Source organism: Gorilla gorilla, chromosome 15, assembly GCF_029281585.2.
Source record: "Gorilla gorilla gorilla isolate KB3781 chromosome 15, NHGRI_mGorGor1-v2.1_pri, whole genome shotgun sequence".
Classification (NCBI taxonomy): domain Eukaryota; kingdom Metazoa; phylum Chordata; class Mammalia; order Primates; family Hominidae; genus Gorilla; species Gorilla gorilla.
The window spans coordinates 66,578,135-66,709,375 of NC_073239.2; the positions used below are offsets into that span (position 1 = coordinate 66,578,135).

General features: G+C 41.1%; 3 protein-coding genes and 1 pseudogene across 7 annotated transcripts in view; 2 read left to right on the plus strand and 2 right to left on the minus strand.

Moving 5' to 3' along the window:
• The window catches only part of DNAAF2 (dynein axonemal assembly factor 2), a 16,672-nt gene extending 9,098 nt beyond the window's left edge, over positions 1-7,574 (minus strand). The window contains exons 1-2 of one of the 3 annotated variants that reach the window (XM_063697837.1): positions 1,586-3,479; positions 1,340-1,483 (exon numbers count right to left, since the gene is read on the minus strand). In XM_063697837.1, the coding sequence (XP_063553907.1) occupies positions 1,340-1,483; positions 1,586-3,202 (1,761 nt within the window). In that variant the 5' untranslated portion in view covers positions 3,203-3,479. Of the gene's footprint in view, positions 1-1,339 lie in introns of all 3 variants that reach the window. The other 2 variants (XM_031001996.3, XM_031001997.3) reach the window with 2 other exon arrangements.
• Positions 7,575-12,759: 5,185 nt separating this feature from the next.
• Positions 12,760-56,654, minus strand: POLE2 (DNA polymerase epsilon 2, accessory subunit). 3 transcript variants are annotated; one of them, XM_004055138.5, is made up of 19 exons: positions 56,576-56,654; positions 52,555-52,655; positions 48,738-48,813; positions 43,373-43,450; positions 43,146-43,239; positions 38,543-38,617; positions 35,355-35,438; positions 34,137-34,193; positions 33,658-33,706; positions 32,353-32,425; positions 24,729-24,901; positions 24,066-24,155; positions 23,845-23,899; positions 23,215-23,274; positions 23,050-23,127; positions 20,484-20,592; positions 19,485-19,661; positions 16,502-16,569; positions 12,760-12,875 (listed from the first exon to the last, which is right to left on the minus strand). In XM_004055138.5, the coding sequence occupies exons 1-19, from the start codon at positions 56,641-56,643 to the stop codon at positions 12,857-12,859; spliced, it is 1,584 nt and encodes a 527-aa protein (XP_004055186.1). In that variant the 5' UTR covers positions 56,644-56,654; the 3' UTR covers positions 12,760-12,856. The 3 variants fall into 3 exon arrangements, with proteins under 3 accessions (XP_004055186.1, XP_055217425.1, XP_055217424.1); XM_055361450.2 differs by lacking the exon at positions 43,373-43,450; XM_055361449.1 differs by lacking the exon at positions 38,543-38,617 and having other exon boundaries at positions 56,576-56,645.
• Positions 45,998-46,908, plus strand: LOC101131910 (serine/threonine-protein kinase 16-like; annotated as a pseudogene).
• A 4,468-nt stretch (positions 56,655-61,122) lies between the features above and the next one.
• On the plus strand, positions 61,123-121,366 carry KLHDC1 (kelch domain containing 1). The gene is made up of 13 exons (XM_004055141.5): positions 61,123-61,390; positions 77,241-77,311; positions 77,791-77,908; positions 78,360-78,478; positions 92,293-92,371; positions 94,119-94,202; positions 97,353-97,436; positions 97,917-97,975; positions 101,142-101,254; positions 103,033-103,105; positions 108,543-108,627; positions 112,182-112,234; positions 119,994-121,366. Exons 1-13 carry the CDS (start codon positions 61,295-61,297, stop codon positions 120,178-120,180), a joined length of 1,221 nt encoding a protein of 406 aa, XP_004055189.1. The 5' UTR covers positions 61,123-61,294; the 3' UTR covers positions 120,181-121,366.
• The last annotated feature ends 9,875 nt before the right edge of the window (positions 121,367-131,241 follow it).

Consider the following 131,241-nt stretch of genomic DNA (forward strand, 5'->3'; position numbering starts at 1 on the left):
GCTGTTGTTCCATCAGCCTTAGAAAAATGTGATGATTAGTGAAGTAATTACAAATCTATTTCAGGCTTCAAAGATATAAAATACAGTTGCCCTAATCCCATTTTCGTCGTTTATTTTCTAAAATGTTGGCATACTTGAAAATCGGATTAAAATGTATTATTGAATATTTTCTTAATTGCTTGTCTACAAAGTTTTCTTCCCACATTGTGGGTTATTTTCATATTTACTAAAACAGTTACAGGAAAACAACTGCCCTTTCCTAAATGTCCCACTTCTGATGACAAAAACGGATACTCAGTTTCATATTTTATATTCTAACAAACTACCTTAGCTAGCCCAGCTTATTTATTTTACCACTTTTGGAAGGTTTCCAATTAGCCACTTCTCATAGAGATACCCAACTCAAAAATTACACATGTAACTTCCTAGCAAATTTCTAGAAAAACAAGAGGGAAAAGTAAAATTTTCTGGTAAGCTAAAGCCCAAAGTCTAATACTTAATTTTTCTTTTTTTTTTGATACAGAGTTTTGCTCTTGTTGCCCAGGCTGGAGTGCTGTAGCATGATATCGGCTCACTGCAACCTCCACCTCCTGCGTTCAAGTGATTCTCCTGTCTCAGCCTCCCAAGTAGCTGGGATTACGGGTGCCCGCCACCACGCCCAGCTAATTTTTGTATTTTTAATAGTGACGGGGTTTCGCCATATTGGTCAGGCTGGTCTCAAAGTCCTGACCTCAGATGATCCACCCGCCTTGGCCCCCCAAAGTGCTGGGACTACAAGCGTGAGCCACCGCACCCAGCCAACTAATACTTAATTTTTAATATATAATCCGTGCAGCTAGTGTTGTTTCTCAACACTCAACTCTTGTTTATGTTAAAAGAGCTAAAAAAAATTACATGTAACATTAACAAAAACCACCAATTGTCCATTTATGAGTTTAAAGAGTCTTCAGAACTTCAAATTTTAAGTTTTTTTTTTTTTTTTTTTTTTTTTTGAGACGGAGTCTCCCTCTGTCGCCCAGGCTAGAGTGCAGTGGCGCGATCTTGGCTCACTGCAAGCTTCGCCTCCCGGGTTCAAGCGATTCTCCTGCCTCAGCCTCCCGAGCAGCTAGGACTACAGGCGCCCGCTACCATGCCCGGCTAACTTTTGTATTTTTAGTAGAGACGGGATTTCACGGTATTGGCCAGGCTGGTCTAGAACTCCTGACCTCGTGATCCGCCCGCCTCGGCCTCCCAAAATGCTGGGATTACAGGCGTGAGCCACCGCGCCCGTCCCGTAATAGCAAATTTTAAAAGTGAGATGGGATATTTCAAACATGAGGACTCTGGAAAGAACTGTTACCTCCAAAGAATCGTTGTTTACACCATAATACCACTCTCTCCAATGTCCACGGCTCTCTGGAGATTTTGCCAGTTCTATCACTGCATTGTTTGAAGAAATGCTAATCACAGGTTCTGTGGTACTCAATTTATTCTCTGGAGCAAACTGCAAAAAGAAGGAATAAACTAAGTCTTGTGCGGAGAAGCGTAATTTGTACCAGAGGGGATTCAAATCTCCTTGAAGACTTTGCGGCTGGATCCGAGGCACCTGAATGAGCAGAGTCAAGGTTTCTTTGTCCTGATTACACAGTAACGGAGGACACAAAGGCTCCCCGCTCTTGGTCCCGGGACCACCCATGGCGCGGGCTGAGCGCTCGCCGCCCGTGCCCTCCGACTCCTCGCGCGTTTCCACACTGCTATCTCCGCGCGCACTCTCTCTTCCCGCAGAAGAATCCCACGCCAGGCTCCGGGAGGACAAACAAGGGGAGCCTCCGCCACCAGGTGAGTTTTCTCCTCCAGGAGATGGCTCCTCAACGCTGCCCGGCGGTGACCCCGCGTGCCTGCTCAAGTCCTGCTCCCCCGGCTTGGGGACACGCTCCTCTCCAGCGCCGGCCGGCGGAGGCGCCACCTCCGGGTCGCCCAGGGTGGTGACCCCGGAGCCCGCAGCCCCAGCCACGCAGGTATCGTGGCCTCCGTCCTCGGCGCGACTCCCCGCGGGTCCCGCCTCCCCCTCGCGAGCGGAAGCGCAGGCCTGGCCGTCAGTTCCGGACCGGTCCGCGGACTCTTCCGGCGCGGCGGCGGCGACGGCGACAGCGGGCTCCCGGCGCGCGGCCGGCAGCACCACTGGCAGCGTAACCACCAGCTGCCGCCGGGCCCTGTTGAATTGTGCCTTGCCGCGGCCATCGTCCACTGGGTACGGGAGCGAGAGCCGCAGCCGGTAGTCAGGTTTCCTCGAGTCGAGGCACAGCAGCTTTCTCGTGACCTCCAGCGCCGCCTGCTCGGCCGAGCGCAACAGCGGCAGTTCGATGGTGATCACCAGCTCATGGGGCACGGGGCTCGGGGCTGAGTCCCTGGAGCAGCGGTAATCCTGGAGGTCCACGTGGTGGCGCTGCACCACGCTGTAGCGAGGCTCGGTGGGGGCGGGCTGCAAGGCCGCTTCCGGAGGGGAGGGCGCCCGGGGCCCGGGGGCTGCCGGGTACTGGTAAGGGTAGGGGAAGTCCGGGAGAGGACCCTTCGGCTCCCCGTCAGGCCTTGCGGGGATGACCCCGGGCAGGGGCGTGCGCAGCACCGCAGCCTCTGGGGTCCCCTTATACTTGGCCTTCAGGGTCTTGGCATTCCTGCGGTCCAGCTTCACGCCGAACTGCTTCTCGACGGCCTCCAGGGCCGTAGCGTCCAGCATCTGGCGGAAGCCCTCGTGCCGCCGGGCCAGCGCAAGCGCGTCTGGATGGAAGACCACGTCGTAGACCATGTAGCGGCTGCTGCTGCGCCCCGCGTACTCGCGGCCGGGCGCCAGGCTGTAGGGCAGGGACCAGTGGCTGCCAGGAGCTGCGCCCCGGTCGCCACCGGAGCCGGGCCGGCTGCTGGGCGCGCCCACCAACGCGTTGCTGCAGACGTTCACAAAGCAGCGCCGCGCCCCGTCCAGGCTGGTGCGCAGCACATGGCCGGGCTCCGGGTGCACGAACCGCACTTCCACCCCGCGCTCACGCTCTAGCGCGGTGATCTCCGCCTCGTAGCGCCGCCGGTTCTCCGGGTCGGTGAGCTCCTCGGCGTACTGGGAGAACATTCGCCGGAACTCCGGGTCCTGGAAGGCGGAGGTGAGCCGCTGGACCTCATCTCCGCTCAGGTCCAAGTCCTCCAGCGACGAGGAGGCCGCCGCTTTGGCCATACTGTCCTGTGGCTCCTCGTCCTCGGGCCAAAGGGGATCAGTCTGACACTGGGTTGGGGGATCCGCCTCAGAGTCTCTGGGGAGCGGACAGTGACGCGGTGGAGGTCGGTAACGGCTGGAAAATTGAGCCTTGAGCAGCGCGTGCTTGTTGTCATAGTTACACCACTAACATTCGGGAGGAGGGGTAGAGATCATGGTGGAATAGGCCGGGCGCGGTGGCTCAGGCCTGTAATCCCAGCACTTTGGGAAGCCTAGGCGGGCGGATCACGAGGTCAGGAGATCGAGACCATCCTGGCTAACACGATGAAACCCCGTCTCTACTAAAAATACAAAAAATTAGCCGGGCATGGTGGCGGGTGCCTGTAGTCCCAGCTACTCGGAAGGCTGAGGCAGTATAATGGCGTGAAACCCGGGAGGCAAAGCTCTTGCAGTGAGCCAAGATCGCGCCACTGCACTCCGGCCTGGGCGACAGAGCAAGTCTCTCAAGGAAATCATGGTGGAATAGTGGAAATGCCAGAAATAGCCCTCTTAGATTCTTCAAACCAACCCACCACCGTACTTTGTTTTGTTTTGTTTTGTTTTTCTTTTTTTGAGACAGAGTCTCGCTCTGTCACCCAGGCTGGAGTGCAGTGGCGCAGTTTCGGCTCACTGCAAGCTCCGCCTCCCAGGTTCATGCCACTCTCCTGCCTCAGCCTCCCGAGCAGCTGGGACTACAGGCGCCTGCCACCACGCCCAGCTAATGTTTTGTATTTTTAGTAGAGACAGGATTTCACCGTGTTAGCCAGGATGGTCTCGATCTCCTGACCTCGTGATCCGCCCGCCTCGGCCTCCCAAAGTGCTGGGATTACAGGCGTGAGCCACCATGCCCGGCTACTTTATCTGTTATATAGATTCCTATGCCATGGTGCAGTTACGTCTGCAGAATAACTGTTGTAACTGTCATAATTTCCAGCATTACGTACATTATCCCATTCATTGTTCACACCACTTGAAGATAAAAACCTCATCCCCATTCCACAAACAAGAAGATGGGACCTGAGAAGTTGGACCAAGGTCACAGAGCCAGTGTATTCAACAGGCGAATCCAAACCTGTTTATCTGCCTTTTTTCACTTTGCTAAACCAACATTTCAATCTTTTTCGTTGTTATTGAAATAGTCTCACTCTGTCTCCCAGGCTGGCATGCAGTGGTGGGATCTCGGCTCACTGCAACCGTAGCCTCCCGGGTTCAAGCAATTCTCCTGTCTCAGCCTCCCAAGTAGCTGGGATTACAGGCGCCTGCCACCACGCCCGGCTAATTTTTGTATTTTTAGTAGAGATGGGGTTTCACCATGTTGGCCAGGCTGGTCTTGAACTCCTGACCTCAGGTGATCTGCCCTCCTCGACCTCTCAAAATGCTGGGATTACAGGCGTGAGCTACGGCGCCCGGCCAACATTTCAATCTCAGTGTTCCTCCTTTGCATTTTCTGGTGATTCCACTATCATATTTACCCAGTTAAAACTCATTTGGGGCAAGACATATGGGCAGGCTATTCATAAACAATTACCAGTGGCCTGTGAACATATAAAACTAACTTCATTAATAATAAAAATGCGAATATACCACATTTAAACTACCAAAATAGCAAAGATTCTTACTGTATTTCCTTGGGGTGGGAGTAGACTTTAGTAAAATCTTTCTAGAGAGCAGTTTTGCAATTGTATCAACACCATTTATTCATTTATGTATGTATGTATATATTTTTGAGACAGGGTCTTTGTTGCCCAGGCTGGAGTGCAGCTTCAACCTCCTGGGCTCAAGCAGTCCTCCTGCCTCAACCTCCCAAGTAACTGGGACTACAGGCATGTGCTACCATGCCTGGCTAATTTTTTTAGTTTTTGTAGAGATAGGGTTCTCAGTATGTTGCCCAGGCTGGTCTCCAACTCCTGGATTCAAATGATCCTAACACCTCGGCCTCCCAGAGTGCTGGGATTATAGGATTACAGGCATGAGCCACCACATCAGGTCCAAAACCTTTTTTTTTCTTTTTTTTTTGAGGCTGTCTCACTCTGTCACCCAGGCTGGAGTGCAGTGGTGCAGTCTTGGCTCACTGCAACCTCCGCCTCCTGGGTTCAGGCAATTCTCCCTGCCTCAGCCTTCCAGGTAGCTGGGATTACAGTGACTCACCACCACGTCCGGCTAAGTTTTGTATTTTTAGTAGGGATGGGATTTCACCATGTTGGCCAGGCTGGTCTCCCACTCTTGACCTCACGTGATCTGCCCACCTCAGCCTCCCAAAGTGCTGGGATTACAGGCATGAGCCACCGCGCCCGGCCTAAAACCTTTCTAATGTGCATATTTTTTGACCCAAATGCCCTTAGAGTATTTGACACAATACTCTTAGAACATTCTCAAGGTGACATCATTTATGATTCTAAAGGTTTGAGAAGAATCTACAAATTCAACAATGGAACTGATTGAGCAGGTTTTGGTAGAGCCACGGAACAGAGTTTTGTGCAACCATTCAAAATGATCTTATGGAAGTATATTTATTTACTGGAGTAGTCATTTATTCATTGGTAATTGGTCAATTCAGTGATCATTTTTCTATTCTCAGCAACATTTAACACAGTTGATGTTGGCATTACCTCAGTGACAAGACACTTTCCAGATTTCTCTTCTGTTTCATCAATCACTCTCATAGTTTTGCTCTGTAGGTATCTACTTCTTTTCAACTTCTACATGGAAATGCCCCAAAACTGGGACCCAATCTCTTACCCATCTATACTCTCCTTCAGAAATGTATTTACACTCACAAATACTTGTCTTAGATTTTACACTCCTATATCCAGCTGCACGTTTGAGGTGTCCATTTGAGTGATTAATGCATAAGCTACTCAGGCTTGAAATGACCAAGATCAGAACTCCTGACTCCTCTTTTCCCAAACCACTGCCTCATCTTATGGTCTCTTGGAAGCATTCAAAGCAGTTGACTGCCCCTTCGAAACACATTTTTCTCATGTTTTGCAGAACTCCAAGCTCTCCCATTTTCCTCCTCCTTTATGCTCCTGCCAGTTCTGCAAATGTGGGAGTCACCCAAGGCTTTGTTCATCAGCCCTCTTACCTAATCACATTTCTTCCAAGATGTCTTATCCAAGCCCATAGTTTTAAATGCCATCTGTGTTCAAATTAGTCCTTTCAACAGATATTTATTGTGTGCTTATTGCACTTACTATATAGGTAATTAACAAAGATGTGAAGCAGTTGCATTGCTTTTTTTTTGAGACAGAGTCTTGCTCTGTCGCCTAGACTGGGGTGCTTTGGCGTGATCTTGGCTCACTGCAACCTCCACCTCCTGGGTTCAAACAATTCTCCTGCCTCAGCCTCCCAAGTAGCTGGGATTGCAGGCACCTACCACTGCGCCCAGCTAATTTTTGTATTTTTTAGTAGAGATGGGATTTCACCATGTCGGTCAGGCTGGTCTCGAATTCCTGAGCTCAGGTGATCTGCCCACCTCGGCCTCCCAAAGTGCTGGGATTACAGGCACAAGCCACCATGCCCAGCCAGCAATTGCACTTTCATATCCTGGGAGTATATATTGGAACACTGTTAACATAAGGCTTACGACAATGAAATTCTCCCAGATACACATTCAACAGAAACACATATCCCCACCAAAACACATGTACTACAATGTGTGTATTCATAGCGGCACTATTCATAGTTGACAAATTCTGGAAGCAACCCAAATTCTCATTCATAGTAGAATGGATAAATGTAAATATCCACCCACACAATGCACTACTCAACAGTATAGATGAGTATCATTAACATAATGGTGCTTGAAAGAAACCAGATGTAAAATAATACATATGACTCTGTCATATAATAGACAAAACATGGCAAAATAAATCTGTTAAGCCAAGCTAGTGATGGCTATGTTGGGAGAGCTTCTGGGTGAGGGTCTGTTAATCTTGGTTACATTGGGTGTGCAATTTGTGAAATTCATTGTGCTGTACACTGACAGTAGATTTTATGTATCTTATAATTTTAAAGTTAAAAAATGTACTTTTTTTTTTTTTGAGGCAGAGTTATCTAGAGTTATCCCTTTGTTATCTAGGCTGCAGTGCAGTGGCACAATCTCAGCTCATTGCAACCTCCGCCTCCCAGGTTCAAGCAGTTCTCCTGCCTCAACCTCCCGAGTAGCTGGGATTACAGATGCCCGCCACCACGCCCGGCTAATTTTTGTATTTTTAGTAGAGACGGGGTTTTGCCATGTTGGCCAGGCTGCTGTCAAACTCCTGACCTCAGGTGATCCACCCTCCTCGGCCTCCCAAAGTGCTGGGATTACAGGAATGAGCCACCTTGCCCAGCCTAAAAAAAAGAAAAAAAAAAAAAACTTTGCCCTCGTGGATCTCATCTGGGGTGAGACTATTGACTCCAAAATGGTATCTCCAGTTCTACCTGACCACTGAGCTCCAAGAGACTCACATGCCACTGCCCCGCAGTTATCCACCTGGATGTTTGATGGGCATCTCACATTAACAATTCTACATAGAAATCTTGATTTTTTTTATCTCAAACTTGTTCTTTCCCCAGTTGCACTAAATAATACCGCCTACCCAGCTACTTAAACCTAAAACATAAGCTGATTCCTCTTTCCCTCACCCTGCTGCCATTCAGTTACATAGTCCTGTTGTCTCTTCTTGTACACTCCAAATATATCCACTTCTATTTCTGCTCTGAGCCACCATCATCTCCATCGCAGACTTGTGCAATAGCTTCCAATCGGTCTCTTCACCTCTTCCTTCTGACAATCTCTTTTCCACACAGTTGCTTTAGTGATCTTTAAAATCAAATCAACTTACATCATTACCTGCTGAAAACCTAGTAACTTCATATCCAAGTTCCTTATGTGTGTCTACACTTAATCCCTAACACACTTCGTATTCACCATCTAATTTTCTTCCCCAATCAGTCTAATGTCAGAATACTCTTGACTCCTGTGCAGCCTGGGCACAGGCCACTGAACCTCAAGACCTTAAATGATGTCACCTTAGTGACTCCCTGCAACATGCTTCTCCCACCTCCAACACCTCATATAAAATGGCCAGCATCGTTTTTTGTTGTTCTTGTTTTGAGATGGAGTTTCACTCTGTCACCCAGGCTGGAGTGCAGCAGCGCGATGGCGGCTCACTGCAACCTCTGCCTCCTGGGCTCAAGCAATTCTCGTGCCCCAGCCTCCAAGCAGCTGGGACTAAAGGCATGCACCACCATGACCAGCTAATTTTTTTTTTTTGTATTAGTAGCGATGGGGTTTTCTCCATGTTGGCCAGGCCAGTCTTGAACTCCTGACCTCAAGTGATCTGCCTGCCTCAGCCTCCCAAAGTGCTGAGATTACAGCCATAAGCCACCATGCTTGGCTTTTTTTTTTTAACCATGGTTTGTATTTGGTATTTTCTTGTTATAAGGTATGGCTCTCCCCATTTGAAAAGGTAAGCATCATGAAATCTAGGACCTTGCCTTTCTGGTTTACCACTGGATCCTCTGATGTCTAGAACATTACTGGGCAGGCAGATGAATGAATATAGTAAAGAAAAAAGCAAGTTTAGTATGTATAGTATGATCCCAAAATATTTTTATAGAGAAAAATCTGGAAGCACATTTACCAAAATATTAACAATATTTCTGATAGTGGAATTGTAGGTTGTTATAACTTTTTCGTTATGCTTGCTTACATTTTATAATTTTCTATGAACTTGTTTAGTAAAAAGTCTTAGAATACCCTACCATTAGGTTTTAAAGCTTTGCATCTAAAATAGCTTTGAGACATAAAGATGAGTTCCAAAAGGTTTAAAGCACCTGAGGGATGTGTAAAATTGCACTCTTTTCTATTATAACCCTGAGGTCAGTGAGCATAACCAAGGATTAATTGTCAACTTATTTTCACTCACCTTTGTAACATCAAAATTCTGGACGTTTGACCTTAAAAAAGGCATTTCCAAACATGAATACATGAACACACCATACTTCTCAAAGGACAACAAACTACAACTGGTTGTTTAGAAGTGATAATGGCCTTTAGGGTTCCCGAACCCTCTGAAAGTATGTGTAGGGGCAGGCTCATGTGGGGCTGGGGGACATGGGGCTCAGTAGAGGCCCGTGGGGCCGAGAGCTTTCATTAGATTCTCTGAGGGTTCCTGCCCTCTGCTTTGCCAAGTTTCTTACTATATGATGTTCTATTTCCCAGAAGAATCTCTTTGGGAAAAGACAGTGTACAGTTGTGGAAGAGCCCCCTTGCGCAAAACAAATGTTCTCTTGCCTAAAATTCATCCATTAAGGAAAGCTATCCTTAAAAAAAAATGGGCCAGGCGCAGTGGCCCACACCTATAATCCCAGCACTTTGGAAGGCCGAGGTGGGTGGATCACCTGAGGTCAGGAGTTCGAGACCAGCCTGGCCAACATGGTAAAACATGACCTCTACTAAAAATGCAAAAATTAGCCAGGCGTGGTGGCAGGCGCCTGTAATCCCAGCTACTTGGGAGGCTGAGGCAGGAGAATCTCTTGAACCCGGGAAGCTGAGGTTGCAGTGAGCCACGATTGCACCATTGCATTCCAGCCTGGGTGACAAGAGTGAAACTCCGTCTCAAAAAAAAAAAAAAAAAAAAAATTAATGCCTTTTGGAGGGAGAAGTACCTAGGTATTGAGCCATTATCAGTTATTAACCCCTTTGTGCAAACTCTCTTATCCTATCCTTCCACAAATACTGCATTTGTTCTCTTCAGATGCCATTTGCTCTATTTATTGGGAAGTAGAGGTCCAGAGTAGATGGCTGAGACCTACTGACTTAAGTGAGATACTGTGATAGCACATGCCAGATCCTAATACATAACAAACAGCTTCATGAGACAAAACTTAATGCACTGGAATTTTCTATTCTGCCATGACTCATTAATATTTCAACCCACTGATCAGTTTGACCTTCAGTCTGAAACACTGCTCAAGATAAATGATCTTGTATAGCTTCAGTAGCATGTTCAGTAAGGAAGTAGACGAAGGCAAGACAATACCATGCTGGTGAGGCGCCTGGACTCCAGTCAGATAACCCAGCATCAACTCTGCTGTGACCCTTACCAGCTGTGTGACTTTGGGCAACTTATTTAACCTACCTATGCCTGTTTTCTTCATGTATAACTAAAGGTAATAGTGAACCTAATGAGGATTAAATTGCGCAATGAATAAGCACTTAGCACAGTGCCTAGCATAGTAAACACTTAATACATGTATTAAAGAATTGGAGCAATAGTCTTGCAACCTTTTCCGCAACCCCCCAGCCCTTTAATTCAGAAAACCTGCCTAAAAATGAAGCCCAAAGTGTAAGCACAATAAAAACAATAAAAGTGGAGCCTTTGAATAGAGTGGGTAGGAGCCTTGGCTCCAGAGAAAACGCATATATGTGCATAGGATCAGAATGAAATGTCCCATTTTAAGTTTACCTTCCCTGCTCTGAGCTACCACCACCATTACAAGAGGACACTAAATTTCACAGATGGTGGTGAATGACTGGGGCTCACCTGATTTTGCTTAATAAGGATCTCTTATGGACCACAAAATTAAATTCCTGTGCCTATAAGGCAGGGAAAACAGTTCATGAGCACAATCCAATCTGTAAGCATGTCTTCTTCATTGCAAACTGCAGTTTAAATTAGTGCTTGTGAAGTCAGGATATTGTACCGAAAAATCCAGATTTCTCTAAAATGGCCCCATAGGCCTGGTTTCCTGCATGGCTGCCCCTGGCTGAAGAATGCTTCATTCGGTCTGTCCAGTCTCTGGCATTCTGTGGTTTCCCTACAGAAACCACGTGTTTGCTTTTCTTATAGTAGAGAAATCTTACCACTATCTTTGTGTGTTAACAATCTGGCTCCTGCTTTGAGGTGCACCTTCACTTAATGGTGCCTCGTAAACAGATTGCAGCAGTGAGATCAGCCGGGCTTCAGCTGATTAAACACCCAGTTGGGAACACCCAGCTGGGAACACACTGTCTCTGTTCTTTACTAAAGCAAAGTCCACTCTTTCACACCGGCTCCTCTGCTGTCCTATCTTACAGACCTTGGCTTTCTTTTCCATCTCTGGACGATGTTGATCCTCACCTGGTTCTAGTTCCTGCCTTACCTTATTCTAATACTGATGGCCTGCTTCTGGCAATGTACACTGCCTTGTTTCACTTCACTTCATCTTGTTTAACCCCTAAATGCACCCTACTTTCACTGTGTTCTTGAAAAGATCTCAAAATACCTCTGCTTTAATTATAGAAGCAATTATGTATCCAGTGAATGAGAGGACACCTTGATTTCAATTTCCATTTATAAACTTCTGCCCATCATCATTCATATTTAGCTCTGTGAGTCTCATAACTGGACCAGCAGCCTTGCATGTCTATTTTACTGCCACTTTCTAGGCCCAAACTGTTTAAATTTATGTCTTGATTTCATCTTTAAACTTCGATTTTACCAGGTTATTCTTGAAATTAAAGTTAAACCTTGCTCTTCTAACATTAGGCCCCTTCTAACATTCTTCCAATTTTCCATCCCCAAACCACATATCAGATTGTCATGTTCTCTTTGCTGCTAAATTCACTTATCACTGCATTCATATTAAATTTCCTTGAGGAATTTCCCTTTCACTGTGTCATTTTTATATTTTTTTATCAGTAACTTTTCTCTTAAAAGCTAATTCTCTTTGAAAGCAATGTCTTCCAGTCCAGGCTCTTCGTAATTTTTTTTTTTTTTGAAACAGAGTCTCACTGTGTCGCCCAGGCTGGAGTGCAGTGGCCTGATCTCAGCTCACTGCAACCTCTGCCTCCCAGGCTCAAGCGATTCTTTCATTTCAACCTCCCAAGTAGATGGGACTACAGGCGTGTGCTATCACACCCGGCTAATTATTGTATTTTGGGGGATTTTTTGTCTTTTTTTTTTTTTTTTTGAGATGGAGTCTGTCGCCCAGGCTGGAGTGCAGTGGCGTGATCTCGGCTCACTGCAACCTCTGCCTCCCAGGTTCAAGCGATTCTCCCTGCACTCTAGCCTGGGTGACAGAGCTAGACTCCGTCTCCCAAAAAAAAAAAAAAAAAGTATATACATATCCACATATTTTTATTTCTTTCTCTTTTTTTGACAGAGTCTCGCCCTGTCACCCAGGCTGGAGTACAATGGCACAATCTTGGCTCACCGCAACCTCCGCCTCCCAGATTCAAGTGATTCTACCTGCCTCAGCCTCCCGAGAAGCTGGGATTACAGGCGCCCGCCACCATGCCCAGCTAATTTTTGTATTTTTTTTTAGCAGAGATGGGGTTTTGCTACCTTGGCTAGGCTGGTCTTGAACTCCTGACCTCAGGTGATCCACCCACCTTGGCCTCCCAAAGCACTAGGATTACAGGCGTGAGCCACTGCGCCTGGCCCCCATATATTTTTCTTAAAAGACTATGCAGAAAATATTTTTCCTAGAAAACTTTCTCAAGTATACCATCATATTTATCACTTAGTATCAAAATTTCACAAAATACAAATTTAAGCAGAACATCCTAAAGTTTACCATAATTTTATTGTAATATCAAAATCACATAAGATATAGAGTTAAGCAGAAAACCGATGAATTTTCTTCAGATGATCTTTAAGAATCTCAAAAGCCTTGAAGTTTGCTGAAAATAGAAAAAAAATTAAATATTTGGAAACCTAAGTTGTATACTTACTAATAGTTGTAGTTAATTTTTTTTTAAATAGGTATAGTTAATTGATTTTAAAAAATAGGTCAATACATACATACTGTTTCAAATTCAAAAGGAGACTCTAAAAAATAAGTCATTCTCATGCCCCCTTTTCTGCTCCCAAAAAGCAAATGTATGTCTTTTTTTTTTTTTTTTTTTTCCGAGAGGGAGTCTCACTCTGTCGCCCAGGCTGGAGTGCAATGGCGTAATCTCGGCTCACCGCAACCTCTGCCTCCTGGGTTCGAGTGATTCTCCTGCCTCAGCCTCCTGAGTAGCTGAGATTATAGGCACTTGCCACCATGCCCGGCTAATTTTTGTATTTTTAGTAGAGACGAGGTTTCACCATGTTGGACAGACTGGTCTTGAACTCCTGACCTCAGGTGATCCACCCGCCTCGGCCTCCCAAAAAGTGCTAGGATTAGAGGCATGAGCCACCGCGCCCGGCCGACAACTATATGTCCTTATAAAGGTAGACTAATTTTTAAAAAAGGTAGCCGGGAGCGGTGGCTCATGCCTATAATCCCAGCACTTTGGGAGGCAGAGGCGGGTGGATCACCTGAGGAGTTCGAGACCAGCCTGACCAACTTGGAGAAACCCCGTCTGTACTAAAAATACAAAATTAGCCAGGTATGGTGACGCATGCCTGTAATCCCAGCTACTCGGGAGGTTGAGGCAGGAGAATCTCTTGAACCCAGAAGGTGGAGGTTGCAGTGAGCTGAGATTGCGCCATTGCACTCCAGCCTGGGCAACAAGAGCAAAACTCCGTCTCCAAAAAAAAAAAAGTATTCTAATCATATATAAGCACATGTATATGTGGGCTTATGCTTTAAAAACACATACAGAAGTGATAGGATATTATGCATACTTTCTACACCTTTTTTCCATTAGTAAATACATTATATTTATCTATATTTACTTCTTTGAGGCTTAGAAATTTAAGTAAATCAGAAAGTTCTGAATAAGTACAAATATTTAGATATATATATATTTTTAAAATTTCTTGGTATAAAAACTGCAGTAAAAAGGCTGGGCGCAGTGGCTCATGCCTGTAATCCCAGCCACTTTGGGAGGCCAAGACCGGTGGATCACCTGAGGTCAGGAGTTTGAGACCAGCCTGGCCAACATGGTGAAACTCCGTCTCTACTAAAAATACAAAAAATCAGCCAGGCGTAGTGGCATGTGCCTGTGATCCCAGCTACTTGGGAGGCTGAGGCAGGAGAATCGCTTGAACCCAAGAGATGGAGGTTGCAGTGAGCCGAGACTGTGCCGCTGCACTCTAGCCTGGGCAACAGAGCAAAACTCCGTCTCACCAAAAAAAAAAAAAAAAAAAAAAAAAACCTGCAGTAAAAAGCCAGCTGTACCTAATTCTACATGATGTACCTACTTGTATGCATAGGCTTAAGTATGCCTATAGGATAAATTCCTAAAAGTGGAATTGTTGGTGTAGGCATTAATAAATCTTGTCAAATTGCCCTCCATAAAGGTTTTTGCCATTTTTCATTCTGACCAACTACATGTGAGAATGTGTATTTCCTCCAAAACATCACCAATATTGTGTTTTTAAATAAAACTACTTGAAAGTCATGTTTAAACAGGGTTAATTTTATCAACTTTTACTACATTTCTGTGATTAATTCCACAATATGATTTCACAAATATTCTAACAGAAGGCTTCTTAGGAGAAACTAAGTGGCAAGAAGACCAGATTATTTCAATATATCTTGAAACTTTTCTGTTTTCCTAAAACATAAACTTACATCAGTTTGTTTGATCTAGCATTGAAAAGATTCCCCAGTTACCAATATAAAATTATAGTTTGGAAATTATGTCAGGGCTTTCAGCATCTGAGGCCAGAGCAGATAAAGGAAGCAACTATTTCAGTTGGACAAAGAGTGAGCATCAACTACAAGTACCATGAGACAGGGTACTTGACAGCTGTCACCCAGGCTGGAGTGCAATGTGGACCAATCACAGTTCACTGCAACCTCTGACTCCTGAGCTCAAGTGAGCTCAAGTGATCTTCCCACCTCAGTCTCCCCAGTAACTGGGACTACAGGCGTGGGCCACCACACCCAGCTAATTTTTTGTATTTTTTTGTGAGAACAGGCCTTGCCATGTTGCCCAGGCTGGTCTTAAACTCCTGACTTAAGTCATCTGCCTGCCTTGGCCTCCCAGTGCTGGATTACAGGTGTGAGCCACCACGAATGGCTGCAGACTGTTTTATGTCTACAAGTTTTATGCCAAATGTTATTTTAGTAAAAGACATTCTAACAGTGGATAAGACTGTATACTCCAGGCTGACAGCCCTCAGAGTTGACTTAGTCCTGGGGTCACAAAATCAAGTGCCCTCAGGATATCCAGCGTAGACAAGTGGGCTGGAAAAGAGCCACAGCGTCTGGCCTCCTTTTTAATTTTATATTTATGAGCATTGTTTTGAAAATTATTCATTTTGTATTCACTTTTAAATAAATATGTTAATTCCAAAAAGAAAAAGACAACTGGGCTGTGTTCAAGATTATATTCTCTGACAATAACGTGGAGGGGAGTTACTTGATTTGGTCAATTGCTTTTTTTGTTGGTTTTTTTTTTTTTTTTTTCTTTTTTGAGATAGAGTCTCACTCTGTTGCCCAGGCTGGAGTGCAGTGGCGCCATCTCTGCTCACTCAACCTGTACCTCTCAGGTTCAAGCAATTCTCCTGCCTTAGCCTCCTTCTCCTGAGTAGCTGGGATTACAGGCACATGCCACCACACCCGGGTAATTTTTGTATTTTTAGTAAAGACGGGGTTTCACCATGTTGGTCTGGCTGGTCTCAAACTCCTGACCTCGTGATCCACACACCTCGGCCTTCCAAAATCCTGGGATTACAGGCATGAGCCACCGTGCCCTGCCTGGTCACTTGTTCTTAACCAGTGGTGGGAACTTTTTCAAAATATAGTTATCTGAGAAATCACATGTTAGGATGCCTAAAATTACAGGAAATAATATTTAAAATGCCTATTCTTTACAATTAGAAAGTCATTTGATGAGTCTGGGGCAAAATCCTAACTTAACATTTTTAACAAGGACCCCAGAGGATTCTGATGTGGGTGATCTATGTAGATCACCCTGTGAAAACTACTACCCACTAGGTGATTATTTTCTTCTTTCTCAAGACCTTTCTGTAACTCCAACCCCATACCATCACCAAACTCACACACAGCTCCCTCACTGTCAACTTAAGGGAAAGTACCTAAGAAGCAACCATACGGAGGGCAGGACTGACCTCTCAGAAGAGTGAGACCATCATCAGGAGTCGGCCTGTAAGAGAACTAGCTCACCTCCACAGCTGGCCTGAGATTTCCCCCAGAAAACAGTTCTTGATCTATTTCGACACAAACGTACCGTCATGTACCCACAATTCTGTGTCACACAGCATAACCGTGATAAGCTCAGCCAATAATATTTCTTATGGGCCACTGTAGACATTTTCAAAAATCCCAACACACTGATAGAACATCTCATTTTCAGTAATTTAACACCTAGAGAAAGATCTTTCTTGCTGTGTCTGTGCACACACTTACCTATCTTCTACTGTCTTATTAGAAGGATAAAAAACTTTGAATGAAAATCCACTTCTTGGAAAAGAGCCCTTTGGGGGAGAAAAATGCCTGTAAGTGAATGCTCAGACTTTTTTTTTAAATAAGTTTTTTTAAACACAATATGTATATTTTTTATTTTTTATTTTATTTTATTTTTTTTCTGAGACATGGTCTCACTCTCATCACCCAGGCTGCAGTGCAGTGGGGCAATCTCACTGCAACCTCCATTTCCGGGATTCAAGCGATCTTCCCATCTCAGCCTCCCAGGTAGCTGGGACCACAGGCATGGGCCACCACACCTAGCTAATTTTTGTATTTTTTGTAAAGATGGACGGGGTTTCACTGTGTTGCCCAGGCTAGTCTTGAACTCTTGGGCACAGGACATCTGCCCACCTCGGCCTCTCAGAGTGCTGGGATTACAGGCATGAGCCACCGTGCCCAGCCGAATACTCAAGTTTTATAAAATAATCCCTGTTTTTTAAAATTCTTTGGTCGTGACTTAAAATGACAAGATGTGACTATAAAGTAACACAACAGATTTTTACATGATCTTTGTACAGAGTTGTTACTATAAAATATCTCCACTTGAAGCAAAAGTCTTTTGAGTTGGCTAGACAGTCTTAATGCTAAAAGATGAGGTTGGAAATGCTTAGGAGGAGCTCTACTTAGTGTTAAGAAATAAACAGACTGTGTAACGCCAAATATGCATGTGAGACAATCAGCAAGTTCAAGAAGTCTTTCCTGCCCCTCTCTGTAATGCAAAACTGATTTGCATTCCTATGTACCTGTTTGATTCCCTTCCTATGTGCCTGTAAAGCAACTGAGCAATAATCACACATACAATTGTTTGTCTACTATGAAACTCTCAAGTGGCTGAGCAGAGGCCCTGTCTTTTCAGTCTTTGTGCCCCAAGCACCGAACCCAACACCTAGCCTATGGCAGGCATTCGCTAATGTGAATAAATATCAAGAAAGGATGAAGTAATGTCTAAGGCTACTTTTGAGCTTGCCCAAAAGGTATAAATAAGGTAAAAAAGATATAATGATGGTGTAGGAGGTGGTGGTTTACTCACAGGGATGAAAAAGTAGAAAAATTCAGAAATAAGGTATATTCAAATAGAGCATTAACTAGGAGAATGCCCAAAGTTTAAGTAAGGAAATAGCATCACCATGAAAGACTATTTCAATGTGAATAAAAATCAGGTCATAAATTTCTAAGCAATAAAACCAAATCAGTTAACTGTGTTCATTCTTAAAGCAGAGGTTCTTAACCAGGGTTACTTTGTCCCTCAGGGGGACATTTGGCCAATGTCTGGAGACATTTCTGATTGTTACAGCTGGGGAATACTACTGGCATTTAGTGGATAGAGGCCAGGGATGCTGCTAAACAGCTTACAATGCACAGGATAGCCCCCACAACCAAAAATTACTTGGTCCAAAATGTCAAAAGTGCCAAGGCTGATAAGCCATGTCTCAGAAGAAGCTGGACAAACTGTGTGTTTGAGGAAAGCAAAGTAAGTAGAGACAGGCCCTTTCTATGCTGCCCATGCTGGTTGTGAACTCCTGGACTCAAGCCATCTTCCTGCCTCGGCCTCCCAAAGTGCTGGGATTACAGGCCCAGCATCATGCCAAAAATAAGGCATGATGTTTCTAGAAATTACTCAGATGAAACAAAAAATTAGTAAAGTCTAAAATTCACAAGAATCAAGGAAGCATGCATATTAAAAATCTCTAGTGGAGATAATATTTTGTTTGACATAACTGTGTTTATGTCATTGTTTATGCAGTATTTATTCTCCAAGTTCAAAAAGTCAATTATATTTCTTTCCTTTTTTTTTTTTTTTTTTTTTTGAGACGCAGTCTCGCTCTGCTGCCCAGGCTGGAGTGCAGTGGCACGATCTCGGCTCACTACAAGCTCTGTCTCCCGGGTTCATGCCATTCTCCTACCTCAGCCTCCCAAGTAGCTGGGACTACAGGCACCCGCCACCTCGCCCAGCTAATTTTTTGTGTTTTTAGTAGAGACGGGGTTTCACCATGTTAGCCAGGATGGTCTCGATCTCCTGACCTCGTGATCCGCCCGCCTTGGCCTCCCAAAGTGCTGGGATTACAGGCGTGAGCCACCGCGCCCGGCCTATATTTCTTTCCTTTTTTTTTTTTTTTGAGATGGAGTCTCGCTCTGTCGCCCAGGCTGGAGTGCAATGGCGTGATCTCCGCTCACTGCAACCTCTGCCTCCCTGGTTCAAGCAATTCTCCTGCCTCAGCCTCCCAAGTAGGTGGGATTACAGGCGCGCACCACCACGCCCAGCTAATTACTGTAATTTTTAGTAGAGACGGAGTTTCACCATGTTGGTCAGGCTGGTCTTGAACTCCTGACCTCGTGATCCACCCACCTCGGCCTCCCAAAGTGCTGGGATTACAGGTGTGAGCCACCATACCTGGCCTAAAAGTCAATTATATTTCTGCAGAAATTCTGAAGCAACCTCAAGATTCTGAAGCAATTTCAAGGTTCTACATAAAATTAAGTAATAAAATATGTACCAATGAGGTTTCTATATTAATCAGGCTTAGATTTTTGGGACCTGTGCAATTTCCAAAAATCAAAATCATTCTCAAAGGACAAGTACCACCAATATGCAGGCTCTGAAGCAATTCCCAGAAAGGAATCCCAAGATAAGTTCTGAAGAGGAGAAAATTACTCTTTTGGATTTATGTTTTGGTATGCTTGTTGGTATGCTTGTTTTTTTTGTTTTTTTGTTTTTTAAGTCACGTTACTTTATAGTCACTATACTGAAAGTTTAAGAACTTTCTGTGTATACCAACTTTCTGTGTATACAAACTTAATTCAATGTTTCACTAATAGCATATTTTTACTTCGACAATTATCTTATTAAATATATATTTTTAAATTTAAAAATGCACTCTAATCTTGATAAATAATGACTATATAAGATTAACTACATTCTTACAGGGTTTATGCAGAGGCATTCAGTATTTGTCGTAGTGAAAGGATCATATTTGTCTGCAATGACAAGTAGATCGGGCACAGGATACACTCTCAAAGCATAGTCATATGCCCAATACACTGGGCAGACATAAAGAGGTAGGGGAGTCAGATGTCCTTGGGATAAGATAGTCTTTACAAACTACAAAAGAGCACAAAACAAAGCAAACTTCAGTTCATTTGCAAAAGTGAAAATAGCTAAACAAATAATTTCAAATTAAATATTAATTACCAAAAGGAACCAGAAAATTTGAGAAACTAGGAAAGCTTTGACTCACAGAGCTTTGGGAGACACTAATTTAAAAGTGAAATAAACTATTCTGTATTTTAGGAAAAAAAATCTGTGAGTTTTCATTTAATAACATATACATCATTATGCTGCCCAGGCTGGTCTCAAACTCCTGGCCTCAAGCAAGCCACCCAAAGTGCTGGGATTACAGGCATAAGCCACTGCACCTGGTCCATAAACTTTAAATATTATAAAATGAATAATAAAAATGCTCTGTAACATCTATTTCCGTACTTCTCAAATGGGGGTGTATGTAACCTGAGATTGACAACTATTGTCAGGGAACCTCGAAGCTACAAGATAAATACTGCACATTCTTGTGATATGGACATACTATATAAAATATGTAACCAATGGGATAAATAAGAAGAGTTTATTGAAACAAATATACATATATTTTCAAGTATAATTTAAGAGTTTAAAAGGCAAAACACGAAGCTTGAAAGAAATTTCATGCTTATTCTCAGCTTTTCTCTGTCCTTTAGGCCATACACTTTGGTAGAAAGCTGAGAAACACTGACTTCACTAACAAAAATTAACTTACTGACAAAAGTATGTTCAAACTATTTTGAACCATAAATAAATGTCCTAACCCAAGGACAAATTATTAAGTGGCTTAATAAAATTTTATATAATGCAACATGTAAGGCAGTTTAATAAAGTTGTTTCACTTACGTGATTAGGAATAGCCAAATTGCTGCTAGGAAAACGGACGCAGTTTCTGCACATTTTATTTACTAAGTCTTCACGGAAGACAGTAATTTCCTGTGTACAGTACTGAATTCTGAAATGAAAACAGTAGTTGAATTTGACTTCTCAGAAAAAAATGATATTAATTTTAAAGGTAAAATCTCTTACAATACAACCCCATTCCCACATTCACTGTTCACCGCACAAAACTTCAACCAGAGTCTGTCTATTCATCTATTCATTTAACAGCTATGTATTGAGCTCTTAATATATGCCTACCCCATTCTAGGGATTAGCGAACAGAACCAAAAGATCCCAGCCCTCATACAGTTTACATACTAGTAGGAGGTGGGGCTGAGAAAATAAAAAGCGAACATAATCATATAGTATGTTTTAAGATAATTAAGCATAAGAGAAAAAGAAAAAGACAGGCTAAGAGGGATAGCATATGTGGTAAGAGAGAGCCTAGAAGGCGGGCATATTAATAGGATGATCAGAACAGGCTGGGCTCATAATTTAGTGTGACTTGAGCACAGGCTTGAAGCGGAAGAGGGACTTAGTCAAGCAGATATCCAGAGGAAGCGCACTGCAGGCAAAGGGAACAGATGGAGCCCAGGCCCTCAGACTGGAGCTCGCCTGGCATCCTTGAGGAACAGAAGGGAGGCTAGTGTGGCTGGAGTAAATGGGGAGGAGAGGAAATCAGAGAGGTAACGGAGCCAGATAACACAGGGCCCTGATTACCACTGCAAGGATACGGCTGTCACTAAATCACATGAGGGGTCCCTTTTTCCAATGAGGGTCCCTTTTTCCAGGATCAGGAAGGTGGCTGGGATATGCCTTATGCTTTACAGGATCACTTTCACACTGCGTTAAGAATAGAATATGGAGGGGAAGGAGTAAAAGCTGGAGACCAGTTAGGAGGCTATTGTAATAATCCAGGCCGAGAAGATGGCAGAGCAGGGCTCCTCAACCTCCACGCCATGGACTGGTACCAGTCCATGGTCTGTTAGGAACTGGACCACACAGCAGGAGGTGAGCAGCAGGCTGCAAGCAAGCAAAGCTTCATCTGTATTTACAGCCACTCCCCATCGGTTGTATTACATCCTGACCTCTGCCTCCTGTCAGATCAGCAGGGGCATTAGATTCTCACAGGAGCACGAATCCTGTTGTGAACTGCACATGTGAGTTATCTAGGCTGCACACTCGTTATAAGAATCTAATGTCTGATGATCTGTCACTGTCTCCCATCATCCCCAGATGGGACCATCTGGTTTCAGGAAAACAAGCTTAGGGCTCCTACTGATTCTATATCATGGTAAGTTGTATAATTGTTTTATTATATATTATAATGTAATAATAATAGAAATAAAGTGCACAATAAGTGTAATACGCTTGAATCATCCCAAAATCACCCCCAACCCCCCTGGCGTCTGTCTCCCATAAGACCAGTCCCTGGTGCCAAAAAGGCTGGGGACCACTGTGGTAGAGGGTTGTGGAGGTAGAGGTATAGAGAGGTAGCAGATTCTGGATATAATTTGAAGTTAATGGGACTTCCTGAAAAAACATGTGAGAGAAACCCCAAAGTGTTTGGCCTGAACAACTGGAATAATCATTGTTCAGACCATGAAGGTGTCATGAACTAACATGGAGAAGTCTACAGAAGAGGTTAGGGACACTGGTGGGGAGGAAGATCAGGAGTTCACTTAGGTTGGGATGGTGATAAGTAGGCAACTGGATACCTGAGTCTGGAGTTTGGAAGGTAGGTTGAAATGGAAATATAAATGTGGAAGGTGTCAATACACAGATGATACTTAAAGCCAGAGGACACTGGAGAAGGCCAGCAAAGGAGTGAATGTAGGCAGAAAAGAGGCGAACCAAGGCTGACTCTGATGGTATTCCCACAGGAAGAACTTATGATTACAATGAGCAATACCAACAGTAAATAAGTAATCTTTGTATTCTTCCTTTGAAACCTTTCTTAAAGGATGTGTAATAATAATATCTATTTTTAAACTGCTATCCATTATTCAAGAGTCTGAATTGACTACCAATAAATTATTTAAATATAGTTAAACTATTTTCAAAGTTTTGAGAAACCTAAAACAAAAATAAATTTTCTTCTTATATTTATTCCATAACAGTCGAAATTCAGAGACACATTTTAGGAATCAAGTTAGTTCTTTTGTTTTTTGTTTTTTTTTTTGTTTGTTTTTTGTTTTTCTGAGACAGGGTCTTGCTCTGTCGCCCAGGCTGCAGGCTGGAATGCAGTAGTGCATTCTCAGCTCACAGCAACCTCTCCACCTACCAGGCTCAAGTGATCCGCCCATCTCAGCCTCTTCAGTAGAACCACAGGCGCGTGCCACCAAGCCCAGCTAATTTTTGTACTTTTTGTAGAGATGGGTTTCACTGTGTTGCCAAAGCTGGTCTCGGAACTCCAAGCAACCTGCCTGCCTCGGCCTCCCAAAGTGCTGAGATTACAGACATGAGCCACCACACCTGGCTAATTTTTAAATGAAAGGAAAAATGTATAACACAAAATACTAATTCTTACCTGCAAGGATTAGTAGTAAAAACTGAAAATGGTACCCTTTGTCTGAATTCATTAGTGATGCTTTCAGCAAGTGGTGGCCTATAAAAACAATTTATGTGATATAGTTTATCTTTTTAAGTTTTACAAAATTTTCTACACTGTTGCAAAAATTTGAACAAAACTTACCTTGGTAAGATGGAACCAAATCCAGGATCCTCTGGACCAGGTACAAACACAAAACGACTACTGTAGCAAAATTCAACACAATTCATTTAAAAATATTATTGTAACACTATCCAATAGCTTAAAAGCAAGTTATTCCCTTTGTTTTCTCTTTAAAATTAAAAAACATTTAAATTTCATGCATTATAATAAATGAACTATTAAGTCTCCAGACCAACACTGTCTAGTAATGTCATGATAGAAAAGTTCTATATCTGCACTGCCCAACTGAACACTTGAATTGTGGCTAGCATAGCTGATGGACTGAATTTTATACTTAAATTTAATTAAACTTAAATTTAAAGAGACATGTGGCCAGTGACTATCATATCGGAGAGTGAAGCTCTAGACTCTTAAGAGTAATGCCACGAAGAAATTCCAAGTATGGCTGAAATTACCTCTATCCCTTTCAATACTTTTCATTATAAACCTCTAGTACAATGTGAGGATAACTTTATCTCTTAGCTCTTTTAATTTTCTCGACTTTATCTTTCTTCCTTAGTTTTGTAATAACTGCTGATATAACAAAATTCATTTTTTGTTTTTTTTTTTAAGTAAAACGGTGAAAAAATATATAGTGGTAGAGGTCATTACCTTTGGTGAATATCTGGGTATTCACATATTATATCTGCCAAAGTTTTTAGGGAATCTGAAATTTTAAAAAGGTATTGAATTAAATTTGCATATAATGCCATAAAATTATATTTGATTAGATACAATCCTGTATATTCTTAATTAAAATATTATGGATAATTTCTTATTACTTTAGTTTATATGACTATAGAAACACTTCTTATTAAATAGATCCTTAATACCTTTCAAAGCTTGAACTTGATTTTTTCCATATGGTGCAGATGAAAAATTACCACACAGAATAAAGCAGGTTGGAGGTGCTGGTGAGTAACCTAAACAATAAAAGAGTAAATGAACAATACTTTTCTAGTCTACAAATCAAGTTAAAAACCCTTTAACCATGACTTTCTAATAATAAAAATTTATTTTAATTAAAATAACATTTTAATAACTTATTAAAATAATACTAATAACAGTACCCATTTATTGAGCACTTACTATAGGCCAGGCCTGCATTGGCTTAATTACTCCTCAGAACATCCATAAAATCTGAGACTCAGGTTAAGTAACCTGCCCAGGGTAATAGGCTTGCACTTAAACCCAGTTTGTTTTTGTTTTTGTTTAGAGATGGGGTCTCACTATGTTGGCCAGCTGGTCTTGAACTTCAGGACTAATTCTTACTTATCATGACTATAAACACACACACACACACACACACACACACACAGGTTTTTTTCTTAATGTAAAAATTTAAGTCTTTAAAATGAAATCTAAATTATCTCATTGCTAACTCAGTGTTTTCTTTTTTAAACAGAATACTCAAAAAGATAAATAGAATACTCAAAAAGTTTTAAAACATGAACCCTCATAAGAGTTCAAGAAAGAAGAAAAAAAATAAGACCTACCAGCAAACATTATGCGAAGTTTTTCCAATACTTCCACCTGGTCCAACCAAACATCAGATAAAAACACAAACATAGCATCTTTATTCTCCTCTTCTAGCTGTTTTAGTTTTGCAGAAGTCTTCACAGATGTATTAGAAGGACCTCCAAAAAAATTAATATTTCCATAGTATGCCCTAGATAATTATAACATAATTATCTTCTATATACCACTAGAGATATTTTTCTAATAATTGTATACATTTAGCTTCTTTGTATCTAATGAAGTTATTTTCCAGTGTAAAAAGGTACTCTTTGTAACACTTTAAAAGTACAAAGTTTACCTAAATACTCTAAAACAAGACAAGCAATATGGAAGCAGTAAATAAAATAATAGGCTATATCTGTGTCTTAAAACTGACTAAACGGCCGGGCACGGTGGCTCACGCCTGTAATCCCAGCACTTTGGGAGGCCGAGGCGGGCGGATCACGAGGTCAGGAGATCAAGACCATCCTGGCTAACACAGTGAAACCCCGTCTCTACTAAAAATACAAAAAATTAGCCGGGCGAGGTGGCGGGCGCCTGTAGTCCCAGCTACTCTGGAGGCTGAGACAGGAGAATGGCGTGAACCCCGGGGGGCGGAGCCTGCAGTGAGCCGAGATTGCGCCACTGCACTCCAACCTGGGCGACAGTGAGACTCTGTCTCAAAAAAAAAAAAAAAAAAAAAAAACTGACTAAAGCAAACATTAAAATAATAATTTCCTGTGTCACTGAAAGTAGAAGAAATGAGTACACCATTTGAACAATATCTAATAGAAACCTCAAAATATGTGCTAACCATCTGCCCAAGTAATTCCACTTCTGGAATGGCTAATCCTAAGGAATTAAAGATATATACAAAGACTAGCCTATATCCAAGAACTGTGAAAAAATTATTCAACGGTTCCTTCAAAGCTTGGTTTTATTCAACGCTCACCAAGCAAGGGTCAGTAGGAAAGTGGGTAATCTACACACTCCCAGCCTCCACCACTCTTGCCCACTCTACACTGACATCCTGCAGTTCCCAGCTTAAATGCAAATACCCCATAGGCCTCCTCTGAGGATCCCAAAAGAGGTTAGATTTTCCCATTATACACTCTCATAGGAACCTGCACTTCTCCTTTGCAGATCTTATCAAATTTGTAATCAGGCCAGGGTGGCTCACACCTATAATCCCAGCACTTTGGGAGGCCGAGGTGGGGGGATTGCTTGAGGTCAGGAGTTCAAAACCAGCCTGACCAACATGGTGAAATCCACCCCATCTCTATTAAAAATGTGAAAATTAGCCGGGCATGGCAGCAGGCACCTATAATTCCAGCTACTCGGGAGGCTGAGGCAGGAGAATCGCTTGAACCTAGGAGATGGAGGTTGTAGTAAGCCGAGATCATGCCACTGCACTCCAGCTTGGGCAACAAAGCAAGATTTCGCCTCAAAAAAAAAAAAAAAAAAATTGTAGTCAGCCAATTGTAATTGGGCGATTGTTTCATGTCTGTCTCCCCACCTAGTGGCAATACAGTATGTGCTCAAAACATATTTCCTGAATGTCACGAATCATGCTATAAAACAATATTTCACAGTAATAGAAAATGTTGATAGCATATTATTAGATGAAAAACACAGGTTACAAAGCAAGGTACAGTATGTATCCATTTATAATGCCAAAAAAAGGGAACAGATATAGACCTGTGCATTCATGCATAAAAAGAAACTCTCCAGATATACACATACATATCTTGTTATGGTTGATTCCTTTTTTTTTACACGGAGTCTCATGCTGTCTCCCAGGCTGGAGTGCAGTGGTGCAGCAGTGCGATCTCAGCTCACTGCAACCTTCATCTCCCGGGTTCAAGCAATTCTCCTGCCTCAGCCTCCCGAGTAGCTGGGATTACAGGCACGTGCCACCGCGTCCAGCCAATTTTGTATTTTTAGTAGAGATGGGGTTTCACCATGTTGGCTAGGCTGGTCTTGAACTCCTGACCTCAAATGATTCACCCTCCTCAGCCTTCCGAAGTGCTGGGATTACAGGCATGAGCCACCACGCCCAGCCAGTTGATTCTTGTTATTAGTGATAGTTATGTTCTATAAAATCTCCACAAACAATGAATTGGCAAACACTGAACCACTGCTCCTTGGGAAAATTTGTACTTATATATACATGGATTGATTATAGTCTTAAGTCCTAAAACCAATTTATCCTGGTAGATTCTATTTTTACAAATGAGAAAAGTTGGTTCAGAAATGTTAAGTGACTTATCTGAGGTTGCTCCAAAAACAGGTGCCAGAGGTGAGATTCAAATGCCCCCTCCCTACACACAACTGGCCCCAGGGCCAGAGCTTCTTGCACTACCCTGTACTGCTCCCTGCAGTCTCTGTCCTCTGGTCATCTCTTTTTTTTTTGAGACAGAGTCTCGCTCTGTCCCCCAGGCTGGAGTGCAATGGCGTGATCTCAGCTCACTGCAAGCTCTGCCTCCCGGGTTCACGCCATTCTCCTGCCCCAGCCTCCCAAGTAGCTGGGATTACAGGCACCTGCCACCACGCCCGGCTAATTTTTTGTATTTTTAGTAAAGACAGGGTTTCATCGTGTTAGCCAGGATGGTCTCGATCTCCTGACCTCGTGATCCGCCTGCCTAGGCTTCCCAAAGTACTGGGATTACAGGCCTGAGCCACCGCGCCCAGCCCCTCTGGTCATCTCTTAATGAGGCTGAAACAAGAAGGCAGTGTGGCCTTGTTCGACTTCAGCTGGGAACATGCATGCCAGGTGACTCAAAATTTTTTGCTGTTCTGCTAAGCATAAATGACCACTAAAGCACCTTTAGTACTGACTTTAGGAGGTACAAAAACATTGTAGCACAAATCTGTAAATTAATGAGGATCTACTATATATGGACAGTCATGAACAGCATAAAAACGTTTTGGCAATGACAGACTGCATATATGAGTGGTTTCACAGAATGATAATGGAACTGAAAAGCTCTTATTGCCTACTGACATCTTAGCTGTCACAATGTCCTAGTGCCACACATTACTGTGTCTGTAGAGACACTGGTGTATACAACCTACTGAGCTGCCAGTTGTAGGAAAGTACAGCACATATAATAATGTACAATATGTAACACTTGATAACAATAATAAATGACTATGTTACTAGTTTATGTATTTACCGTACTTTTAATCATTATTTTAGAGTATAGTCCTTCTACTTTTTTTTTTAACTGTAAAACAGCCTCAGGCAGGTCCTTCAGGAGGTCCTTCAAGAAGAACGCATTGTTACTACAGATGGCAGCTCCATGAATTATTGCCCCTGAAGACCTCCCAGTAGACAAGATGTGGAGATGAAAAACAGTGATACTGATGATTCTGTGTATAGGCCTAGATTAATACATTTGTTTTAGTTTTTAACAAAAAAGATTTTTAGAAAATATAAAGATGGAAAACAGTGGCTGGGCACAGTGGCTCATGCCTGTAATCACAGTACTTTGGGAGGCTGAGGTGGGAGGATTGCTTGAGGCCAGGAGTTCGAGACCAGCCTGAGCAACATAGTGAGACCCCCACCAATCCCTACACAATTTTTTTTTTTTTTAATTAGCAGTCTTAGCTACTTGGGGAGCTGAGGCAGGAGGAACACTTATGTCTAGGAATTTGAGGTTGCAGTGAGCTATAATCATATCACTGCATTCCAGCCTGAAGAAGAGAGTACAGTTGTATCAGTAAATCAATTAATCAATAAAACAAAAAAGCTTACAAAATCAGGATATAAAGAAACAATTTTTGTGCAGCTGTAGAATGTGTTTGTGTTTTAAGCTGTTTATTACAAAAAGAGTCAAAAATTTAAAATTTTTTAAAGCTTATAAAGAATGTTATAGTAACTAAAGTTAATTAATTTTATTAAAAAATTTTTATTTCAAGACAGGGTCTTCCTTTGTCACTCTGGCTGAAGTATAGTGGCACAATGATAATTCACAGCAGCCTTGAACTCCTGGGCTCAAGCAATGCTGCCACTTCAGCTTGCCAAATAGCTAGGACTACAGGTACACACTGCCACACCCAGCTAATTTTGTTGTTGTTGTTGTTGGTAGAGATGAGGTTTTGTTATGTTGTCTAGACTGGTCTCAAACTCCTGGCCTTAAGCAACACTCCCTTCAGCCTCCCAAAGTGCTAGGATTGATTATAGGTGTGAGCCACTGTGCCCAGGCAAGGTTAATTTCTTACTGAAGAAAGAAAACTCTTTTTAAACAAATTTAGTGTAGCCTAAGTATACAGTGTTAATAGCCTACAGTAGTGTACAGTAATGTCCTAGGCCTTCAAATTCACTCACTACTCACCCAGAGCAACTTCCAGCCCTGCAAGTTCCATTCATAAGTGTTCCATACAGGTGTACCAATTTTATATTTTATACCATATTTTTACTTTATCTTTTCTGTATCTAGACAGACAAATACTTATCATTGTGTTACAGTTGCCTATAGTATTCAATACAGCAACGTGTCATACAGGTTTGTAGCACAGAAGCAACAGGCTGTACCATACAGCCTTAGTGTACAGTGGGCTATATCATCTAGGTTTGTTTAAGTACACTGTGATGTTTGCACAGTGACATAATCACCTAACAACACATTTCTCAGGACATATCCCCGTTGTTATGCAATACACAACTGTATATACATATATAAAGTAATGTTAACAGTTTTTTTCTGTTTAGTAAAATTACAGGTGATTTTCCTTTCCTTTTGTGTACCTTCATATATTTTCTAATTTTTTTTTTGCAATCATGAACTACATTATTAATAAGAAAAAACTTTTCTTTTTTTAAAGACTCAACTACTTTTCCAATGCAGCATACTGGCTTGAGTCGGAAACCTTGGTATCAAAGCACATCTCTAACAATAAAAAGTTTGGGCCAGGTGCAGTGGCTCACACCTATAATCCCAGCCTCCCTCTGGGAGGCCGAGGCCGGTGGATCACCTGAGGTCGGGAGTTCAAGACCAGCCTGACCAACATGGCGAAACCCTGTCTCTACTAAAAATACAAAATTAGCTGAGTGTGGGGGCACATGCCTGTAATCCCAGCTACTTGGGAGGCTAAGGCAGGAGAATCACTTGAAACCGGGAAGTAGAGGTTGTGGTGAGCCAAGATGGTGCCATTGCACTCCAGCCTGGGCAACAAGAGCAAAACTCCGTCTTAAAAAAAAGTTTGTGACCGTGGACAAATTACCCAACCCTTCTTTTTTGGGGGGTAGGGGGACAAAGTCTCAGTGTGTTGCCCAGGGTGGAGTGCAGTGGCAGGATCTCAGCTCACTGCAACCTCCGCCTCCAAAGTTCAAGTGATTCTCTCACCCAAGTAGCTGGGACTACAAGCGCATGCCACCACACCTGGCTAATTTTTGTATTTTTAATAGAGACAGGGTTTCACCATGTTGCCCAGGCTAGTCCTGAACTCCACAGCTCAAGCGATCCACCCACCTCAGCCTCCCAAATCGACACTTCTTAACCTAACTCTTCAAATGCAAAAAAAACTAAACTGATATCTAGTGCACAGGGTTACTAGAAGGAATACAAGTGATAATGTAGAAAGCCCATAGGGCACAGTGCTTAGTACGGTGTGAGCCCTTAGATATGGTAACTGATATTGTTATTGTTCCCACCAAGTGGACCAACTGGCATTTTCAAAGGTACAGTAATAATTTTATAGTTGCTAGAGGAATGCAGTAAGTAGACATAATTGTATGATGATTTCAGTTAAGCATATACCCAAACATAAATCAGAGCATCACAGAAACACCTATTAAGCTAAATATTGAGAAATTAAACTTCAGAAAAGCCTTATTCACATCTTCCGTTTAAAAAAAAAATTATTTGCATTAACTACACAATGGTAGGGAGGGTATTGAGTCAGTGTAAATCTCTTTAGGATAGGACCATGCTGTAGACCTATTTGCACTTATTTGTAAAACAGTATTTTACACATAAAACATACTCACTAAAATATTAGTTGTTGAATTGATTGACTACCACCAGATTTAGCCCCCTGAATTTTATATTTTGAAGGCATTTTAGAGAAAATTTATAATCCTAACAAGAATAAAATGATCATTTTATTTTAATGTACTTTATTACACCTCATACCAATCCTTTGGTTTACTAAGCATATACTAAGCAGTTGGATTTAGAGAAAATGGTATAATTTAAGTGGAAAATTATTTGAAACATTATAATAATGATCTCTTGGCTAAAGAGAAACAAATGGTAAACTCACAGCCAGCCAACTCAACTATACGTCTCATTCCAAAGTAGTAATTTTGAAGCTTGTACAAAACAAAAATACCATGACAATGGCAATTTTGCTCTAAATATATTCCAAAGGAAACTTACCATATTGGAAAAAGCCACAAACTGCACCAAAAGCACTCAAATAGAGGTGAGCTTGGCTTGATTAGGGCTTGTGTTCTCCTTAGCAAGATCAGCACCTTTCCCTCAGTTACTTCAACAGCAAGAGTAGATGCTCTGCACAGGCCGCCCTGCCAGTAAACTCCCAGCCAGAAAATGTTGCCTTTGCACCTTGAATTTATACACGCATACTAAAACTAAAATCCTTGTTGTTGTTGTTGAGACGGAGTCTCGCTCTGTTGCCAGGCTGGAGTACAGTGGTGCGATCTTGGCTCACTGCAACCTCTGCCTCCTGGTAAAACTAAAATCTTAATCTTTACGCTTCCTTTTGAAATCATCACCATTATACAGAATCTCATGGTTAGAAGGCAACTACTTTAATTCCCCCAGAGGTGGCAAACTCAAATGCTTACAGGCTCCAGGAAGATAACACTAAATAGCAAAGCAGCAGTCCACTGACACTAACTAGGGCACACGTAATACATGCCCTGCCCAAAGTGGGCAACCACTGCAGTTTAGTTTTTGCTGTGTGAGAATTCAGGCTCTGTATTGCCAGATCCTCCTGTTAAGAGAACTCCAAAACCTAGGCCTTTATGAGAAATCTTCTAGTTTTTATACACTGGAAACTAACTCGAAATGTTTTTAAACACCTCAAAGTGGGGAGAAGAAAAGAAAGGTCTATAAACTACTTTCAACCCATGCGCCACCAAGTACAATTTTTATACTATCATTCAGGCTCTGCCCAAATAATTCAAGTGACAGGGAGCTCAGCTCCTCTAAGAGAAGGCCATTTTGGAATAGCTTTAATATTATGATGCTTTCACTTATATTAAGGAGCTATGAGCTACCTCACATAACTTTCATTCATTAGAATATAAAAATGAGAATTTTATATTAACATGGAATTATATTCTTCTAAGTGTTATCCTAGCTGTCTTATCTCACTTGAAGTTCTCATCAACCCCAGCGATAAATACAACAGACTGGAAATCTTTCCCAGTTAAAGCCGAAGTACAAAGACGGTATTGCAACTAATTTTTGGCCAATCTGCTAGTTTTCACATTACATATAAAACCCAGTCTTCTAATTCTCATTTTCCATTGCTTTTTCCATTTTGACACAAAGCCTGACACCTTGTAGTAACTGAGATATGATGTACTAACCTACATTCACTCCTGCCAGTATTACCAAATTCCCATAGAGTATAAACCAAACATTTTATTACCTAGTAGTACTAGAGGGCTCAGTGGGTGGAAATCCAAAGGCATTGACATGAAACACTTGATCTTCAAACCAACCTGAAAAAAGGTAACGTCACTTTCATTTGTCTAATCCTCTGTGTTTGAAAGGACAAAATTATGTTACAACAAAGCAATAATGCCAGGCTAGTCTCATGCCCTGTGAACTAATTACAGAGGTTGCCAACCTCAATGAACCACAGTGAACAACTTTAGATCCACAGAGGGTCTCAACTTATAAAATTCATTGAATAGAAATAGATTCAGAACTTTTCACTTTTCAGTTTGGCAGTACGTGTTGATACAGATTAGGAAATGTTTCATTTTATGGCCCTATATAAAATTAAGTGTTTTTTTCAACTTTATTGAGGTATCGTTCACATACTATACAATTCACCCTTTAAAAGTATATAATTCAGGGCCAGGTGCGGTGGCTCATGCCTGTAATCCCAGCACTTTGGGAGGCTGAGGCGGGCGGATCACAAGGTCAGGAGATCGAGACCATCCTGGCTAACACAGTGAAACCCCGTCTCTACTAAAAATACAAAAATAAAAAAAAATTAGCCAGGTGTAGTGGCAGGCGCCTATAGTCCCAGCTACTAGGGAGGCTGAGGCAGGAGAATGGTGTGACCCCGGGAGGCAGAGCTTGCAGTGAGCCGAGATCGTGCCATTGCACTCCAGCCTGGGTGACAGAGTGAGACTCCATCTCAAAAGAAAAAAAAAAGTATATAATTCAGGCCGGGCATGGTGGCTCACGCCTGTAATCCCAACACTTTGGGAGGCCGAGGCGGGTGGATTGCCTGAGCTCAGGAGTTTGAAACCAGCCTGGGCAACATGGTGAAACCCCGTCTCTACTAAAATACAAAAAATTAGCTAGGCATGGTGGCATGCGCCTATAATCTCAGCTACTCGGAAGGCTGAAGCATGAGAATCACTTGAACCCGGGAGGCGGAGGTTGCAGTGAGCCGAGATCGCGCCACTGCACTCCAGCCTAGGTGACAGAGTGAGATTCTGTCTCCAAAATAAAAAAAGAAAAAAAAAAAAGGGTGTGTAATTCGGTGATTTTTAGTATATTCACAAGTTGTGTAGCCATTACTACTATCTAATTTCAGAACATTTTCATCACCCCAAAAAGATTTCTATTAGCCCATTAACAGTCTAAGAGTTATTTTGCCAAAAATATGTTCTTCTAATTAATGGTATCCCAAATTATATCATGTTAACATATTTTACCCAAAGCAGAAAGTTTTACTGGAGAATGAGAAGGACAGTAACAAAGTATACTGACTTACCTTCTGCTAAGACAAAGCATGCCTCTGTGTATAGACCACTATGGAACTGGTACACAACAGTTGAGGAAAATAATTCAATTCTTGAGGCAGTAATAAAATCAACATACATTTTGAGTCCAACAAGGCTTCTAAATAATAAATTTAAAGACTTCCCATTTGAAACTGTGAATAGACCACAGCTTAGAAACAGCTTAAAAATTTTTAGTTTTAAATGTCCTCATGTTTAATTCTTGGTAATACTGACAGGGTGGATCATTCTTACCATGATATAAATTTCGTCAGTGATTCGTCTAGATTCTCCAGATAAGAGAAAATTAAAGTTGTTCTGTCTCTGTTTAGGATTATATCTCTACGTTCCTACACCAGCAACAGAGAAGTTACATTGAGAACCCAAATAGGTAAATTCTAGAAGGATATATAATCAATTTCCCCAATTCACGTAATGCAGATTTTAAAAAATACAGACAAGTGAAGGATATAGCTTTACTAAGGTCTAGTTGTACTGTTCCAGTAGGATCTTCCAGAAAAAATTTTCCCTAAAAAAATGAAAATAAATAAATCCACATTTATGTAACAATGAAAACTGTGACAAAAAATTAAACTACAAGTTTGACAACAGAATATAGTAGGGAGAAAGTGGATTTTAAAAATCAGCTATTATTTCTAGTCCAGGCTCTTCCATTTACTAGTCTGATAACCCCAGACTAATCACTTAACTGAGATTCTGACTCCTCACAGGTACAATGGAGAATGACTCCTACAGATAAGAAATGGCAAGAGGGACATTTGATGTCTGCCGTAAGGAGGGTCTCCCCAGATACCTTCTAAGACAGCCAACAGCATGTCCAAGGGACCAGGACATACTCTGCAGCTTGCTTATTCAGAAACCCAGTACTCTCCGTTTATCCAGAGGTCACTAGGGGCCTAATTTCAGGCTATGCAAACTGGGCTCCTGCACAAGACACTCTGTCCTGATGTCTTCTCAGGAAACCAAACACAGATGAAAAAGACACTTGGCGACTGAGAAAAGGTTTTTGTTTTTTCTGTTTTTTTTTTTTTTTTCACTATTACAAAAGTTTATTTAACAAAAAGTCTAATATGAAAATGTACATGACCTAATTTTTACATCATTGTAAAACAGGCCCTATGGAGAAAGAAAATGGGTTTCTCTGCTGAACAGCCATTATTATTTTATTTATTTATTTATTTTTGAGACAAAGTTTCGCTCTTGTTGCCCAGGCTACAGTGCAATGGCACCATCTCAGCTCACTACAACCTCCACCTCCCAAGTTCAAGCAATTCTTCTGCCTCAGCCTCCTGAGTAGCTGGGATTACAGGCATGTGCCACCACGCCTGGCTAATTTTGTATTTTTAGTAGAGACAGGGTTTCTCCATGTTGGTCAGGCTGGTCTTGAACTCCCGGCCTCAGGTGATCTGCCCGCCTCGGCCTCCCAAAGTGGCTAGGATTACAGGCGTGAGCCACCACGCCCAGCCAACAGCCATTATTTATCCTTGTTCCAAGGCTTCTGACATGATGATACTATTTCCTCGTATTACCACTATTCCAATATTTTTCTGTTGGTGAGGCGAGTTTTCAATAAAGAATACATTCCGGTGCCCACTACAAAAATGTTCTATGTAACCGACATTTCATCAATCCAAGGCCAAAAATAAAAGTTTGATGCTTATTAAGTTACCTCTTTTAACTGCGTTATCATTCCAAGAACAATCACATCTCCGATTTTGGTTGTACTACCCAATAAGGTTTCTATTGTTTTAAGCTAAAATAAAACAAAATAAATTTTAAAGACTGTAAATATATTCTTTCAAGAAACAAAACTTCTTATAAATATATTTGAGGTACACATTTCAGCATTTATAGCTACTTTACAGTAGAAAATCAAATAAAATGGAAATAAAGTTGTAAAATTAAACTTAGGATGTTTAATTTTGTCCTACAAAAAAGCTGTGAGATCAAGTGTATGATGCCTAAAGAAACACCACATCGACTCAGGCTCTTACCAATGACTGAATCCTCACACCATATCATTCTGAATAATGATAAGTACATTTATTTTTTAAATATAGAAAAGAATATCAATTTTATTTTCTTTGAACAGTACCTTTTGAAAACTAGCAAGCTATTTAAAAATATATATTCCAATTTTACTTAGTATTTTAAAAGGCTCTCGTTATTATTTACATTCTCAATCTGATCTTTTTTTCTAATCAGAAAGTTTAAGGTAGTAAAAATTGGGACACTATTGTAAAAAATCCTTTGCGGCCAGGTGCAGTGGCTCACGCCTGTAATCCCAGCACTTTGGGAGGCCGAGGCAGGCGGATCACGAGGTCAGAAGATTGAGACCATGGTGAAATCCCGTCTCTACTAAAAATACAAAAAAATTAACCAGGCATGGTGGCAGGCGCCTGTAGTCCCAGCTACTCAGGAGGCTGAGGGAGGAGAATGGTGTGAACCCGGGAGGCGGAGCTTGCAGTAAGCCGAGATCACCTTGCATTCCAGCCTGGGTGACAGAGCAAGACTCTGTCTCAAAAAAAAAAAAAAAACAAAAAACCATCCTTTCCATCTTTTTCTATATGTAATCCTAAATATATGTAAATACATACATATATAATTTATAACACACACCTATACAGTTTATTTACAAAGATGAAATCATAGTATATGTACTATTCTGCAACTTAACTAATTGAAGTTAATATTATCTGAGACATCTTTCCATTTTTCTACATATAGATTTCCTTCTGTTTAAAGAATAGAGGTATCTATATTATACATATGACCATTTATTTCACCAAACTCCTATTAAAGGACATTTAAGTTGTTCCCAGTTTTCTACTAATAAAAACAATGTTTAATATTTCTGTGCAACTTTCTTGGCTCACTACACAGATAGAAACTTTTTTTTTTTTTTTTTGAGATGGGGTTTCACATTGCCCAGGCTGGAGTGCAGTGGCACTCTCATTCCTCACTGCAGCCTTAAACTGGGCTCAAGTGATCCTTCCACCTCAGCCCCCTGAGTCACCAAGATTACAGGCACTAGCCACTGCATCCAGCTACAGATAATAACTGTTGAATAAAGTTCTACACATTCTAGAAACACAATTGCTAGATAAAAGGATATATAAGTTTTCATATTTATAGAAATTACCAAGTGGAGCTTCTTTTATCTTTACGTTTTCTTATTACAAATAATTCATGTTTACTATAGAAAAAAATTTAAAATATAGACAAGAAAAAAATAAAAACTTATATAATCCCATCATTCCATAATAATCACATTAACATTTAATACTGGAGTTACTCTTAAAAAATATGAACCTAGGACTGGGTGTGGTGGTTCATGCCTGTAATCCCAGCACTTTGGGAGGCTGAGGCGGGCGGATCACTTGAGGTCAGGAGTTCAAGACCAGCCTGGCCAACATGGCAAAACCCCATCTCTACTAAAAATACAAAAAAATTAGTTGGGCATGGTGGTGTGCACGTATGTCCCAGCTACTCAAGAGGCTGAGGCAGAATTGCTTGAACCTGGGAAGCGGAGGTTGCAGTGAGCCAAGATCGCACTACTGAACTACAGCCTGGGTGACAGAGCGAGACTCTGCCAGAAAGAAAGGAAAGGAAAGGAAACGGAAGGGAGAAGGGGGAAGGGGGAAGGGAAGGCAAAAGAACCTAGCTAAGTGTAGTGGTGCACACCTATTGTCCCAGCTACTCAGGAGGCTGGGGCAGGAGGATCACTTGAGGCCAGGAGTTCAAGACCAGCCTGGGCAACATGACAAGACCCCATGTCTCTATCAAAAGAAAAAAAAAAAAAGAACCTAAAACAACACAGGAGAAGTAAAAATAACAGTATTTTTTAGCACATCATTTTTACAATTGGTAAAAGGATATTATCATACAGGTAGATAAATGTAATTTAAGTAGGGAATGTGCCATCACAGATACAGAATTAAGACAGTTTGAAAAGAATAATTATTTAGTTAAGCCTTAAAATTACTTTGTCAAAGAGGAGAAAAGGGAAAAGGCTCCTGGGCTGTGGGCATCTCAGTTGCCAGAGAAAACCTAATATAGAAAACATATAGATGATCTTTGGTAGGGAAATATAAGTAATGTCAATTTCTAAAATCTAATTTATACTCTAATAAAAGTTTTGTTTGTTTGTTTGAGAGGGGTCCTTACACTGTCACCCAGGCTGGAGTACAGTGGCATGATCTCAGCTCACTGTAGCCTCAACCTCCCAAGCTCAAGTAATCCTCCCACCTCAGCCTCTCCAGTAGCTGGGACCACAGGTGCACAACATCACGCCTGGCTAATGTTTTTTATTGTTTATAAAGATGAGGTCTTGCTATGTTGGCCAGGTTGTGGGACCCATTTGTGTTCTCTTATTCATTCTATAAATGTTGTTTCCTTAGTACCTTAAGTTTTCACTTCAACCAATATAACACATTCTAGTTCAATAACTGTGTGTGGTGGTCACTGAGGGATGAGTTGGGCAAGGAACCAGCATTTGAGTTCCTTAGTGTTATGGTCACTAAGGGATGAGTGAGGGCAAGAAAAGAAATGTTGAAAAGTTATCAGAAAGCCAGTGTAGTATCCAAATGAGCTAGGAATCTACCTTGGAGGCCAGAGTGTATCTGGGGCTAGCATCGTATCAGGGCCTTCTCAAAGGAAGCAGTAGCTTCTGTTAGAGATTTGTGGGACACAGGACTCTAGGAATGGACTGTATCAAAAGTGGGCATGCAGCCCATCCAGTTAGCTAAACAGTTACCAATAGTTTATTTTCATTTAAAATTCAATGAATTAGAATTAACCAACAAATATTAAACTTATACACTTATACCCCCTACATAACTAGGATACTGTTCTAACCTGGAATTTGCTTCCGCTTTCATCAGGGTGAGAACCTATCACCGGAGGAGTAAATAATTCATGCCTGTGAGTCCTCTATAAAAAAGAAAGATTCACATGAATTCCTGAAACAGACATTTAAATATAAGATTCATTAAAATAGTGCCCTGATGAAACACTGTCCTTAAACTAATGTCACTATTACTTATTCTCCACAAATTTGAAAACCCACATAATTTAACATACAAATATCTAGTAATGTAAGTTTTAAAATTAAAAAAAAAAAACGTAAAAATTTTAAAGGTCTATTGTGTGTATGGCAGCAGCACATTGTAGGCTGAGGATATGAAGAACAACCAAGTGTCACCCTGAGAGCACTGGGGCCAGTGAAAGAGAAGTGCCACCACACAACAAAGTTCTGTGAGGGCTGACTGTACCCCAGGCCAAAGGGGCCACTGAACAACAGCCCAGATGATAAATAAGATTTGGGTAGTAAGAAACAAAAGGAGTCTGAGATAAGACATTTCAGGGCCAGGCGCAGTGGCTCACACCTGTAATCCCAGCACTTTGGGAGGTCGAGGAGGGCGGATCACCTGAGGTCAGGAGTTCGAGACCAGCCTGGCCAACATAGTGAAACCACGTCTCTACCAAAAATACAAAAATTAGCTGGGTGTGGTGGCAGGTGCCTGTAATCCCAGCTACTCAGGAGGCTGAGGCAGGAGAATTGCTTGAATCCAGGAGGCAGAGGTTGCAGTGAGCCGAGATCGTGCCACTGCACTCCAGCCTGGGCAACAAGAGCAAAACTGTCTCAAAAAAAAAAAAAAAAAAAAAAAAAGACATTTCAGGCAGAGAAATTATAAGAGTTAGAGTATTTAGTAAGCTACGCAAAGTTTAATACAGTTGAATTATGCGGTGCACAAGGTAGAACATGAGACAAGGCCAGAGATTAATAAGATCCATGTGGAGATACTTCCCTCCCCAACTCTCAGTCCATATAGTTTAGGTAGGATTGATACCCCTTCCCTCTTCTATAGATAGGAATTCAAGGCCTAGAAAATGAAAGTACTCCATCCTTTGGCCAGTGATTGGTTCAAGGATGAGCAAGTGCTTCAAGGTAGGCTCAAAAGAGACAGATTCAAGACTTTTGCTAGAGCTATTAGAAAAGAGGAACTCTCTTTCCAAGAGTTGCTAAGGCTACTAGTGGAGATCTTTGTCACTTTATAGGGAGAACCTATTTGAAACTAAAATCAATTTTTTAAAAGAGCTGGGACATGGAAAGAGACAGATGCCTCCTGATATTGTGTGAGCACCTGAATCCAGCCAGGCTTGAAACTGGTGGACTTCTAGACTTCATAATACAAGCTAAGCCAATATATTCCTTTTTCAGTTTTAATCTATTTGAGTTTCTGTAACCTCCAACTCAAAAAGCCCTGACAATACAAACTTTGTATGCCCAGCCAAGAAGTTTGTGCTACAGACAATGAGAAACAAAAATTTTGAAGTAGGATAATGATAACATCAGATTCATTTTCTGGAAGATAATTGCAATGAAAATATGGATGGACTGAATTTCAACCTGTTTATTTCACAGATGAATAAACGAGGCTCAGAAGGGATAAGTGGCACACCCACCATAACAGAGTAGACTTCAAAACATACTTAAGAAAAAAGAAATGTGGTGCTTACTGAGCACCTTCTCTGTATAAAGGACAGTGCCAAATGTGGCACAGGAGATAAACAACGAATCCACAGTCTGATCACAGGGATAAGCACCTCAAATGCAAGGCAGGGCCAAGTCCAGTCAGTGACATAAAAGACGTACTACTGAGCTGGGCACAGTCACGCTTGTGATCCTAACACTTTGGGAGGCCGAGGCGGGTGGATCACGAGGTCAGGAGATGGACACCATCCTGGCTAACACAGTGAAACCCGTCTCTACTAAAAATACAAAAAATTAGCCGGGCGCTTTGGCACATGCCTGTAGTCCCAGCTACTCGGGAGGCTGAGGCAGGAGAATCGCTTGAACCCAGGAGGCAGAAGTTGCAGTGAGCCGGGATTGCGCCACTGCACTCAACCCTGGGCAACAGAGTAAGACTCTGCCTCAAAAAAAAAAAAAAAAAAAAAAAGACGTACTACTGGGTTCAAGCACAAAGAGATTCAGCTGGGCATGGTGGCTCATGCCTGTAATCCCAGCACTTTGGGAGGCTGAGGTGGGCAGATCACTTGAGGTCAGGAGTTTGAGACCAGCCTGGCCAACATGGTGAAACCCCGTCTCTACTAAAATAAAAAAGTTAACTGGGTGTGGTGGTATGTGCCTATAATCCCAGCTACTTGGGAGTCTTAGGAAGAAGAATCACTTGAACCCAGGAGGCAGAGGTTACAGTGAGCCAAGTTTGCACTCTAGCCTAGGCACTGCACTCTAGCCTAGGCGACAGAGCAAGACTCTATATCAAAAATAAAATAAATAAAAAAGAAAAAGATTGCATCCAACTGAAGATCAAGACGGGTTCCAGAAAGGAGGAATCTGAGAAAAGCCTTCCAAAATAGGATGGTTTCAACAGTGGAGGTAAGAGGGAAGAGCAGTCAACAGGATAAACAAAGTCACAGAAGTAGTGAAAGAAACAGAAACAATAATTCCATATTTCAGTTTTGGCTCCAGCCCAGATTATGACTACAGGAAAAGTAGAGATTAGGCCAATTATGTGTGAGAGAAGATCTTACATATTAAGGATAATCTGCATTTAATTCAATAGGCGGTGAATTTCCTTGAAAGACTTCTGTGCAAAACCCATGAGGTGGTCAGAGCTATACTTCGGGCAGATTAACCTAGCAACACTATGTCAGCAATGGAAGCAGCAGAGGATGCTGGTTCCTCAAGATCATTCTTCTCAACCTTTATTTAACCTACCACTGACCATCTGCTCCTCCTTGAAGCCTCCTTGTGCTTCTGCCATATAACACCATCCTCGCCTGGCCCCCAAGTTCTATCCTCTCCCCTCTTTTTTTTTTTTTTTGAGACGGAGTTTCGCTCTTGTTGCCCAGGCTGGAGTGCAATGGCGCCATCTTGGCTCACCATAACCTCCGCCTCCCACGTTCAAGCGATTCTCCTGCCTCAGCCTCCCAAGTAGCTGGGATTACAAGCATGTGCCACCATGCCTGGCTACTTTTGTATTTTTAGTAGAGACAGGGTTTCTCCATGTTGGTCAGGCTGGTCTCGAAATCCCGACCTCAGGTGATCCACCCGCCTCGGCCTCCCAAAGCGCTGGGATTACAGGCGTGAGCCACTGCGCCTAGCCTCCCTCTTATCTTTTTATCACTTCTCTTTCTCCCAAGGTCTCATCCTTGCAGTTCCATTTTTTACTCTATGCAGATGCTCCCAAATCTCTCTCTTGCTACCAACTCTCTTTCCATAGCTCCAGATGTACACTTCACTTGATACTCTCCTGGCAATCTTAACTCAAATGCTTAAAACAGAACCTGCTATCACCTTCTACAAACATTCTCTTTTTCCTGTTTAATGTATTATTCTATATTCTACTCTCTCAGACTCTAGGCCTTACTCATCTCTGATTCTTCACCCCCTCCCTTCTCCTTCACATCCAGACAGTCACCATGTGTTATAGTTTCTGCTGCTTGAGTGTGATGCCCTCATTCTACACCCCTTGCCACTTCCTTCATCCAGGCTATCATTTATGCCAAGACTAATCCCACAGACTCCTAGAAGACTTCTCTCACACTCTAAGTCATCCCCATATCTGCTGGTGGAGGAAGCACTCAAAAAACCTGGCTGCGACTGAGTTTCTCTGGTATTCCAAAGCACCTCACACAAGGAGAACAGTTCCAACTCCCAAGGGTGGCATCCAAAGTGCTCCTACAATTTGGCTCCCACTTGCCTTTCCAAACTGATCCCATGCTACTCCTGATTTTCTCATCATTTCCTGCACAGAGTCCATTTTTTGCTATACCTTTCTTCACAATCACCACCTTTTTCCCATTTCCACAAGATTAAGGCAATCTAGGTCCATGCCAAATGCCATCATTTCCTAGAAGCCTTTCCTGATTTTTCTATTGAATACATTGTTTGTATCTCTTTTATAGCACGTATAAAATTCTACTTTATGTATTGCACAAATGTCTATAACTTCATAGACTGTAAGCTACTTGAAAGTAGTAAAGTATAGTAGGCAATGGTTGGGCTTTAGAGTCAGGCTGGATTAAAATCCTGTCTTACTATATGCGATCTATGGGCAAATTACTAAACTTCTTTAAGCCTCAGTTTCCTCATCCATAAAATGGGGATAATAAAAGCATTTACACATTATTAGTATTATGAGGACTAAATGAGGTAAATAATGTATGTTAAGTGCTACCTGGCATATCATGTATTAAATGGTAACTACTATTTTTACCATCATCATTGTTGTTAAGGAGAAAATAGCTTTTTCATCTCTGTATATTCTACATGGTCTCAATCACAGAAATCTTAATAACAGTTTATTGAATGACCAACTTTGGACCACAAAATTCCATTCTTTAAATATCCCTGAGATTTCCCTAAACTGAAAAAGTCTCCTTTTCTCTCAGTTTACCCAGTATCCTCCCCTCCGCGCCCTACCAAACTTACCTGGTGCAAAATGGTATATCGCTCACGAAACATCTCTGCTTTATCTCTTGCTGTTCCAAATAAATTTGGTGCAGGGTGGTTGGTCATTAACAGACTAGAAAAAGAGAATGCCTATTTTTGACTATCATAATACACAAAGGTGAGCCAAAAGTGAAGCAAGAGACTATACCTTCTGGAAAAAAAAGTACATTTGAAATTAATTTAAAATCAGTGGATGACATACTTACGGAAGAAACTTTTTTCTTTCTGAATTGTACACAAAGCGTGGAATATCAAATGCTCCTATGATATTGAAAACGTGCTCTCTGAAAAACATCCCACAAAATACAGACCTGATTTACTAAAACATAAGTACTCTAGGTGAACATGCTAACTTGCATTATAAGTCTTTGTAATAACACACTTTTCACATTTTCTCAGGCCAGGCAAACAATTTCTTTTTCTTTTTCTTTTTCTTTTTTAAGACAGAGTTTCGCTATTGTTGCCCAGGCTAGAGTGCGATGGCGGGATATCAGCTTACTGCAAGCTCCGCCTCCTGGGTTCAAGCGATTCTCCTGCCTCAGCCTCCCAAGTAGCTGGGATCACAGGCATGCACCACCACGTCCAGTTAATTTTGTATTTTTAGTAGAGATGGGGTTTCTCCGTGTTGGTCAGGCTGATCTCAAACTCCCGACCTCAGGAAATCCACTCACCTCGGCCTCCCAAAGTACTGGGATTACAGATGTGAGCCACCATGCCCAGCCCATAATTTCTTATAGTGTCAAAAATACCATGGGTGTAAAATGTTTAGCTTGTGCATTTTCATCTTAAGGGACAAGAAAGCATTGCCAAAACTCTCAAGAAAAAAATTAATCAAGTTAATTTCCAGTTAAGAATTTCATCTATTGAAAAAGAAGAATTATATAAACAATAGTCACATCTTAAAGAAATCTCTCCCTATATGTACTACTCTTATGAGCTACAGTATTTTTTTTTTTTTTTTTTTGAGACAGAGTTTCGCTCTTGTTGCCCAGGCTGGAGTGCAATGGCTCAATCGTGGCTCACCACAACCTCCGCCTCCAGGGTTCAAGAGATTCTCCTGCCTCAGCCTCCCGAGTAGCTGGGATTACAGGCATGCACCACCACGCCCAGCTAATTTTGTATTTTTAACAAAGACGGGGTTTCTTTATGTTGGTCAGGCTGGTCACTAACTCCCAACCTCAGGTGATCCACCCACCTCAGCCTCCCAAAGTGCAGGGATTACAGGCATGAGCCACTGCGCCCGGCCATGAGCTACAGTATTATTAAAGGATATGATTAAGTTCCAACAATTTTTATTTTTTTTGTTTTTGTTTTGTTTTTTGAGACAGTCTCACTCTGATGCCCAGGCTGGGGTGTGATCTTGGCTCACTGCAACCTCTTCCTCCCAGCCTCAAGCGATTCTCCCGCCTCTCAAGTAGCTGGGATTACAGGCATGTGCCACCACACCCAGCTAATTTTTGTATTTTTAGTAGAGAGAGGGTTTTGCCATATTGGCCAGGCTGGTCTCAAACTCCTGACCTCAAGTGATCCGCCTGCCTCAGCCTCCCAAACTGCTGGGATTACAGGCATGAGCCACCATGCCCAACCCCAACAATTTTAAAAACCTAAAATGTTTTTTGTTTGTTGTTTGTCTGAGATGGAGTCTAGTTCTGTTGCCCAGGCTGGAGTGCAGTGGCACGATCTCAGCTCACTGCAACCTCTGCCTCCTGGGTTCAAGTGATTCTCCTGCCTCAGCCTCCCAAGTAGCTGGGATTACAGGCACCCACCACCACGCCCAGCTAATTTTTGTATTTTTAGTAGAGACGGGTTTTCACTATGTTGGCCAGGCTGGTCTCAAACTCCTGACCTCATGATCTGCCTGCCTTGGCCTCCCAAAGTGCTGAGATTACAGGCCTGAACCACCGTGCCCTGCCAAATCTAAAATGTTATGCAGAAGTGTCCCAGGAAAAGTTATACAATGGAAAAAGAGCACCCCTCCCCCCCCAATTCTGGCCATATCTTTCGGACTTATACAATATATATATAGTGTTAGAGATGGAAAACCAAAAAAAATTATTTAATTTCAGATACTTTTAATAATATAACCATGTTTAAAAGAAGTTAAAAATTTCCACACCACTATTGTATAAATATCCCAACCTAAAAATCTTTCCTAAAATTACATGTTTATCTCCCAAATTGAAAATTATCAAAAAAGATTCATGCTACCCTAGAGGTAACAAGTATAGACTGGCTGAGAATCACTGAACTTGAGGAAAACCTAGACTCCAGACACTGCTCCACTATTTTCTGGTGGATCAGTCTGAGTAAGTTATTGAACTTCTCATGCCATCTCTTCATCTATTGTGGTATGATATAATGACTCTCTGACAATTGAAGGTACAAAAATCCTTTACCGTTCAGTCCCCACTGGACCTCCATGTAGGCTGGCTATAACATATAAACAGCCTGACAGAAATAGCCGAGCCAGGTCAGTGAGGAGTACGGGCTGGCCGACCCAGGCACTGCGCACTGAGGCCAGAGATGGGCCTGAGCCACGCACCTCCTCTGAAACTACCCTGTGCCCTGCCTTTGAGGCCTGACAGGTGTGGGAGCAGGAGCTGCCCAAAGGTGGGCTGGGGTTGGAGGAAGCAGCCTGGTCGTTGCTATGTGCCCTGAGGCTTTAAGGCACCTGACCCCACCCTTGCTGAACTGGCATCACCAGGACCTGTTTACTCTAGATGAGAATCATGATCCCTGAGCGCTTAGTGCATTGCCTGGAAAAGCCCACTCATCCTGGACGAGCCCTTTGGCAGCCTCAGACAGTCCTTGAGGAGGATGACTGAGACATCATGGGCCATGCACTGTGTGCCTGCTCTTAGGGAAATGTCATCATTGACAATAGCTATTTCTTCATCCAGAACCTGGGGGAGAGTGGGTTCAGCCATGTGGACCTAGTGGAGGGGTTACAGGATGGACACTTCTACGCCCTGAAGCGAATCCTGTGTCACGAGCAGCAGGACTGGGAGGAGGCCCAGCCAAGAAGCGAACATGCATCACCTCTTCAATCACCCCAACATCCTTTACCTCACGGCTTACTGTCTGAGGGAGTAGGGTGCTAAGCATGAGGCCCAGCTGCTGCTTCCGTTCTTTAAGAGAGATATACTGTGGAATGGAGAGAAAGGCCGAAGGACGATGGCAACTTCCTGACTTAGGATCAAATCCTTCAGCTCCTGCTGGGTATCTACAGCGGCTTGAGGCCATTCATGCCAAGGGTTAGGCCCACAGGGACCTGAAGCCCACCACTATCTTGCTTGGAGATGAGGGGCAGCCAGTTTTAATACACTTGGATGCCATGAATCAAGCATGCCTCACATGAAGGGCTCCCACCAGGCCCTGACCCTGCCGGACTAGGCGACCCAGCAGTGCACCATCTCCTACTGAGCCCTAGAGCTCTTCCCTGAGCAGTCACTGTGTCACTGATGAACAGACTGATGTCTGGTCCCTGGGCTGTGTGATATATGCCACAATGTTTGGGGAAGGCCCTTACGAAATGGTGTTCAAGAAACGTGACAGTGTGGCCCTTGCTGTGCAGAACCAACTCAGCATCCCACAAAGCCCCATGCATTCTTCAGGAGTGTGGCAGCTCCTGGCCTCAATGATGACTGTGGACCTGCAGCAGCACCCTCACAATGCTTGCCTCCTCAGTCAGATGGAGGTACTGCAGCCCCCAGCTCCTGGCCAGCACACTGCCCAAATCTGAACAAAGCAGTGGCCATGTTGAGAAGGTGGCCCCTTGTGCCTTGGAAAGAGGCTCCCATCACTCACTGGAATCTCTACCCATTCTTTATTTTATTTTATTTTTATTTATTTATTTATTTATTTTTGAGAGACAAATCTCATTCTGTTGTCCAGGCTGGAGCAGAGTGGCACGATCTTGGCTCACTGCAACCTCCGCCTCCCGGGTTCAAGCAATCCTCCTGCCTCAGCTTCCCAAATAGCTGGGACTACAGGCATGCACCACCATGCCCAGCTAATTTTTGTATTTTTTAGTAGAGACGGGGTTTCGCTGTATGTTGGCCAGGCTGGTCTCGAACTCCTGACCTCAGGTGATCTGCCCACCTCGGCCTCCCAAAGTGCTGGGATTACAGGCATGAGCCACTGCGCCCAGCCTGCTTTTCTGCTTTCTTACCCCCAAGAGCAACACCTGGACAAGGGGCTTTACTGAGTGGGGGTGGAATAGGGGTTGGGAAAAGGAAAACTGATGGGACATAGTACATGGCTCTGTGCAGGACTGTTGAGCTCATATTACGTTCTGCCTCCAAATCTGGGAGCAAGAGAATGTATAAACAGAAGAATTAAGTGAATGCAGATTGGTGTGGGGAAAAATAAGTAAATAAATAAATAACAGGTAACTTTAGGGTAAACAACGAGTAACATCTATTTTAGGATAATAATCAAACTTTAGTACAATCATTTTGAATTTCTATTGATGGCTTTAGGAACATTCATTATACTCCAGTATTTATTTTATGTATTTTTTTTGAGACAGAGTCTCACTCTGTCGCCCAGACTAGAGTGCAGTGGTATGATCTCAGCTCACTGTAACCACCACCTCGCAGGCTCAAGCAATTCTCCTGTCTCAGCCTCCCAAGTAGCTGGGATTACAGGTGCGCCCCACTACCGCCCGGCTAATTTTTGTATTTTTAGTAGAGATGGGGTTTCACCATGTTGGCCAGGCTGGTCTTGAACTCCTGACCTCAAGTGATCCAGCCACCTTGGCCTCCCAAAGTGCTGGGATTACAGGCATAAGCTACTGCATCTGGTCACACTATAGTATTTTAAATGAGTTTGCAAGGGTAAAATTAAAAATCCTCAATTTCTCTATTTTTTTTTAGCAGTTATAAGTTCTGTCAGGGAGAAGATTATAACTTCTGACTAAAATAAAGATGACTCCTTTCAGTCATCTCCATTGCCCCAAATAGGAAAGAAGTGGCAATGTTAAAACTGTCTCTCAGCCCATTTTCCCCAGTGTTTTCCTTCCAGTTAAATGCCATCAATTTGTATAGAAGTATCATATCAAGAGGAAAGAGGGATATTCAGAGAAATAAAACCCAGAAGAATTACTGCCATATAAATTCTTAAACCTAAAAACATGACATAGTGGAGTCACAAAACTGAGGTCCTACCCTCATTTGCCATTCACCATGTGACCAGGTAAAGTTGCTGAACTTCTCTGGACATGGTACTTTCCTAGGAGCAAAGTAAATTATACTTCTGAATATTCATTTCAATTCAACTCATTTGTAGCATACAGAATAAAAAGTCAGATCAACCGGTTGGGTAGGCAGCAAAAGTTAGTAATAAATGGTACAAGCAACACTATAACCTCAAATCCTAGGAAAAACCAGTAAAGATGAGTCATTTAATAATGAGGTTTGCAAAGAAAGCCATTATTTAAAAAGACACACAGAAATAACAACAGTAATCACTGTGGAAACGTTGATCACTAATAATTTTCCAAGACAATAATTAAAAATAAGTGCTCAATAACACCTCGAAGGAGGAAAAAAGTTAACTGTACCCACATACATAGTTTCATCAACAGACTGACTGCATTCCTGGACTGCTGCTTCCACCACAGATCGTTCAATCATGTTTGATGACACTGAAAAGAGAATTTCAAAGTCAAAATTTAAAAACAAAAAAAAATTAGTTCTTTCCACAGACAGCTCTTTTCCCAAAAATAATTTGCAAATATTAATACTGAGATTCTCATTATACAGTTTTTGGAGAAAAAAAGTGTTAGGTCAGAACAATAACAAAAGCCTTATCTCAAATACCTTCATTTTCCACACTCAAAGTTACAATACCTTAATATACAGTCAAATGCCTTAATTTTCTAAACCCTGTTTAGTTATAAGAACATTTCTGAGCTAGGGTCGGTGGCTCACACCTATAATCCTAACACTTTGGGAGGACAAGGCAGGAGGATGGCTCGAGCCCAGGAGTTTGAGACCAGCCCAGACAACGTGGTGAAACCCCTTCTCTACAAAAAATATAAAACTTAGCTGGGGGTGGTGGCACATGCCTGTAGTCCCAGATACTCAGGAGGCCAAGATGGGAGAATCACCTGAGCCCAGGGAGGTGGAGGCTGCAGTGAGCTGTGATCATGCCACTGGCACTCCAGCCTGGGCCACAGAGTGAGATACTATCTCAAAAAAAAAAAAAAAAAAAAATTCCCTAAGCTCCCAGTTTTAATAAGGTTACATTAGTATAACTTTATCATCATAACTGCTCAGTTTCAATGAGCATGATAGTAACAATAGCAGCTACCACTTATTAAGCATTGAGTAAATGTGTGGCACCATCCTCAGTACTTTATTTACAAGTATTATTCCATTGGGTAGATGTCCTGTAAGACTGATGTTAAGATGCCCATATCTTATAGATAGGGAAAATACAACTTTAAGAGGTTGAAAATTTTGCCCAAAAACTAGAAGAGATAGAGAGCAACAAAAACCCAGGACTGATTCCAGAGGGGGCACTTTTAATCACTTTGATATGTTGTCAAGCAAAATACCATGTGCCACCTTAAATCAATGTACACAGGGACAAGTATCATTTTCTTTTTTTTTTTTTTTTTTGAGACGGAGTCTCGCTCTGTCAGCTAATTTTTTGTATTTTTAGTAGAGACGGGGTTTCACTGTGTTAGCCAGGATGGTCTCGATCTCCTGACCTCGTGATCCGCCCGCCTCAGCCTCCCAAAATGCTGGGACTACAGGCGTGAGACAAGTATCATTTTCTAAATGTTCAACTGTAATGGAATTTTTTAAGCAAAGGTATATGTAAAATTCTGCCTTTAGGAATGAAAATGAGATATAATAACCATTTATCCTGTATCACGGAGTATGTTTCTTCCTATATAATTGAAGTGACTAGCATCTATATAACATTAAGAGTGAACTCGGCACTTCTCAGCCTTTTGGCTAAGACAAAGTGGACAGTGAGCCATACCCACTTCTATCCTCAGGGTGCTATAAATATCAGAGTTTTTTTCCGAGGGGAAGAGCATTTCTTCTTTCCAGTCCCATGCTTATGGTATTAAGTATTTAACAAAAAGGTCCCTGAATCCCTATGGCAGTGTGGCAGTGGCAAGAGGAAACATGCTGATACAGTTTTACTGACAGGTTGAATAGAGAGGTGTCTCAGAAAACTCCCTGAAGTATATGGCTGAAATGGACTGCAAATCGTAAAACAGTGGAACAGAGGTTTAGTTCATGTATTGGTGGCCCCATTCTAGCTTCTTTGGGCATGTTTCAACAGATGTGAATTTCCAAAAAAGAACATGAAGAAAGAGAGGAGGGGCCAGGTGTGGTGGCTCACGCCCGTAATCCCAGCACTTTGGGAGGCCAAGGTGGGTGGATTACCTGAGGTCAGGAGTTCAACACCAGCCTGACCAATATGGTGAAACCCTGTCTCTACCAAAAATGTAAAAATTAGCCTGGTGTGGTGGCGCGCACCTGTAGTCCCAGCTACTCAGGAGGCTGGGACAGAAGAATCGCTTGAACCCGGGAGGCAGAGGTTGCAGTGAACCGAGATGGCGCCATTGCACTCCAGCCTAGGCAACAGAGTGAGACTCTGTCCCCATCTCACCACAAAAAAAAAAAAAAAGAGGGAGAGGAGGGAAGCAGTGTGTAGAAAGGAAATGCCTTGAAGGAGTTCCCAAACCTCTACCTTCCTGGGTCACCTTATGTTTCATAACTTTGGTATACTCAAGAAAAAATGACCATCTTTTATAGAATGTGCTTTTCTTGAAATCCACTTATTCTTTTTTTTTTTTTTGAGACGGAATCTCATTCTGTCACCCAGTCTGGAGTGCAGTGGCATAATCTCAGCTCACTGCAACCTCTGCCTCCCGGGTTCAAGCGATTCTCCTGCCTCAGCCTCCCGAGGAGCTGGGATTATAGGCGCCTGCCACCATGCCTGGCTAATTTTTGTATATTTAGTAGAGACAGGGTTTGCCATGTTGTCCAAGCTGACCTTGAACTCCTGAACTCAGGCGTTCCCACCAGCCTCGGCCTCCCAAAGTGCTGGGATTACAGGTGTTAGCCACCATGCCTGGCCCCACTTATTCTTATCACAAGCATTATATAATTTTGTATCAATGTCTATTTTCACCGGGCACAGTGGCTCACGCCTGTAATCCCAGCACTTTGGGAGGCCGAGGTGGGCGATCACCTGAAGTTGGCAGTTCGAGACCAGCCTGGCCAACATGGTGAAACCTCATCTCCACTAAAAATACAAAAATTAGCCAGGCATGGTGGCACACACCTGTAATCCCAGCTACTCGGGAGGCTGAGGCAGGAGAATCGTTTGAACCCAGGAGGCGGAGGATGCAGTGAGCCGAAATAGCACCACTGCATTCCAGCCTGGGTGACAGTGCAAGACTCCTTCTCAGGAAAAAAAAAAAAAAAAAAGTCTATTTTTTACAGTTTGCTTTCAGTAAAATGCTTTCCAACTCTGTTTAGTGTATTCATTATCAGTGCATTAGTAGAATTGCTTTTTATTGAAAAGTTACTGTCTCTGCCCTTTAACTTAGACTTACAAAATTAAGCTAAAATGACTAGCCATTCTATTACAAAAAAAAAAATCCCTGAAGAAATCAAGAAGAGATGGCAGCTCTGCTTACTTTACTCTTCTTTTTTTCCTCCCAAACATTTAGGAGTTAATGACTTAAATAAGACATGGTAATAGCCACTAGGAGAGACAAAGTGACCATAAAGGACCAGATCAAAATCAGAAGCCAAGTGCAGGAAACATGGTGGTGACACCTCCACTGGGGGAAAGGAACTATAAAAGGGCCCTTGGGGATCATCCTGAGGTTCCAACTAAACTAAAGGTTTGGATGTCATCAACAGTTAAAATAAAAAAGAAGGCCGGGCGTGGTGGCTCCCGCCTGTAATCCTAGCACTTTGGGAGGCCGAGGCAGGTGGACTGCGTGAGCCCAGGAGTTTGAGACCAGGCTGAGCAACACAGTGAAACCCCATCTCTACTAAAATACAAAAAATTAGCCTGACATGGAGGTGTGTGCCTGTAATCCCACCTACTCATGAGGCTGAGACAAGAAAATTGCTTGAACCCGGGAGGTGGGGGTTGCAGTGAGCCAAGATAGCGCCATTGCACTCCAGCCTGGGCAACAGAGCGAGACTCCATCCCAAAAAAGGAAGAAAAAAAATTAAAATAAACTAAAGGTATTACCCCCTGGGAAGAAATGCTACCATGCATACATCTTATAACACTGGGACATCTTAATAGTGAAGCCTCAACTTCAATTTAAATCTATACATCTAACTGAAGATGCAGAACTATATTAACAATTTAGGAGTTATCAGAAAATATTACTTACAGGGTTGCTTCTCAACTGCATCAATTATCTTTTCCAGTTTATCTTCAAGCTCTAATTCACTGATAGACTGAAGAGCTTCTGTGAGGTACTTAATAGCTTCACTAAGAAAAGGAAAGAAAAAATGAGGCAGGTCATTAGTAATTAAAGGCTAAAAGTTTTCTGCCAAAAAGCAGCAAACACTCATCAATCTGGCATTGGAAGGAAGAACCACTAACTGCTCTCTTCAAGTAGTACTTATCTTTCCTGTGCTTTCTGAACAAAATCATCCTCCTATGCCTTGCTAACATAAAGCCTCAAATCACATCCTTCCTCTAAGAAGCCTTCCTAGACCAGCTCTACCTGCTGCAATCTCCCCTTTCTTCTGAAATTGTTAAAAATCACATTTACATATACCTTAGATCTGATATATCACATTAGCCTTTTATTACTTACTACCCTACATTTAAGGCAAGAGTCCATCTGTTTCAATGTCAAGCACCATATCCTGAACATAACAGACACTCATATATTTAATTTGATAATGCACTTGTTCAAAGTAAATTCCAATAATCACTGTTTTCAATTGTAAAATAAGAAAAAAAATAGGCTTGGCTGTGCGCAGTGGCTCACGCCTGTAATCCCAGCACTTTGGGAGGCCGAGACGGGCAGATCACGAGGTCAGGAGATCGAAACCATCCTGGCTACCACGGTGAAACACCATCTCTACTAAAAATACAAAAACAAAATTAGCTGGGCATGGTGGCGGGCGTCGGTAGTCCCAGCTAATCGGGAGGCTGAGGAGGGAGAACGGCGTAAACCTGAGAGGCGGAGCTTGCAGTGAGAGGAGATCGCGCCACTACACTCCAGCCTGGGCGACAGAGAAACTCCATCTCAAAAAAAATAAATAAATAAAATAAAATCACATTAATTCCTTACCTAAATCCCAATAATGATCAGAATGAACATGATTAACTAGTTACATGCCACTACATGCCATTCTGTATTTGTAGCACACAACTTTATAACTCACATCAATATTACTGCTGATTACAATATTAAACAATTAGCTAATTACGTGCCATTCTGTATTTGTAGCACACAATTTAACATTTCACATATTATTGTTATAGCCATAACACTAATTGTTCTATATATTGGGTTGCTTATTAGTTGTTTTGTGTGTAGGTGTTGCATCTCTCAAATTTATTATAGATAACTGAGAACTGAGTTATTATAGATAACTTTAAAACTGTAACTTAGAACTCTGTGCCATCCTTCCACAGAGTTCTAAATACACTTGAAGGTGGTCCATAAATATTTGACCACTGAGTCCCTAAAATCATATACATTTTGGTTGCATCTTGGGACAGTTCTTAGCATAGACCAAAGCCTGTAAAGCCATACAGAATCTTGCCCCTGCCAAATCCCATTAAGCTCATACCATGTCCCTGGCCTTCTTGGCACTCTCCTGCTTCAGGGTCCTTATATGGCCATTTCCTCCCACTCTTCTCTCCACCTGGTCAGGTCCTGTTCTTTCTTTTTTTTTCTTTCTTTCTTTTTTGAGACGGAGTCTCGCTCTCTTACCCAGGCTGAAGTGCAGTGGCGTAATCTCAGCTCACTGCAACCTTCATCTCCTGGGTTTAAGCGATTCTCTTGCCTCAGCCTCCTGAGTAGCTGGGGTTACAGGTGCACATCACCACGTCTGGCTGGGTTTGTTTTTTTTTTTTGTTTTTTTTTTTTGTATTTTTAGTAGAGACAGGGTTTCATCATGTTGGTCAGGCCGGTCTCGAATTCCTGACCTCGTGATCCGCCCACCTCAGCCTCCCAAAGTGCTGGGATTACAGGCGTGAGCCACTGCGCCCAGCCAAGTCCTGCTCATTCTTTAAGTCAGCCCAAACCACTTCTGCAGTGAAGTTCTTCCTTGACTCTACGGCAGTTTATACACCTTATCATACACTCTCATAGCCCTTCTTTCCTGGAATCCCTTTCACAATTGAGATTAAATAGCTGTAAAATAGTCATTTAATATCCATGGTAGACAGACTTCTAAGATGGCCCCTAATAATCCATTACTCCTGGTAGTCACACCTATGTAATCCCCTGCCCTTAAGTGTGGGCTGGACCTAGTAACTTGTTTCTAAAAATAGAATATAGCAAAAGGGATAGAATAACTTACTGTATTATAATTTTGAAAGTAAAATTTAAAAGCAAAAAGAAAAATTTAAAAATAACAAGATGTCACCTCCTTGATTAGGTTGCCTCAGAGTTACTAGAAGACTCTCTCTCTTGATGAAGCCATGTTGGGGGCACACATGGCAAGGGACTGAGGATAGCCTCCAGCCAACAGCCTGCCAGGCAATCAGGAACTGAATCCTGCCAACAACTGAATGAGCTTGAGGCGAATGCTGTCTGGGCAACATTTGAGATGATCCATCTTGACTGCAACCTTGTGAAAAGACGCTGAAGTTGAGGACCCAACTAAGCCACACCTGAATTCCTAACCCACAGAAAATTTGAGATAATGTGTACTGTTTTAGCCTTTAAATTGTGGGGTAATTTGTCACGCAGCAATAGAATACATTATCTGCCCCCTACAAAGCTCTTGCTCTCTATTGCACCCCCTTACCCCAGCACGGTGCTTTGCAGCTAACAGATTTAAGTATACTTATGACTGAAATAATTAATGAACAAAAGCTTAATATTAGGTCAAATTCTAAGCGAAAAGAAAGTTAATTCATCAGTTGCTCATGCTTTCAAAATGTCAAGGACCAATTGAACAAAATTCATTATTTTCTCCCAAGGCATCTCCCAAAGCACAGTTAAAAGTCCCATAAAACTCACAAAACCAACCAAAAATCTACACACAGAAGAGCAATAAAAACTGATACAGAGAGGTATATCCAATCCAGCAGGTATTTCAATATGTATAAAATATTGTGTTCTAGGTCAGGCGCAGTGGTTCACGCCTGTAATTCCAGCATTCTGGGAGGCCACAGCGCGAGGACTAGTTGAGCCCAGGAGTTCAAGACCAGCCTGGGCAACATAGCCAGACCCTGTCTCTAAAAAACATACAACAACAACAAATCAGCCAGGTATGGTGGCCCATGACTGCAGTCCCAGCTACTTCAGCCCAGGAGGTTGAGGCTGCAGTAAGTCAAGTTCGCATCACTGCCCTCCAGCTTGGGCGAGAGTGAGACCATGACTCAAAAAAAAAAATACATATATATATATATACACACACACGTACATATAGAACTCTAAAACACGGAGCAGATTTAATGAGAGAAATCTTGGAAAGGTTCATATGTTCTATAAGTCCTCAAAAACACGGATATGCCCAGGAAACCTGACTTTCACATAAATTGGCAACTGCAGACGTGCAAGTGGGCTTTCTCGGGTCTCTCATCTTATGTCTCAGCAACCTTCCCGGGAGCCTGAGAGCTGTCCAGGTCACAATGTTGATAACCGGCTGCCATAGACAGGTTGCAGCTTCTCGGGCTCAGTTTGACATGTGCAGAAGAGCCTCGGCCCGCCTAGAAGAAACATTAAACTCCTCGCATGGGTCGGGGAAACCAAAGAAGGCACGGCAGCCTCAAGATCCACCTCGCTTCTTAGAACTTTTTTTTTAATGGAGTCTGTCTCTGTCGCCAGGATGGAGTGCAGTGGCACGATATCGGCTCACCGCAACCTCCTCCTCCTGGGTTCAAGCGATTCTCCTGCCTCAGCCTCCCAACTAACTGGGACTACAAGCGCGCGCCACCACGCCCAGCTAATTTTTGTATTTTTAGTAGAGACGGGGCTTCACCATGTTGGCCAGGATGGTCTCGATCTCCTGACCTCGTGATCCGCCCGCCTCGACCTCCCAAAGTGCTGGGATTACAAGCGTGAGCCACCGCGCCCGACCGCTTCTTAGAACTCTGTCATTTAAGGTCAAGCCCCCTCTCGGCGCGCGGGGAGCCGCCGCGGTGCGTCCCGCTGCCGCACCAGGCAGACGGGCCCCAGCTCTTCCCTCTCGCCCTTCAAGCTGCCCGAGCCCACTCACCCACGGAGCAGCAAGCCCCGCAACTTGAAGGCGGAGAGCGCCCGGCTCCGCAGCCGCTCCGGCGCCATATTTGCGATTTGGCGCCACCGCCGCAGCTCCGCCCCTTCCCGGGCGCGCCCCGCCCAGCTCCGGCCCCCGCCCTGGCCCGGGTCGCGCTCAACCCTGTTAATATCCCCGCTTGGTCTCCGCTGCCTGCGCCGCAGCAACTCAGACCTAGCAGTTCGCAACCCCGGATCGAGTAGGCTGAAAGTGGAGACCACCTCGCGCTCCTTTGCTGCCGGGAAACTGAGGGCCAGAGCGTCTTCCCTGGCGTCGGGCTGCGTTGAGCCAGCCACAGCGCTCTCACCGCTGCCCTAGACATTGCAGGACTGCGGCCGAGCTTCCCGGACACAGGATCCCCCTTCTTTCGAGGCCATGAGAGCTGTTGGGTTCCCTACTTCGCACAAGCTCTGGAAATACTGTGCCTCGACATTTACCGGAAGCTGTTATAAATCTCCATCGCTCCCACCTACCCCGATTTTTATTTAACTTGAGGGCTTCGTATGCGCCATGCACTGTCATAAGCACTTTAAATGTGTGAATTGATGTGTTGCTCATGACAGCCCAATGAGCTGTCTACTGTCTTTTCCACAACAGCCTTAATTTACAGATGAGAAAACTGAGACACAAAAATGGTAAAGGACTTGCTCAAGATGAAACGACGAGTTAAGTGGTGTAGTCAGGATTTGAACTCAGTTATTCTGATTTCAGGTGGACTGTCAATCTGCCACACTTCAAAACGCTTGCTCCAATGAGTTGACTAACCCGTGGAGTGCTTGTAAGTAAACACGCGGCTTATAAAACAGGAGGATGATTTCGCAGTACCAATATAAAGTGACCTCCAACGTATACGGGTTTTTTTTCTTTTTTTAAAAAAAGCAAAGTTTAATGAAGGAAGGGAAACAAAAATATATGTATTTGTTTTTGCATTTTAAAAACCTCTAGGCCCGGGCGCGGTGGCTCACATCTGTAATCCCAGAACTTTGGGAGGCCGATGCTGGCAGATCACTTGAGACCAAGAGTTCGAGAACAGCCCGGCCAACATGGTGAAACCCCGTCTCTACCGAAAAAAAAAAAAAAAAAAATACAAAAATTAGCCAGGCGTGGTGGCGCGCGCCTGTAATCCCAGCTCCTGGGGAGGCTGAGGCAGGAGAATCTCTTGAGCCTCGGAGGCGGAGGGTGCAGTGAGCCGAGATCGTGCCACCACTCCAGCCTGGGCAACAAAGCAAGGCTCTGTCTCAAAAACAAAAAAAGCCGGGCGCAGTGGTTCACGCCTGTAATCCCAGCACTTTGGGAGGCCGAGGTGGGGGGATCATCTGAGGTCGGGAGTTCGAGACCAGCCTGACCAACATGGAGAAACCCCGTCTCTACAAAAATACAAAAAAATTAGCCAGGCATGGTGGCGCATGCCTGTAATCCCAGCTACTTGGGAGGCTGAGGCAGGAGAATTGTCTGAACCCGGGAGGCAGAGGTTGCGGTGAGCCGAGATGGGGCCATTGCACTCCAGCCTAGGCAACAAGAGTGAGACTCTGTCTCAAAACAACAACAACAACAACAACAAAACAACTCTGGAAGGTTAAATCAGAGACCACAAAAATGGTTAACTACAAAGGGGTGAGGGGATAGGGATGAAAGTGAAAACTTTCTTTACAGTGAGACTTTTAATCCATGTGCATGTTTTACATATTCAAAAAATAGAAAATAAAAAGGTGAGCTTAAAATTGAATGCATACTAAAACTAATACACCTAATTGTATATTAAATTGGTAACATAACATCACAAGTGATTTTTGAACACAGTTCTCTTTATTTAGTGAAATATTTTTCAAAGACAAAAAGTACAAAGAAATTTTTAATTTTTATGTAAGAAAGGATAGGAAATACGAATAGAAAGACATATAGTTAATTCTCATTACTGTACCTGTGATAGTTAGATTTTATAAGTAGCCACCAACAAATAATTATTGAATACTAAACCATTCCTACTAGGGGAAGTACAGAATTAGGTTCCTGTGGGCCTCTGGTGACAATGTTTTCATCAGCTGATCAACATATAACCTTGTTTTATGTGTGTTTTTATTTAAAGACATCTTTACATTGTGATTCGTTAACACTGAACTCAGGGCCAAGAGCCCTATAACTCATAGCTGAAGGAAGCTTATTTATCACATGTATTTTCTCCATAAGGCACTCCCACTCTCAAATAATTCAACAAAATGAAAAAGACAGACACACACATACCAACAAACATAAAGCTAGTATGGTAGTATTAATAATTATTAACCTGGAGTGGAAGATACACAGGTACTCTTTGAACTATTTTTTCAACTTTTTTTGGTTTGCTATTTTTTATATTAAGAAATTGGAGAGAAAATAATCAATTCCAGTTGCCCAGCTTTTTCTCACAATCTGACCTCACAATTCCCCTTTTCCCATAAATGTTCCCAATCATAATTCTCTTTCTCTAATAAATTTTCAACTTCTTCTATGGCTCCTTCACCTGGCCAGCTCATAAAGTCCCAATACTTAAATGAACAATTATATGCTGATGACTCCAAAATCCCTATCTCTAGCCCATAGCTCTCTTAGACTACAAATCCAACTCAATATGCCTCCAAATGAACTCACCATTAGCCCTGCCCTCCCCCAAACCTGTTCCTCCTCCCATGTTCAATAACCTAGCGAAGGGCTCCACCCACCTTCCACCCAGTGACCAAGGCATATCCTTGACTCTTCCCTCTCACGAATGAAAGTTCCCTGAACAACTTCCGTTCATCTTTCATTTCTTAGCTTAGACTTTACTTTCTCTCAGGAACCTTCCCTGTCTTCCCACAATCTGAGTTAAAGGGCCTCTGTACACCCAAGGTGCCCTGGACTTTTGCTATTTTCACACTTACTGCACGGTATGGTAATTGTCTGTTTGCTGGTCTATAGACTCCACCAGACTCTACAGTCCAGGAGGACAAGTGCTCCATTTCAAAAATACAATACCAATATTACTAGTAACAATAAAGTGATGGAGTGAGAATTATAATTGACATATACTTTACACTAAGTAAAATGCACATATCTGTATGCAGTTCAATGCATTTTGATAAATGTATACACCCATGTAACCACCACCTCAGTCAAGATACAGAACATTTTAATCACTCCAGAACACTTCCTGTACTCCTTTCCATCAGTCCCCTCCCCCTCCCTACTCCCAAATGACCACTTTTCTGCTTTCTATTATCATAGATCACTTTTGTCTATCTTGAATTTCTTCTTCCTTCCTTCCTTCCTCCCTTCCTCCCTCCCTCCCTTCCTCCTTTTTCTTTCTTTCTCTCTCCCTTTCTCTCTTTCTTTCTAAGGAACCTTGCTGTGTCGTCCAGACCGGAGTGCAGTGGCGCGATCTCGGTTCACTGCAACCTCCACCTCCAGGGTTAAAGCGATTCTCTTGCCTTTGCCTCCCAAGTAGCTGGGATTACAGGCATGCGCCACCATGCCCGGCTAATTTTTGTATTTTTAGTAGAGACGGGATTGCCCAGGTTGGCCAGGCTGGTGTCAAACTCCTGAGCTCAAGTGATCCGCCCACCTCATCCTCCCAAAGTGCTGAGATGAGAGGCGTGAGCCACTGCAATCCAGTTACATTTGTAAAGTTAAATATGCATTTGTCCTCTGACCCAGCAGTTCCACATCTAGAACTCTACTCCAAAGATAGGCTTGTACAAATACAAAATAACATATGCATAACGTTATTCATCGCAGCATTATTTATGATAGCCAAAAAACCTGGAAATAACCGATATGTCCATCAATAAGAATCTGTTTGAATAAGCTATGACACATCCAATCGGTGGAGTGCTATGAAGCTATGAAAAGGACTGAGGAGACTGCTTGCTGTACCCTGATATGGATCGTCAAGTGAAAAGAGAAAGTTAAGGAACACTGTATATACTTCCTTTTGTGTAAGAAAAGGAGCAGATACTGTGTTTATTTGTACAGTCAAAAATAAACAATAGAAAGTATCATTAAAGTGCACCAGACTTAAGTGCCTTCTAATGTGATGCAATATGAAGTATTTTCCAAAAAAAATCTGAACTAGAATCTAATAAAGCTTTTAGATACAGCTTCCAGCCTAAAAGAAATATGGGGAAAGGATGCACAAGTTAATGAGAAAAGACACTGAGGAACCAAACCCAGAAGGTGGTACGGCTGTAGGAAAATAAGAAAACTAATCCATATAACAAACAAATGGCACAAGAGAGAAGGGAGAGAAGCTATTGTAGAGTAAAATAGACGTAAAGTCTTAAGAGGCGTTAACAACGAATTACGGTGCTGAACAAACCAACTGTAGAAAAGACATTTTGAGATAATCAAGGAATCTGACTACAGACTGACTACTAAATGAGGCTGTACTGCCAAAACACAATTCCAAGAGAGAAGGAATCTGCGCGTGGAAAGCCCAGGCCCCTTGCCCACTGCGAGGAGCCAGAATGTCCCTCCACAGCCGCGCCACCCCTGGCTCGACTTCCGGAGCGAGAGCCGCGGGACGTCGCAGACGCACTGGCTCCGCCTTCCCACCAATCTCGACCCTCGCCGCGTTCCGTTCGTGCGTGGACCAGTCGGGGCTGGAGGCGAGGCCGCCGGGTGGGAAGGGGTTGTGGCGCGGCAAGCGGCGGGCCAGCGACGGCGCGAATGGCGGACTCTCAGCTGTTCTGTGTGGCGGAGGAACGCAGCGGCCACTGCGCCGTGGTGGACGGAAACTTCCTCTACGTGTGGGGGGGCTACGTGGTAAGGGGAAGAGGCGGGACGGGGTAGACTCGCGCCGGGAGACCCTCGGCTTGAGCGGACGCAGCGCCCGCCACACCCGCTCCCGAGGCTGCGGCCCAGGCCTGGCGCGCCCGGCGCCTGCAGCCCCCCCATCCCCTCCGCTGGCCGCCGCCCCCACAGCCGCGCCAGGGCTTGACGTCGTCTCGCCGTTGCTTCTTCTATTAAAGCCTCAGACCCGGCTCCGGGCTTCTTACCACTCTCCGCCCCCCTTTGCCAGCAGTTCAGTAACCCCGGTTTGCCCAATGCAAAGGCAGTTACAGCGCGATTAATTATTATCCTTAAATACTGGCGCAGACCTAGAAGGACCCGAGGACGCCGTGCTGTATCATTTTGTATATATTTCCTTATTCCCACGGCGCGATTCGAAATAAAATATCGAAATCACTGAAGCATTTAAATATTTATTTTCTTTTTTTTTTTTTTTTTGAGATGGAGTTTCGCTCTTGTTGCCCAGGGCTGGAGTGCAATGGAACGATCTCAGCTCACCGCAACCTCCGCCCCCCGCCCCGGGTTCAAGCGATTCTCCTGCCTCAGCCTCCGTAGTAGCTGGGCTTACCGGCATGTGCCATCATGCCTGGCTAATTTTGTATTTTTAGTAGAGACAGGGTTTCCCATGTTGGTCAGGCTGGTCTTGAACTCGCGACCTCAGGTGATCCGCCCGCCTTGGCTTCCCAAAATGCTGGGATTACAGGCATTAGCCACTGTGCCCGGCTTGCATTTTAAATATTTCTAAGCTATTTTTAGTGGCGTTTCTTTACTACTGACTATTTTTTGTAGTCTCAGACGCATGTTAGCAATAATATGCTAAGAAATATTATGCTTTAAAATTCTTACTACAATGGAGGTTTGAGCGTATGTGTGTGTTGTGTGTCCATAATCACAGAATTATAGAAGCAAGAATGGTAAAGCTGGAAAACAGGAATACTATATGCCAACCCCCTTAGTTTACAGATTTTTTTTCTTAAGCCATCTGGAAGTTCTACTGATAGTAGAACCTACATCTTCTGTCTCCCTACCATTATGTGACAGACCTGTAACGTGACTGAATCATATTGAAATGACCAACATACAGGCATACCTCGAAGTATTGCGGGTTCTGTTCCAGACCACTGCAATAAAGCGAGGTCATACGATTTTTTTTGGTATCTCAGTGCATATAAAAGTCATGTTTACACTGTAGTGTGTTAAGCATGCAATAGTATTATGTGTAAAAAAAAAATGTACATACCTGGCTGGGCGCGGTGGCTCACACCCGTAATCCCAGCACTTTGGGAGGCGGAGGCGGGTGGATTACCTGAAGTCAGGAGTCCGATACCAGGCTGGCCAACATGGTGAAACCCCGTCTCTACTAAAAACACAAAAATTAGCCGGACGTGGTGGCGGATGCTTGTAATCCCAGCTACTCGGGAGGCTGAGGCAGGAGAATCACCTGGACCCGGGAGGCGGAGGTTGCAGTAAGCCAAGATTGCGCCACTGCATTCCAGCCTGGGCGACAGAGCGAGACTCCGTCTCAAAACAAAAAAACAAAAAACTGTACATACCTAATTTCAAAATTATTGCTAAAAAATGCTAAGGATTATCTGAGCCTTCAGTGAGTTGTATTCTTTTTGCTCATGGAGGGTCTTCCTCCATGTAGATGGCTACTGACTGATTAGGGTGGTTCTTGCTGAAGGTTGGAGTGGCTGTGGCAGTTTCTTAAGACAAGACAATGAAGTTTGCCACATTGAGCCTTCCTTTCACAAAATATTTCTCTGTAACATGCAATGCAGTTTTGATGTGTGTGTGTGTCTGTGTGTGTGTGTGTTTTGAGACAATCTCTCCTGCAACCTCTGCCTCCCAGGTTCAAGCGATTCTCCTGCCTCAGCCTCCTGAGTAGCTGGAATTACAGGTGTGCACCACCATGCCTGGCTAATTTTTGTATTTTTTACAGGCGTGAGCCACCGTGCCCAGCCATGAAATGTATTTTCTTAAATAATAAGACTTGAAAGTCAAAATGATTCCTTGATCCATGGGCAACAGAATGGATATTGTGTAGCAGGCATGAAAAGCTAAATCTCCTTGTAGATCTCCCTTCAGAGCTCTTGGGTGACTAGGTGTCTTGTCAATGAGCAGTGAGTGATATTTTCTGAGCAGTAGATCTCAACAATACACTTAAACGCCTCAGTAAGCCATGCTGTCAAAGAGACATGCTGTCATCCAGGCTCTCTTGTTCCGTTGTTAGAGCACAGGCAGTGTAGATTTAGCATAATTCTTAAGGGCCCTAGGATTTTCAGAATGATAAATGAACATTGGCTTCAACTTAAAGACAGCTACTACATTAGCCACTAACAAGAGAATTAGCTGGTCCTTTGAAATTGGACATTGACTTCTCTCTAGCTATGAAAGTCCTAGATGGCATCCTCTTCCAATATAAAGCTGTTTCATCCACATTAAAAATCTATTGTTGGCCGGGCACGTTGGCTCACGCCTGTAATCCCAGGACTTTGGGAGGCCGAGGCAGGCGGATCACGAAGTCAGGAGATCAAGACCATCCTGGCTAACATGGTGAAACCCTGTCTCTACTAAAAATACAAAAAAAATTAGCCAGGCGTGGTGGCAGGCGCCTATAGTCTCAGCTACTCGGGAGGCTGAGGCACGAGAATGGCGAGAACCCAGGAGGCGGAGCTTGCAGTGAGCCGAGATCGCACCACTGCCCTCCAGCCTGGGCGACAGAGTGAGACTCTGTCTCAGAAAAAAAAAAAATCTATTGTTTAGTGTAGCCACCTTCATCAGGTATCTTAGCCAGATCTTCTGGATAACTTGCTGCAGCTTCTACATGAGCACATGCTGCTTCACCTTGCACTTTTTTTTTTTTTTTTTTGAGACAGAGTCACCCAGGCTGTGGTGCAGTGGAAAAGTCTCAGCTCACTGCAACCTCCGCCTTCTGAGCTCAAGCAATTCTCATGCCTCAGCCTCCTGAGTAGCTGGGATTACAGGTGCGTGACACTACACCTGGCTAATTTTTGTATTTTTAGTAGTAATTTAGTAACTTTTGTATTTTCACCATATTGGCCACGCCAATCTTGAACTCCTGACCTCAAAAGATCTGCCCACCTTGGCCTCCCAAAGTGCTGGGATTACAGGTGTGAGTCACCGTGCGTGGCCTTACCTTGCACTTTTATGTAATGAAGAACAGCTTCCTTCCTTTAAACTCATGTTAGCTTCAAACTTCTGCAGTTTCTCAATTCTCTCAGCCTTCATAGAATTGAAGAGAGTTAAGACCCTCCTCTGAGTTAGGCTCAGGCCTAAGGGAATGTTGTGGCTGTATGATCTTGTATCCAGACCACTAAAACTTCCTCCATGTCAGGAATAAGGCTGTTTTGCTTTCATATTACTCATTTTTCATTAGAATAGCACTCTTGATTTCCTTTAAGAACTTTCCGTTTGGATTCACAACTTGGCTAACTGGCACAAGAGGCCTAGCTTTTGGCCTGTATTAGCTTTTGACATGCCTTTTTCACTAAGCTTAATTGTTTCTAGCTTTTGATTTAAAGTGAGGGACAGTCCACTCTTCCTTCACTTGAACACTTAGAGTCCATTGTAGGGTTACTAACTGGCCTACTTTCTTTTTTTTTTTTTTTTGAGACGGAGTCTCGCTCCATCGCCCAGGCTGGAGTGCAGTGGCGCAATCTTGGCTCACTGCAAGCTCTGCCTCCTGGGTTCACACCATTCTCCTGCTTCAGCCTCCCGAGAAGCTGGGACTACAGGCGTGTGCCACCACACCCAGCTAATTTTTTTGAATTTTAATAGAGATGGGGTTTCACCGTGTTAGCCAGGATGGTCTAGATCTCCTGACCTCGTGATCCGCCCGCCTCGGCCTCCCAGAGTGCTGGGATTACAGGCGTGAGCCACCGCGCCCGGCAAGGCCTACTTTCAATATTCTTGTATCTGAGGGAATAAGGAGGCCCAAGGAGAGGGAGAGAGAGGGGGGAATGGTTGGTCAGTGGAATAGTCTGAACACACACATTTATCAGTTAAGTTCGCCATCCTATATGGGCACAGTTTATGGTGCCCCAAAACAATTACAGTAATATATCAAAGATCATTGATCACAGATCACCATAACAGATATAATAATAATAATGCAAAAGTTGGAAATACTGTGAGAATTACCAAAATGTGACACAGACACGAAGTGAGCATCACATGCTGTTGGAAAAATGGTGCCAATGGACTTGCTCAATGCAGGGTTGCCACAAACCTTCAATTTATTTTAAAAATGCAATATCTGTCAAGCACAGTAAAGCAAAGCACAATAAAATGAGGTATGCCTGTACTGTGTGTGTTAAATAATTCTCAGATTCAAGTTGGTTTTTGTTGTTGTTTTGTGTGTTTATTTTTAATTTGGTTCAGTACCAGTGGGGGAAAATTAGAACTAACTTTTGAGTGCTTACTACATCTGGCATGTGCTAGTTACTGTCACATCCCTAATCTTATATATTCTTACTATATTCCTGTAAAGTAGGTAATATCCCTATTTTATAAATAAGGAAAAGGAGTCGATTAGAGTAACTAACTTTAATGGACATTTCACCTCAAGGGCAGCAGATACCAACCGACGTGTATAGGATTTACAAAGGCAACTTTTTAGTGATAAACTAAATTAGGTGATTGTGCTTTATGAGTGTCTGATATTTCCACCGTTTATTCTTGATGCAAAGCGTCTAGATATAAAGGTGGCTATATGCACAAGAAATAAATTTTGATTGTTTTGAGTTCTGCCACTTGTAGAGGTGTCAGACTTCATCTGCTCTATTCTTGATGTTGTAAAAGTTAAGTGAAAAATTCACTTAAAACAGCAATCTGTAATATATCTGTATAGATTTCTTTTGAGCCCATAAATGAAAATATTTTCCCCCTGAGACGGAGTCTTGCTCTGTCACCCAGGCTGGAGTGCAGTGGCACAATCTCGGCTCACTGCAACCTCCGCCTCCTAGGTTCAAAAGATTCTCCTGCCTCAACCTCCCTAGTAGCTGGGATTATAGGCACACACCACCACGCCCAACTACTTTTTGTATTCTTAGTACAGGCGGGGTTTCACCATGTTGGCCAGGCTGGTGTCAAACTCTTGACCTCGTGATCCGCCCACCTCAGCCTCCCAAAGTGCTGGGATTACAGGCCTGAGCTACCGCGCTCGGCCTTTGTTTTTTGTTTTGTTTTGTTTTGTTTTTGAGACAGAGTCTCTCTCTGTTGCCCAGGCTGGAGTGCAGTGGCACCATCTCGGCTCACTGCAACCTCTGCCTCCTGGGTTCAAGCGATTCTCCTGCCTCAGCCTCCCAAGAAGCTGGGATTACAGGCACATGCCACCACGCCCAGCTAGTTTTTGTACTTTTAGTAGAGACGGAGTTTTGCCATGTTGGCCAGGCTGGTCTCAAACTCCTGACCTTAGGCAGTCAGCCCACCTCGGCCTCCCAAAGTGCTGGGATTTCAGGTGTGAGCCACTGTGCCTGGCCTAAATGTCTGAATTTTTTGCATCTCGTTTTATTCTTGAAAATTGTGTAATTGATAAGATCATACTTCTTGACGAGCGTGGTGGCTCATGCCTGTAATCCCAGCACTTTGGAGGCCGAGGCAGGCGGATCACGAGGTCAGGAGATCGAGACCATTCTGGCTAACTCAGCGAAACCCCATCTCTATTAAAAATACAAAAAAATAGCCAGGCATGGTGACACGTGCCTGTAATCCCAGCTAATCTGGAGGCTGAGGCAGGAGAATCGCTTGATCCCAGAAGGCGGAGGTTGCAGTGAACCAAGATCGTGCCACTGCACTCCAGTCTGGGTGATAGAGCAAGACTGTCTCAAAAAAAAAAAAAAAAATCACAGTTCTTCAGGTGGCAGTTATTGAATTGAAATACTTCTTTTTCTCCTGTTTATTAATTCAGTCAGTAGAGATGCTGTAAGAACCACTCTGGAAAATACAACACAGATGTAGATCCTGAGTCTACCACTTTTTTAAATTCCAGGGATTATCAGCAGTCAAGAAGTGTCTAAGGCATAAGTGGAAGGAAAGGGAGACTAGGAGGCAAAAAAGAAGCCATATGGGTAGTATAGGCTTTAAAAAAAAAAAAAAAAAAGGAAGACATGGCATATCAGGAGAAAAAGTAGAATTCTTCTAATAATTATCTTATTCCGATCGTTCTAAACAGAAGATAGTTAAAAGGCCCTGGAATCTGGTGGTATTCCAGTACTCAGTAGTTAAGTATAATGATCAGATAGTTCTAGGTTATATATTTCAGTCACAATTTTCCTCTTCATTGATACAAACAATGTATTAAAATGGACAAACATATGTTCTAAAGCTCACCGATATCTGTCTAAATTACTAATTGCTCCATTGTCAAACATATTCTGAAGGCCATTATATTAGTATCTGAAAATAGCCACCCCCAGAGGTAAGAGTGATAATATCAAAAAAGTAAATGGTCGATTCTAATTGGTGTCAGAATATGATTTTGCTCTTAGTTCTACATCCTTTCCACATTACAGAAATTCACACAGACTTTGGTGCTACTGCAAGGAACATTAAAAGTTGTGAATAGCTTTTCCAAATTTAGGGAAAAAACTCGGTATCTTGGCATGTTTGCAGGTAGTATGGTTTTCCTATTATGGCCCTAATCATTTGAACAGTATTATTTCTGTAATACAATTGATAATATGTTTTGCTGTGAACCTTTTTTTTTTTTTTTTTTTTTTTTTTTTTAGACGGAGTCTCACTCTTGCCCAGGCTGGAGTGCAGTGGCGCGATCTCGGCTCACTGCAACCTCTGCCTCCCAGGTTCAACCGATTCTCCTGCCTCAGCCTCCCGAGTAGCTGGGACTACAGGTGCTTCCCACCATGCCCAGGTAATTATTGTATTTTTAGTAGAGACAGGGTTTCACCATGTTGGTCAGGCTGGTCTCGAACTCCTGACCTCAAGTGATCCACCTGCCTCGGCCTCCCAAAGTATCTTCACAGGCTGGGTGTTGTGGCTCAGGCCTGTAACTCTAGCACTTTTAGAGGCCAAGGCAGGAGGATTGCTTGAGTCCAGGAGTTTGAGACCAGCCTGGGCAACATAGCAAGACCCTTGTCTCTGCTGAAAAGAAAATAATTAGTTGGGCATGGTAGTGTGCTTCTATGGTCCTAGCTGCTTGGGAGACTGAGGTGGGAGGATCACTTGAGCCCATGTGTTCAAGGATGCAGTGAGCTATGATTGTGCCATTGCACTCCAGCCTGGGTGACAGAGACCCTGTCACTTAAAAGAAACAAATATCTGTATACATATGCTTAACTACATATTTCTGCTATGGATATGGATTTAAAGGGAAGAAGGATCAATTTAGAAAATGTTTGAAAAGAATGAAGATGGAAGGCTTACCGTGTCAGATATTAAAACGTCACAATACCATAATAATTAGTTGACTTGTTACAAGTAGAGATAGTACAATGAAATGCGAAAGGAATTACGGAAACAGCCGGGCACAGTGGCTCACGCCTGTAATCCCAGCACTTTGGGAGGCCAAGGCAGGCGGATCACCTGAGGTCAGGAGTTCAAGACCAGCCTGGCCAACATGGTGAAACCCCATCTCTACTGAAAATACAAAAACATTAGCCAGGCGTGGTGGCACGTGCCTGTAATCCCAGCTACTCAGGAGGCCGAGGCAGGAGAATTGCTAGCACTTGGGAGGCAGAGGTTGCATGAGCCAAGATGGCGCCATTGCATTCCAGCCTGGGCGACAGAGTGAGACTCCATCTCAAAAAAAAAAAAGAAAAAAGAAAAAAACTACAAAAACAGCCAAGCATATAAGGAAAAAAAAAGACTATTTTGTATTTAAAAGGTAGCGTTTCAAATCTGGGAAAATGATCACTTATGCAATAAATGATCCTAGGATAGCTAGAGGAAAATATTCTTGGTGCCTTAGGATTGAAGGCTTAAATACAGAAAAATTAAGCTATATAATACTGGAAGAGAATATATGACTTCTAAAATCTTGAGGAAAAAACTATAATGGAAAAAATTGGCAGATCAGACTTTTAAAAAACTGATTTTTGGCCAGGCACGGTGGCTTACGCCTGTAATCCTAGCACTTTGGGAGGCCAAGGTGGATGGATCAACTGACATCAGGAGTTCGAGACAAGCCTGACCAACATGGTGAAACCCCGTCTCTACTAAAAATACAAAAATAGCTGGTCGTGGTGGTGCATGCCTGTAATCCCAGCTACTCAGGAGGCTGAGGCAGGAGAATCGCTTGAACCCGGGGGGTGGAGGTTGTGGTGAGCCGAGATTGCGCCATTGCACTCTAGCCTGGGCAACAAGAGCGAAACTCCGTATCAAAAAAACAAAAACAAAAAAATACCAAAAACTGATTTTTAAACACCAGAAAACGAGGAGGCAAACGGCAAAGGAGAAAATATTTGTAACCAGGGTCGGGCGTGGTGGCTCATGCCTATAATCCCAGCACTTTGAGAGGCCTAGGCAGGCAGATCACCTGAGGTCTGGAGTTCAAGACCAGCCTAACCAATATGATGAAACCCCATCTCTACTAAAAGTACAAAAATTAGCCGGGCGTGGTGGCTCACACCTGTAATCCCAGCACTTTGGGAGGCCGAGGCGGGCGGATCACCTGAGGTCGGGAGTGGGAGACCAGCCTCACCAACATGGAGAAACCTCGTCTCTACTAAAAATACAAAAGTAACGGCATGGTGGCACATGCCTGTAATCCCAGCTACTCGGGAGGCTGAGGCAGGATAATCGCTTGAACCTGGGAGGCGGAGGTTGCAGTGAGCCGAGATCACGCCATTGCATTCCAGCCTGGGCAACAAGAGTGAAATTCTGTCTCAAAAAAAAAAAAAAAAAAGATAAAGATAACATCCCCATTGAAAAATGAGCAATGGATAAGTGCAATTTACAAAATAAATACAAATATACAAACAAGAAACCCAGGTAAAAATTACAATGAGGTTTTTCTTCTCCAATTTGCAAAGATTAGAAAGAATTCTGGCAAAGAGTGTGGAGAAATGAATTACTAGTACACTGGTAATAAGAGTACAAGTTTGTGTAACCTTTTTGAGGAGAAATTTAGCAATGTGTATCAAAAATGTAAGATGTGTTTTCTCTTTAACCTAATAGTTCTACTTTATATATTCATAAATGATCACATTGGTAATGTATGTTATATGGAAGACATTTATCATTCTTTTTAAATGACCAGAATATAAACCTCCTTTCTCTATTTGTGGTATTCCCCTAGGGAGTGAATATTGTCAGGGTATTTATTCTAGTTGTCTCCTACTTATCCTCATAAAATATAAGATATGTAACTTGTTCTCTGTTGTATCCTCAATGTCTAGAACTGGTTACAGCTCATAGTAGGTGCCCAATAAAAATACTTGAAAGTCAGGTACTAACTTTTCCTGCCTTACTTGCAGCTAGGTTGCAGGCAAGTGGCTAGGACTCCATTGGTTAGATGAATCTGTGCTAGATTTGGACTTCGGAATAAAGATATAAAAAACCACGACCTCTAGAAGATTCTTAGCCTGCAATACAGTTTAGGAAGATCAAGTTTCCTTGCATAAAAGGCAGCAGTGTGGTGTGCACCTGTGACCACAGACCTGCTCTCTTGGCATGGTTTCACACCTCACTCTTCCTTGCATCGACCAGAGGCTGGTTCTCCAGCCTCCCTGATGATTCTGTGAGCTACTTAATATTCGTTTGTTAAAATTTTATTTACTTAATTTTTGAATTTGAAATATATATACAATAGAATGTATAAAGTATTATTTAAATGTAAACAACTGTTTACTTTCCAGATTAAGAAATAAACAATACCTTAGAAGCTTCCTTTTATCCTGCATTGATTACATTGCTCCCACTACCCCCACTCATACAGGTTACCACTATCTTAAATTTCTTTTCTCTATAATTTTACTTCACATACATCTCTAAACAATATATTATTTGGTTTGGAATCATAGCATATGTTTTCTTTCATGAATTTTTTTTTTTTTTTGAGACAGAGTTTCGCTCCTGTTGCCTAGGCTGGATTGCAGTGGCGTGATCTTAGCTCACTGCAACCTCCGCCTCCCGGGTTCAAGTGATCCTCCTGCCTCAGCCTCCCAAGTAGCTGGGATTACAGGTGCCCGCCACCACGCCCAGCTAATTTTTGTATTTGTAGTAGAAACAGGGTTTCACCATGTTGGCCAGGCTGATCTTGGACTCCTCACCTTAGGTGATCCACCCACCTCAGCCTCCCAAAGTGCTGGGATTACAGGTGTGAGCCCAGCCTCTTTCATGAATTCTTTTAGTTTTCAGATTCATACATTGCTTATAGTCAACTGGTGTGTGCTTGTATGGCTGTACCTGTTGTTGTTTGGCATCTATTCTGATTGGTCAATGCCTATGCTGCCCAGTTGTTAAATAATTTGAAAATCATCATCTCTAGATCCATTCATTTGATGTATATCCTGTATAACATTCTACTCTATGAGTTTACTGCAATTTATCCATTCCATTATTGGTGAATATTTGAATGTTTCTAATTTTTTGCTATTGTAAGCATTCTTATAACATGCTTCCTATTGTATATTCACAAGGGCATGTACATTCCCTAGGGAATCTACTAATGAATGAAATGTTGGATCACTTGATATGCACATCTCCAAAATTATTTGGAAATGTCAGACTGTTACCAAAATATTTGTATCAGTTTACACTCCCACCAGCCACTTCCTTGCCCCATATCCTTGACAACACATTTGGTACCATCTGGCCTTACGTTTTTGCCATTCCAGTGAGTGTGACATGATAGTTCATTGTGGTTTTTGTTTTCATTTCCCTTGGTTACTGATAAAATTGAGTGTCTAACTTTATGGACTATTTGTGTCTTTTGTAAAAATGCTGGCTCATGTCTTTTGCTCATTTTTCTGTTGGATTATTTGCTTTTTTTAACTAATTTATACAAGTTTTAAAATACAAAATTGTGTGAGTTGAATATGTCTTCAATTTATAGCTTGTCTTTTTATTTTTTTTCCTTTTCTGTTTTTTTTTTTTTTTTTTTTGAGACAGAGTCTCGCTTTGTCGCCCAGGCTGGAGTGCAGTGGTGCAATCTGGGCTCACTGCAACCTCTGCCTCCCAGGCTCAAGCAATTCTCGTGCCTCAGCCTCCTGAGTAGCTGGGATTACAGGCACCCACCACCATGCCCAGCTAATTTTTTGTATTTTTAGTAGAGGCCGAAGTTTCACCATGTTGGCTGGGCTGGCCTTGAACTCCTGACCTCAGGTGATCTGCCCATCTCGGCCTCCCAAAGTGCTGGGATTACAAGCATGAGCCACTGTGCCTGGCCTTGTCAAACATATTCTAACCATTCCTAGAAACAGGAAGAGAAGGAGTCAAGGGAGAATTCTTTTTTTTGAAAGATGAGATGAGGCATGTTTGTATATTGATAGGAATAATCCAGTAGAGAAGGAAAACTTGGGCTGGGTACAGTGGCTCACTCAATCAATAAATATTTTATTTGTCTTTTATGTGTGAGGCACTGTAGTAGGCTCTGGGAGCCTAACAAGATAGACAAGATCCCTGTACTCATGAAGCTTACAGTTTAGCAGTATTGGTGGTGGTGAGGGTGGGTGTGATACAAAGAACTTCAAAGGGAAAGTACAGGACTATGAGGGCCTTTAATAGGGGACCTTAATACTTTAAACTATTTTAGAGAATAGGTTAGAGAAGTACATTTAAGCTGATTCCCAAAAAAGGAGGAGTTAGGCAAACTCTGAAAGAGTACTATAAGAAGAGAAAAGAGAATAGATGAATGGTCCTATCATAGCAAGGAACTAGGAGATGTTTAAGTACTGAAAGCGTACTGTGTGTGAAAGGCAACTTGAAGTTTTGAGGGATAGCAGCTACCATATAATATAGAATCATAAATATTTTAGACTATGGTAAAAGCAATAGGGAGCCATTGAAAGGACTTAAACAGAGTAATGACAATTCACTTTCATAATATTTCTTTCTTTCTTTTTTTTTTTTTGAGATGGAGTCTCGCTCTGTCACCCAGGCTGGAGTACAGTGGCATGATCTCAGCTTACTGCAACCTCCGCCTCCCAGGTTCAAGCAATTCTCCTGTCTCAGCCTCCTGAGTAGCTAAGGCTATACGCGCCCGCCACCACACCTGGCTAATTTTTTTGTATTTTTAGTAGAGACAGGGTTTCACCATATTGGCCAGGCTGCTCTCAAACTCCTGACCTTGTGATCTGTTCACCTTAGCCTCCCAAAGTGCTAGGATTACAGGTGTGAGCCACCGTGCCCAGCCTATAATATTTCTTTTGTAAAGGAGTACACATGAGGCTACTGGAACCTAATGCCATTAAACCTTAGACTCATACAGTAGCTCCCCTTCTTATAATTATTTGTTTACTTAGCCATTTAATATGGATTCCTCAGTCAGACATGAGTGTAAGTTTATGTTTTTTCACTGATGGAAAAATTTTTTTAATTTTAATTTTTGTGGGTACATAGTAGGTGTATATATTTATGGGATGCATGAGATATTTTGATACAGGCATGCAATGCATAATAGTCACATCATATAAAATGGGGTATCTGTCCCCTCAAGTATTTATCCTTTGTGTTACAGACAATCCAATTATATTCTTTTATCTTGAAATGTACAATTATTATTGACTATAGTCACCCTATTGTGCGATCAAATACTAGTTCTTATTCTTTCTATTTTTTGGTACCCATTAGCCATCCCTACCCACCCACTCCCACCCTCCCACTAACCTTACCAGCTTCTAGTAACCATCCTTCTGCTTTCTCTCTCCATGAGGTCAATTGTTTTGATTTTTAGATCTTATGTAAGAACATGTGATGTTTGTCTTTCTGTGTCTGGCTTACTTCATTTAGCTAATGACCTCTAGTTCCATCCATGTTATTGCAAATAACAGGATCTCATTCTTTTTTATGGCTGAATGGTACTCCAGTGTGTATGAGTACCACATTTTCTTCATCCATTCGTGTTGATGGACACAAGTTGCTTTGAAATTTTGGGTATTGTGAACAGTGCTGCAACAAACGTGGGAGTGCAGATATCTCTGCGATGCACTGATTTCCTTTCTTTTGCATATATACCTAGCAGTGGGGGTGCTGGATCATATGGTAGCTCTATTTTTAGTTTTTAAAGAAACCTCCAAACTGTTCTCCATAGTAGTTGTACTAATTTACATTCCCACCAACAGTGTATGAGAGTTCCCTTTTCTTCACTTCCTTGCCAGCATTAGTTACTGCCTTTCTTTTGGATAAAAGCCGTTTTAACTGAAGTGAGATGATATCTCGTAGTTTTGATTTGCACTTATTTGATGATCAGTGATGTTGAGCACCTTTTCCTATGCCTGTTTGCCATTCTTATGTCTTCTTTGGAGAAATGTGTATACAAGTATTTTGCCCATTTTTAAATTAGATTGTTAGATTTTTTTCCTGTAGAGTCGTTTGAGCTCCTTATATATTCTGGTTATTAATCCCTTGTCAGATGGGGAGTTTGCAAATATTTTCTCCCATTCTGTAGGTTGTCACTTCATTTTGTTGATTGTTACCTTCAGTGTGCAGAAGCATTTAAACTTGATACGATCCCATTTGTCCATTTTTGCTTTGGTGGCCTGTTCCTGTGGGGTATCATTCAAGAAATTTTTGCCCAGACCAATGTCCTGGTGAGTTTCCCCATGTTTTCTTGTAGTCGTTTTATAGTTTGAAGTCTTAGATTTAAGTCTTTAATCCATTTTGATGTGATTTTTGTATATGGTGAAAGATAGGAATCTAGTTTTTTTCTTTTGCACCATCTATTGAAAAGACTCAGACATGAGTGTAAGTTTAATTTCCTTGGAACTAATACAACGGTTTTCTATTTTTATGTATGTGTGTGTGTGAGAGAGAGAGAGAGAGAGAGAGACATGGTAGACAAGATATTCTTTCTTTTTTTTTTTTTTGGAGACAGAGTCTCCATTTGTTGCCTAGGCTGGAGTGCAGTGGCACAATCTCAGCTCACTGCAGCCTCCACCTCCGGGGTTCAAGCGATTCTCCTGCCTCAGCCTTCTGAGTTGCTGGGATTACAGGCATGCACCACCACGCCCAGCTAATTTTTGTATTTTTAGTAGAGACGGGGTTTCACCATGTGGGCCAGGATGGTTTTGATCTCTTGATCTCGTGATCCACCTGCCTCTGCCTCTGCCTCCCAAAGTGCTGGGATTACAGGCGTGAGCCACCACACCTGGCCCTTTTTTTTTTTTTTTTTTTTTTTTTTTTTTTTTTTTTTAAGAAGCAGGGTCTGCCTCTGTCGCCCAGGCTGGAGTGCAGTGGTACTATCATAGCTCACTACAGCCTCGAACTCCTGAGCTCCAGTGATCCTCCCACCTCAGCCTCCTGAGTAGCTAGGACTACAGGCATGTGCCACCAGGCCTAACTAATTTTTTGGTGTTTTTTTTTTAGAGACAAGATCTGGCTATGATGCCCAGGCTGGTCTTGAATTCCTGGATTCAAGCAATCCTCCTGCCTTGGCCTCCCAAAGTGCTGGGATTACAGGAATGAGCCACTACACCCGGCCTATTTTTAAATTTAAAGAACATACAATGAGAAACAGCTAAATCTTCTTAGCATGTTAATAACTTATGTATTATATAGTTTTAGAAATTCTTAAAGTGCTATTTTAAAACTCTAGCTTTTTTTTTTTTTTTTTTTGAGACAAATTCTCACTCTTTTGCCCAGGCTGGAGTGCAGTGGCACGATTTCAGCTCACTGCAACCTCTGTCTCCCAGGTTCAAGCGATTCTCCTGCCTCAGCCTCCTGCGTAGCTGGGATTACAGGCATACGCCACCATGCCTGGCTAGTTTTTTTTGGTATTTTTAGTAGAGGTGGAGTTTCACTATGTTGGCCAGGCTGGTGTCAAACTCCTAACCTCAGGTCATCCACCTGCCTCAGCCTCCCAAAGTGCTCGGATTATACTGTGCTGGGATTACAAAATGCTGGCTGAGCCACTGCGCCCAGCTGGTTATTTTTGAATTATTATATAGATTCTGAGAACTATGACAGATTTATGTAAAAATTTATTTTAACCCCTAAGTTTGTTTAAGCTCAAAATAAGTAAGATTGTTTTACAAGTCTTATTTATCTTTTCATCATGAATGTCAGAATGTGCTATTCTATTTGTGATCAGCTTCTTTAGAGATTATCCAAGTTCAGAGTTCTCATTTTGACTAGTTAAATGTATTGTGATCCTTATATTCTAGATTTAATGAACAACTAATACTATGCCTTGCATATAGTAGGCACTCAAAAAATATGTTCAGTGAATTAAAGTTCCTGAGATATCTTAATCAGATATTTAATTGTATCTTTAAAAAATTTCCTCCATTAATACTTCCTGTCACCCAAAATGTATTGCCCTTTTTTTATTTTTTGATGATCTTTTTCTTCCTGGCTTTATAATCTTTAATATTCTGCTCTAAATCTTATTGTTTTGCTATTTTCTTTTACATAAAGCCCCTTTTAAAGGTTTAATTGCCCTAATTATTTTCTTGAGACTTATATACTCGCTGTGTTTTATTTTGATCCTTTATTGTTTTCCCACTTTCTCTAGAAAATCTTCTTCCCTTTTCTTTTGATATATTTTATTTTATATTGAAACAGATCCTTGAGCCTTCTTTTGTGTTTTATAGTATTTTACTAGCAATTTTTCTCATCCTGAGAAGCTGTGTAACTGTTTGCCATGTAACTGATAAACATAATTTTATGTATTCTGTATTTTTAGTCTATTGAAGACAATGAAGTATATTTGCCTAATGATGAAATTTGGACCTATGATATTGATAGTGGGTTGTGGTAAGTAATTTTAAATTGCATACTGTCTGATCTTAATATCTATTATAAATGTTTCTGTAGACTCTAGGGAATTTGAGACCATACTTTGAACATACTGCAACATTTTTGAAGTCTCCCTTTCCTTTCCTTTCAATGCTTTTATTTTCTGACTCTTTCATTCCCCTACTGTCTTCCCTGCTCCACTTTTTGTCTTTTAGTATTTCTCTCAACACCAGTGCTGTCTCTGAAGATTTTGTTTTATTCTGCAAATTTCCAGTTCTAGTGACGTGTGAAATTTTTGTGATTTTTTTTTTTTTCCTAGCAGATTGAAAAATTTTTACCCTGGATCTTCTTAGAGTTTTTACATTATTGGCCACCATTACATTGTAACTGTAATTGACAGTGACAGTTTTCACTGACAAAAGTACTCATGGAGTTTAAAGAGAATTTTAATTTGCCTTTCTGGAAAGTTACGGGATTCCATGTTATTCTTGCTGCAGGAGAATGCACCTCATGGAAGGAGAACTCCCAGCCTCCATGTCAGGAAGCTGTGGTGCTTGCATTAATGGAAAGCTGTACATTTTTGGAGGATATGATGACAAAGGATACAGCAATCGAGTAATAATTTCTTTAATTCAAGAGTGCAGCAAAATGTAATATTTAATGCATCATTTCATCTCACAAGTTACAAATATTTTAAAAAGAACATATATATAGAAAACCTTAAACTTGTAATTAAATATTTTAAAGCTGGGTTGAAAATGCAGCAGTCCTGCTCTTCTCTTCTTCTGTTATTCTTCTGTTAATTCTTCTGAAGCAGAATTAACTGCATATTTAATTGATATTCATAGGATAAGAGCAGGATGCGAAAGACTCATTTTAATGTTTTATATATCATTTTTACTCCTAAAACAGTCTCATTTTTATTCTCCAATTTTTAAATTTTAATAGGTAACAAGCTTACCTATTAAAAAGAAAATAATAGTATTAATTCTTGGATCACATTCCCTCTGATATAGATTTAATTTTTAAATGCCCTGTCTGCTAATAGTGTTCTCGTCTTTTAAAGCTTTATTTTGTTAATTTACGAACAAGAGATGAAACCTACATTTGGGAAAAAATCACCAACTTTGAAGGACAACCACCTACACCACGTGATAAACTTTCCTGCTGGGTATATAAAGACAGGTAATGCAGCAGTTGCACTTAATGCATTATGTCTACCTAAGCAAAGATAATAGCTTTGGCTAAAATACAGAACGCTTAAAGGTATGGGTTGTTTTCAGGATTGCAATTGATTTTCTAAATAATCAATATCTGACAATGCCCGTTTTATTTCTTCCTTTCTAATCTTTAAACTTTTTGTTGTCTTATTGCACTGGGTAGGACCTTGAGTAAATCCAGTGCTTATATTTATACTTTCATATATTACTCATTCTTTTTCTCTGAACAATATCTATCATTCCCCTACTCTGAGCATCAATAAAACTAGATGGTAGCCTCTTCATCCCTCTCTCCTTCCCATTCCTTCAACGCCAGTTTTTGTGAGTTATGTTTTTAATCCTTCTGTTCCATTTTTGGGAAGAAGGGGAACTTTAGTTATGAACATTTTAGCTCCTCACTCCCTGCTTATCATTTCTTGCTAATTCTTTTTAACTTTTTTGTGGTTTTTCACATTTTTATTCTTTATGTCCTTTACTGTATTTTCTGTGATAACTGTCTCTTTGCTATTTGTAACATTGTCTTCATTTCTGAAATGAGTTTTTCTCCCCTTTTATTTCTTTCCTAATTTTTTTTGTTTGTTTTTTGTTTTTTTGGAAATGGAGTCTCACTCTGTTGCTCAGGCTGGAGTGCAATGGCACGATCTCTGCTCACTGCAACCTCTGCCTCCCAGGTTCAAGCGATTCTCTGGCCTCAGCCTCCCGAGTAGCTGGGATTACAGGTGCCTACCACCATGCCCGGCTAATTTTTGTGTTTTTATTTTATTTATTTATTTGTTTGTTTGTTTGTTTGTTTGTTTGTTTATTTATTTTTGTGACAGAGTCTCGCTCTGTTGCCTAGGCTGGAGCGCAGTGGCGCAATCTCGGCTCACTGCAACCTCCACCTCCCAGGTTCAAGCAATTCTCTTGCCTCAGCCTCCTGAGTAGCTGGGACTACAGGGGCATGCCACCACGCTGGCTAATTTTTTTTGTATTTTTATTAGAGACAGGGTTTCACTGTGTTAGCCAGGATAATCTCGATCTCCTGTGCTTGTGATCCACCCGCCTCGGCCTCCCAAAGTGCTGGGATTACAAGCGTGAGCCACTGCACCTGGCCCTAATTTTTGTATTTTTAGTAGAGATGGGGTTTCGCCATGTTGGCCAGGCTGGCCTCGAACTCCTGACCTTGTGATTTGCCTGCCTCAGTCTCCCAAAGTGCTGGGATTACATGTGTGAGCCACTGGCCTTCTTTCCTAATTTCTAACAATTCTGTTTCAGCTCCTCATATTTTCTGGCCATCAACTCTGTTATTTGAGTTCTTATATTTTTGTTTTAAGGGTTTTCTTCATTATTAAATTATTCTAATTATTAAATTTTATTTGTGTTTTAAAATATCATTCACTATTCAATTTCCAGTTTTCAGATTTGCTTGTTTGTCTCTTAAATGTTTTTAAACAATTTGTTCAGTAGGGGACTAGATAAGGTCTATACATTATAATCGATTTATATGTCTTTCTTTTTTCTTTTTCTTTTTTTTTTTTTTTTTTTTTTTGAGGCAGAATCTCGCTCTGTCACCCAGGCTGGAATGAAGTGGTGCCATCTCGGCTCACTGTAACCTCTGCCTCCCAAGTTCAAGCAATTCTCCTGCCTCAGCCTCCCGAGTAGCTGGGACGACAGGTGCATACCACCATGCCTGGTTAATTTTTTTGTATTTTTAGCAGAGACTGGGTTTCACCATGTTAACCAGGATGGTCTCGATCTCCTGACCTCATGATCCACCAGCTTCAGCCTCCCAATGTGCTGGGATTACAGGCATGAGCCACTGCACCCAACCAATATGTCTTCCATATATATAGTTGCTTTTATTCTAGAGATTTCCTTTTAGTCTTTTTTGTTGTTTTGTTCTTGAAATTTATTTGATAAAGAAACCATGTCATTTGGCTATAGAATCCCAATAGTCTGCACTGTGTTGGTTGTATCTCTGTGATACCATTTAACATATTCATCTACACCTTCTATTTTCTGTAAATTGGTAGTTAGATCTAGAAAGTTAAGCAAATTCATGTTCTTGTGTTGGTTGTTGGTTTGGGAGCAAATAAAAAGTACTTCATAGCTTTTTTTTTTTTTTTGACACGGAGTCTCCCTGTATTGCCCAGGATGAAGTGCAGTGGTGGAATCTCGGCTCACTGCAACCTCCGCCTTCTGGGTTCAAGTGATTCTCCTGCCTCAGCCTCCCGAGTAGCTGGGACTACAGGCATGTGCCACCATGCCTGGCTAGTTCTTTTTGTATCTTTAGTAGAGACGAGGTTTCACCATATTGGCCAGGCTAGTCTCGAACTTTTGATCTCGTGATCCACCTGCCTCCACCTCCCAAAGTGCTGGGATTACAGGCATGAGCCGCCGCACCCGGCTTAATTTTTGTGTTGTTTAGTAGAGACAGGGTTTCACCATGTTGGTCAGGCGGGCCTTGAACTCCTGACCTCAGGTGATCCACCCACCTTGGCCTCCGAAAGTGCTGAGATTACAGGCATGAGCCACCATGCCCGGCCCATAGCTAACTTTTTTTTTTTTTTTGAAATGGAGTCCTGCTCTGTCACCCAGCCTGGAATGCAGTGGCGCGATCTCAGCTCACTGCAAGCTCTGCCTCCCAGGTTCACGCCATTCTCCTGCCTCAGCCTCCCGAGTAGCTGGAACTACGGGCTCCCGCCACCACACCCGGGTAATTTTTTTTTTTGTATCTTTAGTAGAGACAGGGTTTCACCGTGTTAGCCAGGATGGTCTCGATCTCCTGACCTCGTGATCTGCCCGCCTCAGCCTCCCAAAGTGCTGGGATTACAGGCATGAGCCACCGCACCTGGCCCATAGCTAACTATTTTTAGACATTAGTAGGCACATAATGTTTGGTTGTCTCTGTATGTTAGCAAGCACCGATGATTGCTGCCTAGATCCATTTTTGTACAAGAAGATGCAAAGTGATGATATTCTATTATTTGTTCTTAATTTATTAGTGGAATACTTCTATAAAAAGAAACTTTCTGGCCGGGCGCAGTGGCTCACGCCTGTAATCCCAGCACTTTGGGAGGCCGAGGCGGGCGGATCACGAGGTCAGGAGATCGAGACCATCCTGGCTAACATGGTGAAACCCCGTCTCTACTAAAAATGCAAAAATTAGCCGGACGCGGTGGTGGGCGCCTGTAGTCCCAGCTACTCGGGAGGCTGAGGCAGGAGAATGGCGTGAACCCGGGAGGCGGAACTTGCAGTGAGCCGAGATCGCGCCACTGCGCTCCAGCCTGGCGGACAGACCGAGACTCCGTCTCAAAAAAAAAAAAAAAAAAAAAAATAAATAAATAAATAAGTAAATAAATAAAAAGAAACTTTCTTTAACTGTTTATTAACCCTAAGGTACTGTTTGTATAGGAAAATCAGGATACATGCTTGATTCTTTCGCCTTTAGAATCAATTGAGTCATTTCTGTAGTATCCTTCAAAGTGGTCAGTAAGGTTTTAAATTACCATTTTAAAATCATGGATTTGAAATATTTGATGTCGGCCTGCCCTAGTGGCTCTTGCCTATAATCCCAGCATTTTGGGAGGCTGAGGTAAGAGGATCGCTTGGGGCCAGAAGTTCGAGACCAGCCTGGCCAACATGACAAAACCCCATCTTTACTAAAAAGACAAATCGTTAACCAGGTGTGGTGGCGCACGCCTGTGGTCACAGCTACTCAGGTGGCTGAGGCAGGAGGTATATATATATATATATATATATTTTTTTTTTTTTTTTTTTTTTTTTTTTTTTTCCTGAGACAGAGTCTCACTCTGTCGCCCAGGCTGGAGCGCAGTGGCACGATCTTGGCTCACTGTAACCTCCGTTTCCTGGGTTCAAACAATTCTCATGCCTCCCAAGTAGCTGGTGCACGCCACCACACCTGGCTAATTTTTGTATTTTTAGTAGAGACAGGGTTTCACCATGTTGGCCAGGCTGGTCTTGAACTCCTGGCTTTAAGTGATCCACCCACCTTGGCCTGCCAAAGTGCTGGGACTATAGATGTAAGACACTGTGCCCAGCTAGAATATATAAATATGTTTTAAATAAAGTTTAAAAATCTAGGCTGGGCTGGGCGTGGTGGCTCACACCTGTAATCCCAGCACTTCGGGAGGCTGAGGTGGGCAGATCACGCGGTCAGAAGTTCGAGACCAGCCTGGCCAACATAGTGAAACCCTGTCTCTACTAAAAATACAAAAAATTGGCCAGGCGTGGTGGCAGGCACCTGTAATCCCAGCTACTTGGGAGGATGAGGCAGAACAATGGCTTGAACCCAGGAGGTGGAGGTTGCAGTGAGTCGAGATCGCGCCATTGCACTCGAGCCTGGGTAACAGAGCGAGACTCTGTCTCAAAAACGAAAAAAAAAAATCTAGGCTGGTTGTGGTGGCTCATGCCTGTAATCCCAGTACTTTGGGAGGTCAAGGCTGGAGGATCCCTTGAGGACAGGGGTTTGAGATCAGCCTGGGCAACACAGTGAGACCTCATCTCTACAAAAAGTAAGAAAAAAAAATACCCAGGTGTGGTGGCATGCTATGCACCTGTGGTCCCAGCTACTTGGCAGGCTGAGGCAGGAGGATATGTATAGTATAGTATTTGACTCATATACTCATGTATAGTATATTATTTGACTCAAATACTCTGACTCATATACTGTACTATACTATAAATGTATGGTATATGTTATATAACATATACTTTAGCATATACTTAACACATAGTATATATAATATAAAATATGTCTATTTATATATTATATATACTTTTACATGTATACTTAATATATATTTATATATACTTTATTTCCATATATATGGAAATTACATATATACTTTATTTCCATATATATGGAAATTATATATATACTTTATTTCCATATATATGGAAACTTATTTTTATCTATTTTATATTTTATATATACATATATACTTAATATATATCATATATATTTTTTGTATTATACATACTTTATTATATTAAGTGTATATATATTCATATATATTTTACTTTATTATTTTTTTTTTCTGAGACAGAGTCTCATTCTGTCACCCAGGCTGGAGTGCAGTGGCATGATCTCAGCTCACTGCAACCTCTGACTCCCCGGTTCAAGCTATTCTCCTGCCTCAGCCTCCCGAGTAGCTGGGATTACAGGCACGCACCACCACACCCAGCTAATTTTTGTATTTTTAGTACAGATGGGGTTTCACCATGTTGGCAAGGATGGTTTTGATCTCTTGACCTCATGATCTGACCGCCTCAGCCTCCCAAAGTGCTGGGATTACAGATGTGAGCCACCGTGCCCGGCCTACTTTATTATATTAAGTATATTATATTAAGTACATATAAAAGTATATATAAAATATAGGCCGGACGTGGTGGCTCACACCTGTAAGCCCAGCACTTTGGGAGGCCAAGGCGGGCGGATTACTTGAGGTCAGGAGTTCGAGACCAGCCTGGCTGACATAGTGAAACCCCGTCTCTACTAAAAATACAAAAATTAGCTGGGTGCGGTGGCAGGTACCTGTAGTTCCAGCTACTTAGGAGGCTGAGGCGGGAGAATTGCTTGAACCTGGGAGGCGGAGGTTGCAGTGATCTGAGGTTGTGCCATTGCACTCCAGCCTGGGTGACAAGACTCTGTCTCAAAAAAGAATTAATTAATTAATTAAAAAAATATATATATATAATAAAAGATAAAACATAGCCTTACCTTTTAAACCTAGATGTTTATGAGCAACGAATATTGATTTTTATTAAATACTTCTTCTTTTGAAGTCGTTTGAGGTTTGTTTTCTCATTTAAGTACTGATGTCATTAAATATTTTCTAATATGATATACTCGTGTTTCTGATATAAATCTTACATGGTTGTAACAAGTATTTCAACATATTGTTGAATTTCATTCACAGGTATATACAGAATTTTTTAGGAGGAGTAATTGATAGCTTTGTTGATTTGCCTCCTGGTTACACTTAACTTTTTGTCATTTTGGTTTGCAAAAAGCATTTTAAGGGCTAGAGGCAAACACAGGACTGAACTCTGTCTCTGAACCTAGCATAGGCTTGTATAAAGGGAGTATCTTTGAATGCTTATGGCAATGACATGTGTTTCTGTAAACCACTATGGTTTTCTGCCTTTGTTTTTCCAGGTTAATCTACCCTATAAAGTATTTTTGGACCTTTAAAGGTTTTTTGTTGTTGTTAGTATGTAAAAGAAACCAGTAACAGTGATTGCCCTAGGCAAGGGAATTAAGTGACTGAGAGTAGGAGGGAGACTCACCTTTTGCTATGCTTTTTTTTTTTTTTTGAGACAGAGTCTCACTCTTGTTGCCCAGGCTGGAGTGCAGTGGCGTGGTCTCCACTCACTGCAACCTCCACCTCCCTGGTTCAAGGGATTCTCCTGCTTCAGCCTCCCAAGTAGCTGGGGTTACAGGTGCCTGCAACCATGCCCAGATAATTTTTGTATTTTTAGTAGAGACGGGGTTTCACCATGTTGGCCAGGCTTGTCTCAAACTCCTGACCTCAGGTGATCCACGCACCTCAGCCTCCCAAAGTGCTGGGATTACAGGCATGAGATACCACGCCCGGCTTGCTATACCTTTTTGAAAGGTTGTGGTAAATACATAAAACATAAAATTTTTCATTTTAACTATATTAAGTGTACAATTCAGTGGCATTAATTACCTTCATAATGTTGTGCAACCATCACCAGTACCTACTTCCAAACTTTTTAATTACTCCAAACAGAAACTCTGTGCCCATTAAGCCATATCTCCCCATTCTCCCTTCTTTCCAACCCCTGGTGACCTCTAATCTTTCTGTCTATGATACTTTACAAATAAGCAGATAATAGGTATTTCATAAAAATTGAATCATAAAATGTTTGTTCTTTTTGTCTGCCTTATTTCACTTAACATAACATTTTCAAGGTGCATTATGTTGTAGCATATATTATTCCTTTTTATGGCTGAGTAATATTCCACTGTATGTATATACCGCATGTTGGTTAGCCATTTATATGTCGATAGATGCTTGGGTTGTGTCTACCTTTTCGCTATTTGTGAATAATGCTGCTGTCAATGTGGCATATAACTTTGTGTGATTCAGTTTTCAATTCTTTTGAGTATATACGTTAAGAATAGAACTGTTGGGTCATTTGGTGAGTCTATGTTTAAGTTTTTGAGGAACCACCAACTATTTTCCATAGTGACTATACCATTTTATATTCCCACCAGCAAGGAACAAGGGTTCCAGTTTTGCCACATCCTCACCTATGCTTATTTTGGGTGTGTGTGTGTGTGTTTTTAATAATAGTTATACTAGCAGATGTGAAATGGTATTTCATTGTGGTTTTGATTTGTATTTTCCTAATGACTAATGATGTTGGCTTATTGGACATTTGTACATCTTCTTTGGAGAAATGTCTATTCAAATCCTTTACCCATTTAAAAAAAATGAGTCGTCTGTCTTTTTGATGTTACGTTACAGTAGTACTTTATGTATTCTGGGTGTTGATCCCTTGTCAGATATATTTAATTGTATTTTATTTGTCTTGCTTTGGTATCAGGGTAATGCTAGCCTCAAACTAATTTAGGAAATATTCCCTCCTCACTTTTTTTTTTGGAAGAGTTTGAGTGGGATTGGTGTTAATTCTTTTTTAAATATTTGGTAGAATTCACCAGTGAAGCCATTCTTGGGCTTTTCTTTCTTGGGAGCGTTTTGATTACTGATTCAATCATCTTACTTGTTATAGGTTTATTCAGATTTTCTATTTTTTCTTGAGATATAATTTATTTTTGTTTTTATAAGAGTCAGGGTCTTTCTCTGTTACCCAGGCTGGAGTGCAGTGGTGCTATCATGGCTTACTGCAGCTTTGAACTCCTTGGACCCTCAAGCAGTGCTTCCACCTCAGCCTCCTGAGTAGCTGGGGCTACAGGCACGTGCCACCATCCCTGACTAAGATTTTTATTATTTGTAGGGATAGGGTCTCATTATGTTGCCAGGCTGGTCTCAGACTCTTGGCTTCAAGTGATCCTTCCACCGCAGCCTCCCAAATTGCTAGGATTACAGGCATGAACCACTGTGCCCAGCATTGAGGGTGTGGGTCTTTCCAGGAAGTTTTCCATTTCATCTAAGTTATCCAACTTGTTGATATACCCTTCTTCATGGTATTCTGGTGGTTTTGTTGTTGTTGTTTGTTTGTTTTTGAGACAGGGTCTCACCTTTGCCCAGGCAGGAGTGTAGTGGCACTGTCTTGGTTCACTGCAGCCTCTACCTCCTAAGCTCAGGTGATTCTCCCACCTCAGCCTCCCAAGCAGCCGGGACTACAGGTGCACACCACCACGCACAGCTAATTTTTTTTGTACTTTTAGAGACAAGGTTTCACCATGTTGGCCAGGCTGGTCTTGAACTCCTGGACTCAGGCAATCTGCCTACCTCCGCCTCCCAAAGTGCTGGGATTACAGGTGTGAACCAGCATGCCCAGCATAGTATTCTTTTGTCATCCTTTTTATTCTGTAGTATCAGTAGTAATATTTCTTCCTCACTTCTGATTTTAGTAATTTGAATCTGCTCTCTTTTTTCTTAGTGCAGCTGTCTAAGCATTTGTCAATTTTGTTGATCTTTTCAAAGAATCATCTTTTGTTTTGTTGTTTTTCTTTTCTTTCTTTCTTTTTTTTTTTTTTTTTTTTTTTTTTGAGTCGTAGTCTCACTCTGTTCACTTTGTTGCCCAGGTTGGAGTGCAGTGGCGCGATCGTAGCTCACTGCCTCCTGGGTTCAAGCGATTCTCCTGCCTCAGCCTCCCAAGTATCTGGGATTACAGCCGCCTGCCACTACACCCACCTAATTTTTTTGTATTTTTAGTAGAGACGGGGTTTCACCATGTTGGCCAAACTGGTCTCTAACTCCTAACCTCAAGTGATCAGCCTGCCTTGACCTCTCAAAAGTGCTGGGATTACAGCCATGAGCCACCCCGCCCAGCCTGTTGTTTTTCTTGATTGTTTTTCTATTCACTATTTTATTTCGCCTCCAACCTTTATCATTTTCTTCCTTCTGCCCTCTGTAAGTTTAGTTTGTTCTTGTCTAATTCCTTAACTTGTACAGTTATGTTATGGATTTGAGATTTTATTTTTAATGTAGGCATTTACAGCTATAAATTTCCCTCTGAGCCCTGCCTTCGCTGCATCTCGTAAGTTTTGTTATGTTTTTATTTTCATTTATCTCAAGGAAATTTCTAATTTCCGTTATTATTTCTTTGACCATTTGGGTTGACAGGATTTTTTTTCTTTCAGCACTTTACAGGTTTTATTTATTTATTTATTTATTTATTTTTATTTATATATATTTTTTGAGACAGAGTCTCGCTCTGTTGTCCAGGCTGAAGTGCAGTGATGCAGTCTCAGCTCACCACAACCTCTTCCTCCCAGGTTCAAGTGATACTCCTGCCTCAGCCTCCTGAGTAGCTGGGACTACAGCGCTACCATGCTCGGCTAATTTATTTTTATTTTTTATTTTTTGTAGAGACAGGGTTTCACTATGTTGGCCAGGCTGGTCTCGAACTCCTGACCTCGTGATCCACTCGGCCTCCCAAAGTGCTGGGATTACAGGTGTGAGCCACCATGCCCAGCCTACAGGTTTTATTACATTGCTTTTTGGCCTCCATGTTTCTTTCTGTTTTTTCTTCCCTTCCTTTCTTACTTTTTATTTCTTTCCTTTATTTATTTATTTATTTTTTTGTTATAGAGATGGTCTCACTCCATCACCCACCCAGGCTGAAGTGCAGTGATGCAGTCATGGCTCACTGCAGCCTCAAACTCCTGGGCTCAAGCGTTCCTCCTTCCTCCTCTCAAGTAGCTAGGACTACAAGTGCATGCCACCACACCCAGCTCATTTTTTTTTTTTTTTTTTTGAGACAGTGTCTCGCTCTGTCGCCCAGGCTGGAGTGCAGTGGTGCGATCTTGGCTCACCACTACCTCTACCTCCCGGGTTCAAGCAATTCTCCTGCCTCAGCCTCCTGTGTAGCTGGGAATACAGGCATGTGCCACCAAACCCGGCTAATTTTGTATTTTTAGTAGAGATGGGGTTTCTCCATGTTGGTCAGGCTCATCTCAAACTCCTGACCTCAGGTGATCTGCCCACCTTGGCATCCCAAAGTGCTGGGATTACAGGCGTGAGCCACAGCGCTCAGCCTTTTTAAATTTTTTGTAGGGATGGGGATCTCACTATGTTGCCCAGGCTGACCTGAAACTCCTGGGTTCAAGCACTCCTCCTGCCTCAGCCTACCACATTGCTGGTATTGCAGGTGTGACCCACTGTGCCCAGTCTGGCCTCCATCTTTTTTGTGACAAATTTACTCTCATTAGTGTTTTTGTTTCTCTGTATGTGTCTTTTTTTTTCCTTTATCCGTTCTGTATTTTTGCCCTTAAATAATTTGATTAAATATGCATTGGTGTGTAGTTCCTTTGTATTTATCTTACTTGGAGTATGCTGAGCTTCTTGGGTTTGTAGGTTGATAGCTTCCATCAGTTTCTCAGTAATTATATTATCAAATATTTCTTCTCCATCTTTCTTTGTCTCCCCTTCTGTGACTCCCATTACATGCATGTTAGGCCATTTTGATACTGTTCCACAAAGCTTTGGCTACCTGTTTCTTTTCTTCCCATTCTTTCCTTTTCTTTATGCTTTAATTTGGATATTTTTTATGAATCTACTGACTTGTCTTCAGGTTAACTGATGTTTTCCATTGCTGTGTCAAGTTTGCTGTTAATTACCAAGTTCCAGGAAGGAAATTTTTTTTTAAAGTTTGCTGTTTAACCTATATAATGAATTCTTTAGTTCTGACATCTTATTTTCTATTTTTAGCATTTCCATTTAGTTCTTTTTTATGGTTCTATCTCTTTGCTGAAATTACCCATTTATTCCTGCATGTTGTCCACATATTTCTGCTATTAGTATCATCATAGTTTTTTTAAAGGCCCTGTCTGATAATTCCATTGTCTAGACCACCTCTGAGTCTGTTTATATTAAGTCTTTTCTCTCATCATCATGGGCCACTTTTTTGTGCCTTTTTGTGTATTTTGTAATTTTTATTTTTTTAAGACAAGGTCTCACTCTCACTCAGGCTGGAGTGCAGTGGTGTGATCATAACTCAGTACAACCTTGAACTCTGAGTTCAAGCAATCTTCCCACCTCAGCCACCTGAGTAGCTGAGACTACAGGTATGCACCGCCACACCTTTCTTTCCTTTTTTTTTTTATTTTATTTCTTGTGGAGACAGGTCTCCTTATGTTGCCCAGGCTGATCTCAAACTCCTGCCCTCAAGCAATCCGCCTGCCTCAGCCTCCCTGTAGTTTTTAAATTATATGCCAGATCTTCTGTCTGAAAGAACAGTAAAGATTGGAATAAATTATATTTATCTTCAGAAAGTGACATGCCCTTTCTTCTTTTTTAGGTTGCTAGAGTAAGAGTTGAGTCAGTCTAATTCATAGGTGATTTGTATTTGGGCTTTGTTGTAGCTTTAGTTTGATTGAGTTTTACCTCTGGCTTCAAATGTTTTGGGACAGTACTTTCCTTTACTAGGGCCCCCTATTTGAACACTGAGATTTTCTAGAGATTTGCAGCGGTGCTTCACAGCTGCGTTCCTACCTCTCAGAACTGTGGGAGATCTCTCCATGTTTTATAGTCCATTTGGTAGATCATTGGCCACGAGGGAGTTCTCTTTGCTCTCTGATCCCACTTTATGCTTTCTGCACCCTGGAAGACCTCTTTCAGCCTTGCATCTCCTCCCCTGGCCTTTGGAGGGCAGGTACTCTATAGGGTGTAAATGTTTGGCATGCCCCTGAGGTGTTTCTTTCAGATCTCCTGTTTGCATCGCAAACTTTAGTAGTCCAAAGCTCAGATTGCCTAAAAGGGATTTTCTCAGCTCTCCTCTGCCTCCAGCTGTTGGTGACTGACCCTGATCCCTCCCTGAAGATTATGCGAAAGAGTTAAGGAGTAGGTTAAATTCCCTCTATGGCTGGGTTTCCTTTTTTTTGTTGTTATTATTATACTTTAAGTTCTAGGATACATGTGCACAACGTGCAGGTTTGTTACATATGTATACATGTGCCATGTTGGTGTGCTGCACCCATTAACTCGTCATTTACATTAGGTATATCTCCTAAGGCTATCCCCCACCCCATGACAGGCCCCGGTGTGTGATATTCCCCTTCCTGTGTCCAAGTGTTCTCATTGTTCAATTCCCACCTATGAGTGAGAACATGTGGTGTTTGGTTTTTTGTCCCTCTGATAGTTTGCTGAGAAGGATGGTTTCCAGCTTCATCCATGTCCCTACAAAGGACATGAACTCATCCTTTTTTATGGCTGCATAGTATTCCATGGTGTGTATGTGCCACATTTTCTTAATTCAGTTTATCATTGTTGGACATTTGGGTTGATTCCAAGTCTTTGAGGCTGGGTTTCTAAAGATGCTAATTTGGGGCCAGGCGCCATGGCTCAAGCCTTGTATTACGCCTTTTTCACACTGCTGATAATGACATACCCAAGACTGGGCAATTTACAAGAGAAAGAGGTTTATTGGACTTACAGTTCCATGTGGCTGGGGAGGCCTCACAATTATGGCAGAAAGTGAAAAGCAAGTCTCACATGGCAACAGATAAGAGAAGAGAGCTTGTGGAGGGAAGATCCGCTTTTGAAAACCATCATATCAGCGGGTGCAGTGGCTCACGCCTGTAATCCCAGCACTTTGGGAGGCCGAGGTGGGCAGATCACTTGAGGTCAGGAGTTCAAGACCAGCCTGGCCAACATGGTGAAACCCTGTCTCTACTAAGAATACAAAAATTAGCCAGGCGTGGTGGCAGGCACCTGTAATCCCAACTACTCAGGAGGCTGAGGCAGGAGATTCACTCAAACCCGGGAGGCGGAGGTTGCCTTGAGCAGAGATCACGCCACTGCACTCCAGCCTGGGCGACAAGAGTGAGACTCTGTCTCAAAAAAAAAAAAAAAAAAAGAGAAGAGAAAACCATGAGATCTCATGACACTTAATCACTATCATGAGGTCAGGGAAAGACCTGCCCTCATGATTCAATTACCTCCCATTGGGTCCCTCCCACAGCACATGGGAATTCAAGATGAAATTTGGGTAGGGACACAGCCAAACCATATCGCGCTTGTAATCCCAGCACTTTGGGAGGCCAGGATAGGAGGATAACTTGACCCCAAGAGTTCAAGACCAGCTTGGGCAATATGGTGAAACCCCATCTCTACAAAAATACAAAAATTAGCCAGGCATGGTGGCACGCACCTGTAGTCACAGCTACTCAGAGGTCTGAGGCAGGAGGACTGCTTGAGCCTGGGAGGTGGAGGTTGCAGTGAGCTGAGATCATGTTCATGCCACTGCACTCCAGCCTGGGTGACAGAGGGAAACCATGTCTCAAAAAAATAAATTTAAAAAAATCTAATTTGCCATGCCAATATAAATGTAGCTGTTAAAAATTTGGGTAGTTTCTTCTTACAAGCCCTGTATGTGCTGGATTCTTCCTCTTGCTGTTACACAAGGGATGAAAGCAGCTATGGGTCTCTCCTTTCCCATTGAGAGCTCATCACTTTCTGGAATTGGTTTATTTAGGTCTCTTTGTTCCCTCAGCTCTTTATTCTTTTTAAACTGTGATTTTGTGTTTGGGTTGTTAAGGTGAGAGGATCTTTTTCAGCTTTCTATGAACAAACTGGAAACAGAATTCCTAAAGTGTGTCATTTTGTATTTGTTTTTCAGACTAATATATTTTGGTGGTTATGGGTGTAGGAGACACAGTGAGCTCCAAGACTGTTTTGATGTTCATGATGCATCTTGGGTAAGATAGTAATCACTGTTTACATTTTCCTCCAAGTCAGTATAGCCTTAACATCTTAGAAATAATGAGTCTAGTCTTTCTCATTTTTGGAGCTGCCAATTTGTCATAATTGACACTATGAAAAAAATGTGTTTTCTCTCTTTAATATTTGGATCCATTTGGCAAAAGGTATCTCTCTAGTGGTATTAGCCTTCATGGCTATTGGCAGAGTAATTTCTTTTCTTATATCGTTAATCACAGATACCTGCTTCTGTTAGACAGGTAGAGGCTTTAGCACAACTTGGAAAAATTATGTTCGTATTTAACCGCAATAGCTATTGTTGACATACACCTCTTTTTAGATATGTCCACTAGAATTATTCATAGGTCAGACTGGCCTCTAGATAAGAGTCAGTTGGTAGTGATACTAATTTTTCTACTTACTCTTACTGATTAGACAATAAATCATTATTAATGAAAGAAGTCATGAATTACAAAAATGAAATTTTTAAACAGATAATTTGAAAAACCATTGATCCTACCACCAAGATGCAGTCTTATTAGTTTTACCTTCTACTAGCGTATATTATTCTACATTAGTGTAAATAAATATATATGTGTATATATATGTGTGTATATATATACACACACACACACACATTTCATGTATATTGCTTTGTATATGGGTATTATTGAAAATTCCCAATGTTTCTATGTTGTTTTTGAGTTTTAAAAATGACATATCATTAAAGCTTTGCTACTTAAAGTATTGCTGAGAATTTTCAGGAATACAACTTCTATTTATATCTAGTTATTTTTATTCATCAGTGAAATAACTCAATTTTTTTCTCCTACAATACAGTTACTAAGCTAATTATCATGTCCTGAAGTTTCTGGAACACAAATGGTTTTTTTTTTTTTTCATCTAGACTCTAAATGAGCTGGGTGTGGTGGCACATTTCTATAATCCCAGCTACTAGGGAGGCTGAGGCAGAAGGATCACTGTACCAAGGAGTTTGAGACCAGCCTGGGTAACATGGCGAGACCCTGTTTCAATTTAAATAAAATTTAAAAATAGATTCTAAACTAAGTAAATTGTTTAGCTTATTGTACTTGCTTGACAAGGCCTGACAAAAATAAATGATGTCTTTCTGACACACAATATAAAACTGGCACAGAGATCATCTAGAGTAGTGATAGAGGATTTCAGCACCCTGGGAGATGCTAAATATGGTATAGCTGCTAAGTCTTTTCCTTGCTGACAAAGAATTTTATATCTTAGGAGATAAAGAAGAGAGTGGTCATAAGTTTAATCTGTAAGAACAAATTGCTTGGTGAAGTAGAAGTGATTGGAAGTTTTTGGGAACAGGAACCATGACCCACCCCCTAAAGTTTATTACAGCAAAAATGAGGAGTTCTGAGCATGTACTTTAGGAAAACAGATTTAAAAATGTAAACATCATTCCACCCTCTGCAATTTTAAAAAAGATAATCCTTAGAGAAAATTGAAAGATTGTCAACAAGTAAAATTATGATTCACTGCAAACAATACTATGAGAAGAAAAGTTGCCAGGTGGTGCTGCTACTGGTCTGGGGACCACGCTTTGGGAGGTACCTGTGTATCTGTCCATTGGCTTTGTGACTATGGTAACACTTAACTCTATTTTTGTAAGGTGTCTGTTATTTTACCAGTAAATATGTGATAAAAGTGTAATAATAATGTAAAAATTATTAAAGCTTTGAGATATTTAAAACATTTCTCTTTTAGGAAGAACAGATATTCTGGGGATGGCATAATGATGTCCACATATTTGACACAAAGACACAGACTTGGTTTCAACCAGAAATTAAAGTAAGGGTGGTAAAAAGTCATCTTTATATATTTGTATTTAAAAATAAATTTTTTACTGTGGATTTTGGGGTTTTTTTGTTTTGTTTTGTGTTTTTGAGACAAAGTCTTGCTCTGTTGCCCAGGCTGGAGTACAGTGGCACAATCTCAGCTCACTGCAACCTCTGCCTCCCGGGTTCAGGTGGTTCTCCTGCCTCAGCCTCCTGACTAGCTGGGACTACAGGCGTGGACCACCATGCCTGGCTAATTTTTGTATTTTTAGTAGAGACGGAATTTTGCCATGTTGGCCACGCTGGTCTAGAACTCCTGACCTCAAGTTATCTACCCACCTTAGCCTTGCAAAGTGCCCGGATTACAGGCATTATGGGTCACCACACCCGGCCTGTTATTTGGATTTTTGTAATTAGGTTTGTAATCACATACCAAGTAGTTCTCTTGAGTACTTTCATTAATAGCATTAAGAAAAACATCAGAACCGTAGATGGCACTTGTAGTCCCAACTACTCAGGAGGCTGAGGCAGGAGGATCACTTGAGTCCAGGAGTTTGAGGCTGTAGTGTGCTACAATCACATCTGTGAATAGCCACTGCACTCCACTGCATTCTAGCCTGGGCAACATAGTGAAACCCTATCTCTCAAAATAAATAAATAAAACAAAAAAATGCATATTCTTCTCCATGTCAGCTAAGGTTTTCTAGAAAAAAGTCTTTTAATGAGGTGCCATCATCATTCTTTACCCACAAGTGTCATGCCCTGATTTAATAAAAGCCTATTTTTAAAAATCCTTTTATAACAAAGCCCATGTTTTATATACTCTTGAATTCAGAGGTACATGCAATTATGGCATGACAAAAAATACATTATCAGTATTCTTTCATTTGTTAGTGACCAAACACAAATTCAAATTAGTTTAAGCAATAATGAATTCTCACATAGCTGGAAATCATATTGGAATGGCACACAAAGTAGAAGGAAGAGCCACAGGGACCACAGCCTCAGGAACCGGAGCAGGTTACTCAGCATCCTGACAATACTTTCTGTCTTTCTGTCTGCTTTTCTCTGCTTCTCTTTGTGTGCTTGTTTCATTCCGTCTATGGCAGACACACTGGCTCATTTAGGAGGGAATATGGTCCTGGTTACACACACAGTTATTTGTATTGTACTCTCTCAACGTCTATATATTAGTCTTAGAAAAGGGCTGGGCTTGCTGGCTCATGCCTGTAATCCTAGCACTTTGGGAGGCCGAGGCGGGCAGATTGCCTGAGCTCAGAAGTTCGAGACCAACCTGGGCAACACGGTGAAACCCTGTCTCTACTAAAAATACAAAGGAAATTAGCTGGGCGTGGCGGCATGCGCCTGTAGTCCCAGCTACTCGGGAGGCTGAGGCAGCAGAATTGCTTGAACCTGGGAGGCGGAGGTTGCAGTGAGCGGAGATTGCGCCACTGCACCACTCCAGCCTGGGCAACAGAATGAGACTCCGTCTCTACCAAAAAAAAAAAAGAAAGAAAAGGACTCTGCCTCTACTTGGGCATGTTCCTACCCTTTACAGCAATTCCTGATGCCAAAGGGATGATTGGCCAGTCTTGAGTCACATGTTCATTGCTAGGAACAGGAGGGTATTGCGACTGATAAGCTTACCAGAATTGAACAGAGTGGAATGCTAAGCAGCTCGTATATGCACAGTTACATACATGTCTACTAATACACATATATGACCAGAATTCCTTACAGTCCAACTTCTGTTCGTGGAAATGATGGGAAGGTCTATGCAAAATAGTAAGTGTTAGAGTTTGGCCATTCTCTGGATCCTCTTTTTCCAGGCAATAAATTTCAGATTTCCAGTACTCTTCTATTCTCTTCTATATAGTAGAAGAATTCTTCTGAAATTTCAGATCAAGCCTGGGGTAATAATAAAAATTTTGTTTTGCTGGAAGGGCTGGGAACCAAAATTCTTAAGTGGTTCTCATTTAAGTGTTATATAGGTAATATCTGAATTATGCCTTACCAAGTTGACCTCAGCACAGTTATTCAAATAAGCCTGAAAAGTTTAGGAAGTTATGATATTGGATGCAGAGCTTTAATTTCCTATACCCACTTTGAGTAGCCAGTGAGCTGAAAATGTCAGGTTCTTTCAGAACTTGGAATTAAAATACATACATAAAGGCACCCACCATGAAAATATGGAAATTATGCAGAAGATTCTTCCCTCAAACCTTATTCATTCATCTACCCATGATACTTGCTTTTCCACCAATTAAAAACCTCCCTAGGGTGGCGTAATGGCTCATGCCTGTAATCTCAGCACTTTGGGAGGTTGAGGCAGGCAGATCGCTTGAGGCCAGGAGGTTTGAGACCAGCCTGGACAGCAGAGCGAAACCTCATCTCTACTAAAAATACAAAAATTAGCCGGGCCTGGTGTTGCACACCTGTAATCCCAGCTGCTGGGGAGGTTGAGGCAGGAGAATCGCATAAACCCGGGAGGTGGAGGTGACAGTGAGCCGAGATCGCACCATTGCACTCAAGCCTTGGCAACAGAGCAAGACTCTGCCTCGAAACAAAAAACAAAACTTCTCTAAAGAAAAGGTCTGCTATATTTATTCAAAATAAAGTGTAGAGAAGTGCTATCAATTAATGTTAAGAGTTTTAGTAAGAGAGAGAGCACTGTCTGGCTTAAGCCAAGAGTGAACTTCTTATTGTAAATTTGAGACACCAAGAGTTTTGGGGCCATTTTTAATTTTACAGAGTTTCTGAGATAATCGCAATATGCACTGCTCACTTCTAATGGGAACTCTGTGTGTGTGAAAGAGAGACAGAGGAGAGAGGGAGAGAGAGAACATTTTAAAATTTGATTTTAAAATCTTTATACAGTATTTCAAACAAAAATTTACATGAAACCTTATTTTGCTAAATAGTGTCAGACATATAAGAAAAACATTTTCAAAAGTAAAGATCAGGGAGAATAAAATGTATTCTGAAAAATAGTATTTGTCTACAATTAGTACTATTTAGAATAAACTTTTGCATTAGCATTTTTAATTGAATTACATAGGTAATGATAACTTAGTGATTAAGACTTTCACATACTGAGCATAGGAATGTAACTTTATTACAGATATTTCAAGTCTTTGCAGTCTGTTCTGATTTCTATTTGCAGGGTGGAGTTCCACCACAGCCACGAGCCGCGCATACGTGTGCAGTTCTTGGAAATAAGGGATATATCTTTGGCGGACGTGTTCTGGTTAGTGTTTTTAATGGAAATGGTATTTTCATGTGCAATGCTCCTTACAAAAATTTATCCTCTGATTTCGTGGAATAATTGAACATTCATGTAATCTAGAGATTAAAATGGCATTCAATACTAATTTTATTTATCTTCTAATTCATAAACAGACCATACATGAACAATCATAGATGATTATAAATCATATTTTAATGAGGAGAATCTTTCAGTGCAGTATCAGAAAAAATTAATTTCTTGTCATCTAAAGCCTGTGAATTTAAACCTATTTCTTCCTGTTTCTTCCTTTCCCCTTTGACACATTGATTTGGGAGCTCTGTGTCAGTCTTATTAATGCTTAGCATTGTTTTCCAATAGTTAAACTTCTTATGTGAAGTAAAATAGAGATAGTCTATTTTTAATCTGAACTTACTTTAAAAGAAAAATTTTAGCTGATAAAAGATGTGAAATACTGACCAATGTAACACACTTTTCTTTTAGCAAACTAGGATGAATGATTTGCACTATCTAAACCTAGACACCTGGACTTGGTCTGGAAGGTAAGTTTGAAGTCTAAGTACGTTTTAATCTATAGGCATGTGTATGTGTCTGTATGTCACCATAATCCAAATGTGAGTCTTTAAAACTGGACTGGTATTTTTTTCCTTCAGATCGTATGTCTAAGCAAGGACTATATAGATTTAAATAGAGTTTGTTCCTTAACCAGACAAGATAAAACATGAAAATACTAACAGTTGAAATTAGATTATATAAAAGTACTGGTTTTATACTAAGTAGTTTTTGAGGATTGATCAGTAGAAGAAATGAAGAAGTGGTTGAATGGGGTCATCTCAGGTGAACAGGTAATGGAGTAAAGTCAGATTTTATTTGTAGCTCATAATATGTATTTAACAATAGAACAAATATATTTAGCTATCAACTTAGCAATTTGTATAATGAGATAGAATCAGAGCTATATATATTATTCCAAAGTGTAAGTACCATTAAATACCATAAAACCATGAAAGTCTCAGAAGAAAATATAGCAGATTATCTTTAAAATGTTGGCATGGAGAAAGCTTTGTAAAGATGATATGAACTCAAAATTCATAAATGAAAAGACTGATCGATAAGACTACTTAAAAATTAAATATTTCTCTGTAGAAAAATGTACCACAAAAAATTAAATGGCAAATTGTAAAATGCAAACAAAAAACTGGAAACAATATTTGCAGGTTTTTTTTTTTTTTTTTTTTTGAGACAGTGTCTTGCTCTGTCACCAGGCTGGAGTGCAGTAGCATGGTCTCAGCTCACTGCAACCTCTGCCTCCCAGGTTCAAGCAGTTCTCCTGCCTCAGCCTCCAGAGTAGCTGGGACTACAGACGCGCACCACCACGCCCAGCTAATTTTTGTATTTTTAGTAGAGACGAGATTTCACCATGTTGGCCAGGATGGTCTCGATCTCTTGACCTTGTGATCCGCCCACCTTGGCCTCCCAAAGTGCTGGGATTACAGGCATGAGCCACCGTGCCCAGCTGACATTTGCAATATTTTAAACAGAGAGATGTCAGGGCAAAGATCCACAAGAACTCAGTAAATCAGTTTTAAAAAGGCAAATAATCCAGTAGAAAAGTGGACAAAGAACATGCATGAACAACTCACAGAAGAAATAATAGGTAAAAATTATTTTTAAAAGATGTTCAACCTAGGCTGGGTGCAGTGGCTCACACCTGTAATCCCAGCACTTTGGGGAACCGAGGCAGGTGGATCACCTGAGGTCAGGAGTTTGAGACCAGCCTGGCCAACATGGTGAAACCCCAGCTCTACTAAAAATACAAAAAAAGCAAGGAGTGGTGGTGGACTCCTATAATCCCAGCTACTCGGGAGGCTGAGGCAGGAGAATCGCTTGAACCCGGGAGGTGGAGGTTGCAGTGAGCCAAGATCATGCCACTGCACTCCAGCCTGGGCAATAAGAGTGAAACTCTGTCTCAAAAACTAATAATAAAAATAAAACCAGGCAGGTGCAGTGGTACACGCCTGTAATCCTAGTACTTTGGGAGGCCGAGGCTGGTGGATCACCTGAGGTCAGGAGTTCTTAACCAACCTGACTAACATGGTGAAACCCCGTCTCTACTAAATACAAAACAATTAGCCGGGTGTATTGGCGCATGCTTGTAAACAGAACTACTTGGGAGGCTGAGACAGGAGAATTGCTTGTACCTGGGAGGTGGAGGTTGCAGTGAGCTGAGATCACGCCATTGCACTCCAGCTTGGGAAACGAGCAAAACTCCGCCTCAAAAAATAAAAAAAAGTTTCTTATAATCAACACAAACGGTAAAAATATTTCCGTTTTGTAAAAAACAAATTGTATCTTCCAAAAATGTCCTGTGTTATTCTGGAACATTCCAGACTGTGGAAGAATGGTATCTTCTCACCTCCTAAATTAAATTCTTTTGCTTCTGACTTATGCTTTTTTACTTTATTTTATTTTATTTATTTATTTTTTTTTGGAGACGGAGTTTCACTCTCGTTGCCCGGGCTGGAATGCAATGGCGCGACCTCGGCTCACTACAACCTCCACCTCCCAGGTTCAAGTGATTCTCCTGCCTCAGCCTCCCTAGTAGCTGGGATTACAGGCACATGCTGCCAGGCCCAGCTATAACTTATGTTTTTATTTTTCATGCCCCATCTCTTTTAAATGTCGCTTTTATTATTATGATTATTCTTGTTGTTCTGTTTTCTTTTATTTTAAGAGACAATGTCTCTATTTTGCCCAGGATGGTCTGTCCAACTCCTGGGCTTGAGCAATCCTCCTGCCTTGGCGTCCCAAAGTGCTGGGATTACAGAAGTGAGCCACTGTGCCTGGCATTGTTTTTATTTTTATTTTTTTGAGAAATCCTTAGAGGTTTACCCTGTATCTGGAATGGCTTTCATGCTTTTATTTTGAAGTTAGAATAGCTAGCATTTTCAGAGGAAGATAATGTTTTGGGAAATTCTAGAAGTAGATCAAAGTAAAAACAACAATATAAAAACCCATAATACCCTTGGGGAAATCAGCTAAAAACACAAAATTAACCATGAAACAACAGTAAAAAGTTACAGACATGAAAAAAATTGTGTTGAAAAACTAAGGAAGCAGCTGATTAGCCAATAAGAATGATGCTGAGTATGCATTGTGCATTAACGGAGAATTGACTTTTTTTTTTTTTTCTTGGAGAAGCAGTCTCGCTCTGTCACCCAGGCTGGAGTGCAGTGGTACAATCTTGGCTCACTTCAACCTCCACCTCCCAGGTTCAAGCAATTCTCCTGCCTCAGCCTCCCGAGTAGCTGGGACTACAGGCGCATGCCACCAGGCCCAGCTAATTTTTTGTATTTTAGTAGAGATGGGGTTTCACCATGCTGCCCAGTCTGGTCTCGAACTCCTGAGTTCAGGCAATCCACCCGCCTTGACCTCCCAAAGTTTTGGAATTACAGGCATGAGCCACCGCGTCCGGCTGAGAATTGACTTTTATTTTCACTGTGTAGCCGGGTGGAATGGTCATTAAATGGAAAGATTTTTAAAATTCATCTAAGAATTTAATAATGTTTTTCAAATATTCATGTAGGTGAGACTAGTAAAAGTTTTTTGGAGCAGTGAGGGCAGATTTTTTTTTAAGATCTAAGATGATTAAAAACCTTTTCTTTTGATTAATATAGTACCTAGACTTTCTTTTTCTCCTTGCCACAGGATTACTATTAATGGAGAAAGCCCAAAACATCGGTCATGGCATACTTTAACACCTATAGCTGATGATAAACTTTTCCTATGTGGTGGACTAAGTGCAGATAATATCCCATTAAGTAAGTTGATTAAGGTTTAGCCTATAATTATTATCTCATTCTTTTTTCTTAATTGTATTTCATACTTACAGTGAAGTAAATCTTCCTTTTTTCCTGTTTTTCCGGTTTGCCTTTATCCTCAATTATTTTCTTGCATGAATTATGACCTCCTTGCTTTTGTACCCTTGGCTCTCCACGTTCCCGTTTTCTAGGGAAAGAGAAGAGGAAGGGTGATTGAAGCTAGATGAAATAAAGCCCCTTTATACTACTATATTCTGTGATTCTGTGTCCGCTGATTTTTGATCCAGATGCTTGTACTGTAGGGTAGGATGCTTGCACTGTTCGCTTTTGCTGTACTCCAGGCTAGGGGGTTGGAAGAGCAGCCTTTCTTAGAAGGCCCTGGAAATACAAACTGGGAAGCCCAGTTGCTTCTCTTTTTGTTCCAGAGCTGTAGAGGAAAGTGTTTAGCTAGGTTTTTTAAACTCCAGTCATTGCTGATCCCAGTGGCTATGGGTTTTGGAATGCAGTTTTTCTTTCAGCAGTAGAACTGTGGCATCAAGATAGACAGATGACCACGAATATTGACTTCTTAATTTGGCATGTTAGATGTTTTATGTTTTCTATTTTCTTTTCTTTTTTTTTTCTTTTTTTTTTTTGAGATGGAGTCTTGCTCTGTGGCCCGGGCTGGAGTGGGATGGTGCAATCTCGGCTCACTGCAACCTCCACCTCCCGGGTTCAAGTGACTCTCCTTCCTCAGGCACCTGAGTAGCTGGGATTACAGGTGCCCACCACCATGTTCAGCTAATTTTTGTATGTAGAGGTGGGGTTTCACCATGTTGGCCAGGCTGGTCTCGAATTCCTGACCTCGTGATCCACCCGCCTCAGCCTCACAAAGTGCTGGGACTACAGGCGTCAGCCACCGCGCCTGGCCATTTTCTATTTTCTTAACCCAGAAGTTTTCTCTGGCTAGAGATGTTTTCATTAAGAAACATTATACACTATTAAAACATTTATATAATTATATATTAGGGTCTGGAAACAACTATTTTTCAACAAAAGTTTATTGAGCATCAGCTGTGTGTCTGGCAGTCAGACAAATTCCAGAGGTTAGTTGGAGAAACAACAGTTCCTAGTAGGAGATGTTAGTTATTCTTGCATATTATTATACTTCTCCAATTTGTGAGATTTTTATTTAAAAGAGATTTGGAATCTAACCAAAAACTAACATCTGTACATTTCACTAGGGGCTGTTTAATATCATATCTTCATGATCTCTAGTGTTTTTAGTTCCTGTTTTCTGTTTTTGGTCATTGACCTATGGGAAATTAAATGTCCTAACTCATAAGCTAGTCAATTTCCTCCCTTAAAGATTCTGTTTCAGTCTAAGATTTGGTCATATGGATATTAGATGATCCCAAGACATTTTTTTTAGTTTGGTTGACTGTGATAATGGCATTGTGGTTATGTAAAAAATGTCCTTTTATTTTCAGTAATGCATACTGAAGTATGTATGGAGAAAATGATAGGAGATCTAGGATTTCATTTAGAAAAATTAAGCAATAATAACAAAAAGATAAGTGGAGCACATGTAGCAAAGTCTTGATAGTTGTTGAATCTGCGATATATGGAAGTTCATTGTCATGGTCACTCTATTTTTGTAAATGTTTGAAAATTTGTATGATAAAATAGGTGCACTCAGAAAAGATAGTCATTTAAATGTAGCATGATAAATTTGGGGGAAAATTAAAATTGTATCCCAAAGACCTAATCTTAATTTCTGAACTGTCATGATATTGCAGGTGATGGTTGGATTCATAATGTCACAACAAATTGTTGGAAACAACTTACACATTTACCTAAAACAAGACCTAGGTAAGAAATTGACAAATAGTAAAATAGTTAAGAATTTTTAAAGTATTAAAATATAGTACTGAATTTATAGTGTTTGCCATTGAAGCCATAAGCCATTGAGAAGGATATCTTTCAAATGAGCTTGATGTTACCTAAATAATTTAATTATTATTTTAATTATATCTGATTGTTAGAAATGATCTATCCAGTTTTCACCCATACTTGCATATTTGAAAATGTTATTCTTTTAGGTAAATGCATAATCTTGCCTGATAACTGTGAAGATTAAGATAATTAAAAGCATCATATGAGATTAATGTTTTTAATGTTAATATTTTTAATAAGCAGACAAAAATGGGGTTGGCTTTAATAGTAGTTATTTGTTTTTGGAAGAGGTTTAAAGCAAGTTAATCAGGAAATTTCCTTCCATGTTGATCCAGTGGATGGCAGGTTATTATTAGTCTCTGTTAACTGCATGATGTATTCATTGATGGGAATTTTTTGAAAAAGAAAATATGTTATTTATTTATGGTATATTATAGGATTAAAAATTTTAGAAATTATATACTATTATTAGACTACAAAGAAAACCACATTTGTACTATAATTCTTATTTTTTCTAATTTTATTGAATAGTATAATAATATCTTCATAGGAAATTCAGATTCAGCACATTATGATCATTATAATTGGTAATTCTTTTTTACGCTATGTATTTTAGAATTTTAAAAATACAGATTATTTATGCTAGTGTGTAATCAATTTAATGATATATATTTTGTTATTTAATAAATGACAGCTTGAGAAAAAGGTCTGAAAATATTTATATTTATTTTGGTATATGTATCTATATTAATATTCACAGTACATTTAGAATTCATAATTGCATTTGTGATTCTTATGTCTTCATGTATAAAAATTCATTGGAATGTATTACTTTAACAATTCTGGCTCTTTTGAAATTTTTTTTTTTTAATGTAAAGAGTTTTGTACTGAGACATGGGAGCCCAGAGTTCTAGTCCTTGCTCAGCTACTACCTACTTTTTTGGCTTTGAAAAGTCACTTAAGGAAACTGAGCATTGGCCAGGCGTGGTGGCTCACGCCTATTAATCCCAGCAATTTGGGAGGCCAAGGCAGGAGGATCACTTGAGTCCAGGAGTTTGAGAGCAGCCTGGGCAACATAGTGAGACCCCATTGCTACAGTTTTGGTTTTTTTTTAATGGCCGGGTGTGGTGGTGCACACCTGTAGTCCCAGCTACTCAGGAGGCTGAGGTGGGAGGATCACTTGATCCCAGGAGGTTGAGGCTGCAGTGAGCCGAGATTGCGCCACTGCACTCCAGCCTGGGCAGCAGAGCCAGACCCTGTCTCAAAAAAAGAAAGAAAGAAACTGAGCGTCGATTTTTTCATCGGTGAAATAAGAGAGTTGGACTAGATAATCTCTTAGTTTATTCCAGTTGTTTGATTGTATGAATGCATTATAGACCAAAGTATTAGTAAAAATGTTTAATTTTAAAATTGCTCCTATTTTATATTTCAACCCTTAATGAGTAATTAGAGCAACACAACTATTATCTATAATATACTATTAGTTAGAACTAGAGCTATGTAAAGAGATTTCTTTTAATTCAGCTGATGTGTCATGTAAATAATATGCTTTATTAGAATGTTTAGGTGATAAGTTTAGAGCAGCTGTGAAAGGACATAAACTATCAGTCTGTAGAAAAAACATCAGGTTGCAAGCTAGATGTCAACAAAATCAAGGCAGGAAAGGCTTTCCAGTGTTCTTCGATGATGAAATGGCCAGAGTTTCCCTAAGGCAGATAAGACAGAGGCAGATCTACAGGTATGAGGTGAGGAGAAGAACAGGTGGGATACAGTTGAGTGTAAGGAGAACATATATATGTGTCTATATATATACTAATTTTTATAAAAGTGACAATTTAGCTAAGATCTATAAGCATTTTGTACAAATTTTTCAAGTTGTAATTTGAAATGTAAGCTGCCCAATTCTCCTCTTAGAACTCTACAGCTAGGTTTCTCAACCTTGGCTTTACTGACATTTTGGACCACATAATTCTTTGTCATGAGGGTGTCCTGTGCATTGTGGTATGTTTAGCAGCATCCCTGTCCTTTACCCAGTAGATGCCAGTTGTACTACCTTTTCTCTCCCCAAGTTATGACAACTAAAAATATCTCCATATACTGTGAAATGCCTCTTTAGGGGACAAATTGCCCCTGGTTGAGAACGACTGTTCTACAGTGTAGCACTCCTATTCTCTGGGTCTCACCTTAGATAAACCTATGGCTGAAAAGCCATATATGTAGCCAGATCTGATAGCCTATATAGTTGGCTATCAGCAAGGACCCTTTTTTATGTGTCTGAAAAAGATGTTAGAGAAAATATTAGCGTATAGAGCCCCAAGTACTGTTGGATCTCGTGAGTATCGCCAAGGTTACACATAGCCTTCTCTCCAGGAAATTAATCTGTTCCTTCCCATGTATGAGGGCATTTTTTGTATTCTCTCTCCCTTACCTAACCCTCTTCCAGTCCCCATCCTCAACCCCACCACGTAATCTGGGTTCTTGTTGAAGATTTATATCAATGTATCTTCTATAAGAGTTGGAGAACTGGGCAGAGTATTTCCCAAACAACATCTCTAATGACTTAGTTCCATTTTGGGCCACAAGTGCATTTGTCATTGAATGTGTACATGATTGTTTGAGGAAAGTATTTGGTTTAATGAATTGTGCATAATTCCACTGTTTGCACTTGTGAAATTTAAGTAAAAGGGATTAATGTACTAAAAATTAGTTATGTGTCCCAGTTCCTGGGAAGTAGAAAAAATAAAATAAATTGTGTGGTAATAAAATAAGTTATGATTTATAATTATTTTAGGTATCTGTTGCTTCAACAGTTGGTATATTAAGAAAAGTAATCAAGGCCAGGTGTGGTGGCTCACACCTGTAATCCCAGCACTTTGGGAGGCCAAGGTGAGAGGATTGCTTAAGCCCAGGAGTTCAAGACCAGCCTGGATAATACAGTGAAACACCATCTCTGAAAAAAAAAAAAAAAATTAGCTGAGTGTGGTGGCGTGTGCCTGTAGTTCTAGCTACTCAGGAGGCTGAGGTGGGAGGATCACTTGAGCCTGGGAGACAGAGGACGGAGGAACCAGAGATTGTGCCACTGCACTCCAGCCTGGGTGACAGAGCCAGATCCTGTCTCAAAAAAAAAAAAAAAAAAAAAAAAAAAAAGTAATCAAAGTACTCTAAAAGTCAAAGCAATGACTATGTAAAAATCCCTAATTTACCCTCTAAAATTGGGAAATTTTTTTGAGAGTTCTCTTACTCTGGAAATATTCAACTTTGTTAAACCATAAAATTAGTATTTTTTGTTTGTTTGTTTTTTGAGATGGAGTCTCGCTCTGTCATCAGGCTGGAGTGCAGTGGCATGATCTCGGCTCACTGCAACCTCCGCCTCCTGGGTTCAAGCGATCCTCCTGCCTCAGCCTCCTGAGTAGCTGGGACTACAGGCAAAAATTATTAGTTGTTAATAATGTGATATTGGAAATAGACATGAACTATCAGACCACTTCCAAAAGAATATTACATGCTCTACTCCTTTATGAAATAATTTGTATATCTAATGACTGAATATATTATGTTGTTTTTTTCGTGTTCTCTTTTGTTTGGTTGGTTTTTTTTTTTTTTTTTTTGAGTCAGAGTGTAGCTCTGTCACCCAGGCTGGGGTGCAGTGGTGTGATGTCGGCTCACTGCATCACTGCAACCTCCACCTCCTGGGTTTAAGCAGTTCTCCTGCCTCAGCCTTCTAAGTAGCTGGGATTACAGGCATGTGCCAACAAGCTCGGCTAATTTTTTTTTTATTTTTAGTAGAGATGGGGTTTCACCATGTTGGCCAAGCTGGTCTTGAACTCCTGACCTTGTGATCTGCCCACCTCAGCCTCCCAAAGTGCTGGGATTACAGGCTTGAGCCACCGTGCCCGGCCTCATGTTTGCTTTTGTTAATCACAAGTTTTTGAGCAGCTACTGGGTACGGAACACCACATGAGGCATTTTTAAGAAGCCATAAAATTAGATTTCCTAGGTTCCCATGGTGTGCTGTTAATGGCCAACAAGCACTCTCCAGAGTGGGAGGATGCCCTAATTTGTAGCATTTGCCGATTTCCAAGGTGTAAATGCTCCTACCATGGCCGATTTCAAACTTCCAACGTGATGTCACTGCACGTGGAGTTGGATGCAGATATGTACAATCAGCTTCTGCTAGCCAGTAAGCCAGTTTGAGCACACCACTGTGACAATTTCTTAACTTAAGGACCTCATAATCTTAGTTAGCTAGTCAAACAGCTAAAGTAGCATGCAGAGCAGTTCTTCTTCAAATGTAAGTGAGGCAAGTGTAAAATGAGCACATAAACATTAAAGGGTGCTGAATAGAGATGGTAACAGAACCAGTTTTCGGTGGGTATTTGGAATACTTCCTGGGTGTTTGGAGCCTGTTTTTAAGGCCCAGTAAGAATGGCTTATTATTCTAAGCATAAGAAACAGAGTGAACAAAAGCCTAGAGATAGATGATAAGCTTTTCTCATAGGGGAAGCAAGGAAATGAATTTAGCTAAGTAGCGGGCTCATTTGGGAAAAGCCAAGAATTAAGATTTGTGGGAAAAAGAAACTGGTTGATCACAAATATTAGGCTAGGAAAACAGCCACTGGTAGTGCAGATACTTCATCATCAGGAAATTTCCATGGTTAGAGACCATATTTGAAAAATATTTGTTATTAGCCATATGTAGCTGAGGGAGATGAGAGACTGAAAAACTAGGAACATATTATGGTGTTCTGTACTCAGAGTGATGAGTAGTGTGACAATGGAAATGTGAAGGAGTGCCAAATTGGATTTGTTGGGTGATGGGGAACATAGAGTAGGAAAAAAAAGAGGCAAAAATTATAAGAACAGTAACATCGCAGATAGTAATAAGAAAACTGGGGAAAGTGCCTGTTTCAGCAATAAGGTGATCAGTTCCTTTTTAATTTATTTCACTGCAGGGATAATATGTATGAGAGAAAAAGGTTATAAAAATATTGAAGGATATAGTAGAGTTATTAGGAGTCATCTCTGGCTGCGTGTGGTGGCTCATGCCTATAATCCCAGCACTTTAGGAGACCGAGGCAGGAGGATTATCTGATCCCAGGAGTTCAAAACTAGCCTCATCTCTTTAAAAAACAAAAACAAAAAACAGAGAGAGAGTCATCTCTTTAATGGTGTGATTTAATGAACTCTAGAGGAATCTTTATAACCCTTTTTAGGATATTCCAAAGGTTCAAGTTCAATCATGTCTCTTTTAAATAGATTACATTTTAGAGTATGAAATTTAGAATTGATTTATATATAATGTACAGTTTCTCCCATGACAGTGTTTCACTCTGTTTATAATTTTCAATCATAGGTTATGGCACACAGCCTGTTTGGGAAAAGAAAATGAAATAATGGTATTTGGTGGGAGCAAAGATGACTTACTTGCCTTGGATACAGTAAGAAAATCTTATATCTAAATATTTCCTCTGAGTAGTTGTGTTATTCACACTAAATGGCTATTCAGCAAGAATGTTGATATTCTAACATTGCAAAATATGAAGGGCATGAAATGTTACTCTGTGGTTTAATTAATCTTCAGGATGACTGGCTTTTTTGTTTGTTTGTTTTTGAGATGGAGTCTTGCTCTGTCGCCCAGGCTGGAGTGCAGTGGCGCGATCTCGGCTCACTGCAAGCTCCACCTCCCAGGTTCACACCATTCTCCTGCCTCACCCTCCCTAGTAGCTGGGACTACAGGCACCTGCCAACATACCCGGCTAATTTTTTGTATTTTTAGTAGAGAGACGGGGTTTCACCGTGTTAGCCAAGATGGTCTTGATCTCCTGACCTTGTGATGCGCTCGCCTCAGCCTCCCAAAGTGCTGGGATTACAGGCATGAGCCACCGCGCCCAGCAAGGATGACTGGCTTTTATGAAGCCTTTCTGGATATTTTGGATTTACAAATCGAAATAGGTCTATTAGTTTGATTAGCAAAATTATTAAGAAGACCTTTTAAAGGATGACTCCTCTTTCTCTTTTCTCTTACATGGGTTTCTCTAATATTATTGAATTAAAATATTTGTATGTAGGCTGGGTGTAGTTGCCCACGCCTCTAAATCCCAGCATTTTGGGAGGCCAAGGCAGGCAAATCACTTGGGGCCAGGAGTTCGAGACCAGCCTGGCCAACACAGCAAAAACCATCTCTACTAAAAATACAAAAATGACCCAGGTGTGGAGGTGCATGCCTGTAGTCCCAGCTACTCAGGAGGCTGAGGCACGAGAATCGCTTGAACCCAGGAGGTGGAGGTTGCAGCAAACCAAGATCATGCCATTGTACTCCAGTCTGGGTGACAGAGCGAGACCCTGTCTCAAAGAAATATATATTTGTATCTAATATTTGATACATAAAAAGAATATTAATAGTGTAGATGCTAAGTATAATAAATACCCATGAATTTTGTTAGCTAATTTTAGAGTTAGAACATCATCAGTACTGTTGAAGCCACCTGATTATTCCTTCTGAATCTTACCTACTAGCTTGCCCCTTCAAGAGGAAACTACTTTGTTGAAATATTCCAAGTATATTATTCTTTTTTTTTTTGAGACAGGATTTTGCTGTTACCCAGGCTGGAGTGCAGTGGCATGATCTCGGTTCGCTGCAGTCTCCACCTCCTGGGTTCAAGCGATTCTCCGGCCTCAGCCTCCCAAGTAGCTGGGATTACAGGCGTGTGCCACAACGCCCGGCTAATTTTTTGTATTTTTAGTAGAGATGAGGTTTCACCATGTTGGTCAGGCTGGTCTTGAACTCCTGACCTCCAGTGATCCACTCACCTCAGCCTCCCGAAGTGCAGGGATTACAGGCATCAGCACGGTGCCTGGCCTATTCTCTTTTTTACTATATATCTTTTACCACTGCTTTACTCAGCTGTTTTACATTTAAGTTTAAAGCATTTCAATTTTAAAATTTGATAAAACTAAGGTCAGAGGCATAAATGAGTAGCATTTGGAGAGTATGGTTCTTTCACTTCTAGCACCCTGGGAAATTCAGAGCAGGGCGGCCATATTTATACACTATACACAATGGGACAGGAGTTCAGGAATGATTGATCTGGTTTTGTGTAGGACACTCAAAAATAGAGGATTCTGAGCCATCAGGGATGGGGTATGGTGAGTCAGAGCCTAACCCAGAGGGCACTAGCTCCCTTTCGTCTCTTGAGGCACAGTTATCTCCAGAACTGCTCCTATGGAGTGGCAAACTCCAAAGCAGGATGGCTTCTCTGCAGGGAATTTGCTTTATTTTGTAGTTATGAAGCCCCTAACTTAAATGTTTTGTATATTGAAAGTTTTAGAGCTTTCTTTGGCTGAGAATTCAGTGCTTCACTAAAAGATTAAAACTACAACTTCGCATTTATTAAAAAAGCAAATTTTGTGGTTTTTCTTCTCTTTCTTGGTACTAAAAATCTTCATTTAGGATACAAAGTTTATCATGAAAGTAGGAATTCTGATTAAAAGCATGATCATAAATTATGAAATTCTAAAGACCTATTTGAAAGGATTAGATACATTTTCTGTGACTTTTCTACCACATTAACTTTTAGATGGAGACTCATTATTCAAATAATCTTCCAGATCTTGACTTTCAAATTAAGAATTCCCGGGGAGGGCTGGGCGTGGTGGCTCACGCCTGTAATCCCAGCACTTTGGGAAGCTGAGGTGGGCAGATCACCCTGAGATCAAGAGTTCCAGACTAGCCTGGCCAACATGGCAAAACCCCATCTCTACTAAAAATTACAAAAATTAGCCAGGGTGTGGTGGTGTGCACCTGTAATCCCAGCTACTCAGGAGGCTGAGGCAAGAGAATCACTTGAATCCGGTAGGCAGAGGTTGCGGTGAGCCGAGATCGCACCACCGCACTCTAGCCTGGGCAACAGAGCGAGACTCCGTCCTAAAAAAAAAAAAAAAAGAGAATTCCCGGGGAATCTTGAGACCACTTGGAAAAGGAGGACAAGGTAAAGAGGAAATTTTTACATATGAGTTATTTGAAAGAAAAAATTCAGCTTAAAAACAAAAAAAGTGCCAGGCGTGGTGGCTCACACCTGTAATCCCAGCACTTTGGAAGGCTGAGGCCGGCAGACTGCTTGAGCTCAGGAGTTTGAGACCAGCCAGGGCAACATGGTGAAACCCTGTCTCTACAACAGCTGGACATGGTAGCCTGTTCCTGTGGTCCCAGCTACTTGCGGGGCTGAGGTTGGAGGATGGCTTGAGCCAGGAAGGCAGACGTTGCAGTGAGCTCTGATTGCGCCACTGCCCTCCAGCCTGGGCAAGAGAGCCAGACCCTGTCTCCAAAAAAAAAAAAAAAGGTGAAAACCACTACTGGGCTGGGTGCGGTGGCTCACGCCTGTAATCATAACACTTTGGGAGGCTGAGGCAGGTGGATCACCTGAGGTCAGGAGTTCGAAACCAGCCTGGCCAACATGGCGAAACCTTGTCTCTACTAAAAATACAAAAAAAATTAGCGGGGCATGGTAATGGGCGCCTGTAATCCCAGCTACTCAGGAGGCTGAGGCAAGAGAATCGCTTGAACCTGGGAGTTGGAGGTTGCAGTGAGTGGAGATTGCACCACTGCACTCCAGTCTGGGTGACAGAGCAGGACCCCATCTCAAAAAAAAAAAAAAAAAGAAAAGAAAACCACTACCGTTATTTTTTAACTCACTTCTTGGTGAATAATGTATTTCTTATTTTCAAATTTGCAATTATGTAGGCTATTGGTTAGGTTAAAATTTGGTCACTGAAAATTGGAAACCACAAACTCAAAGTTTGTAGGTAGCAGTATATGTATGTACATGTATGTTTATGTGTGTGCATGAATTTATGTGTGTGTGTCAACAGCTAGAAAGATTTATTTGCTGCCTTATACAATATCTTTTACATTTATAAAATTAAGAAACATTCAATTATTAACTCATTGTTATTTTTATCAAAAACTTAATAATGCCTTTTTTATGTTGATTAGGGTCACTGTAATGATTTATTGATCTTTCAAACACAGCCTTATTCACTACTCAGGTAAGCAAATTTAATATTTTCTATATATTTGCTATGAATATATTGATAATTTCTTTCTCATTTTTGGGAAGCGTTGAAATATTTTTCAGGTTGTTTATGACATGAATTCAAGAATATGTTCACATCTTCCTAAGAGTATAATCAAATTTATAATGGTGAACTATACACCAGTGTGAGTTTTAAAAATTAAAATATACATGCGTGGCGTGATGGCTCACACCTGTAATTGAGTGCTCTAAGAGGACAAAGCAGGAGGATCACTTGAGGTCAGGAGTTCAAGACCAGTGTAGGTAACATCGTGAAACCCACGACTCTACAAAAAAAAAAAAAGTAGCTGGCATGGTAGCTCACGTGTGTAGTCTTGGCTACTGTGGCTACTAGGGAGGCTGAAGTGGGAGGATGGCTTGAGCGCAGGAGTTTGAGGCTGCGTGGAGCTATGATCATGTTTCCTGTACTCCAGCCTGGAAATAGACTGAAAGCCTGTCTCAATAAATAAATAAATAAATAAATATAACACACACATATATACATATGTGTGTGTATATATATTTTGTATATATGTGTGTGTGTGTGTATGTACACATACAATACAGTCACTGTTTTGTTTGTAAAATTGCCTTTAGTTTATATGGTAATATTAAACATACTATATTTCCTTAATTCTAAGCCTGACATTTTTCACATTTTAACTTTTTGGAAATTAGAGTGTGCCTAATAATATATATCATATATATGTTATATAGTCATTCCTTGGTATTTGTGGGGATCGGTTCCAGGAAAACCCCCACTGGGATACCAAAATTCATGGATGCTCAAGTCTCTTATATAGGGTGATGTAGTATTTGCATATAAACCTATGCCCATCCTACTATATACTTTAAATAATCTCTATATTACTCATAATTCCTAATACAATTTAAATACTATGAAAATAATTGTTACACTGTATTGTTTAGGGAATAATTACAAGAAAAAAAGTCTGTACATGTTCAGTACAGATGCAACTGTCATAAGCCTAACTATATTTTCAATCTGCAGTTGATTGAATCCACAGAGGAGGAACTTACAGATACAGGGGGCTGACTGTATATACACACATACACAGATATTTAATATAGAAGAATTTCTTTTTTAACCCCAAAGCTAGTATTAAGTTGGTGATATGACTTATAGTGTCTTAGCTCACACATTCTTACTCTAAAAGGAGTCTGTACAAAGTTTAGTGGGAGGATTATGGAAGAAGCCCCTATTTCTACCTGTGAGAGTTGGGAGGAAGGAGGAAGGATTTGAGAGATGTAGAAGTTGCCCAGTGAACAAGTGTGGGAATTTTATGCAGAGGGAATAACATAAGCGAAGGCATATGAGAAAGAGAGAGATAAAGAGAGGGGACAAATTATATTTCAAGGAGTATACTGTGACATTTAGATGTTCTATAACATGAACCACCTGAAAACCATTAGACTAGCTCAAACTGGACCTTTCTGATGTCTTTCTTAACGACCCCTTCTCTTAGCACAGTAGTTCTCAAACTAAACTCTCATGAGGGGCTTCAAAAAAATTCATGCCTGTGTTCTGCCCCTACAGATGGTGATTTAATTAGTCGTGAAATAAGAAGGCATGGCCTTTCCCTAACATTGCTAATAATATAGAAGGTAGACTTTCAAGCTTCCAGACTTTTTCTGCAATAGAAAAAGGAAATTGCCTTAAGAGAAACATATACAAAGTTTATGAGAATACTGGAGAAGAAGGCCTTTTGTCTGTCTATGATTAAGATGGCAAAGGTTAGGGAAGTCTTTGCAGAAGAAGGATTTGAGATAAGAATTTGCCATGAACAAACAGTGCAAGGGTGTTAGTGTAAAGATATATACAAAAGCATAGTATGTTCTGGATACTGAATTCTTGAGCATTCCTGGAATGTAGTATGAGGCAGAGAGTTGCAAGAAATTATGTTGGACAAGAAATCAGAAATCATACGTCATCTAGAACTTTATCTCTCTTTTACAGTATCTGGTGTAAAAGAGATCAAGAGCCATTGAAAAATTTGGAGCAAGAGAATAAGATGATCATATTACAAGTTAGACAATTCCTCTGGCAACAGAGTGGACGAAAAATTGAAGGGATATGTGACTGGGTAAAGAAAATTGGTAAAGAGACTATTACAGTGGTCAGGTACAGAGTGAATGTCTGATCTGGAAAGTATCAATGGGGCTGGAGAAGGAAGGGAGATGGAGATATTTAGGAGGAAGAATGGACTTGGTAGTTAAATAGATGCCAAGGAAAAGGAATGGGGAGAATTAATGATAGGAGGAATATGGAGAAAGGCAGCAGTCTGAAGATGGCATAAGGGTAGAAATGAGGAGTTTGGTTTTGGACGTGCTAAGTGTTTATGGGAACTGTAGTGGAGCTATCCATTAAATGCTTAAATATATGGAAAGAGGTCTGGGCCAGACATAAAATTTCATAATCATTGGAGAATTAGTAAGTGTGGATTAGCTCTGGCCAGGAGGAGTTTTAGAAGTAAGGAGAAAGCCAGAAACTCAGCATTAGGACCTTACTACATTTGAGGGGGAGGGAGAAGAAAAGGAGGCAGCAAGAGAGTGACCAGAGAAGTTGAAGGCTAGCCAGGAGATAATGGTAGCACAAAAACCAAGAGAAGGGAGATCTGAACAAGGAAAGACTAAAGAGATCCTAGAACATTTGGGTTGAAAAGCACTGTGGATAGTACATATTTTCCCTCATCTCCATTTTCACAGTCAAGGATCCAGTGTCTGTAGTCTCACTTCTCACCACTGCTTCCAGGTTATATCATTTCACATGCAGGTGTTGCCATCTACTAACCTCCAGCTCATTTTCCCCCAGTCACTGAGGACTTTGGCCCTGGCTCACCACAGTCCCTTTTCTTGACTGATTTAAGCATCTGTGTGGAGAATTCTTTTCATTCTTTATGACCTTGCTCAGCACAGTTCCACCTGTGAAATCTTAAACTCCCATCCTCCTCTTGGACCAGAAACCTCTTATCCTTTTAATTCTTACACTCCCTTACTCCTTGGACTCTTCTCGGTTCTCCAAATAATAAGACCCTTCCACCCTTCCAGTTTTAACTTTCTTTCTTTTTTTTTTTTTTTGAGACGGAGTCTCGCTCTGTCACCCAGGCTGGAGTGCAGTGTGCGATCTCAGCTCACTGCAAGCTCCACCTCCCAGGTTCATGCCATTCTCCTGCCTCAGCCTCCTGAGTAGCTGGGACCACAGGCGCCCGCCACCACACCCGGCTAATTTTTTGTATTTTTAGTAGAGACAGGGGTTTCACCATGTTAGCCAGGATGGTCTCGATCTCCTGACCTCGTGATTCATCCGCCTCGGCCTCCCAAAGTGCTGGGATTACAGGCGTGAGCCACCACACCCAGCCTTAACTTTCTTTCATATCCAGCCTAGTTCACCTGTACTTCTTTCTCTTGCCAGCAATTTTAATCCCCTTCTCCACCATTTCTCTGTTAGTGAAGGGTGACTTCTGGGGAAGAGCACCAAGACCAAGGGAGGATGAGTATGTTTGTTTATATGCTGGTTGGGCAGGAGAAGCCAATGGAGAGTAGGTTGTTAGAAACACAAGAAAATGCAGGAAAAGCGGGTAGAGCAGTGTCTTGAGAAGGTGATTTTAGCAAACAGATTTTTAAATTACTCCTTGACTGGAGAAAGGATTCTTTTCTTTAAAATAGTGGAGAAAGAAGGAAGTATGGATATATAGATAGAAAACTTTTTTGGTTGGGGTGGGACATTGAGAAGTTCTAGTTGATAGTGAGGTCATCTGATAAGAGAAAAGAGAGGTGAGGATAAGAACTTAAGATGAATGGTGAAGATTTGAAGTAGCTGCCTAGGTGACTGCAGGAAGATGCTGACATCTGTCTGCGGGATATATAACAAAGTAGCACGCAGCTGAGGTAGAATATCATCAATATGTAGTGGCACCATAGCTGAGAAACATGGCTTTCCCCAGTAGCACTAAACAGCTGGGTCGCAGGTGCAGAAAGGAGATGACTGGCTGAATTTATCCATCATTGCAGTTTGGCTGGGATGGGTAACAAACGGTGAAGGGGATTAAAATTGCTGGCAAGAGAATGAAGTGCAGGTGAGCTAGGCTGGATACAAAAGAAAGTTAAAACTGGAAGGGTCTTATTATTTGGAGAACCGAGAAGAGTCCAAAGAGTAAGGGAGTGTAAGAATTAAAAGGATAAGAGGTTTCTGGTCCAAGAGGAGGATGGGAATTTAAGATTTCACAGGTGGAACTGTCCTGAGCAAGGTCATAAAGAATGAAAAGGGTTCTCCACACAGATGCTAAAATCAGTCAAGGAAAGGGACTGTGGTGAGCCAGGGCCAAAGTCCTCAGTGACTGGGGGAAAATGAGCTGGAGGTTAGTAGATGGCAACACCTGCATGTGAAATGATATAACCTGGAAGCAGTGGTGAGAAGTGAGACTACAGACACTGGATCCTTGACTGTGAAAATGGAGATGAGGGAAAATGTGTACTATTTTCTCAAGAAAGCTGCACACACAACAGTTTTCTTAGATTTCAGAAAGTCAGAGGAAGCAGGGGTGTTTATAGAACATACAGCTGGTGTTCCAAAAAGCACAAAACCCAGGTTTGGGAGGGGAGATAAGCAATGATGCAGAAGATGAAAAAGTGTAGAAATGATAGAAAGTGGCTTATATCGTCTAGTAGATTTGTGGGATCATGTTCATCATACCTTTGGATATAAAAGAATATTATAAGAAATTAAAAGGAATAGCTATATTGTTCTGATTGTAAAAAGATGTATTTACCAAGAAAATTCATATGATATGAAAAGTATATAGTAAAAAAATCACCTATGAACCATCATAGGGGATATATATATATACATGTATTAGTAAAATTATAAAAATTGTACATGTATATATATATGTATATATATATACTGAGAGAAATTTTTTTTTCTTTTTTTTTTCTTTTGAGACAGAGTCTCACTCTGTCACCAAGGCTGGAGTGCAGTGGCGCAATCTTGGCTCACTGCAACCTCCGCCTCCTGGGTTCAAGCAATTCTTCTGCCTCAGCCTCCCGAGTAGCTGAGATTACAGGCACGCACCATCACACCCGGCTAATTTTTGTATGTTTAGTAGAGACGGGGTTTCACCATATTGGCCAGCCTGGTCTCGAACTCTTGACCTCATGATCCGCCCGCCTCGGCCTCCCAAAGTGCTGGGATTACAGGCGTGAGCCACCCCGCCCAGCAGAGAGAGATTTTATATATAAATCATTTATATAATGATCAATATATAACCGTATATACATGATTTTAATGATTTTATTAAATGATTAGAGTGAACTTAATCATGCTAAGAGGTCATTGGAAACCTCAGCAAGAGCAGTACACATATATGTATATGTGAATGTGTATAAAGGATCAAATTATGCAGGCTGTTTTGTAATATCTTTCATGTAAATAATCATTCAGTATAATAAATCTATACTTAAGTTATTAATGGCTATATAGGTTCTGTCTCGTGGAAATACAGTTTATTGGCTAGGTGCAATGGCTCAAACCTGTAATCCCAGCACTTTGGGAGGTCAAGGCAGGTGGATCACCCAAGGGGCAGGAGTTCGGAGTTCGAGACTAGCCTGGCCAAGGTAGTGAAACCATGTCTCGACTAAAAATACAAAAAAATTAGCTGAGCATGGTGGCATGCGCCTGTAGTCCCAGCTACTCGGGAGGATGAGGAGGGAGAATTGCTTGAACCTGGGAGGCGGAGGCTGCAGTAAGCCAAGATCACATTACTACACTCCAGCCTGCGCAACAGAGTAAGACTCTGTCTCAAAAAAAAAAAAAAAGAAAGAAATACAATTTATTAACTAGTCTATTAATAGATATTTAGGATTCTGCAATTTGGGAATTTGGGGCTATTATAAAAATTAGGCATGAGGCTGGGCGCAGTGAGGCCTGTAATCCCAACACTTTGTGAGGCCAAGGTGGGCGGATCACCTGAGGTAAGAGTTCAAGAACAGCCTGGCCAACATGGCGAAACCCCATCTCTATTAAAAATACGGAAATTAGCCAGGCGTGGTGTGGCACACACCTGTAATAATAGCTACTCAGGAGGCTGAGGCAGGGGAATCGCTTAAACCCAGGAGTGGGAGGTTGCAGTAAGCTGAGATCAGGCCACTGTACTCCAGCCTGGTTAACAGAGAAAGACTCCATCTCAGGAAAAAAAAATTAGTCATGAAATATTCTTATATATTACTATGGAAAACTGATGTATCACATGTTGTATTGTGATGATTCCTGCTTGGCTCGCACTGCCAGAGACAAACAGCAGATTCCTTCGCATGGTCCTCAGGGCCTCCATTTATCTGTCTCACTTCTGGCCATGCCTCACTCGCGCTCTGCCCTCCAGCTGTATTTAGACAATAGAAGTGCAGTTTCTGTAATTTTATTTCTCATCTCTAGGGCTTTGCAAATGTGGTTCTTCTAGCTGGAATACCTTTGTTTCTTTAATTTGTTGAGGACCTCAAGGTCTCAGCTTGGACCTCCCATCTGGAGAGTTTCCCCTGGCTTGCTAAGGTTGTCTTAGTTATTCTTCTCCTCTGATTCCCACAGAACCCTGTACCTCTACTTCAACCTCCCAGGACATTTTAACTCACTTCTTGTTTAGAGTTGTTCCAGAGTGGAGGGAAAAAGCTTCAAAGAGTATAGAAGAACATCTAAATCTCTAGAGTATAAGTGCTTGTAAAAATGACAACTAAAGTTACCCACAGCAGAATCAAATGAGTCTGTTAAAAAAATTTTTAACACTTATTTTTTTGAATTAAAGTTTATTAATTGAAACAGATGCTTTTTTGATAGTTCTTAAGTTTCTTGTGGTTTTAAAGTACAAAATTCTCTTCAAAATAGCATAAGATTAAAAAGGGCATTGTACTTGGAAGGATACTGCCCTCTAGTCTAATGGAATCAAAGGGGAAAAGAAATGAACACCCACACCCCCAGAAGAGTAGAAACCCAAGTGGTCTCTTGGCACTTCCTGTATCGCTCCATTCCTGTCTTTCACCCTGCTCTCTCTGGGTCAAATAAGTCAAGTGTGTAACCCCCGTGCAGTTGTTTATGGAAGAAACATGGAGCAGATATAAAAATAGATGTTTAATCTTGAGGTGACAGAAGCTAAGGACAGTTCTCCGAGAAGGGTATATGGTTATTGGGCTGACTGAAAGGATGACATAAACAGGAGCTGCCATAGACTCATCTGGTTTGAAATTAAGTCTGAATCATTTTTACTTAAAGAACATTATGCATGGTAAGCCATATATTCTGTTTCCATTGGATTTTGGTCAGATTTAGTCTCTATGCTATAAAAATATATGATTATTATGGTGCTCTGGGAAAAAAAAAATCCTATCATGTTCCAAACAAAACAAATGAATGCATTGCCATGTAAAATTTTTATGATGATTTTAAATTTTAGGAATACTTAACTATAACAAAGGATAAATGTTTGAGGGGATGGATACCCCATTTTCTATGACATGATTATTATGCATTGCATGTCTGTATCAAAACATCTCATGTACCACATAAATATATGTACCTACTATGTACTGACAAAAATTAAAAATTAAAAAAAGATCTGTGAAAGTCCAATACTACAATGTTAAAAAAGAAAGAATTCTTAACTATAAATATTTTATATTATAACCTCAGGTTCAAGACTAATAATTCTGTTATGTTTTATTTACAGGTCATGCCTTGACTGCATTGGTAAAAATTCTATCATGTTAGAAAGTCAGATATCTTTATTACCTCCTAAACTTCTGCAACAAGTACTCAAAAAAATAACATTTTGGGCTGCAGCTAATCACCGAGAAGAACAAAGAGTCCAAAAAGAAGAAACAGAAAATAAATATCAGTGGATCAGTAGCAATTAAATTGTTATATACTCTACATATTTAGTATGTTTTAACTTTTTAATCAGACTATACATTTACACTCCCAAATTGCAGGCTTTATTTAAAGGATAAAATTTAAAGGATAAAAAAACAGTCACTCTGTTAAGTGACTATATGCCATGGGATATATGGAAAAAAGATGTTAATGCAGATTAATTTATATTTGTAAACAAATTTCCTTACAAACTGCAGAACAAATATTCTTTCTGAAAGTAAGTACAGTTATAACAGATTTTAAATCAATGTGTATTCTTTACTGGAAAGATTACATACATTTGAGAATAAGAAATTACTCTCAAGAACTTCAGAAATCTGCAACATAATTTTATAAATATATAAATACATGTATGTATGTCAAAACACTACATATACACTTTCAGAAAGAATAAACTTTCTCAAGTCATTTTAAAGTTACCTAACGTTCTTCTTGAATAACTAATACAGTGGGCCAAATATTATAAAATAGGCAAACACCAAAATGGTATTAAATATTGAACTCCTGCCCTTTTCGACACTTAAAGTAAAGTATTCTTAGGCATCATCATAACTTTTCCTCACCTTTATTCGAATAGAGGAATAAATGTCTTCAGTTGTCTCTCCATTACCCCTAAGTTATTAGTTTGTCTAGTTTATATATAAAGACCATGTTTTAAAGTACATAAAGTGGAGGTTTATTTATCATACAGGCTTTGAAACATTAAGAAGCAGTATTTTTATTAACTTTTTGAGACATATTAAAATACATTTTGCCTTAGAAGACTGCTTCTAAAGTAATTTTTGTAAGTAATGAGATGGGATGGTAATCTAGTAATTTGACTTTATAGAAATCCCTCAGTTTGGCCCCCACCATTCTACAGAGTCGTGCTCAAGACAGATACTGAAAAAATCTAATACCTTCCCTTGTATTTTCAGCATTACCATCTATACAGAAATGGAACACTGTATCTTTATATTCCTAAAAATGGTACTTTTGGCATAATTAAGAAATTTTTCTTCATATTATCACAATCATGCCCTTCCATTGAATTATTAATTACAATTAATTACTAAAAAGCTTGGTATGTAAAATTATTCTCCACAATATTACCATGCAAGTTATCTCTGAAATTTAAAATGTTAAAGAAAAACATTTCTATATTGAAATATATATAATTTATAATGAAAATTATAGTAGTTTGTAGTATTTCATTGAATTTTAGAGAGATATTTCATATATATGTACTGTATTTTGGATGTGTAAAGCTTCTATTTATGTATTGAAATATTTTTTTACATTTTATTTATTGTAAAAAGTGTATATAATTACTGTTTTCTTTTTTGTCAGTGTAAAGCAGTCATTAGAATTGATTATACAAAAAATATTTCATTGTCAGTTTTCATTTTTCTATTTTTAGGCTGAATAACAGATTTAGAAAGTGAATCTCACAAGTAATTCACATCTTGGAAATAACTACCTTATTATGCTGTGATGCTGATGAACTTTAGCATCAGCCTTTTATATTTAAGGCGAAAATATATCAAAACCTAATTAGACACTGATAGATGACATTGAGCAGAAGGAACACCGTTTTAAAATGGCTTCTGGATTATGTGAATGCCTTGTCCCGCCTCTTAGAAGAGCACCTCTATTTTTAAATGATGTATTTGGAACATTAAAAGTTGGATTAGCCCCCTTAAAATACACACTCTCATGGGCTTTAAGAGAATGAAAATCTGGCCAGGTGCAGTGGCTAACGGCTATAATCCCAGCACTTTGGGAGGCTGAGGCAAGAGGCTTGCCTGAGGCCAGGAATTCAAGACCAGCCTGGGCAACATGAAGAAACCCTATCTGTTAAAAAAAAAAAAAAAAATCTCAGAATATTCTTACCATTGCCAGAAAGGATTCTTTTAAGGTTATTATTATTTTTAATGTGATAAATAACACATCAAAATTAGTGTATTTTTTTTCCAAATAGTATTTTTGCAAAAGCACCTTTAAAAATACTTTTTAGAGGCCGGGCATGGTGGCTTATGTCTGTAATTCCAGCACTTTGGGGGGCTGTGGTGGACAGATCACTCGAGGCCAGGAGTTCGAGACCAGCCTGGCCAACATGGTGAAACCCTTTCTCTACCAAAAATACAAAAATTAGCTGGGTGTGGTGGCATGCACCTATAGTCCCAGCTACTCGGGAGGCTGAGGCAGGAGAATCACTTGAACCTGGGAGGCAGAGGTTGCAGTGAGCCAAGATTGCACCACTGCATTCCAGCCGGGGCAACAGAGTGAGGCTCCGTCCAAAAAAAAAAAAATATATATATATATACACTTTGGAACTTTGTACTGTCAGCTGACACAGTGATGTTTTCACCAATGTGGGGTTTTTTTTGTTTTTTTGGGTTTTTTATTTTGAGACAGAGTCTCTGTCGCCCAGGCTGGAATGCAGTGGTGCGATCTCGGCTCACTGCAACCTCTGCATCCCAAGTTCAAGTAATTCCCGTGCCTCACCCACTTGAGTAGCTGGGATTACAGGTGCATGCCACCACGCCCAGCATTAATTTTTGTATTTTTAGTAGAGACGGGGTTTTGTCATGTTGGCCAGGCTGGTCTTGAACCTCCTAACCTGAAGTGATCCGCCCGCCTTGGCCTTCCAAAGTGCTGGGATTACAGGCGTGAGCCACCACGCCCAGCCACCAGTGTGTTATTTATACATGTATGTGAGAGAAATAAAGTCACCATGATAGAATAATTGTCAGGGTAGTGCATACTATTGATGAATTAAAATTTAGATTTCAGAAGTTCTGGGAGGAAAAGAAGCAATTTTAAGGAGCAGATGATCCCCCTACTCACGTTTTTTCGCCTCTCTTTCCATTGTATTAATTTAATTCTTTTGGAATTTCCAGTTTGATGAAGTTGCCATACAATCCAGCATGTGGGCACAGCATGATTTTTTCAAATGATTCAGTGTCTGTTGTTTACATTATGGCTCATTCTTGGTGTTGTATATTCTGTGGGTTTTGACATGTATATAAGGACATGTATTCACCAGTGTAGTATCATACAAAATAGTTTCACTGCCCTAAAAAATCCTCTGTGCTCTGCCTGTTCATTCCTCCATCTTCTCTAACCCCTGGAAACCACTGACCTTTTTACTGTTTACATAGTTCTGTCTTTTCCAGAATGTCGTATAGTCATACTGGCTTCTTCACTTAGCAGTATACGCATTTACGTTTCTTCCATTTCTCTTCGAAGCTTGATAGCTCGTTTCTTTTTAGCGTTGAATAATATTCCATTGTCTGACATACCACAGTTTATCCATTCATCTACTGAAAAACATCTTGGTTGCTTCCAAGTTTTGGCAGTTATGAATAAAGCTGCTATAAACATCTGTGTGCAAGGTTTTGTACAGACATAAGTTTTCAGTTCATTTGGATCAATACCAAGGATCAAGATTGTTGGATCATATGGTAAGAATATATTCAGTTTATTAAGAAACCACCAGACTACCTTCCAAAGTGGCTATACTCAATGAATGAGAGTTCCTGTTGCTTCACATCTTTGCCAGCATTTGGTGGTGTCAGTGTTTTGGGTTTCTTTGTTCTGCTAGATATGTAGTGGTTCATATTGTTTTAATTTGCAATTTCCTAATGACATATGATGTTGACATTTTTCATATGCTGACTTGCCATCTATATACTTTGGCGAGGTGTCTGTTCAGGTCTTTTGCCCGTTTTTTCAATCAGGTTATTCATTTTCTTATTGTTGAGTTTTAGGAATTCTTTGTAATTTGTAGATAACAGCCGTTTATCAGCAGTGACTTGCAAAATTTTCTCCCAGTCTGTGGCTTCGCTAAATATTGTCTTTGACAGAGCAAGTCCATCTCATCAGTTCTTTATTTCATGGACTGTGCTTTGGTGTTGTATCTGAAGTCATCAACAAACCCTAGATTATCCAGGTTTTCTCTTCTCTTCTACAAATGTTACAGTTTTGTTTTACATTTAGGTCAGTGGCCCATTTTGAGTTAAGTTTTTTTAAGGATGTAAGGTGTTTGTCTAGATTCATATTTTTTCATGTCAATGTCCAGTTGTTCCAGCACCATTTGTTGAAAAGACTATCTTTGCTTCATTAATACTGCCTTTTCTCCTTTATCAAAGATCAGTTTACTATATTCACCTGGATCTATTCCTGAGATCTCCATTCTGCTGCATTTGTTTATTCTTTTGCCAGTACTATGCTGTCTTTAATACTGTCACTTTATGGCAAGTCTTGAAGTTGTGTAGTGGCAGTCCTCTGATGATGTTCTCTTTGAATATTTTAGATCTTTTGCATTTCCATATTAATTTTAGAATCAGTTTGTCAATATGTACAAAACAACTTGCTGGAATTGTTATTGGAATTGCATTGAATCTGTAGATCAAGTGAGGAAGAACTGATATTTATTTATTTATTTATTTATTTGAGATGGAGTCTCGCTCTGTCGCCCAGGCTGGAGTGCAATGGCGCGATCTTGGCTCACTGCAACCTCTGACTCCCGGTTTCAAGCGATTCTCCTGCCTCAGCCTCCCGAGTAGCTGGGATTACAGGTGCGCACCACTACGCCCAACTAATTTTTGTATTTTAGTAGAGACGGGGTTTACCATGTTGATCAGACTGGTCTTGAACTCCTGACCTCTTGATCTGCCCACCTCGGCCTCCCAAAGTGCTTGGATTACAGGCGTGAGCCACTGCACCCAGCCAGAACTGATAACAGTAAATCTCCTGTCCGTGAATATGGAATATATCTCCAATTATTTAGATGTTCTTTGAAGATTTTCATCCAAGTTTTATGCATATTTTGTTAGACTTATACCTATGTAATTTTGGGTGTTGCTAACATAATGCTAATGTGTTTTTAATTTCAAATTCCACTTACTCATTACTGATATAGGAAAATGATTGGCTCTTGTATATTAATTCTGTATCCCGAAACCTTGCTATAATTGCTTATTAGTTCCAGGAGGGATTTTCTGGTCAGATTTTCTACATAGATGATCATGTCATCTGCTAACAATGACAGTTTTATTTCTTCCATCCCAAACTGTATAAAATTTCCTTTTCTTGTTTTATTGCATTAATTAGAACTTGCAGTATGATGTTAGAAAGCAGTGGTGAGAGAGGGCATCGTTGCTTTGTTCCTGATCTTAAGGGAAAGCTTTGAGTTTCTCACCATTATGTCTTACGTTAGCATAGGTATTTTGTAGATGTTCTTTATTAAGTTGAGGAGATTCCTGTCTATTCCTAGTTTGCTGAGAGTTCTTAATCATGAATGGGTGTTGGATTTTGTCCAGTGCTTTTCCTGTATCCATTGATATGCTCATGTGATTGATTATGTAAATTGATTTTTTTTGTTGTTGTTGTTGAGACGCAGTCTGGCTCAGTTGCCCAGGCTGGAGTGCAGTGGTGTGATCTCGGCTCACTGCAACCTCCACCTCCCGGGTTCAAGTGATTCTCCTGCCTCAGCCCCCAAGTAGCTGGGATTACAGGCTCCTGCCACCATGCCAGGCTAATTTTTGTACTTTTTAATAGAGACAGGAGTTCACTACGTTGGCGAGGCTGGTCTCGAACTTCTGACCTCAAGTGGTCTGCCCACCTTGGCCTCCCAAAGTGCTAGGATTACAGGCATGAGCCACCGCACCTGGCCGTTAATTGATTTTCAAATGTTAAACCAGCCTTGCATATCTGGGATAAATCCTACTCAATTGTGGTATATAATTCTTTTTGCACAGGATTTGCTAATACAGATGTTCCACAACTTTTGTTGGTGTTAAGTCCCAATAAGCCCATTGTAAATTGAAAATATAAATCAAAAAATGCATAGTACACCTAACCTACCAAACATCATAGCCTAGCCTACCTTAAACAGGCTCAGAATACTGGCCAGACATGATGGATCATATCTGTAATCCCAGCACTTTGGGAGGCCAAGGTGGGCAGATCATAAAGTCAAGACATCGAGACCGTCCTGGCCAACATGGTGAAAACCTGTCTCTATTAAAATACAAAAAATTAGCCAGGTATGGCACCAGGCGCGGTGTCTCACGCCTGTAATCCCAGCACTTTGGGAGGCCGAGGCGGGTGGATCACGAGGTCAGGAGATCGAGACCATCCTGGATAACACGGTGAAACCCCATCTCTACTAAAAATACAAAAAAATTAGCTGGGCGTGGTGGTGGGTGCCTGTAGTCCCAGCTACTCAGGAGGCTGAGGCAGGAGAATGGCGTGAAGCCGGGAGGTGGAGCTTGCGGTGAGCTGAGATCGTGCCATTGTACTCCAGCCTGGGCTACAGAGGGAGACTCCGTCTCAAAAAAAAAAAAAAAAAAAAAATTAGCCAGGTGTGGTGGCGTGCTCCTGTAGTCCCAGCTACTCGGGAGGCTGAGGCAGGGCAATTGCTTGAACCCAGGAGATGGAGGTTGCACTGAGCCAAGATTGGGCCACTGCACTCCAGCCTGATGACAGAGCAAGACTCCGTCTCAAAAAAAAAAAAAAAATGCTCAGAATACATATATTAGCCTATTGTTGGGCAAAATAATCTAAGACAAAGCCTATTTTATAATAAATCGTTGAATACAGTATAGTACAGTATTGGTTGTTTACCCTCATGATTGCATGGCTGATTGGGAGCTGCAGCTTGTCACAGCTGCCCAGCATAAGCGAGTATGATATTGCATATAACTAGCCCAGAAAAAGATCAAAAATCAAAATTTGAGGTACTGTTTCTACTTAATGGTTATTACATTCACATCATCATAAAGTCAAAAAATCCTTAAGTAGAACCATAGTAAGTTAGGGACTGTTTGTATTTTGTTGAGAATTTTTGCATCTATATTTATGAGGGGTATTAGTCTGTAGTTTTTTTTACCCTGTCTTTGCCTGGCTTTGATATTAGGGTAATGCTGGCCTCATATAATTAGTTAAGATATATTTTCTCAGGCTGGGCACAGTTGCTCACGCCTGTAATCCCAGCACTTAGGGAGGCTGAGGTGGGTGGATCACTTGAGGTCAGGAGTTCGAGACCAGCCTGGCCAACATGGTGAAGCCCCGTCTCCACAAAAAATACAAAAAATTAGCCAGGTGTGGGGGCAGGCGCCTGTAATCCCAGCTACTCAGGAGGCTGAAGCACGAGAATTGCTTGAACCTGGAAGGCGGAGGTTGCAGTGAGCCAGGATCACATCATTGCGCTCCAGCCTGGGAGACAAGAGTGAAACTACATCTCAAAAAAAAAAAAAGGAAGAAGTATTTTCTCTGCCTCTAATCTTCTGAAAGAGATTGTAGAGAATTGGGGTGTTAAAGTCTCCAGCTATTTTTGTATTGGGGGTCTATCTCTCTCTTTAGCTCTACTAATATTTGCCTTAAACATCTGGGTGCTCCAGTGTTGAGTGGATAGATATTTAAAATTGTTGGCTGCGTGCGGTGGCTCATGCCTGTAATCCCAGCACTTTGGGAGGCTGAGGCAGGTGGATCACCTGAGGTCAGGAGTTTGAGACCATCCTGGCCAACATGGTGAAACCCTGTCTCTACTAAAAATACAAAAATTAGCTGGGTGTGGTGGCACACGCCTGTAGTCCCAGCTACTTAGAAGGCTGAGGCAGGAGAATCACTTGAACTCGGGAGGCAGAGGTTGCAGTGAGCCAAGATGGTGCCACTGCACTCCAGCCTGACGACAGAGCAAGACTCCATCTCAAAAAAATAAAATAAAATTGTTATATCCTCTTACTGAATTGACCCTTTTATTATTATGTAATGACTTTGTTTCTTCTTACAGTTTTTGTCTTGAAATTTATTTTGTCTGAATAAGTATAGCTTCTCCTGCTCTTTGTTTATTTCCATTGGCATGGAACATCTTTTTCCATCCCTTTATTTTCAGACTGTGTGTCTTTATAGGTGAAGTGCATTTCTTCCAGGCAACAGATCATTGAGTCTTGGTTTTTTTTTTTAAATTCATTCAGCCACAACATGTCTTTTGATTGGAGACTTTAGTCCATTTACACTCAATATTATTATTGATAAGTAAGGACTTACTCCTGCCATTTTGTTATTTGTTTTCTGGTTCTTTTGTGGTTTTCTCTTCCTCCTTTCCTTCTTGTCTTCCTTTTAGTAAAGATGATTTTCTCTGGTGGTATGATTGAATTTCTTGCTTTTTATTTTTTGTGTTTCCATTATATGTTTTTTTGATTTGAGGTTACCGTGAGGCTTGCAGATACTATCTTAAAACCTATTATTTTAAGCTGATAGCTACTTAACACTGCTTGCATAAACAAACTAACAAGCAAAAAGTAAACTAATAAAACCTCTACATTTTAACTTAATTCCCCAGCTTTTTAACTTTTTGTCATTTCTATTTATTATTGTCCTATATATGTCTTGAAAATTTGTTGTAGTTATTATTTTTGACTAGTTCATTTTTAGTCTTTCTACTTAAGAGTAGTTTGCACACCACAGTTACAGTGTTATAATAGTCTGTGTTTTTCTGTGTATTTACTATTACCAGTGAGTTTAGTACTTTCAGATGATTTCTTAATGCTCACTGACATCCTTTTCTTTCTGATTGAAATACTCCCTTTAGCATTTCTTATAGGACAGGTCTGGTACTGATGAAATCCCTCAGCTCTTGTTTGTCTAGAAAAGTCTTTATTTCTTCTTCATGTTTGATGGATATTTTCACTGGACATACTATTCTAGGGCAAAAGTTTTTTTTCCTTCAGAATTTAATTTTTTTTTTATTATACTTTAAGTTCTGGGGTACATGTGCAGAACGTGCAGGATTGTTACATAGGTATACACGTGCCATGGTGGTTTACTGCACCCATCAACCCGTCATCTACATTAGGTATTTCTCCTAATGCTATCCCTCCCCTAGCCCCCCACCCCCCGACAGGCCCTGGCGTGTGATTCCCTGTGTCCATGTGTTCTCACTGTTGAACTCCCACTTATGAGTGAGAACATGGTGGTGTTTGGTTTTCTGTTCTTGTGTTAGTTTGCTGAGAATGATGGTTTCCAGTTTCATCCATGTCCCCGCAAAGGACGTGAACTCATCCTTTTTTATGGCTGCATAGTATTCCATGGTGTATATGTGCCACATTTTCTTTATCCAGTCTATCATTGATGGACATTTGGGTTGGTTCCAAGTCTTTGCTATTGTGAATAGTGCCGCAATAAACGTGTGCATGTGTCTTTATAGTAGAACGATTTATAATCCTTTGGGTATATACCCAGTAATGGGATTGCTGGGTCAAATGGTATTTCTGGTTCTAGATCCTTGAGGAATCGCCATACTTGTCTTCCACAATGGTTGAACTAATTAACACTCCCACCAACAGTGTAAAATTGTCTCTATTCCTCCACATCCTCTCCAGCATCTGTTGTTTCCTGACTTTTTAATGATTGCCATTCTAACTGGTGTGAGATGGTATCTCATTGTGGTTTTGATTTGCATTTCTCTAATGACGAGTGATGATGAGCTTTTTTTCATATGTTTGTTGGCCGCATAAATGTCTTCTTTTGAGAAATGTCTGTTCATATTCTTCACCCACTTTTTGATGGAGTGGTTTGTTTTCTTCCTGTAAATTTGTTTAAGTTCTTTGTAGATTCTGGATGTTAGCCCTTTGTCAGATGAGTAGATTGCAAAAATTTTCTCCCATTCTACAGGTTGCCTGTTCACTGTGATGATAGTTTGCTTTGCTGTGCAGAAGCTTTTCAGTTTAATTAGATCCCATTTGTCAATTTTGGCTTTTGTTCCCTTTGCTTTTGGTGTTTTAGTCATGAAGTCGTTGCCCATGCCTATGTCCTGAATTGCCTCGGTTTTCTTCTAGGGTTTTTATGGTTTTAGGTCTTACGTTTAAGTCTTTAATCCAAAATCTTGAGTTAGTTTTTGTATAATGTGTAAGGAAGGGGTCCAGTTTCAGTTTTCTGCATATGGCTAGCCAGTTTTCCCAACACCATTTATTAAACAGAGAATCCTTTCTCCATTGCTTGTTTTTGTCAGGTTTATCAAAGATCAGATGGTTGTAGATGTGTGGTGTTATTTCTGAAGCCTCTATTCTGTTCCATTGGTCTATATATCTGTTTTGGTACCAGTACCATGCTGTTTTGGTTACTGTAGCCTTGTAATATATTTTGAAGTCAGGTAGCATGATGCCTCCAGCTTTGTTCTTTTTGCTCAGGATTGTCTTGGCTATATGGGCTCTTTTTTGGTTCCACATGAAATTTAAAATAGTTTTTTCTAATTCTGTGAAGAAAGTCAATAATAGCTTGATGGGGATAGCATTGAACCTATAAATTACTTTGGACAGTATGGCCATTTCCATGATATTGATTCTTCCTACCCATGAGCATGGAATGTTTTTTCATTTATTTGTGTCCTCAATTATTTCCTTGAGAAGTGGTTTGTAGTTCTCCTTGAAGAGGTCCTTCACATCCCTTGTAAGCTGTATTCCTAGGTATTTTATTCTCTTTGTAGCAATTGTGAATGGGAGTTCACTCATAATTTGGCTGTTTGTCTGTTATTGGTGTTTAGGAATGCTTGTGATTTTTGCACATTGATTTTGTATCCTGAGACTTTCCTGAAGTTGCTTATCAGCTTAAGGAGGTTTTGGACTGAGACAATGGGGTTTTTTTTTTTCTTTCTTTTTTTTGAGATGGAGTTTTTGCTCTTGTTGCCCAGGCTGGAGTACAATGGCACTATCTTGGCTCACCGCAACCTCCACCTCCTGGGTTCAAGCAATTCTCCTGCCTCAGCCTTCCAAGTAGCTCGGATTACAGGCATGCACCTCCATGCCCAGCTAATTTTATATTTTTAGTAGAGACGGGGTTTCTCCATGTTGATCAGGCTGGTCTTGGACTCCCGACCTCAGGTGATCCGCCTGCCTCGGCCTCCCAAAGTGCCGGGATTACAGGCGTGAGCCACTGCACCTGGCTGACGATGGGGTTTTCTAAATATACAATCATGTCATTTGCAAACAGAGACAATTTGACTTCCTCTTTTCCTATTTGAATGCCCTTTATTTCTTTCTCTTGCCTGAGTGCCCTAG

What these genes read in the sequence shown, in the direction of transcription:
- POLE2 (XM_004055138.5), bottom strand. Translation starts at nt 56,643, where the DNA reads ATGGCGCCGGAGCGGCTGCGGAGCCGGGCGCTCTCCGCCTTCAAGTTG. An exon ending in TTTGGTTCCATCTTACCAAG is followed by an intron (nt 23,128 to 23,214) that starts GTAAGTTTTGTT and finishes TTGTTTTTATAG; the next exon opens with GCCACCACTTGCTGAAAGCA. An exon ending in AATGCCTCTGCATAAACCCT is followed by an intron (nt 16,570 to 19,484) that starts GTAAGAATGTAG and finishes TCTCCCCCAAAG; the next exon opens with GGCTCTTTTCCAAGAAGTGG.
- KLHDC1 (XM_004055141.5), top strand. Translation starts at nt 61,295, where the DNA reads ATGGCGGACTCTCAGCTGTTCTGTGTGGCGGAGGAACGCAGCGGCCAC. An exon ending in ACAAAGGATACAGCAATCGA is followed by an intron (nt 77,909 to 78,359) that starts GTAATAATTTCT and finishes CGTCTTTTAAAG; the next exon opens with CTTTATTTTGTTAATTTACG. An exon ending in ATGTTCATGATGCATCTTGG is followed by an intron (nt 92,372 to 94,118) that starts GTAAGATAGTAA and finishes TTTCTCTTTTAG; the next exon opens with GAAGAACAGATATTCTGGGG.